The following is a 116,768-nucleotide window of genomic DNA, read 5'->3' as shown; positions in this document are numbered from 1 at the left end:
TATATACATACATACATACACACACATACACATTTGCAAACATTTCTAAACCTGTTATTACTTTGTCATTATGGGGCATTGTGTGTAGATTGATGAGGGGAAAAAACAATTTAATCAATTTTAGAATAAGGCTATAACGTAACAAAATGTGGAAAAAGTCAAGGGGTCTGAATACTTTCCGAATGCACTGTATAGGCTACCAATATTCCATATAACTCCTTGAATTCGTTATTGAGTGTATCTCCCTTGTATTTTTGATTATGTGGAGTAGCCCACAAATGCCCCTAGAAGCCCTCACAATTTCCCATGACAGGTAGGCAGGCCTATTCTATTCAACTCTAATAAAGTGAGTGAATAGGGAACATACAGTATTTCAACGCCCTTTGTGGCATTTCACCGAATGGATTTTTAGATGAAATGTCATTATGTACAATTCTAACAATGTGCCATGGTTCTTTGTTATGTGGATACGTTCTAATTTTTATTGAAGGCAATACCTTAGAGCTTGGATACGGTTTGATATGACCTATTGAATGGACATGGTCATTGCTTGTATACCACATCCATTCATCTCATGTCCCACCTTCATTTACATTTCTATTATGCCCTCTGCTGACAATTTGAAGGTATAGCAATTAACAAAAATGGTTTGGATACAACTGCAATTCATCCATCCCAGATGATCCAGCCCAATAAAGCCTGGTTATAAAATGTTTAAATAATGAGTTTAACAATACAATTAGGAGTTGAAGATTAATTCCTTTTCCCCAAGAAAGGAATATTGTGATTTGAGTGTGAACGAAAGACTGACTGCTACATCAACTACTAGACAAAACAGACCTGAAAACCACCAAAAAGACAACAAAAAAAAAGAAACATGACAAACTGCAAACTTCTTTTCTAAATATTTTTTATTTCCATGTTACTAGCTATTTAAAAATAAAAAATAAAATACTGGGAAGGAAACCTTGGCAACGGCAACCTCGTTGACACACGGTGGACGGGTAAACAACGTGGATGCCGGTCACAACTTAACCCCACTGGCCGAGCCTCCAATCAGGCTACATTGTTATAAACACAAGGCTGGGATAGGGGCCTTTGGCCCATCTGGGAACCCTGCTCCCCATCCCAGTCTCAAGGCCTTTGGCCCATCTGGGAACCCTGCTCCCCATCCCAGTCTCAAACATGGCAAGATATCTTTAAGTTCATTTTTTCCAAAAGTGAATACAAAGCATCCCATACAGAACTGAGATCGATCTCATTGCACACGGTTCAGTGGCACGCCATATGATATTGGCCAACGTAGTTAATTAATTTGTTTTTTCTTGTTCGAACATGGGAGGAATGCATTGAGTCGGGCGGAAGAGCAGATTTCACCTGCCAAAGTGTGGCAATGGTCGGTAGACAATAGGAGTGGGAGATGGAGAATGTAAGAAAAGAGCTGGATTTCAATGTGGTCCCATCGTGGAAGAGGTACTGTATTGTAGAATCAAAGACCATGAGGGACAAGGATGAAAGGGAAACAGCCCAGCCTCTACTCTAAAATAACACATGCTCTTTATCTTTAGTTTGCCAGACTTCAAACTATACACAAAAAAACAGAGCAAATTTAGTTCAGGTGTGACCATGCACCAAGAGCTTATGGGAAAAGTGGACAGTAATGTCTGATTGCAAAAAAGGAAAGCATTTCATAAAAACTGTTCAAGCTACTAGAACCAAATGGGTGTTAACTTGTATTTTCTATGAAAGGACAATTTGGGGGAGGTATTTCAAGTCTATTTTATGTCAGATTAATAATGTTAACACAATTTGAGTGTTTCCCCGTTGATGGAAAACAGCCATTTCAATAACCTACTGGGTGCATGTTTGTAAGATTGTGAGAGTTCCCATTCATCCCATTCACACGCATCACTATTGGCATCCTTTCAGTCAGCTGTTAAAAAAATAACCATACGCTTTCAAGAAAGCTATTAAAATTAGTGTTCTTGTTAAAACAGTATTTCAATATTAGAAAAGGTCCTTTATCTCTTACCATACATTTCTACTCTTGAAACTTACAAAAAATGAATAGAAAATAAATCAACCAATGAAAAGGTAGAAATCAAGTGACTTTTCTCTGTGAAATGGAAGTGAGGAGCAGGCTTGATGGCAGGAGGAGAGAAGAAACAGAAGGAAAGGTAAGAGGTCAAGAAGAAGAGTGTGGGTGGGGAATGGTGGCAAATTGACATTACTTTTATGTTAGATTATCTTAAAAAATGAGCTGGATATTTCCATCTCGGTTGGGACCCCCTTTTGTCCTGTTCAAAATGTTGGACACCTCTGATGGAGGTGGGGGGACGCTGGCCTTGGTCTGATGTTGAAGGGAGGGGAAGAGAAAATAACAAACCAAACTTCCTTTTCCATTGTGACCTTCCCGCAACCAATTCCTCCTCCCACACCCCCCTATCTGGACTGAACCTCCGGCTCAAGATGATAAAGTGGAGTCTTTCTGTGTTTGCTGTGCTTGTGGCCGCTGCACCGACTTCTGGCTCTCCACGTCTCTAAAATGTTTCTCCACCTGCAGGGGACAAGATGGGACAAGTAACATTTTATCCTCAATCAACTTTCTGGTAGTGGCATTCCTGTATTCTCTTCAATGGTGAATGAAGGGTGGGAGTTGTGGTGGTGGGAAGGCATACTCACTATTTTGCGTACGTGACTTAAAGCGCTACCCTCTTTGCCTTTGCAGTTCTCCACCTGGTAAGGTGGGGCGATGACCACGTCATCCATCACCATGATGTTCTTCTCCTGCCATTTGCAGTCTTTGATGCTACAGAGAGATTGAGAATGTTTTGAAAAAAAGCACACTGTAGCCGCCTTTGGTCACGGTACTGAGGGTAAAGGTTTCAGGGCACACATTTAGACAGATGCCTCCATGCAGCAGATGGTGCATATCGAACAGCAACAACGCTGAAGAAAATATTCAAACAAATTAAACATAATAACATTACAGAATTAACAGCTTACATTAGAAATTGGTCAATCAGTGTTGGTACTGTAAGACTTACGATCATAGGTCACGCACTGTAGTCTAGGCCAAATCAGGGATCAACACTACAATCGCATTACAACCAAGAGTTATAATGGAATGCATACTATTTGATTGGGTTTAAAACAAAACATTACTGAATCAAAGACTGGCGTTCAAACTGGTCAATTAATCAGTGAAAGCAACTTCAACAAGACTATTTAAATGCATTGGGTAGCTCATTTTCTTTAAAACAGCCTTTCCTGGCCGTTGGGGACCGTCATAGCAAGTAAATAACTGATGTTTCTATAGTTGGATGCAGCAGAGCCCCAGTATTAGAGACGATACTCACGTTTTATGTATAGTCTGGAATAGCTGTTGGCCCTCCACAGAGACTCCAGCACTAATTGCATATGCTTGGGATAACTTGTCTTCCTTTTCCGACCGTGCTCTGTTGGCAAGCTGCAGGCGTGTTGGAAAAGGAGAACCAATACATTAGAGCTGTTTACAATAGCCAACATTCTCAATTGAAAACCCCAAATGCCCTTGGAAGTTAAAGTATGTAAAAAGAATAGTTGTATTTGGCATTGAAAGGAACTTTAAGGAATTTCCACCCATTAGCAATACAAAATAAATATTAGAAACCGCTCACTGATCATTTTAGTTAAATGTGGAAAAGGTGGGTTTTGTTTGATGCCGACCAAAGTTTAATGATATGGTGATGGAACTTTTCAGGATTTTTTGAGCAAGACAATGGCCATTAATTCTTTAAATATGCAAACAATCCATTCAGGTTAAACATACGGTTCCAATCAACATGTGAAAGCACACAAAATTATACAACTCATTTACTTTCTTTGTGTTGGGACAGGGATTCCCAATTCCAGTCCTGAAAACCAATCGGGTGTGCAGGTTTTTGTTCCAGCCCAGCATTACCACACCGGATTCAACAAGGATAATAAGCTTGCCTAATGATGGTCTTTAGTCTGACTCAACCACAATTAGCTGAATCAAGTGAGTTAGTGCAGGAGTTATTGATAAAGCTAATGACAAAATGACCAGATATCCAATGATTCTTCACTACTTGGTATGAGAAGGAGATGTGTCAAGGAGGGTGTGAGGAGTGGTGATTGGCTGGTCTTACCTTGCTGACATTCAGAGATGCTAGTGGAGGAGGAGTTTCAGTGCGGTCATTAATGATGTCCACCTCAGACACGTAGGCTAGGTTAATCAGAACCATATCACTGACGTTTGCCTTTCCACTGGAGGGGGCGCATTCTGAAAGGGCAGTGGGTCAAGGCAAATAGGCTGTACTACACATCCAGAATGGAGGTCAAATTAGCAGCTGTTAGCATTAGACTGTAAATATACATGCAGGACTTGAATGTGAGGGAGAGACAATGGATCAGCTGGAATCATAATTCTATCACATCTTCCACAAACATTAGGCTATGCCAAACCTGAGGTAAATCACCAACATTTTTATGTTATTGAACTAGTCACAATAGTGTAATTTAGTCGCTCAGTCAGTAGTGAACCACTGACCAAATAGGCCTAATAAGTGAGCATATCTTATGCTAATCTAGTAGAACACAAAATCAAAGCACAGCACCAGTCCAACTTCAAGTGCTGGAGATCCCCTGATGGAACAACTTCCTCTTTCCCCCGCTCTATTCTGCCATTAAGTTCAACAGCAGTCTAACAGCCTCCTCACAACAGAACATCATGGGATCATGCTTCCCTGTAACCTAGGAAACAGGTCCAGGGTTCACCATGGCAGTCCAGGAACAGCCTCTTGCCCAAGAAACAATGCAGACGGTTACATCCCAGAACAGAAGTCCTAAACATAGACTAAGCTAAGGACTTACCAGTCAAACAACAAACCACCAGCAACTAAACAAAATGAATAGCCCACTCAGAACTTCTCAAAGGGGATGTTAAGAAGTAAGCATTTCACGGTTAGTCTACACCTGTTGTTTACGAAGCATGTGACAAATACAATATTTGAATTGAAGATGCCATGAGGTGTATGCATTCCACCAGCAGATCCCCTTTCAACTCTGCTAACAAAGAGTCCAATGCATCGTTTGTAAGAGAGGGGGCTGGGTACGAACGAGCCACAATTCATCATGTGGATATCAGAAATACTGTGGAGGGAAAGAGGGCAAAATAGCCTACTAGGCAGAAAACAAAAAAATTGGCATACTAAGCACAACTGCCAAGAGTAGCCTTCACGAACACCCAACTGTGTTAAAGAAAGCTCAAATGATATTATCTAGTAGCAGCCTGCTCACTGCCCTTGAGACACGGTTTATAGTCTGGTGACAGACAAACAAAATTCATAGACTCAGTCTGACCTCACGCATCAACCGAAGGCAGCACAGAACTTGCCCTTCAACTGATTTTCAGAAAAGACCCTCAAACCTGAGCTAAGCTAATTATTTTCCTAATAAAAACAGGTTGGATGAGTAAAAGGCCTGTGTCTTTACTATGTTCAGACAAGTTTTCCTATTACAAGGCAGACAGAGGTAAAGTGCTCAGAGCTGAACTCATTCAGGTTTACAATCCTTCATTTTATGGCTGCTGCACTTCCTCCATAACTGTAATAGAGGGCTGTGGATTTCCTGTCTGATATCTTGCCCTTTCAGTGACTCCTCACCAGCCTCACAAGGGAAACAACGTAACATGCCATGAGGGTATGACAGACTGGATCTAGAAGCTTTATTTACCCCCTGCACTATACTATGTTATCGTGTCACCCTGAAAACATGTCGCACTGTGTGCTTCCATAAGCAAACTACCTCAAGTGAATAGGCCTACATGATACACATCATGAAGAGTGACTTGTCCCTTGTGACCTGGGCCCAAGCATTGGGGAAATACCCTCTATGTATCTCACTACAACATCCACAAAAAAAGTAGACTAGATTTAACAACCGTAACATTGTAAATCTGTTCTTCAAAAGAAAAACGTGGCCTACTCTTCAACTACATTGATAAGATGCCTCTAAATTCACAAGATCAAATGAGCAAAGTCAGAATTCTGAGGCAGTACTACCTTCCAGCCAGGTAATAGAGACCTGTTTGACATCCACGGGGCGTGATGGTATGGAATGCACACTGTTGAAATCCACAATGCTGTTGCAGTGTGATAACAGCTGACTGACAGACACAAATGTCACATTCCTTCCCCTGGCCGTGGCTGCAGTAGTTCCACTATCACAGGGTGGTCTGACTCTGGGCCTTTCAGTCCTATACCAGGCAGAGGTGGAAGATTGACCCGCACAACCAGGCAAACAACAAAATTCTTAGTCCTCTGCAATGCATGTCTGTGGGAGCAAATAGTCCAAATCAAATGGCTTCCTCAGAGTTCTGCAGCATATAAAATCTTGCACTTTTCATGACTGCCTATTTTTCTGAGCGGTGCCCTGTGCAGGCCTGGAAGGCAATTTATCTGGCCTAAAAATAATAATATGCCATTTAGCAGACGCTTTTATCCAAAGCGACTTACAGTCATGCGTGCATACGTTTTAGTGTATGGGTGGTCCCGGGGATCGAACACACTACCCTGGCGTTACAAGCGCCGTGCTCTACCAGCTGAGCTACAGAGGACCACAAGTTAGTGTGCAAGAGGTGTGTATAATACCTCATCTTCACCCAACCTAGATTGTATATGGTCTTATTGCCTTCTCCAAATGTTGTCTGCAAGGAATCCACCAGGCTTTCTCCCATCGACATCCCTCATGTAATGAAATCCAAGTCCGCACATTCACATAACAGATTTCACAGTAACTAGCTAACGTTAGCCATCTTCCAATAAAGCTACAGCTAAGAACTTGCATATAGCTAACGTTGTCTTTCTCAAGTCAGCTACAAAACACTTGACAGGGGTCAAAGTAGCTAGGTAGGCAGTTACTAGCTCACTACTAGCTAACGTTAGCTTGATTAGCTAGTTAGCGTGCTAAATTACCCAAGAACTTGACAGGCACACCTTTCTAAACTGTCACCGGTGAATCATGGCGTGTCAGTTTCGACAACGTGAGCTAACTTGGGGTGGGTAGCTAGCTACATCACTCCATGGCTAGCCATCAATAATGTTCTTTAAATAACCATTGTTTTAGAGCATCAGACAATTCTAAGCCTGGTCTGCTAGTTAGCTCTTTCTAGCTACATGCTAACTGTTACTAAGAATGTGTCAGGCATAACGCCCCTTGGAGCTGCCAGATAGTGATCCATACAAGGACTGACAGTTTGTGCTAACGCTGACCACAATAGCTTGTGTTAGCAAGTTAGCTAGCATCATGGCACAATACCATGCCAATTTCGATAGCTAGCTAGCTAGCTGGCTAACAACAAACATTAACTCAAGATCATGCCGATTCTAAACTTACCATACCTGTCTTGAAATAGAAAGTAGTAACAAGGTTTAAAGTAACTGAACAGTATTTAAACCGTGTGGTTAGCTACGTTTTGATCAAGAGTAAGCAAATAATCTAGTTAGCTAGTCTCCTGACTACGCTTGCGCGGATCTCAATTTGGCAAGAGCGACCAGTTACCCCCAGGCCCCTTGCAGCCTTGAAGACCACCGATTCAGTGACAACAGAAAATGGTAAAAAGGATACTCAAAGTCAACATCTTGGACTGATAGTCAAAGGCAACGACCTCTCCCTGCAATTGCTGCCCCAAGCAGGTGAGGCAGGAGACATGGCTCCCGACACTGAAATACTCCCCCGGTCCAGGAGCCGCCATCTTCTCCGCCAGGAAACCGGAGCGCCAGATTTACGTAAATATACGCCGTGGCGTCACTGACTTTCGATAGGAAATGTTGATGGGCATGTCATGGACTGATCACACTTCCCTGGGCGGTCCGATTCTCCACCTCATGACTGATTGATAGAGTTCAACCGATCCGGACCTGTATTGTCCTAATCTTTTTTTTTATCCAGTTCTACAATTTTCCCCCTATCCCTAATACATTTAACTTCATTAGAAGTCCTTCTCGCCACAATAATCCATAAGCGTTTTCCATGTCAAAGAGGGAAATGTCCGACTTGCTAACTGGTTGAATGCGGCACATGTATAACTACAACCAGTTAGCAAGTCCGACATTTCCGAGTTCGGACTAGGACATGAACGCTGCAATAGTACTTTTCAAGATGTTGCAATATTGGTGAGTAGGCCTATGCAAAAACATTTAGTTCATTCACTCACACTGTTTGGAGACTTAAAATTGGATGGTTGATTTGACTATACTAATAAACATCCCTCATCACTAGTAAAACATCCATGCAGTTGGCATTTAACATTCATCTTATTTTTCCCACATAGTTCACTTAAGCAATAAGACGGAGGAGGTGTGGTATATTGGCAATATACCACGGCTAAGGGCTGTTCTTATGCGCAACGCAGAATGCCTGGACACAGCCCTTAGCCGTGGTATATTGGTCATATATCACAAACCCCCGAGGAGCCTTATTGCTATTATAAACTGGTCACCAACGTAATTAGAGCAGTAAAACTAAATATTTTGTCATACCCGTGCTATACGTCAGCCAATCAGAATTCCGGCCTCAAACCACCCAGTTTATAAACCATAACAATGTATGTGTGGAGTGGACAGTCCTAAAGATATGCTTTTGACTTGCTTGTTACAAGCTAGAAGCCTCATTTCATGATGCCAGTATAGAAATAATCTGACTGGTCTGATTCTGACCAGGGCCCGATTACTGACCGGGCACGTGCCCTGGGGACCCCCCTGGAGGTCAGGGCCCCTCCATATAGCATATGAACATGTCATAAGCCATGGCAAAATGTGTAGAATTGCAGGAAATTCATTTTAAAACTGCAACCAGAGAAAAATAAAATAATACTTTAAAATCAACACTCAACCACTTTACTATTCAAAGCCATGTCTGTTATCCCACAACCAACACTGTAAAATATGAAATATTTTTACTCCTCTTTGTATTGGAGCAGTGAATCGCTTTATTGAGTTTCAGACAATTAAAACAGGCCCACTTTTTTAAAAAAAGAAAAAAAAGAAAAAAAAAGATACTCAAATAGGATGTCACAACATTACAATGAGTAATAAAAAAGGGCTTTTTTTTAAATTTACACAAAACCTGAAATAAAACAGTAATCAGACTCAACATTCCCTTTAAGATCCTTGCTAACCCACAAGGTGGCGCTGTGCACAATGCAACTCATGAAAAAAAGGGATAATTCAAAGGGACAGCGATTTTCATCAATAATTGTCACAGTAATAGATTGCTAAAATAGCGTGTATTGCACATGTGTACACATATATGCACTTATACACGTGAGTAGCAATTAGTATAAACACATTTGTATTGTCGCAACAGGAAAGCATTTGAAAGAACACATGAAATTAAGGAATGTGCTTTGATAAATTCAAAACGTCTGCATTAGTTATGACCAGAATATATTTAAAATATAAGGTAAAAGACGGTCACATATTCAAACATCCAACCACAGAAAGTGGAGATTGAAACACCAGCGCAGTGGAAGGACACAATGTAAGAGACACACTCCTCTTTCCAAAGTCAAAAAATATACAATTACTCGTTGAACCTTGACGATCATAGGTCACTACATATACACAACGTATGAAATATCAATAAATATACATTATTTACTGAATAGCAAAATAGTGTGGCAGCAACAATAAAGCTATCTTCAATTGTGGATAAGTCGATATCATTTACACAGACTTGGAGGTCTTCCAGTATCTGTTTCGAAAGAAAAATAAAAGACTGAACATATTTGCATGGTTGCCACTAGTAGTAGTTGTTTTGTCTAACGCAACACACAAAAACATTCCTCTATTCTGAGTAGCCTCTCTCTTGATTTGAGTTTTGTTTTTTTGCTGCCCCTCCAACATACCCACAGGAAAAAATCCCTGACCTCCAAAACACACATCAGATCAATAAAAGAAATAGGGTAATTCTTTCATATTCCATCTCACCCACGGGACAGCCCAATAACCGTTATATATGCCATACAAGGTGGAGCTATGCACAAAATCTCAATGGTCAGTGATCTACATCAAAACATTACAAAACAAGGTCACAGTAGTCCCATGTACTGCAAGCACCCCCCCTCCCCACACACACACCATAGCCACATGTAAAGGAAGTAGGAACCTCTGTGTATATTACATATGTGAGTAGAGTGGCATCCACCAACAGTTTTGCAAGTGAAGAGTGTCTCAATTCCTACCCCGGTGACATGATTGTGACAACAACGTGATTAGAGTTCTGTCAAATGGCAAATGCCTGTTTTTTTGTGTGACATCAGGTCACATGTGCTCCGCCTGGGAAGTAGTACCACTGGAAACCAACACAGAAAAAGCAAACCATGGTTGGTACGACAACGAGAGCTATAAGGGGACTGTATGAAGTTAAAGGGGTAGTTCACTCACAATTCAAAGTTTCAGAAATTTTCAGACCTTGAAGGTGCTCTAATGTCAACATGATTCCAAGTCCCAAACCATTGGTTAAGTAGATCCAGCTATACCGTGCATTCAGAAAGTATTCAGACACCTTCACTTTTTCCACATTTTGTTACGTTACAGCCTTATTCTGAAATTGAATAAATTGTTTTTTCCGTCATCAATCTACAACAATACCACATAATGACAAATAAAAACAGTTTTGTTTTTTACATTTTGTCAAATTATAAAAAATAAAAAACGTAAACATTTACACAAGTATTCAGAACCTTTACGCAGTACTTTATTGAAGCACATTTGGCAGCAATTACAGCCTCAAGTCTTCTTGGGTATGACGCTACAAGCTTGGCACACCTGTATTTGGGGAGTTTCTCCCATTCTTCTCCGCAGATCCTCTCAAGCGCTGTCAGGTTGAATGGGGAGTGTCGCTGCGCAGCTATTTTCAGGTCTCTCCAGAGATGTTCGATTGGGTTCGAGTCCGAGCTCTGGCTAGGCCACTCAAGGACATTCGGAGACTTGTCCCAAAGCCACTCCTGCGTTGTCTTGGCTGTGTGCTTCGGGTCGTTGTCCTGTTAGAAGGTGAACCCCAGTCTGAGGTCCTGAGCGCTCTGGAGCAGGTTTTCATCAAGGATCTCTCTGTACTTTGCTCTGTTCATCTTTCCCTCGATCCTGACAGTCCCGGCCGCTGAAAAACATCCCCATAGCATGATGCTGCCACCACCATGCTTCACCGTAGGGATGGTGCCAGGTTTCCTCCAGATGTGACGCTTGGCATTCAGGCCAAAGAGTTCAATCTTGGTTTCATCAGACCAGAGAATCTTGTTTCTCATGGTCTGATAGTGCTTTAGGTGCCTTTTGGCAAATTCCAAGTGGTATGTCATGTGCCTTTTACTGAGGAGTGGCTTCTGTATGACCACTCTACCATAAAGGCCTGATTGGTGGAGTGCTGCAGAGATGGTTGTCCTTCTGGAAGTTTATCCCATCTCCACAGAGGAACTCTGGAGCTCTGTCAGAGTGACCATTGGATTTTTGGTCACCTCCATGACCAAGGCCCTTGTCCCCCGATTGCTCAGTTTGGCTGGGGGGCCAGCTCTAGGAAGAGTCTTGGTGGTTCCAAACATATTCCATTTAAGAATGATGGAGGCCACTGTGTTCTTGGGGACCTTCAATGCTGCAGACATTTTTTGGTACCCTTCCCCAGATCTGTGCCTCGACACAATCCTGTCTCGGAGCTCTACGGACAATTCCTTCGACCTCATGGCTTGGTTTTTGCTCTGACATGCACTGTCAACTGTGGGACCTTATATAGACAGGTGTGTGCCTTTCCAAATAATGTCCAATCAATTGAATTTACCACAGGTGGACTCCAAGTTGCAGAAACATCAAAGATTATCAATAGAAACAGGACGCACCCAAGCTCGATTTCTAGTCTCATAGCAGGGTCTGAATACTTATGTAAATAAGGTATGTTTTTATTTAAAATATTTGCAAAAATTTATAAAAAACTGTTTTCGCTTTGTCATTATGGGGTATTGTGTGTAGATTGATGAGGGAAAAAAAGAATTTCATCCATTTTAGAATAAGGCTGTAACGTAACAAAATGTGGAAAAAGTGAAGGGGTCTGAATACTTTCCGAATGCACTGTATGCTTGAATCCCAAATAAATGGGAAAGATTGGCACTGTCTAAAATTGTGAAATCAGACTGTGTCCATCTTTCCCATTAATTTGGGATTGGAGCATAAAACTTGATCTACTTGAGATGGACATGGAGTCTTATCGACTTCAAATGACGGGGCTGAAAACCTCTAATAAAAACTTTAATTTTGGATTGAACTAGGCTAGCCCTTTGTGTTTCATATGAAGAAGGGTAACTAGTGAGGGAGTTAGGCGTTGACACCCCTTTAGCGTTCATGAAAACATCATCACTGTATAGTTATTACAGTATGTAGATAAGTACAATATACAGTTGTGTGACAAAGGGCCAAAAGTGCCATACGATGGTGAGTGGACAGATCCAGAATTAAAGATATGATTAGAGGGAAGAACTCTATAGAAATAACCTATTCCTTAATGATTGTTTTTGACCTTAATAAAGAAGACAAATGAGATGCAGAAGACTTGGTCAGTGTTATGGTGCATTGCTTGAAATAAAACAAAATGATCAATGTAGGACAAGCACTCTGCACCACACATTCTCTTCTGAGTGTATGCTGGTTAAAGAGATTCTCCGGTACTTCTGTATACTTTTTCGCCAGTAGTTCTGAAAGTAGTGCTCACGAGGCAAAAGTGGCCCCCGAAAATTGTGTATTACTGCAGATATGTGCACCACGTCATTGATCTCTCTCTTTCTCTGCTGTAGGTGCATCATGTGCATCTTGCTAGCTGTGACTCATATGGCGAGGGGCAGAAGCCCATTGGTTGAACTCAAATTGCTAGGGGGCTGGCCCAGGTGGGGGAAAATGTAGGGAAAATGGCGCAGCACAGCATCCAGAAAAACAGTTGCTTTTAAACTAGGGATTTCGTAGCTAATTTAGGTAAGACAGTAAATTCTGCTCATAGATTATGCATGTATGAACTACACATTGACACATCCAGCCCAAAGCGGGAGGTTTAAAAAATACTTAGTAGTCGCCAAAAGTTCCGGAGTATGTCTTTAAGGAAGGTGTCAGTTTCCATACTGTAGTAGATATAGGCTACATGATTTGTATGAATTCCTTAAGCATGATTATAATAGCTTGTGCTAATTCCCACTGAAAAATATATTTTTTCCAAAGACCTCTTAGTATTTAATTTGTTTTATCATATATGCATCAAGTGCAAACACTTTTCATTGATTGAGAAATATAAATATTGATGGCAGCAACGGAGGCCAGATAAAACAGCACCTGGACACTAAGTCAAATAAAGGGTTTATGACAGCTGACAAGTGGGCAACAGTTTCGAGGGATCGGGGTATTGCAGTGTAAACATCTAAAGTGGTGCTTGCTCATCATTATTTGCCAAATGAGATCCACCCCCACATCACAAAATCACCATTTCTGTTTTGTCTCTTTTTTTGTGTGTGGAAAAAACAAATGGCACTTAGAAAAAACAACAAAACATTGATTGGAAAACAGAAACACAATGTGCTTAGGTGGCTTTAACATCAAGTCTTTTTTTTACTCTTCTCAAATATAATATTCATATCCAATTTGATTGGATTAACACTTATTATCATTATTCGTATATATCTTATTTTTTACAAAATAAAACGTTTGTTTAAAAAAGTGACCAAGTTCAGTCCTTCCTCTCTAAACAAATGGAAAAACAAAGAGTTTGTGATTGAACCGTCTCAGGTTGAGGGGTTAGCCAGAACAGAACAGGATACAGTATTTACAAGTGACATAGCAAAAAAAAGTTGGTCGCTGTAGCGTTCAAATTTCCTCACAATCATACCGTCAGCCGTGTATGTACGGCCCGGGATTGATAAAGGACGCAAAAAAACTCAGTCATTAAGGCCACACTGACCTTTGACCTAGAGTATTACACAAACCCAGAAAGAAAGAGGAAAAAAGAGAGAGGACATAGGAGTAGAATCCTATCTCTGTGGAGATGGCTAAAATGGTGCATTCTCTGGAGGAAATTAAGGCATTTTGAAAGAAAGAAACAAGCAAACAAATATACAAACAAAACAGACATGAGAGTAACAAGAGTCTTTCTGTCCTGTGTTCCGCTAAGTGGTGGTGTAGTTGGTGTTATCAGGGATATTTTATATAAAAGGCACCAAGTTCTTCTTCTAAAAACGTCTTTCTCCAGTCTCATGACCACCACAAGTCTCCCAGTCCCAGCAGCAAGCGTGAGACAAAAAATGTATAATCCAAGCATCATTCCACAGAATCCTTCCTCGTTCAATCCGTTCATTGCACCAGGCGGTAAGTTTGAGTGTGGGTGTGTATTTGTTTTTTGATAGTCCAAACAAAGTAGAAGGGTAAAAACCACCTCAAAATGCATTATGTTCCATACAAAGTGGAGGGAGCTGAGGCTTCCTGAAGGAAAAAAAGTAAGGGCTGAATTGGAGCGATATGTTGTCTCCTTCAGCCAGTAAGTCCCCCTTGGCAGGCTCCACAGCTCGACCTCCACTCCACAACCACAGCTGATATCGGATACAGTGAAAGGAATATACAGTATTTATATATATGCAAATATACATATCATATATGTTTGTGTGCTTCTTTGAACAGATTATTGAACAGACGCATGAGAATACCAAATGACAGACACGAAATAGGAACAGAGGTACGCATGCTCTGAAAGGAAGAGCATTATTCATTGATACAACCCCATTGTTGTTCCTCTGTTGGGAACTTAGTGTGTATAGTATAATGCGGGTGTGTTTGAGTGTATTTGTGGCTGTTGAAATATTTTTGCTGCTTGTTGGCTTTTTCAGTTCTAATGTTCCTGAAAAGTATAAAGTATGACAAGAAATGTACAAAGCTTCTCGGGCCCCATAGCCGAGGCACCCTCCTGGATCCACTGCCTTTAGCTTTCTCCACGAATACAAAAAAGATTGAAAGAAAAAAGCAAAAGACACAGGCTCCTCAAAAGGTCCAGCCTCTTCCTGCTTCTCCACCAATCACGAATATCCGCCGCTGCCCCCTTTAGGTCAGTGTTTGTGTTCTGCCTCCCCTCTCCCACACACACACACACACACACACACACACACATTAACACACTCACCTCAGAGAGGTGGAAAGGGAGGCAAGCACAAGTCCATCAATCCTCAGAAAATGGACGGAAGGAGGTGAGGCGAGGGAGAGGGCTGGAAAGTGGAGAGGAGGGGGTGACAGGAGAAGGCTAGTGCCGAAGGACGTGGAGACAAAGGTGTTGCGCTGTCGTGACAACTCTCTGTTTCCTCCTACAAGACAGGCTCCTCTTCCATTGGCTCTTCTGTAGACCTGCAGGTACACCAAACAGGAAACAGCAAGACATAGACATTAGCCTCTTAGTCATGCCAAAATAAAAGCCCCTACCAACGAAGGTAGGGCAAAACTTATATGATAAGTGTACACTTTAACAAGCCTCAGTGGAACTTCAGGCCCACAGCCTTGTGAATGAATCTGATGTCTTAAAACAGCCATTCCAAAACCACATAAAATCCTCAAGAGTGAATGGTGCAGGTGTTTACCTGCTAGTCTCCGTGGAGACGGTGGAAGCGGCAGCCTGCTCAGTATCCACGGTGAGCGATGCCATGGCGGTGACCGTGTCGGCCTCGTCCTTCTCTCTCCGCTGGGCATCCATTAAGGACTGGCCCACCGTGGGAGCCAACCTTTGGAGAGAGCTCCAGTGTTTACCTGCAGGAAGAGAAAGATATGGGAGGGAGAGAGAGAGTCGTGTCACTTTTAAGGGTGACGTGATACACATGACGCAAACACAACTAAGTGCATATGTGCAGGTAAAACACAATGATCATTTTGATTTTAGCGAGCTAACTCACTCTGTATCTCGATGACCCTCTCCAGAGAGGCAGCAGCTTTTGGACAGGGCTTCTGTTGCAGGACAGCCTGGGGCAGGGGGTCCAACTGACAGAGAGAGAGTGTAGAGGGAGGGAGAGATAAACAGAGAGAGAGTGTACAGTGCCTTGCAAAAGTATTCATCCCCCTCTGCGTTTTTCCTATTTTGTTGCATTACAACCTGTAATTTAAATAGATTTTTATTTGGATTTCATGTAAAGGACATACACAAAATAGTCCAAATAACCTTTGCTATGAAGCCCCTATATAAGATCTGGTGCAACCAATTACCTTCAGAAGTCAAATAATTAGTTAGATTGCACACAGGTGGACTTTATTTAAGTGTCACATGATCTCAGCATATATACACCTGTTCTGAAAGGCCCCAGAGTCTGCAACACCACTAAGCAAGGGGCACCACCAAGCAAGTGGCACCATGAAGACCAAGGAGCTCTCCAAACAGGTCAGGGACAAAGTTGTGGAGAAGTACAGATCAGGGTTGGGTTATAAAAAAATATCAGAAACTTTGAACATCCCACGGAGCACCATTAAATCCATTATTAAAAAATGGAAAGAATACGGCATGACAACAAACCTGCCAAGAGAGGGCCGCCCACCAAAACTCACAGACCAGGCAAGGAGGGCATTAATCAGAGAGGCAACAAAGAGACCAAAGATAACCCTGAAGGAGCTGCAAAGCTCCACAGCGGAGATTGGAGTATCTGTTCATAGGACCACTTTAAGCCGTACATGCCACAGAGCTGGGCTTTACGGAAGAGTGGCCAGAAAAAAGCCATTGCTTATAGAAAAAAATAAGCAAACACGTTTGGTGTTCGCCAAAAGGCACGTGTGAGACTCCCCAAAAATTTGGAAGAAGGTACTCTGGTCAGACGAGAATAAAATTGAGCTTTTTGGCCATCAAGGAAAACGCTATGTCTGGCGCAAACCCAACACCTCTCATCACCCCGAGAACACCATCCCCACAGTGAAGCATGGTGGTGGCAGCATCATGTTGTGGGGATGTTTTTCCATCGGCAGGGACTGGGAAACTGGTGGGAATTGAAGGAATGATGGATGGCGCTAAATACAGGGAAATTCTTGAGGGAAACCTGTTTCAGTCTTCCAGAGATTTGAGACTGGAACGGAGGTTCACCTTCGAGCAGGACAATGACCCTAAGCATACTGCTAAAGCAACACTCGAGTGGTTTAAGGGGAAACATTTAAATGTCTTGGAATGGCCTAGTCAAAGCCCAGACCTCAATCCAATTGAGAATCTGTGGGATGACTTAAAGATTGCTGTACACCAGCGGAACCCATCCAACTTGAAGGAGCTGGAGCAGTTTTGCCTTGAAGAACGGGCAAAAATCCCAGTGGCTATATGTGGCAAGCTTATAGAGACATACCCCAAGAGACTTGCAGCTGTAATTGCTGCAAAAGGTGGCTCTACAAAGTATTGACTTTGGGGGGGGTGAATAGTTATGCACGCTCAAGTTTTCTGTTTTTTTGTCTTATTTCTTTTTTCTTTCACTATAAAAAATATTTTGCATCTTCAAAGTGGTAGGCATGTTGTGTAAATCAAATGGTACAAACCCCCCCAACATCTATTTTAATTCCAGGTTGTAAGGCAACAAAATAAGAAAAATGCCAAGGGGGGGTGAATACTTTCGCACGCCACTGTAGAGGGAGGGAGAGATAGACAGAGATTATTTTTTCTCTGAACAATTACATCCATCTCTACCAAATGACATGTAGTGTATGTGACATCACGCCACTCTCCCCTCCTCCTATAGCGGATGATGTCATACCTCGTCGCCGAGCAGGGCCGCCACGCAGGACTCGGAAGCGTCACAGATGGCCGTGAGGTCGTGACCTCCTTCCAGCGCCAGGACCACACGTCCCCCCGCCAGCTTCATCAGCTGCTTGGTGAGGTGGCCGAAACCTGAGAAGGGTTCAACACTCTACTGACCCTGTACTGAGTATAATCTTCTGAGTAAATCATGCATTGATGTAAATAGGAGAGGTTTGCGTGGGAATTCTAGTTTTGTGCAGGTTTATGACAGGAAATAATTGAGGTACTTCAATGTTCCTATGGAGTGTCTGGCTTTTCTTCTAGTGGTTTAGTACTATTCTTCCAGCAGGGGGTAGTAGTGTTAAGCATATACAGTTAGCTGGAGGACCCTCCTATAAAAGCACACTCTATGGAAAAGGCTTGGCAGAAAAACTGACAGACAAGTAAAGACAGAGTAATGTTCAACTTACATTTAGCAGTGACGTTGTATCCTCCCAGAGGGGACTGATGGCCCTCCACGGCATCAAACCCAGCCGACACTAGGACCACATCAGGGGAGAACTCGTTGGCTATGGGCATCACCACCGTCCTGTATAGCAGACAAGATGGAGAACGTCATTGTAATGTCTTACGTTTCCAGACCATCTGCAAGAACTAAGCAGTGTGCAAATTGCTAAATAAGCAGAGCCTGTTCATATGAATGAAAGATCAGTGCCAATGTTGCTGCTCGTTCAGCTAATGACCAACAACAGTCTCTTCACCTGAAGGCAGTCAGGTACTCCACGTCACCCATGGGCGGTTCTACGCCCCCTGTCCACGCGATGTTTGTGTTGAATCCAACACCAGGTCCAACCCCCACCTCTTCAGGAGCCCCACTGCCGGGGAAGAAGTTTCCATCGTCGTAGCGATGCATGGAAATGTAAAGCACGTTGGGGTCATTGTAAAAGGCCTGCTGTGTCCCGTTACCATGGTGAATATCCTGGAGAGAGAGAATGGATATGTGAATAATAATACATGACTAGCATTGATCACATAACGTATGGTATATGTTTTGGTATCATGGCAACACTAGCACATACAGGGCCTCACTAGCACACAGGGCCTCACTAACAACATACGACCCACTCACCCAGTCCACGATGAGGATCTTGCCCACTCCTAGTTTCTGTTTTAGCAGCTTGGCTGTGATGGCCACTGAGTTGAAGAAGCAGAAGCCCCTGCAGACAAAGACAGACACAAAATATGTCCGTTTTCTTTTATCAACACAAACAGGGAGATTGTTTAAGGGCCCTACCCAGTAGCTACTCAAAATGGACGCTTTTATCAACCATCGCACACGTCATGTCTCTATGAAACTTCAACCAACTCCCCTGATGCCCCCTAGCCACTCCCCTGCCCCTACCGATGATTCCCTGGGTGTACTCACATGGCAGTGGATTCCTCAGCGTGATGGCCTGGTGGACGCACCACGGCAAAACCATTCTGAAATGGAGAGGCGAGAGAGAGAGAGAAACCGTTCATGAGAAAATGTTGAGTAGGCCTATCCATCGACAAAACAAGTGCTTATTGATTAGGCTACTACCGTGTCCACCCATGAACAAACCCACAGTGTATATTACATGATTATTACATATTGTTCATTTCATAAGGTTAAAGGTTGCCCCTGACAACTTTCAATCAAACTGAAGTGGAATGGAGAGAGGCTGGTAATATAACTCTACACTCTGTTACCTTAAGTTCCCCGGCGGCCACTTTGAAAGCCAGCTCGATGACGCAGCCAACAGCCATTCGGACAGCGCCCGAGGAGTGCATCTCGTTCCACACAGTGTCACTGTCCACCTGCAGAGGGCAATAGAGTATACACTCATCACCACCCTGCTACTGTTCTTTTAACACTGATAACATAATGATGACACTGCTGTAGGTGATGTAATGCTCAGCTTTGTGCCGCTTATGTTTATTGAATATCCTACAATTAAACTGCATGATACTTTCTGATACTGTATTATTATCCAATCTCTACCTAAAATGTAAATGTACCTCCATTATAAATGCATTTGATAGCGATTAATCAAATGGACTGGACTAAAGGATACATGAGATGGATGGACTGGTGTATTTAAAGGGTTGGTAGATGGATGGATGGATGGATGGATAGATGGGTGAATGGACGGACGACTCACCCCAATGCCTCCACAGGGCAACACAGCGTACATCTTCTGACTGATTGGACCTTAAGGAGCCAATGGGGACAGGGAGCAAAGGTTAGGTTGTAGTTTAAACAAGTTAAACACTATTTAGCCACATTTCAAAATGTTATCTCACACACACTTTTGTGATCCAACTTAAGCCTTCCTAGCAGGGAGAGTTTTTTTCCAAGATGCTCGGCATAAAGTATTCAGACCCCTTCCCCTTTTCCACATTTTGTTACGTTACAGCCTTATTCTAAAATTGATGAAATTGTTTTTTTCTTCATCAATCTACACACAATACCCCATAACGACAAAGCAAAAGCAGCATTTTTAATCACATTTTTGTTGTTGTAAAAAAACCCTCTAGGAAGTGTCTTGGTGGTTCCAAACGTCTTCCATTTAAGAATGATGGAGGCCACTGTGTTCTTGGGGACCTTCAATGCTGCAGAAATGTTTTGGTACCCTTCCCCAGATTTGTGCTCTGACACAATCCTGTCTCGGAGTTCTACGGACAATTCCTTCGACCTCATGGCTTGGTTTTTGCTCTGATATGCACTGTCAACTGTGGGACCTTATATAGACAGGTGTGTGCCTTTCCAAATCATGTCCAATCAATTGAATTTACCACAGGTGGACTCCAATCAAGTTGTAGAAACATCAATGATGATCAATGGAGACATGATGCACCTGAGCTCAATTTCGAGTCTCATAGCAAAGGGTCTGAATACTTATGTAAATAAGGTATGTTTTTTATTTTTAATAGATTTGCAAAAATGTCTAAAAGCCTGTTTTCGCTTTGTCATTATGGGGAATTGTGTGTAGATTGATGAGGAAAAACATTTATTTAATCAATTTTAGAATAAGGCTGTAGCGTAACAAAATGTGGAAAAAGTCAAGGGGTCTGAATACTTTCCAAATGTATAGCACTGTATAGTTGTTTTTTACCATTGATGTCTGCAATTTGCCCTGAGTCCTGTTCTGCTCAGCACCGCACATAGAGTGAACTCACTTTGAAGTGTGTGTGTATGTATGTGTGTGTGCGTGTGTGTGTAGTCGACGGCTCAGTCGCTGCAGTGCTGTGTTGCAGCTGATCCAGTCATCCCCCCCCCCCCTCCTCGATGAGGCCCAGCCTAGCTATGAGTCACCCAGACGGGGGTGGACGGGCGTCTGGGGCCCTTTCCCCTCAACCAGCATGCCTAAAAATACCCCCCTGCGCCTGTCAGGGGAGCTAAGCCTTCAAACAATCCACCTGACTGCGTGTGAGTGTGTGTGTGTGTGGGTGGATGGAAAGGAGAGGGGCAGTCACTACTTTCAAGGATGCTTGGGGCAAATCTTGTTTCCACCATTCGAGCAAAATGGCCAGGGAAACACACAAATGCATGTGCGCACACCACACAATCACATCAATATATCTGAGGAGTAAAGATATGAAGAGATGAGGTTAGACACCTAAGAGCTTCTTGCTGTCTAGTTTCTGTCTGTTGAGGGGACTGGTGCCGTACAGCAGGGTGTGGTATTCTGAATGCACCGTCTGGATCTCATCCAACGTGGCCTTCCTCCCCCGAATCCTCTGTACACGGTAAAGGAAAACACACGTAGCACACAATACATCAATTTCATTCAGGGTTATGTTGTATTGCTAATTGGCAAGTGATTTTTTAAATGAACTAGAACTAATTATGGATATATCTCATTCTCATCTCCACATATATATTCCACCCTCTTGTTTCGGTCCAGATAAGTTACTGAGAAGAAATTCTCTTTGGAAATATGGAACGGAGCTGGTCACTATTCTAGCTGTAGTGTGCAGGGTGCTCTCACCTCAGAGCGGCCCAGCAGCCCTGTCTCCTGCAGCCGGGACCACACACTCTGGATGCGGCCGGCGTGCTCCGGGTGGATGTGGGTGTTCCCACACATACACTGGTGCTTCAGCATAAAGGTGTCGTACACCAACCCTGAGAAGGAGGAGATGATAGGAGAAGGAGAGAGGGAGGGAGTAAGAGAAAGATGGAGAGAAAGGGACGGCATGAGTGAGATGGAGAGAGAGAAAGATAAGGGAAAGAAAAAGAGAGAAAGATGGAAAGAAGAGGAGAAAATGTAACTTTTCAAGGCAGGGTAGGAACGAGACCAACCACAGTGCAACCTCTCTGCAACTTCTCTCTCAGAACAAATGGTAACCACACCATTCATAACCCCATTACCCAGCAGGTCAGAGCATAGTAAGACCATAATCATCTCTAATGGCTTTTTTCATGTTCAATATCGTCCTGCCATCATGGTTTCATCAGATCCAACCCTGCAGGCTCTCGCTATTATTATTTTCTCTGCTGAAATAATGACACCCAGGATGCTTGCCTCTGCCCTTATTGGACTCATCATAGTCCAGAGGTTCCCAAACCTTTTCACTAGGGGCCCAGCATTGGGGAACATCCCGCACAGCACGCACCACGTCTATTTCTATGGGCACTAGCACTGTTCCTGACACAAACTGTTCATACCCCTCTTGTTGGTGGAGAGAACTTTGCAGGTTTAAAGCTTATTTCCTGCAATTCTACACATTTTGTCATGTCTAATGTTTATTCATGTGATATTTGAATGACAAAAAAATTACAACAATATGTATGGGCTAAAAAAAACTAAATAAAAAAACGTTAGCTGACATGGGTTAGTTGATCTGGACATTTCTGACAAGTTATAAATAGCTCTCTAAAGTATGTAATAACTAACATGACAAGAGGATCTGATGATGCAATTCCCAATTTTGAAATTGCACCTTGTGCATTCTACTATTACAACTTTTAAGAGTACGTTTAAAGCCGGACTGAGTTCCTGCCGACCCCTCGCCACGCCCCACTGTTTGGGAACATTTACATTTACGTCATTTAGCAGACGCTCTTATCCAGAGCGACTTACAGTTAGTGCATACATTATTTTTTTATTTTTCATACTGGCCCCCCGTGGGAATCGAACCCACAACCCTGGCGTTGCAAACGCCATGCTCTACCAACTGAGCTACATCCCTGCCGGCCATTCCCTCCCCTACCCTGGACAACGCTGGGCCAATTGTGCGCCGCCCCATGAACCATTGACTTAGTCAACACGTCCTGTTCTGCAGGGCCATTTGACCATGGACTGGCTAGGAAAGCATTTGTTTTCTGAAAGTGTCTTTTCTCTAAAGCCAATTGCTTTCATTAGTGTTTGTAACTAATGGGGATCCATTGTTAAAGCTCTAATATCTACCACTATGACAAAAAAAATACAGAGATTCAGATAGATAACTAAGTTGAGGCAGTTTATCTTTCATATTGTTCAATGGGTCCTGATCATCTAACTTTGTGTGTCATCTGTTCCAAAAACCAAAGAAGCGTACCTGTAGTGAAGAGGTGCTTGATGGGGACCTCACCCATATGCGCCCCCTTGAGGCTGGCAGTGGCAGGGGAGGACTGGGCCCTTCCCAGAGGTCTGTGGGGCATGCCCGAGATGGACAGGGATGCCTGGAAAACATTGAGCTGCTGCAGGTGATGCTGGTCGGAAAATTGGGGAAGAAAGAACAAATAGAGGGATTTTGAATACCAGCTAACACTTTGAATACTGTCTTTCATCATGAGACACTGACTGGACTTCAGTGTGAGGGAATGGGCTTAGTACCTCACATTGAACATACATAGCTAAATAAAAATCAGACATTGGTCGTCAATTACAGCTCTGTGGCTTTCATTGTTTACATCGGATAGAAATACTGCAACCTTGAGAGAGGTGACATTTCACAATAGCTGTAAACTGAAGCTGCCACTTCAGGCCAATGGAACGAGGGGAAAATGGGAGGGAGGTGGAGCTAAATTAAGCCTGTATAGACTAAACATGGGCCCTGGGTAGAAACCCAAAGGCAAACACGTATCCACGTACGAGCCTCAAAAGGCAGGGCAGGACAAGGACCAAGCCTTCCCAACAGCCAAAAGACTACTCTGACCATTCCCCAGCTGTAAACACAGTGGCTGAGCTAACAGGGCTCTGCTTTCTGTCAATGGGAGAAGCACTACACATTCAGACAGGAGCTCAAGAACTTGAGATGGGAGCAGAGTTTACGCAGGCCCACACCTTGCTAACCCCTTTTTTTTTCTCTCTCACTCTCACTCTCACACACACACACACACACACACACACACACACACACACACACACACACACACACACACACACACACACACACACACACACACACACACACACACACACACACACACACACACACACACACACACACACGGCGGCTCAGATCAATTTGTATTCAAGGCACCACAGCAGACAAGTAGAGCAGAGTCAGAGGGAAAAAAAAAAGTTCAGCGTGTGTGTGCAGGGAGGGGGGGCCCTTCTGTGTCGCTGACTAGAATGCCAAAATATGTTTTTCAGGATTTCTCTACAGAATGACTGCATACACCCCTGCTCCCTCCCTCCCTCCCCCCATACCCTAAAAACCCCTATCCCTCTAGCCCGTCACAACAGAAATAGTACTGCAGCAGCCTAGCTCCCTGGTGAGCGGTGAATTGGTGTAAAGTGCAGGGGAGAAAGGGGGAGAATGGGGGAGAGAAGGGCAGGCATGGTGAAGAAAGAAGGGGGAGAGAGAGGCGGGGGTGGGAGGGAGAGAGGGGAATGATTCACCAAGGAGAGATGAGTCACAGATGAGTCCATTCACTGAAATGAGAAAAAGCAGCAAGGGCAGGGGAGGGTGGGTGTGCACGCGTTGAGTGGGAGAAGAAAACGCAGACTGAATTCTGATGCTTTTCTCTCTTCTGATATTTTTTCTCAATGGTGTGTGGGAGTAGGATATTATTTTTTTTATTTTTTTATATAATCTCCCTCGCTGCATTGGTTCTTCCCCCCTCCAACGCACAAACAGCAAACATACACACTGGAATATGATTTATTCTCGAGAAACGTGACCACATAACATGTCCATTCTTTCCCCCTCTTTTTAATGTTACGTAGTAATTGCTGTCAATGACCATAATTTAGAGCCAAATATGATAACAAACAGCACATAGCCAAATGTGGCCGTGTACTGTATTATATTGTAATGTTTAGGTCTTCATAAAAGAGTATGCGGCACTGATGAGGATCCAAATATATGTAATCAACAACTGAGTAGAGTTTCTGTCTGGGCTAATGCCAGCTAAACCCAAATTCAATCCATCTTGATTACCTGTAGTAATGAATTTGATTCGGATATAAAAAAAATAGGCCACTTGCCCTTTCGCAACTTTTGTTTAACAACTTTTAACTGGAGCTGCTTATCCTCTTGGTAATTTGTGAAAGAACTGCAGGCGATTCATTCTCGAGAGAGCTTGTTCCTTTATTTCCTGCTAAGTGCGATGGATGACTCATGGGTGGGTGAGAATTAAGGCTCTCTCTCTTCTGTAGGGAGCTATGATGATGATGCCTCGCACAGCGCAGCCACTCTGCCCTCCGAGAGGGGATACCCTTTTCTAAATCACCAGGCCCCCGCAAAACTGAACCCACCACTCAAACTGGGTGTGAACGCCAATCTACGTAGCCAAATCGCTAATGACGTTCCTTCCTTTTTTTGCACCACTGCAAAAAATCTAAATTTATCAAACATTGTGTTAGAAGTTTATCCTACTGAGAACTATGCAACATAACTATTTGAAATAGGTGTGAGTGCTGGGTGTTATTTTTATGAATTATTTTATATACTGTGAAATCTGCTGGACATTGCTATGTAACTGCATAGCCTTTGCTACTGATCTTTTGGTAGGTCACTTCTGCAATCTACCCCCCTCTCTGGAGTGATTGCTCATTCTAGACAGTTTCATGCATTAAGTCATGAATGGCCCATTATAAGAGGTAAAATGACGAATCAAGTCACTAGATTTAGTCATCACAGACAGACGTCACCGGAACAGATTTGGGAAATTCAACAACGAATGGGGTCTGAATATTTTTACTGCACTGTTAGGAGCTAGTGAAACAAGTATTTTGCTGCACCTGCTATAACACCAATAAACTTTGATTTGATTTTATCAAAATGAATCATAGTACAGGGAATGACAATGAAACTCATGGTTTATAAATAAACTATTTGCACCTCTTATTGGCTCTCTGATTTTCTTACAGAAAGTAATCTTAGTTAGTGTTAAACTTGCAAGGCAATACATTTAGTTTTTCTCTACCAAAGTAAGATTCAATGCTAAATGTCTTTAAAAAATTTAGTATTTACCTGGCCGAAAGGTACGCCTTCCTCGTCACACTCCCTCAGCTCGATGGCCTCATCTTCATCATCCTCTTCCTCCAGGTCGCTCTCTGTGCTCTCGCCCTTCAGGGGGGTCAGCAGGCGTTCCGAGGGGGGCGACGTCTCCCCCGACCCTTCCTTCTGGAGCCTCTGCTCCTGAAGACGCCCCTCCCCCAGACGCTCAGACCCCGCCCCTGACCCCTCCTCCTGCATCTCCTGCGTCTCTGTGAGCTCCTCCTCAGTCTCTTCGGGGTGGGTGGGTGGCTGGCGAGGAAGCTCCACCCCTTTTGACAGAATCTGGTGTGGTTGACAGATAGGGAGAGTTAGGCACTGCTGCCACAGAGGCATGTACAGTATACTACACCCCCCAGTCCAAGCAAATGGCATATAATACTTTTTTACCCGCAAACACAAATAACCATAACCACTAATACTGTAGTAATGTTTCTTGTGGCGCCCCCTACCTTGTTGAGCTGGTACTGCTTCTGCTTCTCCAGGAAGTGCTGGTGCTGCTGCTGCATGACGAGCTGCTGCAGGGCCTGGGGGCTCTGGGGGAGGGGTGCAGACTGGGTACGGCTCAGGGGCCGGTGGCGTGGCAGCTTGTTCACCGTGCGCATACTGTTGGACACCCACTCCCCCGTCACCAACGGCGACTGACCGTACATAGGGACTGGAGGGAGGAGGAGTCAGAGAGAGACGTGTTTCAGAAGAGGCAGTATGTATTTGCATCTATATTTACCTGCAAGTAGGACACTCTCCTGGCAGGGATATAAGAGTATAAATATATGTTGGTAGATGTACCTGAGAGGAGGGCACTCTGCTGGCGGGCCTGCTCCAGCAGGAGGACGTGCTGCAGTAGGGAGGAGTGACTGCTGTGGCTGTTGGGGGCCTGGGGGGATTCTAAGTCGTGTTGCATCCCAGGTGGCAGGCATGATGCCGGCAGGGACGAGGTGCTGACAAACTTGCCAGTCAGAGCCCCACCCTGCCGCATGGTCTGGATGGCCTGCCTCTCCGCCTCCTGCAACAGCTTCTGATTGGCCTGAGGATGGAAAGGGAGGGGGGTTAACTAAGTCAGAATGTCTACATCAGAGGAAAACTCTGGTTCAGGGGCCGGAGTGTGTGCTGGTTTCTATTTGTATTTTACCTCAACTCAGTGGGATGGAGCAGATTCAGGCAGTTAAAATGTCTCTATACGTACATGGAGATTATCTGGGTTAGTGACTGTTTTTAGTATGCATGCACTATACAGTGGAGTCATTAAAACAGAACATTTTTTGTAGACCTCCACAAGTCTGGTTCATCCTTGGGAGCAATTTCCAAATGCCTGAAGGTACCACGTTCATCTGTACAAACAATAGTACGCAAGTATAAACACCATGGGACCACGCAGCCGTCATACCGCTCTGGAAGGAGACTCGTTCTGTCTCCTAGAGATCAACGTACTTTGGTGCAAAAAGTGCAAATCAATCCCAGAACAACAGCAAAGGAACTTGTGAAGATGCTGGAGGAAACAGGTACAAAAGTATCTATATCCACAGTAAAACAAGTCCTATAGCGACATAACCTGAAAGGCCGATCAGCAAGGAAGAAACCACTCCTCCAAAACAGCCATAAAAAAGCCAGACTACGGTTTGAAACTGCACATGGGGACAAAGTTCGTACTTTTTGGAGAAATGTCCTCTGGTCTGATGAAACAAAAATAGAACTGTTTGGGAAAATGTGTGGGCAGAACTGAAAAAGCGTGTGCGAGCAAGGAGGCCTACAAACCTGACTCAGTTACACCAGCTCTGTCAGGAGGAATGGGCCAAAATTCATCCAACTTATTGTGGGAAGCTTGTGGAAGGCTACCTGAAACGTTTGGCCAAGTTAAACAATTTAAAGGCAATGCTACCAAATACTAATTGAGTGTATGTAAACTTCTGACCCACTGGGAATGTGATGAAAGAAATAAAAGCTCAAATAAATCACTGTACTATTATTCTGACATTTCACATTCTTAAAATAAAGTGGTGATCCTAACTGACCTAAAACAGGGATTTTTTACTAGGATTAAATGTCAGGAATTGTGAAAAACTGAGTTTAAATGTATTTGGCTAAGGTGTATGTAAACTTCCGACTTCAACTGTATATATATATATACATACATACACACATATAAACACACACACACACACACACACACACACACACACACACACACACACTACCGTTCAAAATAAATAAAATATATTTTTTTGTCCATTAAAATAACATCAAATTGATCAGAAATACAGTGTAGACATTGTTAATGTTGTAAATGGCTATTGTAGCTGGAAACGGCTGATATTTAATGGAATATCTACATAGGCGTACAGAGGCCCATTATCAGCAACCATCAGTCCTGTGTTCCAATGGCACGTTGGGTTTGCTAATCCAAGTTTATCATTTTAAAAGGCTAATTGATCATTAGAAAACCCTTTTGCAATTATGTTACCACAGCTGAAAACGGTTGTGCTGATTAAAGAAGCAATAAAACTGGCCTTCTTGAGACTAGTTGAGTATCTGGAACATCAGCAATTGTGGGTTCGATTACAGGCTCAAAATGGCCAGAAACAAATCACTTTCTTCTGAAACTCGTCAGTCTATTCTTGTTCTGAGAAATGAAGGCTATTCCATGCGAGAAATTGCCAAGAAACTGAAGATCTTGTACAACGCTGTGTACTACTCCCTTCACAGAACAGCGCAAACTGGCTCTAACCAGAATAGAAAGAGGAGTGAGAGGCCCTGGTGCACAACTGAGTAAGAGGACAAACACATTAGAGTGTCTAGTTTAAGAAACAGACGCCTCACAGGTCCTCAACTGGCAGCTTCATTAAATAGTACCCGCAAAACACCAGTCTCAACGTCAACAGTGAAGAGGCGACTCCGGGATGCTGACCTTCTAGGCAGAGTTGCAAAGAAAAAGCCATATCTCAGACTGCCCATCTTAATATTTTCTTTTTATTGGCCAGTCTGAGAAATGGCTTTTTCTTTGCAACTCTCCCTAGAAGGTCAGCATCCCGGAGTCTCCTCTTCACTGTTGACATTGAGACTGGTGTTTTGCGGGTACTATTTAATGAAGCTGCCAGTTGAGGACCTGTGAGGCGTCTGTAGTGCACATGCAAGAGCTGGTTTCTTGGGCCTGCAGTGCATACAGTATGGGGGACTCTGTTGGGTTGCTATGTTGGGAACATTTTCTAGTAGGGATGGGCATTTGACTTGAGTAAAAAAATTTTTTTTTAAAAGAAGCTATTTTTAGAACACAAGGCCCGCACTGGAAAAAAATATGTGCACATTTATCTATATGCTAACAATGAGAAGCAATGCCTAATTTATCATAACCATTACAGATAACAAATCCTAATTGCTAAATTGCCCCATATATATTCAGACAATAAAAAAAAACAAGTGCTATTTAAGCTTAATTTATTGAAACCGTAATATCGACTGGTTATATTATATCGTGGAACACAATCTTCAAAAAAGGCAGCAACCTCAGCAGTGGCACTTGCTTGTAGAAGCCTATGACTGTGCAATGGCATAGCTTTGTTTTGTTAATTTTGCAGACAAAATGCTCTTATTTCCCGAGCCCTTATCACAATCCTGAGACACCTATTGTATTGTAAAAAAAACAAAAAAAACATGATGTAATATAACAGAATAATACATAACAGAATATTTTTCCAAAAGAAAGTACAAAGTGATGCGCATCTCACGTCTGTAACAGTTATTCTCACAGAGTGATCATTTGAAACGGGGCTCAATTTGGCAAGTTGAAATATTTTTTTCAGGTTTACAAACCAAAATCTGTCTTCTTTTCGATATACCGACGTTCGATTTAGTTTATTCTGCCTGTTCTTTGGAATTTTCCAAATGGATTAACAATTCCACATGGAACACTACATGGGGATGAATTACGACCACGACATCTGTTTGGTGAGATGGCCTAGGCTTAATGATTCTGATGAAAATGTTTTTTCATACATCACTGTTTAGGGGGGCTATAGCCTAGGCTAACCAATTCTAAATGGCACTAGCATTTCACAAAGTTCCTAAGTGGAAAATAGACGGGACACAATCTTTCCAAAACTGCAGCGCTAGTTGTTGGAACATATTTCCCTACTTCAATCAAGCAGTCCATTTTGAATTTGAAGTTGTCATTTGGCAAGGAATGTAGCTTGTGTATCCCATCAGTTAGATACGTTTTTATAGGCATTTATTTCTGTAGGTAAACCGGGAGCTTGCGTGCGCACTCAACACGTGTGTGTAGAGGGAGCGGTCGGAACACAATTGAGTGAGTGAGACACGGAGGGGAAAGAGAATTTAGGGAGAAGAACTGTGTGATGCTTGGCTTGGTTTTCTTTTTGTTGTGCCCCGCAAATGCACATGTACAAATGAAACACGAGTCAAAGCAAATTAAGGTTGTCTTCAAGACAACATTTCGTTCTCTGGTTAAAGATGGAGTTTTGACGTCCGTTCGAGTACTCCATTACTCATGCCCATCCTTATTTTATAGTATTCAGAATTTCAGTCTAGTACTCACGGTGAGGTGCGAGTTGGCTGGCAGACCCAGGGAGATGTTGGGCAGTGAGGGGGACGTGTAGAGGCTCAGTGGACTGACTGTCCCATCGGCGTTAAGGGTCTGGTGGAGGGACCGCAACTGCTGCACAGAAAAGAGGGAGGAAAAAGTGAGTGAGAGAGAGAGAGAATGGAAGAGAGATATAGGGGTAAAGAAAGAGTATGCAAGAACATCTGAGAGTTAAAAAAGGGCGAGATTGAGAGGATGGGTGTGATATAGGGAATTAAAAGGTTCAAGAAAGTGAGAAAAAGATGGAGAATAGTAGACAGAGAGAGAGAGAGAGAGAGAGAGAGAGAGAGAGAGAGAGAGAGAGAGAGAGAGAGAGAGAGAGAGAGAGAGAGAGAGAGAGAGAGAGAGAGAGAGAGAGAGAGAGAGAGAGAGAGAGAGAGAGAGAGAGAGAGAGAGAGAGAGAGAGAGAGAGAGAGAGAGCGAGAGAGAGAGAGAGAGAGCGAGCGAGGAGCGAGGGAGACAACAAGCGGGGGTGTTTTCCAGAGAGGGAGAGAGACAGAGTGAAGTCTTCCAACTCACTAAAACATCCCATCAGGTCATGTATATTTAATCTACCCTAGCAACAACTACATAGAGAGGAAGAAAGGAATCCATCTTGTGTTCTATCTGACCCTCTGCAGTATAAACAGATATGACAGCAGCTCTAACCATTTAGTGTGACTCATTCTTTCACCTCGCACAACATATTTCTCTCCAGAGGCTGCCGAGGCTTCCAGTTCCCTTTGAACAAACGGCTGTTATTTAATGTTTGTGCAGGTGTGCTAGCTAGTGCCATTTCAGGAGCTTTTGTAAAACTTGCCATTTAGCGTTCACCTGGCTAACACTGTACAGAAACCCATTCAGAAGGGCATTCTCATCTTCTTTGACATCATAGGCCGTGTCCGAAATCTGTCTTGCCTACTACTTACTAAAACTACATACTGTGTACTAATAGTACTAACTACTATTTAGAACGTACTGTTTAGTAAAAACGTATCCAGTAAACAACAAATATCAACATACTAATCATCTATGATGAGAAGGCATCATCTAATGCGCAATTGTGCTTGTTCCCCACCAGTCGTTCATTTTAGTAGAGCACGTCCCCTATTCTGATTATCAGCTGTTGTCAAACACACGTGAGTGTGAAAATACTATTCTCTTCCTCAATAGTGTGCAGCGAATTCTACTTGATGAAAAGCCAAAATTAGTATTATATCCTAGAATATAAAGCATAATCATTTTTTTAAATTTCACAATTTTCACATACCCAAAAAGCATACTATTTAGAACGCAATATGGGTATTCGGACACGGCCATATTTCTCCCTGCCTGACCATTCTCTTTTTCAGCTCCCCCCGGCGAGGGTCAGCCTTTTTCACAGGCTCTCACTGATAATGATGTTATCGGGGAAGACTGACACAACATAATCACGATTTGAAACAGGGAAAATAAGGAAAAATGAAAAAAGTCACCATGCGTCCCAAACAAGGTGTCGGTCCATGGCAAACTGCCCTATTTGTTGTTAAAACAATGTCACGCTCTCCTTTTTGTGTGCGTCTGACCATTTATCAGCCCGGATCTGCTGCTGCGGCAATGACGCAATAACGATCTTGGGGGGAGCAGGCTAACAAGGCACATGTTATGTCATCAGCGGTCGACTGTTTCTCTGCTTCAAGGGAATGGCAGCAATCAAGTATTTTCAGGGAGGGAGGGAAAATAAATGGTCTCGGAGATCGACTAATGCTTTTTATTTGTGTTGCCCTACTTCTGGAAAGAAGAGAGAGGAAGTATTTTTGGTTGTTATAAAATGGCAGGGGGGAGATGGCTGTAAATTGAGTGTTGAGAGAGCTGTCTGAATGAGAGGACAAAATGCTCATTTGAATTCAAATCATCACATCTGTGTGTGTGTGTGTGTGTGTGTATATACACACAAGTCAATGGTTTGGTCTACCAAATACAAAACACATTTATCCATTAAAACACAGGTCTTCTAAAACAGATACAGTAAGACAGAGTGCCTGAGGGCTATTGTGTTCCAGCTACAGCTATTCTGTAAGTAGCCTGACTACCAAGGTACATTCAAGTCCCAGGGCCAAGAACTGGTAGTTCTGATCAGTGAACTTACAGTATGTTCTGTAATGAAATAGCTAAGGCAACTAGGCCTATATTTATCATCTTACAAAACGAACAATGGATCAGGTTTTATTATCAAAATGGAGGACAGCAGTCATTCAGAACGCCATGGCTATCCAGGCTCTCACTCTCTCTCTCTCTCCCTCCTACATCCCCTCCTCCTCGCTCTCTCTCAAGGTTAAGATGTTCCTGGGGCCACTTGATGCTCAGTGTGCATCAGACCAACCTTCCGCCCCCCTAGTCTACTCAAGCTTATTTTCAGGCTGTATTCACTGCAGTTAACCGCTATACTCTCGCCCTAGTTCACTATTCAGCTAAGCACAATGACCATACAAGCATAAAGAATAAGTCTACCTGGTCATGGAATACTCATCATAAGTCCCCATTGCATTCGATCTATAACAAACAGCAGGGTTGATCAAAATCACACCAACTAAACAAGTCACAACTCAGAATGGGTCCATTTGCATCTCTCTGACTTTCAACACTTTTTATACTAATGCTTCTAATGTGATGAGACATTTTATAAAGCATGCACTCTGTTGGTGCCTGCAACCGCAACCTTTTGTCCAAGCAGTAGAGAATCTATAGCCTTAGCTTTTTTTCAACGGAGAGGCTGCATTTTGCATTCTTATGGATGTTGCATGGTGTGTTATAAAAATGCATCAACACAGACCAACAGCAACACACATTTCAGGGGTTATATTTTTTTGTGCAGAGGGGAGGCCCCCCTTGACCCCCTAGCATCCCCCCACACCCCTCCCCTCTCTTACCTCTGCGTGGATGTTAGGGACAGAGCCGCTGGAGCCGTTCTCTGCGATGGCGCTGTTGGAGCTGTTGGGCGAGCTGGGCCCGGAGCCAGGGGCACTGCTGCACATGGAGGACACTGCAATGACAATGGAACAGGCCACTCAGAGTCAGAACCAACCCAGCATCCCAGGCAGGCAGACACCACCGCCAAAACCCCTATGTGGTACGGCCAGGCCTTTCTCCAAGCTTGCATCAAACTGTACTGTACAAATGTGTGAAGAGAAATGTTTAGGTTTTATCAGGCTGTTTTCTATGAGTATACAGAAAGGTAGAAACAGAATAGACTATCATTGGTGACATATACATGGAATCAGAGAACTTGGAAAAAAGACTCTTTCAAGAGGCCAACATTCCAAGTCCCAATTCGAATGTTCCCAAAAACCCTGTTCTCCTTTTCCCTGCTCCACTGCCAGCTAACCCCCCAAACCCCACCCCATACCCTTTTGTCCTATTCAAGCTTTACGGATGAATCCGTGTCCTACACTTTAGTCCCTGCTATTTTTGTTTGCCTCCAATAAGTCCCTATATTTAGTCCCAAAAAAGCTTCTGCTTTCATTAGCAGATAAAATGGGTGAGTCGAATCAAAAGCCTCTATAAGCATAGCTTCTGTTATTGTGGTCTCGAGAACAACCAGCATTTATACGATCCCGATGTTTACGTACTATCTGCACATGACATGGAAACGGGCTAAAAGGGCTAACCCTTAACCCTAGCATATGGTAGCTAGCTCCAGTTCTAGGTCTGAAAAGGCATTGTGTGGCATGTGTACATAGCCAACCTGGCTAAGTGGGTTATGTAACTAGGTCCTTCTGGGAAATTAGCTTGAGGTGTAGAGTGCCGCAGCCCCTCCGGATGTCTACTTTTACCATCAGGCCAACAGAGCTGAAATGACTGTTTTATGTTAAGTTGGGTGTGATTTTAGATGGGTTATGGTTCACCCAACTGGATGCTTCTCACTGGGGTTGGTTTACAACTATGAAATGGCACGGGGTGTGGAATTCCAGCTGAAGAGTGTACAATGTATTTGTATGCATTTGTGCGCGAGCTCTCACCAGAGATCTCGATGGCTCTCTTTTTGAAGGTGCTTATCACTGTCCCATCCTTCCTCCTCAGCAGAGGACTGCTCCGCCTCTCAGCCACCTTCTGTTTTAACCGCGAACGCACCTTCAGATTGGGCTCCGAGGCTGTCGGAGAGAGAGAGAGTGAGAGGAGAGAGAGAGTGAGAGGAGAGAGAGGAGAGAGAGAGAAAGAGATAGGAGAGAGTGAGAGCAAAAGAGAGGGGAGTTTAAATTAAAAAGATATACAACAGAAACCATAAACGAGCAACAGCTCATGCAGAGTCTATCCAAAAGTACTGTGGACAGCTCCAAATGGGGCTATTTATATCTTATTGACTGGGGACACTAACACTGAAATAAATGTCCATTTGCAACTAACCCCTCCTTCACACAACTGCTTTTTCAGTCCATTGTTGATGCAATGAACGACAGACCAAATTAGACTAATGGAAGTAAATAAAACAGGGGGATTGGACCCCAGGAAGAATACCTGCTGCTTTGGCAAAGGCTAATGGGGATCCGAATAAACCAATAAGGAGGGAGGGGCAAAAATAGGAATTGGGGCAATTAATCAAAAGCCCCGGGTTTAATTTAATTAGCCTCCAATAGAGCTGCTTTCCACTGGACGCCTTGACGTCACACACACACACACACTCACCCCACCTATGTAGAGCAAACAGGACTTTCAGCCCTTATAGCATCATTGGCTTTAGTATGGCTTTCATTTGATTAGAAATCAAAGTGTTTGGGGTGAGGAAGATCAGAGAGACATGAGGTGAAGTAAGGAGCATACGTACGCGCACACACACACACAAACACACACACACACACACACACACAGCAGGCTCTTGCCACAGAGTTATACCTTTCAGTCATAATGCCCAGTAAGCACAAGCTAACAAGTCTATGGAAACAATACCAAACAACACGCAATACAATTACAGCTAGATCCATGGGGATCCTTAAGAATATATATACAGCAAGCATATATTTAAGCATAGGTGTCATGGGTCAGCTTCTCAGACCCAGATTAAGCTTACTACTGGACTAAAACACATGTTCATTGGAAAGTCTCCGATCTCCATTTAGTGTACCACCCCACTCCATCGGCTTGTCTGTGGGTGGGCCTAATTATCTACGTGAGTGTGTATGTAGCTCTTGCCCACCAGTCTTCACCAACACTGCTGCTGTGATGACTCATTCTGACTCATACCAGAAAAGGAGAAACACTAAATGTACAGACATACAGTTAAAGTCGGAAGTTTACATACACCTTAGCCAAATACATTTCAACTCAGTTTTTCACAATTCCTGACATTTAAACCTTGTAAAAATTCCCTGTCTTAGCTCAGTTAGGATCACCGCTTTATTTTAAGAACGTAAAATGTCAGAATAATAGTAGCTTTTATTTCTTTCATCACATTCCCAGTGGGTCAGAAGTTTACATACACTCAATTAGTATTTGGTAGCATTGCCTTTAAATTGTTTAACTTGGGTCAAACATTTTGGGTAGCCTTCCACAAGCTTCTCACAATAAGTTGGGTGAATTTTGGCCCATTCCTCCTGACAGAGCTGGTGTAACTGAGTCAGGTTTGTAGGCCTCCTTGCTCGCACATGCTTTTTCAGTTCTGCCCACACATTTTCTATAGGATTGAGGTCAGGGCTTTATATACCTTGACTTTGTTGTCCTTAAGCCATTTTGCCACAACTTTGGAAGTATGCTTGGAGTCATTGTCCATTTGGAAGGCCTATTTTCGACCAAGCTTTAACTTCCTGACTGATGTCTTGAGATGTTGCTTCAACATATCCACATAATTTTCCTTCCTCATCATGCCATCTATTTTGTGAAGTGCACCAGTCCCTCCTGCAGCAAAGCACCCCCACAGCATGATGCTGCCACCCCTGCTTCACGGTTGGGATGGTGTTCTTCGGCTTGCAAGCAACCCCCTTTTTTCCTCCAAACATAACGATGGTCATTATGGCCAAACAGTTCTATTTTTGTTTCATCAGACCAGAGGATATTTCTCCAAAAAGTACGATCTTTGTCCCCATGTGCAGTTGCAAACCGTACTCTGGCTTTTTTATGGCGGTTTTGGAGAAGTGGCTTCTTCCTTGCTGAGCGGCCTTTCAGGTTATGTCGATATAGAACTCGTTTTACTGTGGATATAGATACTTTTGTACCTGTTTCCTCCAGCACCTTCACAAGGTCATTTGCTGTTGTTCTGGGATTGATTTGCACTTTTCGCGCCAAAGTACGTTAATCTCTAGGAGACAGAACGCATCTCCTTCCTGAGCGGTATGACGGCTGCGTGGTCCCATGGTGTTTATACTTGCGTACTATTGTTTGTACAGATGAACGTGGTACCTTCAGTCATTTGGAAACTGCTCCCAAGGATGAACCAGACTAGTGGAGGTCTACACATTTTTTTCTGAGGTCTTGGCTGATTTATTTTCATTTTCCCATGATGTCAAGCAAAGAGGCACTGAGTTTGAAGGTAGGCCTTGAAATACATCCACAGGTACACCTCCAATTGACTCAAATGATGTCAATTAGCCTATCAGAAGCTTCTAAAGCCATGACATAATTTCCTGGAATTTTCCAAGCTGTTTAAAGGCACAGTCAACTTAGTGTATGTAAACTTCTGACCCACTGGAATTGTGATAGAGTGAATTATAAGTGAAATAATCTGTCTGTAAACAATTGTTGGAAAAATTACTTGTGTCATGCACAAAGTAGATGTCCTAACCGACTTGCCAAAACTATAGTTTGTTAACAAGAGATTTGTGGAGTGGTTGAAAAACGAGTTTTAATGATTCCAACCTAAGTGTATGTAAACCTCCGACTTCAACTGTACCTACACACACCTACTGTCAGACATACATGGGTAGTGTGACGTCACGAGAGGCTACACAGCTTTCAGCGGGATTGCTCAAGTAGTGCAAGGAGACAAGGTTCAAACAAAACAAGGATTTTATTATAGGTCTTGGGAAATTAACGGAAATATAACAAAATTCTGTTCTCTTGTGGCTCTTTAAGGGTTAACCGTTCAGGGATGTCTCTTCCACATCCAGAATCATAATTCTCACTCGCTCAGATAACTTTTCCCCAGCCTTACTGTAGTCCACGTTGCAGCTAGTGGCCAACCCAGCAAAAAGTCCTTCCAAATGTCTCTCACGTATTTCCACAGGTGCATATATCCAAAGGTGAGTATTTCCCAAAGGTAAGTATCTCCAAATCCTTATATTCCTCATGGAAGTGGACGTGCAGCACTCTTGTCCTCCAGAGAGCCCAGGTTGGAGACTGTGTCTCTTCACCCCCCCCACACTCCCCTCAGTGTGTCTCTTCCCTTCCCAAACCTTCAGCTCATCAGCTCCTCATTTGTTTCAGCTGCGTGGGAAGATTGGCCATAGAGGGGTGGAGTTCCCGACCATACCAGCAGATGGAGCCATAGCTGTCTGGGTTTGCAGCCACCTCAGGGGGATGTAACGTCCCTCCAGGACACAGCCTCTCGTGACATCACACATCCCCCTCCTCGGGACCGACGTCCTCGTCGGGGTAAAGGCAGCGAAGAAGGCATCACGCCGGGAGAGGGCGTCCGCATTGCCGTGGTGCTTGCCAGACTGCTCTCTCTTCAACTCCTCCAACTCTAGGACCAGGGACTCAGCCTCCTGTTGTCTCTCCTTGAGTTTCTTACTGAACGCATCAGCCTTGGTTTTAGCAGAGTTTAGCTTCTGTTGAGCAGCTTTCAGTTCCTTCTCTCTCTCTGCCTCCGCATTCTTCATCTTGTTCTCCAACACCTTGTACTTCTCCTCTGCCTTCTTCTGGACCTCCTTACTACTGCGCAGGGTCTCCTCACACTCCTCGATGGTCCTGCGCAGCCTCTCCAGCTCCTCCTGTTGCTTAGGGAAGGAGCTCTGTTGGAGTTTAGCCTGGAGGATATCTAACTCTTCTGTCTTCATGTCTAACTGTTGCTTTAACAAACGATACCTCTCAGCGGTCCCCTTCAGACCAGACAGTTCTTTGTCCAGATTCTGTAGCTCCGTCTCTGTGTCGGTCTGGGCACCTGCCATCCCTATCAGAGCCCGGGCGGGAGTGAGTAATTCGGAGGATTGCACCGGAGCCTTCCCAGGATGAGTCTTGCCTCTCCGTTTCCGAGGTACTCGGGTTATCCTCTCCTGAGACTCTCTCCAGAGTGGGTAAAAGGCTGGGCAGTCTCGTCCCAATTAGGACAGGGACGGGGAGGGAATCAACCACCCCCGCCGTCGTGTGTATGGTTCCCTGTGTGCTGGTCATTGTAAGTTCAGTAATGGGGTATTCTCTGGTGTCCCCATGGACACAGGAAACTGGGAGGACTTTCCCCGGGGTCAGACACGTTGGGCCCACCAAATCCTTACGCACCAGGGTGGCCCGGCTACCAGAATCCAGTAAGGCCTCCACATCATGGTGATTCACAGTTACCGGGCAGGTGGGGGGGTCGATCTGGGCCGCCATCTACGACTCCCAAGAGCGAGGCAAAACGGTGTGTGGGTGCTGAGCTGGAGGACTCCGCAGTGGGCATAGGTTCATCGGCTGGTTTCCCACACTGCCAGGAGATATGTCCCATCTCCCCACACCGGTAACACTGTCGAGTTTCCCCCTCCTGGTGTACTCTTCTTGGACCCGCCTGGTTTCTGGCTCCCCCTGGAGCCGGGATAAGTCCTGACGTGGCTGGGTTCGAGACCTTGGGGTCCTTTTGGACGGGTTCTTCCCATTTGTGGTGGGGCCGCACTCCTGGGGTCTTTTCGGGAAGCATTCAGCATCTCCGCTGTGGCCTGGTACTTTTCCACAGCTTCCACGGTCAGATCAGCCGTGGTCAAGGCCTGTTGACTGATGAACCGTTTTGCCTCATAAGGCAGGGCGCGTGAGGTAACGATCCACCACAACGGCCTCCACCACCGCCGCTGCTGTATTCCTCTGCGGATCCAGCCATTTCCTTGCGATTCGGACAAGTTCATGCATCTGCGCCCGAGGAGGTTGGTCTGGTTGGAAGGTCCAGCTGTGAAAGCGCTGGGCCATACCAAACTTTGTGAGTCCATATCTGCTGAGGATTTCCGACTTCAGGGCATCATAGTCAGTAACCTGGTCAGGGCCCAGGTCCCGGACAGCATTCAGCGATTCCCCGGTTAGAAAGGGGGCTAACAGACCAACCCACTGTTGCTTGGGCCAGGCTTCCCTAGTGGCCGTGGCCTCAAATGCATGCAGGTATGCCTCAATGTCATCGGTAGCTCCCATCTTAGATATAAAGTCACTTGCCTTTATTGGGCGGGTATTTTGGACAACCCTCTGTCTCTGCAACTGCAATTCCTCTGCCTTCAGAAGGTTGGCTTTCTTTTGCTCCTCCAAGAGAGCCACGTTTGCTTGCATCTGGGCTTGCTGGCCAGCAACAAGGGCTTTCAATATGTCCTCCATTTCAGTCGGGCGGGGAGCCTACGGCCAACTTGGAAAACTGGGTGATCAAACCTTCGGTATCCTCCTCTGACATGCACTATTAACGCTTGAGCGTGCCCGTATTCTCCACCATCTGTGACGTCACGAGAGGCTACACAGCTTTCAGCGGGATTGCTCAAGTAGTGCAAGGAGACAAGGTTCAAACAAAACAAGGATTTTATTATAGGTCTTGGGAAATTAACGGAAATATAACAAAATTCTGTTCTCTTGTGGCTCTTTAAGGGTTAACCGTTCAGGGATGTCTCTTCCACATCCAGAATCATAATTCTCACTCGCTCAGATAACTTTTCCCCAGCCTTACTGTAGTCCACGTTGCAGCTAGTGGCCAACCCAGCAAAAAGTCCTTCCAAATGTCTCTCACGTATTTCCACAGGTGCATATATCCAAAGGTGAGTATTTCCCAAAGGTAAGTATCTCCAAATCCTTATATTCCTCATGGAAGTGGACGTGCAGCACTCTTGTCCTCCAGAGAGCCCAGGTTGGAGACTGTGTCTCTTCACCCCCCACACACTCCCTCAGTGTGTCTCTTCCCTTCCCAAACCTTCAGCTCCTCATTTGTTTCAGCTGCGTGGGAAGATTGGCCATAGAGGGGTGGAGTTCCCGACCATACCAGCAGATGGAGCCATAGCTGTCTGGGTTTGCAGCCACCTCAGGGGGATGTAACGTCCCTCCAGGACACAGCCTCTCGTGACATCACAGTAGGTACCTCAAAGTAATGCATACATGCAAACACACACACACACACACACACACACACACACACACACACACACACACACACACACACACACACACACACACTGCATCCACTCACCAGTCTTGCGGAGAGGGAAATCGTCCCTGCCCTCGTAGGTCCCCAGTAGCGGGGGCAGTTTGTAGGAGGGCGGCGTTCCCGGAGTGTTACTCTGAGGGGGGGAGCTCTGGTCCAGAGAGGTGTGGTGGGCGCCCCTGATGAAGCCATAACAACAGTTAAGATACCAGAATTAGTTGATACTACTTGTGATGTATACAATACATTCTCTGACTATATTAAAACCTCTTTATCCGTTTGGCATGACACCCCCTGAGGAAGGTAAACAAGTCATACCACTCTGGATTTCCAAGTATTTTTAACAGTTCGCTCCGGGTCAATGGATCAGTTTAGGAGCTCTAAGAATCCTAGCTAAGGTATAGCCCTTCCTCCAGATTCATTAACCATTAACATCCATGGCTCTTGGCCAGTCTGCTAGTGTCAGCAGCTAACGTTAGCCAGCCTCATAGAACTAAAATTAGATGTTGATGGTTAGGCTCACCAGCATTTCTGGGGGAAGGAATGGTTCAGTCCGCCAGGTGTGCCAGGCTCTTTTTTGCTCAGGAGGAACTCCTGGAGCTTCAGCTTCACCTCCGTACTGGCAATGGCACCTTCCGGAACAAACCATCATAACACAAAGTTATTATACCTCTAACAAAGACCAACAGATATGGAATACCAGGATCTAAACTGTATCACTCTATTGAGTAAAAGTGTCTGATAGGACATAGCTACCGTATATTTCAGTGTTTACTTGCTGAAAGCTTCTCTTCATACATACACCAGATATATACTGCTCAGTGTGTGAGTGTGTCCTCTATGTGTACTACTCACTCTCTTTGCCCTTCTCCTTATTGCGTAGCATGAGGAGCTGCTGCTCCAGCCTCTGTTTCTCCAGCTCCTCATGCCTCTGTTGCTCCAGCTTCCTCTTCTGCTCCAGCTCCTGCTGCCGCTTGGCCGCCAGGATCTCCTGCTGCTGCTGCAGGGACGCCAGGGGGAACGAAAGCCAGAGAGAGGGGAAGTCAAATGAAGCTCAAACTGACTTCCTGAAACTAACTGATAGGTCCAGTAGCCAGTGTGGCTAAAGCCATTTCTAACCCCACCTCTTGCCCCCCCACCTTCCTAAAAATTATCCTGTTACCTTCAGGTGCTCCTGCAGCTGAACCTCATGCTGGCGTGTCAGCACCTCATGCTGCTTCTGGAACTCAGCGAAGAGAAGCTGTTTCTGAAGCTCCTGCTGCTGCTTGAGGAGAAGCAGTTCATGCTGCAGTTGCTGCTCCCTCATGCCTGGGTCCACCCCTCCGCCCAGGGGTCCCAGCCTGGGATCCGTCCTCAGGTCCACGGGACCGCCGCCACCTCCACCTCCAACACCCTGCTCACTGCCGCCCACTGGGCTCTGCATCCCCGAGGGGAGAGTTGTCTTCACCTCCACAGCTAGATGGAGGAAAGGGTGGGGAGCGGAGAGAGGGGGAAGGAGACAGATAGATGGAAATGAAGACAGAGTAAAGGAGGGCAAAAAGAGAGAGAAAAAGTGAGGGAGACAGAAGGGAAAGGAGTGGAGCAGACAAAGAGAACAAGAAAATAGTTTGTTAAATGGTGACCAAATAAAGACGAAGTACAACGGTTTAATACAGGCGTTTTTTCAATAAGAAACAAAACAAAAAATCTTGATCAAATACTGCGGAAATGGTGAGGTTAAAGTTCAAGGGCTGAGAAGTAATTCCCTTTGATAGAAATGACAATTAGCTTACAGTTTGACTAACATAATACATATGTCTTTTGGCCATGAGGCTTGGCACAGATCTACTGTATCTCATTGAGTGTAGTCAACAAGCGCACACCGAGTAGGTTATAGAGACATTCATCGCATTGACAAATAATATGTCCCATCTAATAGAGTGACCCTGGCAACCGACCCGGTCCATCTTTCAGTGTATTACAGCTTTCAGAAATCAGACCAGGAGTTCAATCATGTTTGGCATGCTAGCTCTCTCTGGGGACGTTGCATAACTGCACCATGATGACAGAGTTCAGTGGAGTTGGACACACTACAGCTGTACAGTCCACACATAAGGAGGAATAAAGTTTGGGTCCTGATCTTCTCTCTGCTGGCAGGAAGGGTGCATGTTGTATTTAGAACACTTGGGAGAGTGTTTCAGTGTACTATTTTAAAAGTATGATTCCACAGAAGTGTGTGAGTGCTTATGTGTTTACTGAATAATTAATCACAGTATGTATGTTTATACAGTACATGCTTCAATGATTGAAGGAGCGTCTTGGAGTGTTTCCGTGCGACTGTTAAAGTGTTAAACTGATGAAGAGTAACACCATTCATGGTTTACTAGTTATTCATTTTGTATGGCACATGTTATCGCCATGGATTACAAGGCATCCATCCGTCTGTATCACGGTAGGTCACTCTATGCTAGCGTGTCAGTGTATGCATTTTGCTCAATAGGAGACAGTATTGAACGGTAGGAATGGGAGCGGACCTTGGTAAAAATAGCCAGGGCGACTATCGATACAAAGAGGGCAGACCATTACATAACCTGGGAGGACCACAGTAGGCAGGGCCGGGACGTGGGCATAACCAGGGCCGGGATGAGGGCAGAGCCAGGGCACTCTAAGACACTCCGGGAGCTTTGTCTCTGATACAATAAGCACAGAGCTGGCAATGACACACAGCATCCCAAAGCCACTGGCAAGCACTGCTGCCAAACAGACAAGCAAGCACAGCCACCTGGCAAGGGCCACGCTACTGTTTTCGACCTTTCCTTAAGTCGGCAGGGAAATCAAGGATTGGAAGGGGGCTATTGGGCTATTGTGTGGAAAACTGTTCAGTGCTGCCCCAAGTTGGTTTCCAATGCACCTGACAGTTGTTTCCATCATCTATTTGTTTCACCTTTCATTAACCCTCGTTTCAAATGGTCACAAGGCTTGACATTGGTGCGGGGTCAGAACTGAGTAGGACAAGACGCTGTAAGGTTTAAAATCTCAAACAAATGCAGAAAAAAACAATGGAAGAGATTAGTGGGCAGGCAGCAACAATGGTCAAGGGTAAAGAGGTTGACTGCTGCCTTGCATTGGTGGATGTAGAGTATTTGATCCCAGCTGCAGGCTAGGACCTAATGAGAAGGCACCGATTCCGTGTCACAGATGGTTAAGTCACTCAGTGACCAGATAATGAGAGAGAAGAGATAGGCTAACTCCTGTGGAAAAATAATGGGAGACTGAGGGAGCAGCTAGCACTAGCTGAAAAGCACAAGCACTGCTTTGTGAGTTTGATTCTGAATGCAATGGTATCTATGAGTGGACCTCTAAACCTGGAGAACTATACCAGTTGTTTTTCATCAATGTTGCATGTCGTTAAAGATATGTAAAAAACATTTTTTTTAATAATAATAATCTACGGTCAGATAAGGCTGGGAATTGCCAGAGACCTCACGATACGATATTATCACGACACTTACGTGCCGATATGTATTGTGATTATCACGATTCTATATATATATATTGCGATTCGATACTGTGATTTTATTGCGATTTGATGTTCCAAACATATCGCTCACTCATGGTTTAAACGAATCTTAGATTAGACCTAATCTAGAGTTTGTAAATCTAGGTTTATAATTAAATCAGAGATGTTTTGCACCACTTAATTTTAAAGACAGGATTAATAAATCACTAAACTAAGGGTGTGTTCGTAAATTCAATCTGGAGTGCCAGAGTGCGTTCGTAAATTCAGAGCGTTGTCAGATTGTCCGTTTGTAAATTCAGAGCGTTTCACTCTCGGAGCATTCAGAGCGCACACTGGACGCTCTGGCCGAGGAGTAGGGTTGATCCGAGCGTTGTGACCACAACGGCAGTCAAGCACCCAAGCTAACTGGCTAACGTTGGCTAGCTTGCTAGCTACTTCCAGACACAAATGAGAGAACACCTCACTCTGACCATTTTACTCGCGCTAGCAGAGCTGTTTAGGCTGTTTTCATGTTATCCAGAGCGTTGGTGACTGTAACTGTGCTGCTGGCAACAATTTAATAACGCTTTTTTGCCGACATTTACTGACACTGGCCATATTCAACGGGTGTTGAGAGTTCGAAAATTAAAATCAGTTATTCTGCGCTCTGGCACACTCAGACGAGAGTGCTCTGAAATCAGAGTAGATAGCCAGAGTGAATTTACGAAGGCACCCTATGACTAGTGACACGTGCCATAATGGATTTACCATAGCAATATGTTCAAATTCTATTTCTACGGAAACAAACCAGCACTGGTCATTGCTAGTTTGTTAGCTAGCTAGCAAAGTGAATTTTCACTTCGGGCTAATGAAGAAAAACATTTTTTACATTTACATTTAGTCATTTAGCTGATGCTCTTATCCAGAGCGACTTACAGGAGCAATTTGGGTTAAGTGCCTTGCTCAAGGGCACATCGACAGATTTTTAATCTAGTCGGCTCTGGTTACTTGCCCAACGCTCATAACCGCTAAGCTACCTGCCACCGTCCAAAAGTTAGCTGGCTAGTTGAGTTATACAAACATGATAAAAAAATTTATCACACTGAAAATAAAGCACATTCACTGACATTTGATTAACTTAAACCTCCTCCAGTGGTAGTTTCGATTAAATCCCTAAACAAAGTTTAACATTTATTTTAAAACAATGGTGCAACAATATTACAGTCCAAATTAAACTTAGTTTAGAAGAAGGATTAAATGTAACTATGATTAGTTAAAAAACTTGGTGCAACAAGATTAAATGATAAACCTTGATTTAACCCAGTTTAAGAGTTAATCCATGTTGGTGCAGCCCACCCTATACATCTGCTGCAGAGAGAAGGGATGAGAAAATGAGTTTTGATCAGTCAGTGCTGAAAAGATGTTGGATCACTATTTAAAAAGATGGAAAACAAGCTATAGAATGAAAAATACCTGAGTTTTGGCGCAGGTACAAATATCTATATAATATATTGTAAAAAAAACAATATTGCGATATGTAACTATCGATTCCCCCTCCCCCCATCACTAGGGTCAGAATCTGTTTACAACATCATCTCAGGTGAATATGTTTTTTGGCCTTTGCCGAGGGCAGCTGCAACAGCATGCTTTGAAACTCAGCTAAATTCAGCCAATTTGTCTGTGTCAATGTAAGTAAGCCTGTCGTGGAACTGAACCTTCCCCATTGTCCTTCATTTCTCCTCTTCTCCCTTTCTTCCTCTCCATCACCACCTCATCCCCCATTCCTCTCTCTCTCCGCCTGTACCCCCCTCTCAGGTGAGTGCTGAGTAGGGTACCTATGCCAGACTGGATGATAAATGAGTAGGTATAACTGTGCTTTTGAGGGAAGCCTTTGTCAAAATGCAAAAACGAATGGTTTCGGGTACAAAACAAAAACTTAAATCTGTGTTTTTTTTGTTCTGCAAGCAATTAAGTTCAGAGTCCTTAGTCAGCAACTACCCATAAATATTGTAAAAATGCTTTTGCAGGGAAAATAAAATGGATATCGATAACGGTAAAGTGGAGTAACAGTTGTAAATGACAATAGTTGCTTGCCTGTAGTACTTTAGGCCACATACAGCCTTAGGGTTTGGAGGACTTTGGGATTAGGCATCCTTTGAGGTAGACCAGAGAATAGCATACTTGTAAGTACATTACATACACTGAGTGTACAAAACATTAAGGACACCTGCTCTTTCCATGACATAGACTGACCAGGTGAATCTAGTTGAAAGCTATGATCCCTTAATGATGGCACCTGTTAAATCCACTTCAAAATCAGTGTAGATGAAGGGGAGGAGACAGGTTAAAGAAGGATTTTTAACCCTCGAGACAATTGAGACATGGATTGTGTATGTGTGCCATTCAGAGGGTGAATGGGCAAGACATAAAATGTAAGTACCTTTGAACAAGGTATGGTTGTAGGTGCCAGGCGCACCAGTTTGTGTCAAGAACTGCAATGCTGCTGGGTTTTTCACACTCAACAGTTTCCTGTGTGTATCAACAATGGTCCACCATCCAAAGAACATCCAGCCAACTTGACTGTGGGAAGCATTGAAGTCAACATCGGCCAGCATCCCTGTGGAACGCTTTCGACATCTTGTAAAGTCGGGGTGATGCAACTCAATATTAGGAAGGTGTTCCTAATGTTTGGCATACTCAGTGTACATTCACATTGTATGTCACAACATTAGGTAGGATTGCACCTTTGAACTTGCTGATTGGCGCGTGCAGAGTTAACCAACAGGGTAATGATCCAATAGCTCTGTTGGGAGGTCTGGCGGAAGCTTTCGGCTTAGTCCAAATAAGATTACTATCCTTTATCAGTTGGCTTCTAAATTTAACCTTCCAGCCAATTATGTGTGTCTGCCATTTGACGTCATTGCGTCCCTATCTTAGGTCGCCAGGAAAACTCTGGTTGTTGGGTGCCAGCCAACCAAATGAGCTTAACATAGATCACCCAAGACACCTCAGTCAGAGAGAATATGGGGGAGGAGGCATTGAATGAATGAGCCAAAGGGAGATTGCCTATTGAGATGTACCAGGTATTCCAAATGATCAATAGTCATGAGGCCTTCCATTCGAGAAACAATTTACAAATCTGAAATCTGTATGTCAATAATGACTTGTAAAAGCCATCAATGGTGCTCAATTACACCAACATTGATGTGACATGATTGGTTGTTGTCAGAGTGGTGCAATGTGCACAGAGGTCTAGGGCTCCTTTGCAGTATTCAAATCCTCATAATGAATTTGGAGGCACACAAAATACTTTAATGACACTGTCTGGCTGTGCAGTGTGTATTCAAAGGAATAATTTGGTGTTGCCTGCTCCACTCTGTTACGAGACAGTGAGTAGAGGGAGTCTGAGGAAAAATAATTTGGGCCGATCATCAAAAAGTATCAAACGGGGGAACAGCCGCCAGGAGAACTCACAGGGGAGTTGCATCTGAGGCGGAAGGAACTACCATCAGTCCCATAGCAAATCAGCTATGTGCCAAAACAGATGTGTTTTTAATGCTGCAGCAGGAAAATACAACAACACTTTCGAAAAGGCGCTGCATGGTTAATTATAAATGAATAATACATTTATTCCTAGCCCAATTGATTATCGAGGTGATAACATGCTTGAGGCGTTAATTTCTCATCCAAGAACTCCACCACCTTGTCCTAGACAGACGGTTGCTAAACTTCTGGGTTCAACTTTGGTTCAGAACAAATCAGACAAAACTAAAAAGCAAAAATGCGAGGGCAGTAAAATATAAGAGGATCCATCAGATGTTTGGTCAGAAATGGGACCTTAAAAATGTCAACACAGTCAAACATGGCCTTTCTTTCTAAATGAGGCAAAAAGTTGCTTGTAAAGTCCTTGGCCCTGTTTTTGTGTTGACAGGAAAAGATAGAGTGGGAGGGAGGAGGGGAGGGCAGAGAGGAGAGGAGAAAAAGCCCAGTCATCTGGGTGAAGCTGTTTGTGGCCCTGTGATTAGTGAGGACTTGGGCCAGCCAGGAGGTGGCTGAGAGGCTGAGTGACATGGAGACAAGGCCAAAGGTATTTCCAGGTCCCCAAGGACTATATTTGTGGCCATATCCAATTAAACCACAGTGACAATACACACTGAAATGGATGCAATTTTACTGTGTCTGCAGACATCATCACCACTTTAAGGACATGATCTGTGATTAAGCAATCCATCTATAAATAATCCAACAAAAACACAGCTAGGGGCAACTAATTGCCTTCGAATATCCTCTTATCCTGCAACAGTATCCACCAGGAATTGTTTAAGTTCTGCTTGTGCTCATCTTATTCTAAATTAAACATCACAATTTTCCTCTAAGAATTCTATGATATAACCAGAGACGTGTTGTAATTTCTAATTTAGTTACAACAAAGCTCTATACAACAAAGCTCTATCCTATGCCATACGATGAGAGTCCTTAAACAATATTGAAAGAAAGCAAGGAGGATGCTCTTGGAGGAGAAACAGCTACCTCCGAATTTAAAGTGTACAAAAAAACATATTACAGTGTTCACAACCTGACAAGATGAAAATAGAGGTGAGGGGTGGGGGGGTACCTCCTCGTTAAAAATAAACGAAGGTATTGCATAACACTTGTGTGGGGTTTCTAGCCAGAAACAGAGGAAGGGGTGGGAGGGAGGGAGGGGATTTCTGGATAAGGAAGCCAACTAGGCCTAATCAATGAAAGGGTAGATACCGTGAGGGAGGGCCAGGAAACAGAGCACTCAAATTTACCCAGCAGATTATATTTTACTCCATGGATTACTGTAATTACCTGGAAAAGAGAGTCTAAAAATATCCCTCCCCCCTGCCACTCTCGCCCCATGATGATGGCTGTTTGCATAAAGGGTGTGTGTGTGTGTGTGTGTGTGTGTGAACATGTCAGAGGGAGATGGAGAAAGAGTGTATGAAGGATTTAGGGCTAGCTCAACAATGTGTTAAACTGGGCTACAGCCCTGAATCTAGTCTGTGATAAAATCAAAACATACTGTATTCACTCAGTGTCCCTGACTTTGCCAACACGAGTAGGCCTGATATTGAAACCATGCTCACCACTCTTACGACTGATGAGAGGCCGTACAGTGCAGTGCAATTGACTGAATTAAAGGGTCTATTTAAATTCTGTATTTTGTGTGAGAGGAAAACCAGTAGATGGCTGTGCTGGTTTGCCACAGCCTTTATGTATGACAAACAAAGTTTTCCCAATTAAGACAGAAAGATCCATTTCCCAAGGGAGTCTTCTGGCTTACGCACTCCATCGCAAGCTTTGTGTCGCCTAATTATGCCAACCACTCCCTCTCTCTTCCAGAGCTAGGCGTAATTTTAAACCTCCACTCAAAGCTGTTAGTTATACGAGACGCTGTCAAACAAAGGCATGGATTGTGCCTCCTCAGACCCTTTTTCCCTCCATTAACATGGAGGATGTGAGTCTTCTGGAGAGAGTGCCAGAGGAAATCTTTCTTTCTAATCAAATGATCACACTAATTAGGCCTTAGCCAGACAAGGATGGAGGAGAGGAGAGCTACAAGCCAGGAGGGCATAGCAGGAGTACAATAAGGGTGGAACGAGTTTGACATCCAGGGTGCCCCCGTCCCCTGTTCAGTTTGGCAGACTGGCCGTTGATTGGATGGATCATGAAACCCTAGCATACTACACTAAAGAGACGGGCGAAAGACGAAAGCGTCAACGAGATAATAATTTTGTTGCAGTCATGAATTATGCAAGCCATTAAATTCAGCCAATAATTGTCAAGCATGCTGCTGCACCAGTGGGGACCCCTGCTGTGTTTGACATTGGCAATAAACATGTCAGTAAGTAAGAAGTGTCTTTTGGTCTTCTTGTAAAAGGCTTCAAACTAGTTTCAAGTTGCGGCTTGTCATGCAATAAGTATGTAAATTGTCATTGATACTGTACATTTTCCTTCTCTGAGGAACCCCTTTGTTTTTCAGTCATCCATCAAAATGGCTGCACCATAGTATAGCCTACATCTGCCTCTGGGCTTCTCTCTATAGCTAGAGCCAATGGCACTTTCCCTACACCTGCAATCCGCTCCTTCTCCTCGCCCCCGACCCTCATCTCTCTCTCTTCCCTTTCTCTCTCTCTCTCTCGCTCCCAGCAGAGATTAGACACAAGCAGCGACAGAACACAAAGTCTGCCTGCGAAAAATGTAGGTTATAAATAACCCCGGATTAATAATGCACTGGGGGGGGGGTGAGAAGGGGGAGGGAGGGGATAGCGCACTGTGCTTTTAAAAGCGCACGCTTCTATTTTTGGTTTTTCCACATTTTCGGTTGCTGCTCGCTCTGTAGCTTCCAGCTCATCCCTGCTATCTTCGTCTTGGTTGCGGATGCTGCAGAGGCAGCTACAAAGGGAATATGGTGTTCCCTTGCAGAATACAGGCTTTGATCTAGCTATATCTGTATACAGTGGGGAGAACAAGTATTTGATACACTGCCGATTTTGCAGGTTTTCCTACTTACAAAGCATGTAGAGGTCTGTAATTTATATCATAGGTACACTTCAACTGTGAGAGACGGAATTTAAAACAAAAATCCAGAAAATCACATTGTATGATTTTTAAGTAATTAATTTGCATTTTATTGCATGACATAAGTATTTGATACATCAGAAAAGCAGAACTTAATATTTGGTACAGAAACCTTTGTTTGCAATTACAGAGATCATATGTTTCCTGTAGGTCTTGACCAGGTTTGCACACACTGCAGCAGGGATTTTGGCCCACTCCTCCATACAGACCTTCTCCAGATCCTTCAGGTTTCGGGGCTGTCGCTGGGCAATATGGACTTTCAGCTCCCTCCAAAGATGTTCTATTGGGTTCAGGTCTGGAGACTGGCTAGGCCACTCCAGGACCTTGAGATGCTTCTTACGGAGCCACTCCTTAGTTGCCCTGGCTGTGTGTTTCGGGTCGTTGTCATGCTGGAAGACCCAGCCACGAGCCACTCTTCAATGCTCTTACTGAGGGAAGGAGGTTGTTGGCCAAGATCTCACGATACATGGCCCCATCCATCCTCCCCTCAATAAGGTGCAGTCGTCCTGTCCCCTTTGCAGAAAAGCATCCCCAAAGAATGATGTTTCCACCTCCCTGCTTCACGGTTGGGATGGTGTTCTTGGGGTTGTACTCATCCTTCTTCTTCCTCCAAACACGGCGAGTGGAGTTTAGACCAAAAAGCTCTATTTTTGTCTCATCAGACCACATGACCTTCTCCCATTCCTCCTCTGGATCATCCAGATGGTCATTGGCAAACTTCAGACGGGCCTGGACATGCGCTGGCTTGAGCAGGGGGACCTTGCGTGCGCTGCAGGATTTTAATCCATGACGGCGTAGTGTGTTACTAATGGTTTTCTTTGAGACTGTGGTCCTAGCTCTCTTCAGGTCATTGGCCAGGTCCTGCCGTGTAGTTTTGGGCTGATCCCTCACCTTCCTCATGATCATTGATGCCCCACGAGGTGAGATCTTGTATGGAGCCCCAGACCGAGGGTGATTGACCGTCATCTTGAACTTCTTTCATTTTCTAATAATTGCGCCAACAGTTGTTGCCTTCTCACCAAGCTGCTTGCCTATTGTCCTGTAGCCCATCCCAGCCTTGTGCAGGTCTACAATTGTATCCCTGATGTCCTTACACAGCTCTCTGGTCTTGGTCATTGTGGAGAGGTTGGAGTCTGTTTGATTGAGTGTGTGGACAGGTGTCTTTTATACAGGTAACGAGTTCAAACAGGTGCAGTTAATACAGGTAATGAGTGGAGAACAGGAGGGCTTCTTAAAGAAAAACTAACAGGTCTGTGAGAGCCGGAATTCTTACTGGTTGGTAGGTGATAAAATACTTATGTCATGCAATAAAATGCAAATTAATTACTTAAAAATCATACAATGTGATTTTCTGGATTTTTGTTTTAGATTCTGTCTCTCACAGTTGAAGTGTACCTATGATAAAAATTACAGACCTCTACATGCGTTATAAGTAGGAAAACCTGCAAAATCAGCAGTGTATCAAATACTTGTTCTCCCCACTGTATATTTTTTACCCATCTACCAATAAGTGTCCTTCCTTGCGAGGCATTGGAAAACCTCCCTGGTTTTGCGGTTTAATCTGTGTTTGAAATTCACTGCTCGACTGAGGGACCTTACAGACAATTGCATGTGTGGGGTTCATAGATGAGTTAGTCATTCAAAAATCATGTTAAACACTATTATTGCACACAGATTGAGTGAATCCATGCAACTTGTTATGCAACTTGTTTTTTGCTTCTGAACTTATTTAGGCTTGCCATAACAAAGGGGTTGAATACATATTGACTCAAGACATTTCAGCTTTTCATTTAATTAATTTGTAAAAAGTTTCAAAAAACATAATGCCATGCTGAAGGCACTGTATGCAGGCACCTGATCTGAGCCATTAGGGAGACTAGGCATCTATCACCATCAGATTGGGGGGGGGGGCAATGTAGCATGTTTTTTGTCCCCCCACTTTGGTTACGAAATCACCATCACCCACTAATTAACTTGTCATTTTTGCAGATTAAGTGTTTGAGCTAGTAATGTATCAATATTTAAATTTACAATTGAGCTATGACATACCCAATGAATATATAGCACAACTTTGGATTTCACCCCCCATCTCAAAATCTCAAAATCTTTCCGCCTCCTGCTTTGGCCACGCAGTGCGCCTCGCAAGTGATTCCTCGTTATGAAATTATCAACTTTACCCTGTATATCTAAAAATGACCATATACAGTGATTGGGCACGACAAAGCCTATTCCCCCTCAGGAGACTAAAAAGATTTGGCATGGGTCCTCAGATCCTCAAAAAATTCTACAGCTGCACCATCGAGAGCATCCTGACTGGTTGCATCACCGCCTGGTATGGCAACTGCTTGGCCTCTGACCGCAAGGCACTACAGAGGGTAGTGCGTACGGCCCAGTACATCACTGGGGCAAAGCTCCCTGCCATCCAGGACCTCTATACCAGGCGGTGTCAGAGGAAGGCCCTCAAAATTGTCAAAGACTCCAGTCACCCTAGTCATAGACTGTTCTCTCTGCTACCGCACGGCAAGCGGTACCGGAGTGCCAAGTCTAGGTCCAAAAGACTTCTCAACAGCTTCTACCCCCAAGCCATAAGACTCCTGAACAGCTAATCATGGCTACCCGGACTATTTGCACTGCCCCCCCACCCCATCCTTTTACGCTGCTGCTACTCTGTTAAGTATTTATGCATAGTCACTTTAACTCTACCCACATGTACATATTACCTCAACTACCTCAACTAGCCGGTGCCCCCGCACATTGACTATGCAACGGTACCCCCCTGTATATATAGCCTCCCCTACTGTCACTTTATTTTATTGTATATATAGCCTCCCTACTGTCACTTTATTTTACTTCTGCTCTTTTTTTCTCAACACTTTTTTGTTGTTGTTTTATTCTTACTTTTTTGTTTAAAATAAATGCACTGTTGGTTAAGGGCTGTAAGTAAGCATTTCACTGTAATGTCTGCACCTGTTGTATTCGGCGCATGTGACCAATAAAATTTGATTTGATTTGATTTGATTTGTTAAAAGCAAACTACCAAAACTATTGCTGATGGTGAACCTGAACAATCTAAATTAAATCTATTGTAAACCCCGTTCAGCAGGTATAGCGAGATGAGTTGTTTCTCCGGTAGCTTACTTTTATTTCCAGTAAAACACAATTTTGAATAGCGCATAGACAACAATAACCTAGCAAATTACATAGGTTGTCACTCAACTAATAAATCCTTATATTGCGCAAGCCATTTTAGAATATGAATGCTGAAGGTGCTGCGCAAGATCTGGAACAGGACGCCTACCTCGAGTTGGTCAGCGTGCGAAGCTGGGCACAGTGCACAGTTTGACTAGGCTACTGATATTCCCTAGAATTGTTCAGCATGCAAAATGACTTGTAGAGCAATGACTGTCAACACAGTTACATGCTTAGTTCGACACTGAAGGAGAGGACGCATTAGTTGTCACAAAATATGAGGTATTTTTGGAAGGTAGAAAAAGTAATATGAGCAAAACAAACTTGTGAATCAGTGATTCTTAATGTTGGAATACATTTTCTGACCGATGCATGCTACATTTGGATTGATTTGGAGTCCGCAAACCGATGCAGTCGTATCTTAAAACATTTGAATTGGGACCGATCCTTACATCCCTACAGATATTAGAACAGTTTGTTGGTTTCCAAGGTGTGTGGATTGGGGATTTTATGGTGATTAAACATGAGCATCAGAAACTTTTAGTTCACTGTCTAATCACATAATGGATTTAACAGGCCAGCCAAGAGCAGAGCAATACGCTTGTGGGGGATCTTGCCTTTGTGGTCTCGTTAAGCTAGTGCTGCAATGACCAGCTGCCCAAAATACTAAACCTCGCCCCTTCAGCTATGATTAGCCCCATCTCCCGATGCTTCCAAGGTAAAAGAGCTCCAGATGGTCCGACTGAAGGTACGATACATTGAGGGAGAATCAGGGGTGAACGGAGAGCATGTCGGGGAGGGGGGACTGAGGAATTCTCTCCTTGGTCGCCCTCATTCTAGTCTGTGGCTGTCTCAAGATACTCACTCTTTAATCCAGAAACTGAGGTGCAGAACCATCACCACCAATGTCACCGAATATAGAGCTCAGTGTATGCCCGTACCGGTACACCAGTTTTTATTCTATCAGACAGGACTCAAGGTGGCCAGCGGAGTGGCACTAGCGAGGTGGGAGGCCCTGGGAGGGACAAAGGAGGGACCTGAAAGACACCCATTAATAAATCAGACCACGCTCGATCTGCAGACTGCAAACTGTGCATTCATTAGGCTCTCAGACAGCACTGAAATATGGGCGAAGCTTATCGCAGCATAAAAACAAAACAGGGAGTGACAATGGCTAGGTCCACAGTGTGCTGGAATAAAGTACAATCTGCTTGTTTGACAAGATGGTCAACCTTTGCACACACCCCAAAATTCTGCAAAAAGTACAGGTCTTGTTAAGAGTTTTATTGGGATAGGTATAGCTAAGCACGATATTTATCACTGTTGTGTCCTTTCTGTCTATGAGTCAAACGCATGGCTGTGTCAATAGTCAAACGTATGTGCCACCTCCTCATGACGACTGATCAATCATTCCACTGAGCTAAGGATGCACAGTCTGAAGTGCAGCCATTTATTATTCGAGTTGTTACAGGCTTTCTTTCCCTTCTCTTTTTTTAAAGTCTGTTTTGCAGAGGGCGCAGCTTACGTCATGGTTATTTTCTTTAGCAACACTACACCAACTACGCTTTGGAAAGACAAGAGAGAGAGAAAAAGAAAGAGGGAGTAAGTGAGAGGCAGGAAGAAAAAAGCATGAATATTGCTTTCCAGAAATAGCACATAGCAACATGCCGTAGGCTGCCCTGTCAAATCTGCGCTGCGTCCTCTCCTTGTTAGCAGCACACCGACGAAGAGAGAGAGGGGTGAGAAAGAGAAGGAGGCTCGAAACAGAAGCTGGTCTGATCTGTTAGCCTATATTTACATCATCTGGAACAGTCTTATGGCGGTCGGAGCCTCATCCTGATGCTAATAGGAGAGAGGTTGTAAATAGCCTGTGTGATTTATGTGCCTCAGGAACCCCCAAAGCCTTGGCAGGCCTCCTGGAGGGGTAGCTCCTTGCTCTGGGAAAACAAGAAACTAGTAGTTTCTTCTGAGGAAGCCCAGAAAAGACACTTGGGAGGGGAGACAGTCTATAACTTATTGCTATGGCTTGCATGTCAGCTAACATTTGCCCAGTAGCTTGCCTGTTCCTTTGCTTCTCCCTTTTGTATGCAACTGTTGATAGCCATGTAGTAATGCATGGATGTTTAGAACATAATGGGACTCGAGTAGATTACAGATTGCTGCTGCCTGGATAGAGTCATGCGATGGTGACATGGCTAGCTGAAATTCAGGCCTTGAAAGGAAAATTCTGTGAGCATTCTGAGAGTTTTCCTACAGCAAACAGCTCCCCTGTTGTCTCTGTTTTACCTGAACCTTAAAGAATGTTGATCCCTGGACCAAAGGTACCCTACTCCAGCACACTCCTAACACTGTCCCATTCAAATGAAGCACTCTACACAAACACACTGTGGTGCACATGGTGGTGGATACAATCCCTGAAGGGTTGATTTCTGTTACTCACATGGGATAGCCTTCCTTTTGAAAAGAGGAAAATAATTAATGTAAAGCATAAACATTGAGACGATGAAATGTCATCGCTAAGCACTGACCTGAGAGCCTGCCACTGTTTACATGTTCTATAAATGTTCCGGCATTGACGTCAAACGCTTGCATGAGAGGAATGTTGTTTTCTGAAAAAACTTCTATGTGTGGTGCGGAATTCATTTCATACCGCTTTTTAGCGGTAGGGGAAGGTTTGGCTCGGTTTGAATATATCCCAGTTGAAATAGAGCTCCTCATACCCAAATTAACAACAAAAAAACAGACCAGCATTTTATAGTGACGCAGGTGATTATTTAGTAATAATATGAGCCCTCTCTGAGAAGCTGCAGCTGGGTATTAGCAGTGGCACATTTTAAAAAGAAAATCCCTGAAACATAAAAGTGAGTGTTTTGAAGCTCTTCTTTTTCTTTCAAAATCTAGTGTGTCACACTCTCTTAAGGGAGCCCTGGAAGCTTCCAAGGAAAACATTTGTATAGAAACATTATTATATTCATAAATCATAGACCTCAACTTTAGAAATAAATTATCTTGGGCATAGACAAGATAGCCAGTAAAGGCCTCTTGATATTTATGTGTATATATTGTGGCCTGACCCAGAGAAGGGCAGCTGAAGGACTATCTGCTCAAAAGGCCCAAAGCAGTGATCATGAGCCCCTTCAGGATTCACACAACTTTATTTGTCAGCGATATAAATAGCGGCAGCCTTTAATGAAGTCTGACTTTCTCTCTGAGCTAAAATAGAACCCCTGTGGCCTCTCTGCTTCTCAGCCACAACAGTGGAGTCTGCCGCAGGATCAAGTTACATGTTCACACACAGAAACACGTGATACCAGTGTACTGGAGACAAGAACCAAGAGAGGTTGAAGTGTGTGCCACCTCCCGTTGGATTCAGCAGAAAAGCCAAGTGTCCTTCAGGGGTAAGACGCTATGCATTCTGGGGCGCCCATGGAACGTACCGATACAATGTCATACCATTTGGGTTTGAATAGTCACCACAGTGATTTGTAATGTAGTCAATTGCTAGGAAGCTCTAACCTCAGATGCCCAAGATCATTTGTCCAACATCACAATAACACTTTCACATGCTGACATCAACACACCCTAACATTCTCTCTTAACAGTTGCCCTTCAAACAGATATCAAAAGACCGTCCTTGGGATCACATGCAGGAGGCAAAACGCGCTGAGAGGACCCTGGTCCCTCCCAGAGGGGGCTGTGCTCAGTGACAGTTTCAGCACAAACGCATGAATCAATATTTGGAGAGCAGATAGAGTGCCAACTGGAGTTCCCTGGCCCGCTGCGGAGGACTCTGTGTGGGTAACGAGAGTTTGGGGACGGTGGGTCCGCCTGGGCGTCTCTGGTGTCAGCCAGGGTGAACGCATCAGAGCACCCCCCACCCACAGCCCCTCCACGCTACCCATGGGACACTTCCTATTGGGGTAGTCATGCATCCCCGTCTCGTCCCGGGCATGTCGGGCAAAACTGCACATCATTGTATCCGGCCTGTCTAGGGCTTTTGAATGCTAGGAGGGGAGAATCAATAGTTGTATCCAGGTTTGGTCTTGGGGTGCACAAAGAAACAAACATTCATAGGGAAAAATATTTTAGGTACACACAACTCTGGTCTATACAATATCACCTGACCTCTCACTCATATATATATATATATATATATACAGTGGGGAAAAAAAGTATTTAGTCAGCCACCAATTGTGCAAGTTCTCCCACTTAAAAAGATGAGAGAGGCCTGTAATTTTCATCATAGGTACACGTCAACTATGACAGACAAATTGAGAAAAAAAAATCCAGAAAATCACATTGTAGGATTTTTAATGAATTTATTTGCAAATTATGGTGGAAAATAAGTATTTGGTCACATACAAACAAGCAAGATTTCTGGCTCTCACAGACCTGTAACTTCTTCTTTAAGAGGCTCCTCTGTCCTCCACTCGTTACCTGTATTAATGGCACCTGTTTGAACTTGTTATCAGTATAAAAGACACCTGTCCACAACCTCAAACAGTCACACTCCAAACTCCACTATGGCCAAGACCAAAGAGCTGTCAAAGGACACCAGAAACAAAATTGTAGACCTGCACCAGGCTGGGAAGACTGAATCTGCAATAGGTAAGCAGCTTGGTTTGAAGAAATCAACTGTGGGAGCAATTATTAGGAAATGGAAGACATACAAGACCACTGATAATCTCCCTCGATCTGGGGCTCCACGCAAGATCTCACCCCGTGGGGTCAAAATGATCACAAGAACGGTGAGCAAAAATCCCAGAACCACACGGGGGGACCTAGTGAATGACCTGCAGAGAGCTGGGAACAAAGTAACAAAGCCTACCATCAGTAACACACTACGCCGCCAGGGACTCAAATCCTGCATTGCCAGACGTGTCCCCCTGCTTAAGCCAGTACATGTCTAGGCCCGTCTGAAGTTTGCTAGAGTGCATTTGGATGATCCAGAAGAGGATTGGGAGAATGTCATATGGTCAGATGACACCAAAATATAACTTTTTGGTATAAACTCATCTCGTCATGTTTGGAGGACAAAGAATGCTGAGTTGCATCCAAAGAACACCATACCTACTGTGAAGCATGGGGGTGGAAACATCATGCTTTGGGGCTGTTTTTCTGCAAAGGGACCAGGACGACTGATCCGTGTAAAGGAAAGAATGAATGGGGCCATGTATCATGAGATTTTGAGTGAAAACCTCCTTCCATCAGCAAGGGCATTGAAGATGAAACGTGGCTGGGTCTTTCAGCATGACAATGATCCCAAACACACCGCCCGGGCAACGAAGGAGTGGCTTCGTAAGAAGCATTTCAAGGTCCTGGAGTGGCCTAGCCAGTCTCCAGATCTCAACCCCATAGAAAATCTTTGGAGGGAGTTGAAAGTCTGTGTTGCCCAGCGACAGCCCCAAAACATCACTGCTCTAGAGGAGATCTGCATGGAGGAATGGGCCAAAATACCAGCAACAGTGTGTGAAAACCTTGTGAAGACTTACAGAAAACGTTTGACCTGTGTCATTGCCAACAAAGGGTATATAATAAAGTATTGAGAAACTTTTGTTATTGACCAAATACTTATTTTCTACCATAATTTGCAAATAAATTCATAAAAAATCCTACAATGTGATTTTCTGGATTTTTTTCCCTCATTTTGTCTGTCATAGTTGACGTGTACCTATGATGAAAATTACAGGCCTCTCGCATCTTTTTAAGTTGGAGAACTTGCACAATTGGTGGCTGACTAAATACTTTTTTTCCCCACTGTATATACACACACACACACAAACACACACGTCACTCATTTATATACACACACACACACACTCACACTCACATGACTGCTTTTCTGCAATAATATCCTGTCTCTAAATATACCCCTGCCTGCCATAATAGGACTATACTCTAATAACTACAACTAATAATATCAGGTAAGACGAGTCGACTCCCATTGCGATATTTTTAGCATTAGTATGGGATAAAACGTATGTGCATTCCTATTCTCAATGTATAAGGATTTCTGATCGCCTATGGGCCTATCACAATCTGAAAATCTGAAATTATTTTAGATAGAGTTGATTAAGAGAGAGGATTCAGCAGATATGACTTCTATTTGACCAAGACAGGTGGAGTAAGTTACACAATTAGCCATATTTAAAAATTATTACGTTATGTACAATTATAATCTAGTCAGCTCAACAACATGGCATATTTAGAGCGAAAGTTATGTAAGAGACTGTCGGTCTGTAGGTAATGCTTCACGACAGCCAGCTGGGGTAAAGACAGTTCCAGGACAGTGCCTGTGACACATCCCAGTGGGGTGCAGAGCAGGTAGCAATGTAGGTAAGAGATGATTGTCTGGGAACACACCATGCACACGCGTACAAACCCACACACGCACCCCCAACCCCACACTCCCAGACATGGGTGGGAGCACAGCACGGGGCTGGTAAACAGGCGTGACATGCCTGGGTGCTCATTATAGCACTGGAACATAAGAGGGGGGAGAGTGCTACGGGCTGACAGGCCCTGGTGGTGATGGGGGGGCAATGCTATATTTAAATCAGTCTTAATTTAGCAACCTCTAGGAAGAAAACAAACGTATTACTCAAATAATACTGTGAATGTTCCCCCACTCACCTCCACACATCACTGTTGGTGGGTAGCAAAGGTCCTCTACTTGTGGGGAGTAGGCTTTAACAGACTCCTGTACAGGACAGCTAGAACACAGCAGGCCTGCTCTGCAGTCAGTCCCTCTATACATCCCTCTATGCAGAACTCTTGAAACTGAAAATGTACACAGAACATTCAGAATTCATAAAACTGTTACTCAAGGCACCATATGATTCATAATGTGGTTTGAATGGACTAAATAAGCCATTTTGCATCCGTCAGAACAAGGACCATGACTTGTTGATCAAGCAGAGTATGGCTAGACAACAAGAGGCTTTTTAAGACAACTCCTTCTTAAGACAACCCCTTAATTAGGCCTATCACAAGGCACACCTAATTTGGGCATGGCAAATTGAAACTAAATCAAGGTTTCTAAAAAGATTAGGCCTACTAAATTAGCTCCTATTCAAACTACCAACCATCATATCCAAGGAACTAGCCAAGCCTAGTACCCTGCCTGCATAGTGTGGAAGAATGAGGGCTAATGGTGGTATCATGGGTTGTTTCAGAAAGGGGTTGTCGGTGTAAACAGGGGACTATCAGACAGTCCAACTCAATAAGGATCTGGACCACATGAAAGGCCAGGGTGATTCCTGGTTGGATCACAGTTCCGACGCATACGTCTGCACTTGACTGCTCAGATAATTACAGGTCCCTGCTGCAGTGAGGGTTGTGGGCAGCTCCCAGCCTAACGCTAGCCTATACCCTGCTCTAAGAAAAGATCTGCAAACTCCAAAACCGTTTGGACATAGTATTCGGCCCAGAGTCTCAGAACATGCAGGGCTTTAAAGGGCTCCATCTGCATAGCCGGCCTGCAACAGTCATGACACAGTTGGCAATACCTGAACTCAAGTTTCAATACTAGCCTATTGCCTTCTCAGCCTGATTAATTGACAATCTTTTTTAGAAGAATGTTTTACAACTGTGTACAATTTGCATCATGTGATTACTGTGATCACTTCGTGAAGACCAAGGCAGTGAACAATTACAAGGTAGTGACTAGTGACTGAGGCATAACTGTGACAAAGCACCTTGTGCCACTAAACCAATTGGTTAAAGGGCATGACTGTGAAAGTGTTGTGTCCTAGCGACCTTGTTCTAGGCCCCATATAAGCCCCATCAATCAATTGTTGACGTCACCGCAGCATCATTAGAAGAAACTGGAACAAATCAATGTTCTACCTCATCCAGTGAGCATAGACATCTGACCACTGTACAGATGTACGAGGCAAAGTGGAGGGTGGTGACAGCCAGCTGCAGGAAGAGGGAGATATCATCATGAAGTCACAAGCTGATCACTGAATGTCATCATGTTCAAGTGAAATGACCAGGAGGGAGAAACAGATTCATGTTTGCATGCCAGTGATTTCACATGGTGTGTTACAACGATATAGCTAATGATGATATCGGCCTAATGATATATCAGACCTCCAAGCCAATATCAACTATATCAGACCTCCAAGCCAATATCAGCTATATCAGACCTCCAAGCCAATATCAGCTATATCAGACCTCCAAGCCAATATCAGCTATATCAGACCTACATTTACATTTAAGTTTACGTCATTTAGCAGACGCTCTTATCCAGAGCGACTTACAGTTAGTGCATACATTATTCTTTTTTATTTTCATACTGGCCCCCCGTGGGAATCGAACCCACAACCCTGGCGTTGCAAACGCCATGCTCTACCAACTGAGCTACCTCCCTGCCGGCCATTCCCTCCCCTACCCTGGACGACGCTGGGCCAATTGTGCACCGCCCCATTGGCCAGACCTCCAAGCCAATATCAGCTATATCAGACCTCCAAGCCAATATCAGCTATATCAGATCTTCAAGTGTATGCTGCTCCCAAGTCTAGCCACTAAGAGTGTTATTGTGGTGCTGAAGAATGTACTGTTTACTGTTAAAATCACTTGAATCTGCTTGAAATACAGTAAACATTGAATAAGTCTGAACATCTCTTTTAAATGTACTTCTAACACGCAATGAAGATCCTTAAAATACAGGACCTATAGCCTAGTTTGTGTGTATAGACGTGTCGACAACTCTGCAAGTAATATAATTACAGGAGGATTTTCAGGAGACCAAGCCAGTCACAAATCTATTTAGTTTATTTAGCTCACCTATCACATAGCTGGAATTGCCACCCTACTAAGGAGTTTACTCATCATTGATTTTTCCTTTGAAGAATGTCAGTGTGCTGCTTTTCCATTAAATAATCAAGGTTTGATTCATAAAAAAATGTGCCATATGCATCAAGAGTCTACTGCACTGGTTTTGTGTTAGTCGCACTGTGCACACGCACAAAATGCCTTTCCCTGTAAACTATAACGCCCGCTTGATCAGACAGAGCCATCTGTTGTACACAGTGATGGTCAAACCAACACACACACACACACACACACACCACCTGATGAGCCACTTTTTTCTCCAGTCACAAAACAGCTTACTGCATGCTGCCTACACACGCAAACAAATACACCAGGCACAGAAACAAAAGCAGATGTCAGCACAGCTGTAATGGCAAACTGTTAAAAGGTATAGAGTAGACAGTCATACACCTGCTACTTATATAACCACAGTTCACATCATACAGTAAATGGCAGATTAGTCTCAATACATCAGGGCATTTGGAAGGAGCAAGGGCATAGATTTGCCTCTAGCTGATTAGAACGGTCAGGACCAGTTATGAATCCCAATAGCCTTAAAGTCACTGATATGAAGTTGGATCATCATATGTCTGGAGAAATAGTAACAGTTATGAAGCCCATATTAGGCTATCAGAAGTATCATATGAGGAAACCACTGTGATATCATGTGAGGTTGGATCACCATAAAACCTATATGTATATGCTATGGTAAAATTTCTAAAACAGGTGCAGCCAGGAAGCTTCCGGTGGAGGGTAACCATTGTTACCGTAAGTCAGGTCCCCATCACTTTCTGATCCTGGTTGAGCCCATCAAGGGACCTGGCATTCCTTCCGTTTCCTGTGGTCTTGGTCGTGGAGCTTTTTATAAACGTGTTACATTTTCCTGTTACGTGTTAAGGCCTTGTCTACTGTGTCACAGTGGGCAACAAAGGCCTCCATTCACAGGGTCCAGCTTTTGTAACAGGTTAGTGTTTACAAACCTGAGCACAAAGACCCTCAATAGCACATCATACTTTATCAAGGGATATTCTACAAAAGTTATTACAACTTTTCACAGGATTAAAGTACAAGGCGTCAAGACAGTCTCTGAGAGCAGACAAACCTTGATTGGTGCATGTCTGGTAAAAAAGTCATTTTGTGAACTAACACTCACACTTTCCTTTTTTCCCCCTTACTAGCGCCAACTATTGAGGAAAAATGCACTATCACTGTGATATGTGGTTGTCCAACCTAGCTATCTTAAGATGAATGCACCAACTGTGAGTCGCTCTGGATAAGAGCGTCTGCTAAATGACTAAACTGTAAATGTATTCCCCCAAAAGGCTGACCCACTAAATGTCAAATCCTGAAATCCTTTGTTGCTGTGAAGTGGGGAGAACATCTGGATGCGTAGTTTATCTTGAGCAGTCCTTGAAATGATAGAAAATGTATGCTCATTGATGCAATAGGAAACACTTTATTTAAAGAAACAGCCTTTACCTAGCCAATTATCTACCGATCCATCTATGACCTATTTTATATTAAAACAAAAACCAGGTAAAGTCCCCAAAAAGGTCCTAGATTCTAATAGCGCTTTAAAACATGATTAAATCACCATAACCAAATCAAAATGTCAGCACTATCCGGTCATGTTTTTCCCAAATTAACCATACCGAGGTCCCACTGGCACTCTGACAATTCATGAAGGTTAGAAAACCAAAGGAAATGCGCACATCCACTTATTTGAACAGGTGTCAGGTAAACAAGGGGAGCATATGCAGAACCACCCACATACTGCTCTACAGCCGTTCCGCTCTGTTGATTTAAGAACGGGTGAGCAGTAAATCCAACCCCCGTCCTCTCAACGCACACTATGACGTGGAAGCTGTAGAAGGCTAACTCCAAAACTTGAGTGGCCGTAGTCGGTTTCTATGTTTTGCTATTCTATGCATTCCCGTTAAAAGTCCTTCTCTCAAAAGCAGCTTCAACAATAACATGGAGTGACAGACAGAACACACTACACCTCTAGTCACAACAGTCCTACAAAAATAGGCCTATAGGTCTGAAAATTACATCCTCTTAGGTGCTCAGACAGGCACCCACCCTTCCCCTGCTCTCGACCCCCTGTATGACTCACCAGCAATGGGCATGGCAGACACTTGGGACTGGGGCAGCAGCTCCAGAGGTTGCTCCCTGCTGGACATGGCGTCTGAGGAGAAGCAGGATTCTGTCTCATAGATCGTCTGCAACATTGCGCACAGCCCCGGCACAGTGGGCCTTAAAAGCATGCCAGTGCAAGGGTGTCCTTCCAATACATATGGGGAAACAAAGAAAACTATCCAGTCAATGAGAAAACCTTGGACTAGATGAAAAGGTGAACAACACAGCAAAGTCCCTCTTAGATCTTTAAAGAAAACTCCAGAACTCCTCTTCTAGAGATGAAACAACTGATGAAGGAGAGAGATCCTTGAAGTTCCATGGCCCAAACAAAACTGCAGTGTCTCCAGGCGAACAGGGAGAGTAGTTCCCAGCACAGGCTACAGAAGAAACAAAACATGTAGTGTGGCCAGAAGCGAGTAGACAGCACTGAACCCCTCAGAGAGGAGTTAAGTTAAAATACACACCGCCCTCTTGGAGTTACGTAGCCTTCTCAAAACACCACGCGTGAAAAACTGTCAAGCTGGGTAAAATAAATAGCAGGCAACACAAAAAAAACAGTCCAAAATCTCGTCCAAAAAGCACCAGTCGTCTGTGTCTGTGTCACAAGCAGAGTAGACGTGGACACAGACAGCTCAAGAGTCTGGCTGTCACTGCGTCGGCGAGGAGCTGAGAGCGCCACGGGAGAGATCAGCGAATGGCGAGAGGAGAGTGAGGAGGAGGAGCGAGAGAGAGCGATAGAAAAGAGGGGAGAGAGAGAGATAGAGAAGAGGGAGGAGAGAGAGAGAGAGAGAGAGAGAGAGAGAGAGAGAGAGAGAGAAGAGGGAGGAGAGAGAGAGAGAAGAGGGAGGAGAGAGAGAGAGAGAAGAGAGAGAGAGAGAGAAGAGGGAGGAGAGAGAGAGAGAGAAGAGGGAGGAGAGAGAGAGAGAGAAGAGGGAGGAGAGAGAGAGATAGAGAAGCTGAAAATAAATCACTAGGAGGTTGTGTAGACGGTGCTCGGGAGGTAGACTGTTGTTGACGGCACTGAATGTTAGCCTCCTAGTCTCTCCTCTCTCCTCCTCCTGCCTCGTTCTCTTCACAAAGGCAGCGCTGCTGCACTCTGCATCTGCCACATTAGAGAGGAGAAAGCAGTCAGAACGTGCCAGAACTACCCATCACCTCAACCAGAGAAGGACGAATTAAAACCTGCAGTGCCTTTCCAAAAGGAGTTGTCCCCTAGCCTAAATCTCCTTTTGTTTTTTTCCTGTTTGTTTTTCCGGTAACTCCCCACCACCCCCGCTGTGTTGCGGAGCGCAGAGGTAGAAGAGGAGCGCCACTGAGTTTACAAACAGACTGGGCTGCTAAGGGCGGCTGGAAATAGCTGCCGAGTGGCAGGGGAGGGGCGGGGCTAGGGCTATAAATAGAGACGAGAGCTGAGAGTGTGTGAGAAGGCAGGGAGGGAGGAGGGAGAGAGAGGAGGGGAGGGGAGGGGAGGGAGAGGAGGAGGGGAGGGGGCCTTGTTCATGCAAATAGCACTGAGCCAATCGAGTGCTGTTCCCAGTGCCGAGGGGGGTGGGGGATGGAGCAGCAGGGGGAGTAGCTGATGGAAAGGGGGGTACAGTGCCACCATTGGAACCTTGAAGTGCTTGAGGACAGACAAGCAAATGGCTAATGCAGGCAGACACACACACACACACACACAGCCCCAGTACACACAAATATATACTGACACACACACACACTCAAGACATCTATGTACGTAAATACAAAGTCAGTTAAACACTCACATCACGCAAATGATCTGAAAAGCTCTGCTAGCACTAAATGCTTCTGCACATTAGGGGTAAATCTAAGTATTCATTATCGAGGCTAACTGCGTTAGCAGCTCGCTCATTGACACAATGAATGCTCGGGTCACCATTCCATCAACACGTGGGTCAGACTCTGAAGCAATCTGTCCACAGATGTCAGGTGTAGCACAATTTGGTTAAAAGTTATTTCATGAATTAGCTGCTTTTGGATCAGTAGCCATTTGGCTTAAATTTACAGGCTAGGCTGAGTACTAACCAGGAGGACAAAATGTGCATGAAAATAAAGTTGCAGCTTCAGCAATTTAACATTTTCAAATCGTACCATCAATGTGTAGAATCAATGCAAACATTGTAACCTACATGTACACAATACTGCCTCATGATTCTAAATAAATGCCCGCAACTGATAACACACACTTCTTACATAATATTGTCTGTGACTCCACCAAGGGCATCAGCTGGGCTAATAAACAACTGTTGATGGCCTGCTGTGTTCAGATTGTTTCACTCTCCAATGGATGACACCGCACCAGGAATCCCAAGTGTGACATTCCTGGGCTCAGGCAGCGGCTATGTTAGCCACTTTATTCTCAGATGGCCCGGTCACCATGGTCACAGTGCCATTTTAAACTCAATGGTTATGAGGGACTTGGCCGGGGTCCCATCAAAGATCAAAGAGGAGGCTTTCTCCAGTCCCCATTGGACTACAGGATATATGATAGAACCTGCCATCCCTGCCAACTAAAATACTCCCAAATAACATGTGTAGCCAAACTGTGTGCATGTTAAATCTCCTTCACTATAGTGAGGTCTGCATATTAAGAAGCATCCTCCTTCTCCTTAACCAGTAGCTCCGACCACAAGCCTCGTTGAAATGCATCGCAAACACAGATTCAAAATGAAAGTCAGTCTTAATTAGAAATTAAGAGAGAGTTAAAGACAGAGAATCCATGGTCCAATTTAAAGACAGTCGCTGCTTGGCATATTGACAAAAGCTAAGTGCTTTTTTGATCTTCTGCCACTGGGCTGCCCCATTGGGCAACCAGCTCGGACCAGCTCCGACCAACTGTGGCTCTCTACACTGTGAATAGACTGGATGAATCACCTGTGCCACTCCAAACGACCATGACTACAATTGGCTACAAGGCAGTTTCTGTGAGAATTCTAAGCCCACCTTCTGACAAAAGGAGAGTGGGGTCCAGCTAGGTATCTCAGCATTGGAGAAAATAGTAGAGCAGCAGTCGGTGCCTTGCCAAAACTCTCATCTAACCCCTTCTCCTGTCTCTTGGCATTACTCTCCACTCCCCCCCGTTATTTATAGGTGGATGTCTCTTTCTGGCTTTCTGACGTACGTTGGGCTTATATTTAGCTTGAGGCAAGTGGGGGAGGGGTGAGGCCCTAACTTTGTTTTTTCTGTCAATTTTTTTGGCATGGGATGAACTTGCGCAGTTAATGTCAAGGACTTTGGCAGCTAACTTTGTTTGACAGAGGCCCTCTGTCTTTGGCGTAAGCTGGGCTTGACCCAATTAAGAGCCAACCAATCCAAATAGACAACGCTCACCTGCAAGAAACCTGGAGGGAGGCAAAACACACTGAACAAACTGAGGTTTTGTAAATCTTGGGCTGTGGATCAAGCTGGGCTCAAACTGTGAGGATATTCATCTCAAGACTGCATTCCTCTGCAGTCTTCGTCTTAAAAGGCCAGTTTCTAGCGTCTGTGAGGCATTTTGATTACTTCTTGTTCATATGAATTTGGCACTAGCATTTAAACTACAAAATATTATGACTCCATTCCTGAAAGCTACGACTCTCAAGAACAACATAAGTGCCTTCTGTTTCCCTCTCTGAGACTCAAAAGTACTTGTTAGTTGGGAGTGTGATTTTTTTTTTTTTATTAATTCAAAGCATACTTCCTTCAGACTGGAATATGGCTTTACCGGATTTGACATACAGTTAAAGTCGGAAGATTACATACACTTAGGGTGGAGTCATTAAAACTCGTTTTTCAAACACTCCACACATTTCTTGTCAACAAACTATAGTTTTGGCAAGTCGGTTAGGACATCTACTTTGTGCATGACACAAGTCATTTTTCCAACAATTGTTTACAGACAGATGATTTCACTTATAATTCACTGTATCACAATTCCAATGGGTCAGAAGTTTACATACACTAAGTTGACGGTGCCTTTAAACAGCTTGGAAAATTCCAGAAAATGATGTCATGGCTTTAGAAGCTTCTGATAGGCTAATTGACATCATTTGAGTCAATTGGAGGTGTACCTGTGGATGTATTTCAAGGCCTACCTTCAAACTAAGTGCCTCTTTGATTGACATCATGGGAAAATCAAAAGAAATCAGCCAAGACCTCAGAAAAAAATGTGTAGACCTCCACAAGTCTGGTTCATCCTTGGGAGCAATTTCCAAATGCCTGAAGGTACCACGTTCATCTGTACAAACAATAGTACGCAAGTATAAACACCATGGGACCACGCAGCCGTCATACCGCTCAGGAAGGAGATGCATTCTGTCTCCTAGAGATGAACGTGCTTTGGTGCGAAAAGTGCAAATCAATCCCAGAACAACAGCAAAGGACCTTGTGAAGATGCTGGAGGAAACAGGTACAAAAGTATATATAGCCACAGTAAAACGAGTCCTATATCGACATAACCTGAAAGGCCGCTCAGCAAGGAAGAAGCCACTGCTCCAAAACCACCATAAAAAAGCCAGACTACGGTATGCAACTGCACATGGGGACAAAGATCGTACTTTTTGGAGAAATATCCTCTGGTCTGATGAAACAAAAATAGAACTGTTTGGCCATAATGACCATCGTTATGTTTGGAGGAAAAAGGGGGTCGCTTGCAAGCCGAAGAACACCATCCCAACCGTGAAGCACGTGGGTGGCAGCATCATGCTGTGGGGGTGCTTTGCTGCAGGAGGGACTGGTGCACTTCACAACATAGATGGCATCATGAGGAAGGAAAATTATGTGGATATATTGAAGCAACATCTCAAGACATCAGTCAGGAAGTTAAAGCTTGGTCGCAAATGGGTCTTCCAAATGGACAATGACCCCAAGCATACTTCCAAGTTGTGGCAAAATGGCTTAAGGACAACAAAGTCAAGGTTTTGGAGTGGCCATCACAAAGCCCTGACCTCAATACTATAGAAAATGTGTGGGCAGAACTGAAAAAGCGTGTGCGAGCAAGGAGGCCTACAAACCTGACTCAGTTACACCAGCTCTAGGAATGGGCCAAAATTCACCCAACTTATTGTGGGAAGCTTGTGGAAGGCTACCCGAAACATTTGACCCAAGTTAAACAATTTAAAGGCAATGCTACCAAATACCAATTGAGTGTATGTAAACTTCTGACCCACTGGGAATGTGATGAAATAAATAAAAACGGAAATAAATCATTCTCTCTACTATTATTCTGACATTTCACATTCTTAAAATAAAGCGGTGATCCTAACTGACCTAAGACAGGGAATTTTTATTAGGAATTAATGTCAGGAATTGTGAAAAACAGTATGTTTGTCTTATTTATTGAGATGCTTTAGTTTTCAGATGATTTTAAAATGACCAAATCACTTTTAAGAAGCTTTTTATAGTTAAAATAGTGAGCAAGTGTTGCGCCTTTTCCTTTTAAATGATGAGAAAATGTTTTGGTTCACCTCGACTTACGTTGGTTAAGCGCCCTCCATTTCTTTCCTAATTACTTTTTGCAACATATACAGTGCATTCGGAAGGTATTCAGACCCCTTCACTTTTTCCACATTTTCTTTACGTTACAGCCTTATTCTAAAATGGATTAAATAGTTTTTTCTCATCAAATCTACACACAGTACCCCATAACGACAAAGCAAAAACAGGTTTTTAGAAATGTTTGCAATATTATTATTGTAATCACATTTACATAGGTATTCAGACCCTTTACCCACTACTTTGTTGAAGCACCTTTGTCAGCGATTACAGCCTCGAGTCTTCTTGGGTATGACACTACAAGCTTGGCACACCTGTATTTGTGGAGTTTCTCCCATTCTTCTCTGCAGATCCTCTTAAGCTCTGTCAGGTTGGATGGGGAGCGTAGCTGCACAGCTATTTTCAGGTCTCTCCAGAGATGTTCGATCGGGTTCAAGTCCAGGCTCTGGCTAGGCCCCTCAAGGACATTCAGAGACTTGTCCCAAAGCAACACCTGCGTTGTCTTGGCTATGTGCTTAAGGTCGTTGTACTGTTGGAAGGTGAACCTACACCCCAGTCTGAGGTCCTGAGTACTCTGGAGCAAGTTTTCATCAAGGATCTCTCTGTACTTTGTTCCGTTCATCTTTCCCTCGATCCTGACTAGTCTCCCAGTCCCTGCCACTGAAAAACATCCCCACAGCATGATGCTGCCACCACCATGCTTCACCGTAGGGATGGTGCCAGGTTTCCTCCAGACGTGACGCTTGGTGCCAGGCGGCCAGCTCTAGGAAGAGTCCTGGTGGTTCCAAACTTCTTCCATTTAAAAATGATGGCCACTGTTCTTGGCGACCTTCAATGCTGCAGAAATGTTTTGGTACCCTTTCCAAGATCTGTGCCTCAACAAAATCCTGTCTCTGAGCTCTACGGACAATTCCTTCAACCTTATGGCTTGGTTTTTGCTCTGACATGCACTGTCAACTGTGGGCCCTTTTATAGACAGTTGTGTGCCTTTCCAAATCATGTCCAATCAATTGAATTTACCACAGGTGGACTCCAATCAAGTTGTAGAAACATCTCAAGGATGATCAATGGAAACAGGATGCACCTGAGCTCCTTTTCGAGTCTCATAACAAAGGGTCTGAATACTTATGTAAATAAGGGTTTTCATTTGTAATACATTTGCAAAAATGTATAAACCTGTTTAAGGTTAAGGTATTAAGGTATTTCTAAAAACCTGTTTTCGCTTTGTCATTATGGGGTAATGTATGTAGATTAATGAGGGAAAAAATCTGTTTAATCCATTTTAGAATAAGGCTGTAACGTAACAACATATGGAAAAAGGGAAGGGGTAAAGGACAACTCCTGGTCTTGAGTTTACAGTTGAGATACTGTATATACACTAACTGTTGAGGAAGGAATCCTATAGCTAAAGACCAGTAGAAACCTCCTGCATGTCAACACCAAAAATAAAGCGAAGTAGCAGAGATAAAGTCATACACTGACATTTAGTCATGCAAGCCATAACAGGAAAAACATCAAAAAGAGGAAAAGCTAAAAAAGAAAAAAAGAGAAACCACCCGAGAGGACAGACTGCGATTGCAATTGCAGGAAAGGCCTCCAGTGAGTCAGTTCCATGAAAATACTTTATGAGACTGAGACTTTCCCATTCACACTTCCTCAGTGTAGAGGCGCGTCGTAACTGCCCCACTGAGGACCGGGCCCTGACCCAACACAAACGTCAGGGCACGCAACAGCAGGACTGACACCGAGCACTAAGGTTAACGTCAAATGTGCTCTATATGACTGAGTGGAACTCCCCTATAAATATAATGGTAATTAGGAAACTAACGGTTAAAGAGATTATATTTGGCTAAAAGATAATTGCAAGAAACAGAGATGCTGAATTTGTCAGCTCCCAATTTAGTCTAAATGCTTTGCCCACATAACCAATAGGGCTGGGAATAGCCAGGGACCATTCGATACAATATTTAGATGCAGATACGATATGTATTGCGATTCTCATTATTCTATATGTATTGCGATTGGATACTGCGATTCTTTTGCGATTTGGTGTTCCAAACATATTGCTCACTATATGTCTGCTGCAGAGAGACAAGAGAGAGAATGAGAAAATGAGTTTAGATCAGTGAGGGAAATAAAAGTGCTGAAAACATGTTGGTTCACTATTTAAAAATAAGATGGAGAACAAGCTATAGGATGAAAATACAGGAGTTTTGGCGCAGGTACAGCTGACTAGCGCTAGCTAACTCTACCTACAGTAGCAAAAAATAAATAAACGATACTTGAGTCAAATATCAATACAAAGTCGTCCAAAAATAATATTGTTATATGTAACTATAGATTTTTTCCCCCATTACTAATACTTTACACATCACACACGCTTGCGGCTAGTCACTTGACCCCTACCTATATGTACAGTACATAGCTACCTCACTTACCTCGTACCCCTGCACATCAACTCGGTACTGGTACTCCCTGTATATAGCCATGTTATTTTCTACTCCCTATATATAGCCATGTTATTTGTACTTGTTATTTTTATTCGTTATTCACCGTCACTATTTCCATTTTATTGAATTCTTTCTTTAACTCTGCATTGTTGGAAAAGGGCCCGTAAGTAAGCAGTTCACTGTTAGTCTACACCGGTTGTCTACGAAGCATGTGACCAATTAAATTGTATTTTATAACCAACTAATAAAACAAACGTATCAATGTAATGGCTTTGTTATAATTAGTAAATGGGAATAGGAGGGAACTTTCAATTATAACTTTTAGGGTTTTTAGGCATGTTATCATGAATTGGAATATGCAGCGTTTTCAAGTGATGCACCCGCACACATGGGCACACGAGCACACATACAGTGTCCACTTTGTCCACATTGTTACGTTACACCCTTATTTTAAAATTGATTAAATAAATAAAAATTCTTCATCAATCTACACACAATACCCCAAAATGACGAGCGAAAACAGGTTTATACATTTTTGCAAATGTATTACAAATGAAAACCCTTATTTACGTAAGTATTCAGACCTTTTGCTATGAGACTCGAAATTGAGCTCAGGCGCATCTTATTTCCATTGATCATGCTTAAGATGTTTCTACAACTTCGAGTCCACCTGTGGCAAATTCAATTGATTGGACATGATTTGGAAAGGCACACACCTGTCTATATAAAAGGTCCCACAGTTGACAGTGCATGTCAGAGCAAAAACCAAGCCAAGAGGTCGAAGGAATTGTCTGCAGAGCTCCGAGACAGGATTGTGTCGAGGCACATATCTGGGGAAGGGTACCAAAAGAATCTGCAGCATTGAAGGTCCCCAAGAACACAGTGGCCTCCATCATTCTTAAATGGAACAAGTTTGGAACCACCAAGACACTTCCTAGATCTCGCCGCCCGGCCAAACTGAGCAACCGGGGGAGAAGGGCCTTTGTCAGGGAGGTGACCAAGAACCCGATGGTCACTGACAGAGCTCCAGAGTTCCTCTGTGGAGATGGGAGAACCTTCCAGAAGGACAACTATCTCTGCAGCACTCCACCCATCTGGCCTTTATGGTAGAGTGGCCAGACGGAACCACTCCTCAGTAAAAAGGCACATGACAGCCTGCTTGGAGTTTGCCAAAAGGCACCTAAAGGACTCTCAGACCATGAGAAACCAGATTCTCTTGTCTGATGAAACCAAGATTGAACTCTTTGGCCTGAATGCCAAGCTTCACGTCTGGAGGAAACCTGGCACCATCCCTACGGTGAAGCACGGTGGTGGCAGCATCATGCTGTGGGGGATGTTTTTCAGCGGCAGGGACTGGGAGACTAGTCAGGATCGAGGGAAAGATTAACGGAGCAAAGTACAGAGAGATCCTTGATGAAAACCTGCTCCAGAGCACTCAGGACCTCAGACTGGGGTGAAGGTTCACCTTCCAACAGGACAATGACCCTAAGCACACAGCCAAGACAACGAAGAAGTCGTCCATGGCCCATGGGGAAGACCCATGGGGCGGCACACAATTGGCCCAGCGTCGTCCAGGGTAGGGGAGGGAATGGCCGGCAGGGATGTAGCTCAGTTGGTAGAGCATGGAGTTTGCAAAGCCAGGGTTGTGGGTTCGTTTCCCACGGGGGGCCAGTATAAAAAATGATGTATGCACTCATTAACTGTAAGTCGCTCTGGATAAGAGAGTCTGCTAAATGACTAAAATTTAAATGTCCAGGTCCTGAGGCAGCAAAGCATCCCCAAACCATCACCACCATGATTGACCTTTGGTATGATGTTCTTACTGTGGAATGCAGAGTTTGGTTTTCGCCAGGCATTACTGGAACCATGTCGTCCAAAATGTTATACTTTTGAATCATCTGTCCATAGAACGTTATTCCAAGAGTCTTGATGATCATCCAGTTGGTTTTTGGCAAACCTGAGTCAACTTTTTGGACGAGATGGGTCCCATTATGACTGGCGAAAACCAAACACTGCATTCCACAGTAAGAACATCATACCAAAGGTCAAGCATGGTGGTGGTGGTGTGATGGTTTGGGGATGTTTTGCTGCCTCAGGACCTGGACGACTTGCCTTAATAGAAGGAACCATGAATTCTGCTCTGTATCAGAGAATTCTACAGGAGAATGTCAGACCATCCGTCTGTGAGCTGAAGCTGAAGCGCAGCTGGGTCATGCAGCAAGACAATTATCCAAAACACACAATCAAGTCTACATGAAAATTGCTAAAAAGCAACAAATTGGAAGTTTTGGAATGGCCTAGTCAAAGTCCAGACCTAATCCCAATTGAGATGTTGTGGCAGGACTTGAAACGAGCAGTTCATGCTTGAAAACCCACGTCACTGAGTTAAAGCAGTTCTGCATGGAAGAGTGGGCCAAAATTCCTCCACAGCGACGTGAGAGACAGATCAACAACTACAGGAAGCATTTGGTTGGAGTCATTGCAGCTAAAGGTGGCACAACCAGTTATTGAGTGTAAGGGGGCAATTACTTTTTCACACAGGGGAATTGGGTGTTGCATAACTTTGTTTATGAAATAAATATGTAATTGTTATGTTATTTGTTCACTTATGTTCCCTTTATCTAATATTAGGTTTTGGTTGAAGATCTGATAACATTCAGTATCACAAATATGCAAAAAGTTAAGAAAATTAGAAAGGGGGCAAATACTTTTTCATAGCACTGTATTTTTAGATCTATAATTTAATGACTCACATCATAACAGCAGAAAGAGGTTCACGTTTACCACAATTGTGCAAAAATACATTGATGTGAGTGCTCACACACAGAATCTACAGACACACACAGCAGTGAGGATTCACAGAGATTCAATTTCCTCAAATAGAACGCAGTGATGACTCATTCACTGCTCAGCCCCAACTGCAATGTTCTGCTGTGGCAGATAACACACTCCTTTATTTATTTATTAACTTAATTCAAAAATAAATGTTCAGGTAATAATAGCTGTATCCTGAAAACATAAAAAAAAGGTTTTATTTACCACAGTTGGAGTTCTAAGAGGCTAAACAATCAACGGTCAATATTTCACATTTGCATTATTGACATTTACATTTTTTACATTCCTATTTACTTCCTTGAATAAGATTCCAATTAAATATCTGAGTCATGTTGTAAACATTGTACGCTAAATATAGCCATATACATTTGGAGGAGTTCCAATTAAGAATATAGTGATGATGTGGAATATTAATTGATGCAGAAAACAAGTAATTTAGAAAATCAGGTCATTGAAAAATAAAACATTATGTTATTTTAGGCCTGGTCAAGTCCACAATTCATTTAGGGAATATGCAACGTTTAACCCCTTAAACTTGTGGAAATTGGCCAATATGGATAGGGACAAATAGAAAATATTCTAACAAAAGAAATATAAAAAGTATATGCATGACCATGGTAGAAAATGTAAAGAGAACACTTAGGAAATTATGGGAAATTATCAGACTAAAGGTGAGGACACAACAGTTCACCTGACAAAAGACTGAATCCAAACATTACACTGTTGATTTCATGTACATTTTACATTTACTGTATTTCTACAGCATTTGTCAATAACAAAATCTGAAAATACTCTGGATACATATTAAGAATATTAATTGGAGTAGGTGCAAGAAGGGTTTGAGTGAGAGGTCTAACTAGTGTCCACACACCTCTCCAAATGGACTTTACGACTCAAGGAAAGCACCTTCAACTATAAAAGGTGATTTTTTGAGCTCTCCTGGCTTTGCCATTGAGGACTGAGGCAAGCACACTTGTAGTTTTTTGTTTGGAACACAGCCCTGCGTCCCCACCTTCACACAATTACGGTTGTTTTTTACGCAATCCTAACACTTTCCAATATAAATCCCAATATGGGTCAGGAGGGCATCATTTGAAAGGTTATTCTATTGCCAACATGCCTATCGAAGTTACAAAATACGATCTTACAGTGTTAGGCTTTCAAAAGGCACTTCAGACAAACAGATTGCAATTTTGGTGCGCATAGAATGGTCTTATGAGTGCATTCAAGTGCGTGTTCCGCAGCAAATTTTCCTCACAATACGACAAACATAAGCTCATTCTGTTCAGGTCAACCCAGGGTATAACACCTTGACCAAACCGGCTCCACGCGTACGTCCGCATGTTGATTTTGTCTATCCCCATCAGACACGTTCATAACACGCAGGTTAAAATACCAAAACCAACTGTGAACCAACTATATTAATTTCGGGACAGATAAAAACACACATGAAACATTCATGGACATTTAGTTTGCTGTTACTAGCTAACGTGTCCTGGGAGATAAACATTGGGTTGTTATTTTACCTGAAATGCATATGGTCCTTTTCTTTTGCTGGATATTTGTATAATTTTGACCCATTTGGAAATCATACAAAATCATGTGTTCTCTACTCCGACAAGTTATTCTGCTCGCAACACGGCCGGTTTAGTCAGCATGTAACGCATAACATCCTTTTAACTTTGGATCAAACATAGCGATCATAAACGTTAATACCGTAAATGACAAATATGGAAATGTGAAGTGCACATTTGGACTCACAGGTGTGTGGTTTGCTTGTATGACATCAAAGCAGTATTATTATAATCCTCAATGTCTCATCTTTCAGAACACATCGACTCCTCTCGATTTACAGCATTTCCCTCACCCAGACAACAACAAATGTGCAAAATTAGCGGGTGGGATGAGGGAAACTTCTTGTCACGCGCGGTGCTCAAGTTTATAATAGCTGTCAGTCAAAACCGATTCAGCGCTGTGAAGCGTAGAATCTGAGTTCTGACGTCATGTATAGCATGTTACTCTACAACCACTGCGTTCCAATCAGCTTATCAATGACAAAGACTGCCATTTTCAACCCGTATACAGGATGACAGGGGCTGTGAGTGGAAAGGGCTACTGATCATAACAACATAACAAATGGTAATGTAAGAATGCCTTGATAGGCTAGCCTATAAAAATAGGGAAAAAGAGAACGTGAGAAAGAAGGACAACGAATGAAAGAAAATAGAGAATGAATGTCTGTAAGCGGCTGGTTTAGCTTGTGTGTTGATGCAAATCAATATGTTTATGCAGTCAAGATAGGAACTTGCCACTCATATTGGAACAGAGTCAAAACCTTTCTGGAAACAAGCACGTTCAAAGGAATATAAAGAGGCCCTTAGTTTAAACTGACAGATTGTCAATATGGTTGTGATTGTGTCTTTGCCCAGCGATGGAGGGGCAGTGACAAACGGTCAATGATGAGGACTCATCTATTGGAGATAGAAGGTTGGTCATATAATACGTACAAACCACTAGAGCTGGACTATATGGAAAACAATCCATATTGCGATAAATTGCCTGAATAATGATAAATAGAATGATACGTTTATAACATTAGCTGATGTCTACCAGTTCTTTTTGTATTATCCTTTAAACTACTACTACTTGTTTGATGGTTGTAGCCATCAATTGTCCCATTAACAATCACACATACAGTGCCTTCAGAAAGTATTAACATCCCTTGACTTTTTCCACATTGTTGTTTTACAGCCTCAATTTAAAATTGATTAAATTAGAGTTCCCAGTTGTCTTGAACGCACTGAAGTCGTAGCAGAGGGAGGGAACGAGGAGCAGAGGGTCCGCCTCTCGTGGTCCCTGCTCTCTCCTTCCTTTCCTCCAGTGAGACTGACCAGAGAGAGGGGACACAGTCTTCCATCTGATGGTGAAACTCGAGTCGCACTGCATCTGCCTCAAGCACAAATTCATGTTGTTCCTATGACCAGAGAAAGTGAAATATTCCTCAATATTAAAATAAACACGACAAGCTGCTAATAATAATAAAAACGCAGGGCTATCGATACACTTGGCTACTCATTCATTGCAGCTGCAGCGTGAGTGGGGAGAAGGAGTTTTATGTTTTGTAATAGTGTTGAATAAAAACAATATGGCAGTGCTGAATAAAAAAATTCTACATAAACTCACTCATAAAAACAGCAGCTCTTTGCTGTATTATATGACAGTCTCTCTCTGGTCATGGTTTTAAAAGTTATGAAATCTCACATAGGCTAGTATCAAACTTGTAGGCACGGTGATTTGAGCTATCAGATTGGCCAGCGCAGTAGGCGCACTCGATTTAGCAACAGATCTCCAGGTCCGCCGGGTAGACAGAGTTTGTCTCTTCAGACAAATTAAATGGTTCAAAATGCGAATACTTTGCCTACCCGGTGCTCAGGGCTTCTGAATCAAGTGCACCTACTGCCAACAGTGCAACACCAATCATTTTTAAAAAAGGAGGAGTGCAAGCCTTTATCATTGGTATTTTTACAGAAATGTTTGGTGATCAACTAGGAATCGCGATCGGTTGGTGACCACTTTTATGGGGTATTGTGTGTAGATGGGTGACCATTAAAAAAAATATTTAATCAATTTTGAATTCAGGCTGTAACAACAAAATGTGGAATAAGTCAAGGGGTATGAATACTTTCTGAAGGCACTGTATTAGAAAACGTATTTAATTTCAAACTTTCTCTAGTATAGGCTACTTATCGTAATTAACGGTGGGTAATGCAACACAGAGAACAGAGTAAATTCCCTGCAGTGCTCCTCGTCTGAAGTAGCCTAATTGCCTGTGCAGGGCCAGTCACACAAAAGGAAAAGTTACTGTCCTGACCATAAGGCCCTTTTCATTGGGTGTTCTGGCTTATTTGGGTATCGTTTTTCATGTGGTGGTGTATAAAATAGAACATCACAGTTTGACACCTGTTCAGTTTGGAGTTAATGGCCACTTTGAAAAAGTGTTTTGAATGTCAATGCACTACTATCTGCAGATAAAATTAGTCCAGTCATTGTACTGTATGTTCAACTCTCATAAAAGGCTGACACTGAGGATGGTTAGATTTTCTGCAAACAGTCTACAATGTGTCTGCATTGTTGTTGCTGTGGTCACAGTCTAAGACCGGTCTAAGCTTATCTTCATGACCAGCTAGCTTTGCAGTATTGCTGCACCTCCCGATCGGAAGACTTTCCTGCACTACTGCCTCAAATGCTATTAAAAGACAAAAGACACACAACAACACGCACACTATACATCTACTTACACGACTCATACTCATTGTACAAATAAATAAAAACAGCAGTCATGTTCGCTCTAGAGTACAGTCCAATGAGCAGACAACCCTCCAGGCCCTTCACAGAGCAGTCAGGGTTGCCACAGCACCCAGTGACATTCAAAGACGTCATTAGGGGGATGGGAGGTTAATAAAGGTCTGGTCGGTCGTCACCGGTTCTAAATATAGACAGAAAGAGATTGGAGAAGAGAGCAGCCAGTAAGAGAATCCACAGGTTGTTGTTGGGATTCATTCTGATATAAGATAGCCCATGTGTAGAGGAACTTAAACCAACTCGAATCATGAGATGTCTCAAACAAATAAAACAATAATTTTTTTTTAAAAGAGAGAACCATATACACATCCTACTACTGGAGATAATTCAGAATTATCACTCCAGTTTGACGACTTCTTTAAGATAAAAGTAATAATGTGTGAACAACTTCAATGGTGAACCATATGGCCACAATAAAGCACCAGACTTTAAGATGCTGGCTTCCTGTCATCAAACATACTTGTAAATTACTCAAGGAAATCACAACACATGAGTCATCCCTGAGGGAAGTTCATGGACAGGATCATAGGGGTAAGAGGTCACTGGGGGGTCTTTAAACAAGTGGTCTCGTAAAGCTCTTTCCAAGAAGGTTTTGATGGAGCACACCCTGCAAACATTTGGCCAGGCTACCTCATAAAAGAATATTGCCTACAAAATGGGTTGCTTTGGTATTTAATGAAAAAAAAGCTTGAGTAAAGTGTTATTTTTCAAACACTTCTGGAGCAAAGAAAACCAGACTTACCTGGGGTGTTGGCAGAAATTATGAACAGAGAAGCCAGAGATGATTGTGTTATAGTTGTCTTTGTTGTTCCAAAACTCAGTCAGGTCGAAGAAGGTCATAAGAAGTGGGATGATAAAGCTTAAGGTGAGTGTGTATTTGCTTGTGTTTGGGTGTATTTGGGAACAGACTGAAGGTTCTAAAGTGGGTCTTCGGCGTCGGCCATGACTTTGGTCCACAGAGGTATGGTGGATCAGTAGGGTCCTCCCCTTCTTCGAATCAATCCCACTGCAACAGTCACAAATGAACAGGAGTTAGCCAGCTGCAGATCAAGGATCCTGGTATCCATAACGCCTCACACTCCTGGCCACTGCAGATAGCATGGCCGGCATTCATTCAGTCATAAGTCATTCAGTTTGTTTTTCGACTCCAATTTTGCTTAGTCAGGCAATGACAGAGTAGGTGATCTGCCAGTCAAGATTAGTCGTTACGCACAGCCCAAATAAGCAGTTGGGCTACACTACTAGTCAAAAGTTTGGACACAACTACTCATTCAAGGGTTTTTCTTTATTTTTACTCTTTTACTTGTAGAATAATAGTGAAGACATCAAAACTATGAAATAACACATATGGAATCATGTATTAATTAAAGTGTTAAACAAATCAAAATATATTTTATATGTGAGATTCTTCAAATAGCCACCCTTTGCCTTGATGACAGCTTTGCACACTTGGCATTCTCTAAACCAGCTTCATGAGATAGTCACCTGGAATACATTTCAATTAACAGGTGTGTCTTCTTCTGCGTCGGACCGCAGAGTGAAGGAAAAGCAGCCAACAAGTGCTCAGCATGTGGGAACTCCTTCAAGACTGTTGGAAAAGCATTCCAGGTGAAGCTGGTTGAGAGAATGCCAAGAGTGTGCAAAGCTGTCATCAAGGCAAAGGGTGGCTATTTGAAGAATCTCAAATATAAAATATATTTTGATTTGTTTAAAAAAAACAAATGGTTACTACATGATTCCATATGTGTTATTTCATAGTTTATGTCTTCACTATTATTCTACAATGTAGAAAATACAAAAAATAAAGGTAAAACCCTGGAATGAGTAGGTGTGTCCAAACTTTTGACTGGTACTGTAACTCCATTCGCAACTCCCTCTCTCCCTCCCTGACTACCACCATGATATCAACAGGTGCAGTATGTGAGAAAAAAAAATCTGAAATCTGAGATATGACCAAAGATTTCACATTCTTCTGCTCCAGACTACCATTAAAATATTTTTTTTGTGCTGCTAAAGACAGTGTCTGAAATGTGGAAAATTGTTTTGCTTTGAGGAGGGAGGGGTGTTAGTCAGTTTGCCTCCACCGAGAAGCACTCGCAGAGCTGTTAATGGGATGAGTCATGCAGCCTGGGATCTGCAGAGATGAGAGACAAAGCAACACTACGATACCCACACTCCCCCTGGGATGGAGGAAGAGAGGCAGAGCGCTGCAATACCCATACTGGCCCCTAGTCTCACATTGGGTCATTGAGAAGCATGGTGGGTGGGCAAATCTACACTGTCAATATGAGCAGTCTTTCTAAACTGGGCCTCTGTTCTAAATCAATAGGCTACTTACAGTATTTTCATCACCGTGTGAATGTGTAAACACACATTCTAAATTGTCTATTTCTTTCTCCCTGCTCTGTAATGTTTCACTTTTTAACGTATGATGGTCTTTTTCTTAAGTGAAAAATAAATAAAACTAAAAACTAAAATTAAACTTAGTTGTTGCTTCCTAGATCTGTACCTTCTTGTATAGCTATTCTAGCCATGTCATACATTTTTACAAGGGGATTTCCCTATGGGAGGTCCATATTTTGATTCCATCCATCAAGGGTTCTGCCCAACATAAATATGAAAATCCATATTCTCTTTATTCCAATTAGCCTTTAAAGCTGGAATCCGTACTTGGTGAATCTGCCACGTCTGTTTGCGATATTACAAACAGAAGTTACTTCAAACAACTAACACTGTTTTTTTCCCCCTCAGACATCATTGCACATCATTGCATGCATGATAGAACAGCAGAGTAGGTACTGCATATTTTTTTGTCATGATGCTACATGCTCCTCTCCTCAGTTTCATCAACAAATCAAAAACAATAAATGCGCTGGGGCGAGCAGTGGCGCTGTTTCACCTTTAACACAAAGCAAGCAAAAATTCTAAATAATTTCAATAAACTCATGTCAAGGTAGCCTAATCACAAGCAATAAAATGGGCTCAAATTGCGATATACATTATGTTAAAGTTCTTTTTAGAAAGAGGTTATTCACGCACTTTGCAGACCTTATCCGGAGCAAATTACATCATACAAATTTACATATTTTGTATTCACACAGCTGGATGAACACTGGCGCAGTGCCAATTATGTCTTTCTCATTAATAGACAGCAATTACCTTTTTGAGGATTTGAACATGTAACCTCCTGGTTGACTCCTAAACGTGCGGTGTTGGCTCCATTACACCACACAGTTAGGGTCTAACAAAGTGCCTGCTTTATGCTTAATCCGCATTCATCTCGGTTTGCTCTGCAGCTGCTGTTGGGTCTACATCCTACAGGAGTCCTGGCAGTTCCACAGCCCCTGAGCAGACAGCCCACTGTGGCACCCTGCGTTTTGGACAGGGTCCCTCCCTGGACCTGTGGCCTCACCTACTGGGCAGAGGGAGCAACTGCAGGGGCAGGACGTGGCCAGATAGGGCCTCCATCATGGCTCAACACAAGTCTGGGTAGGTACTAGGTAGGCATTATCAACCCCATCAACTAGATTTCATCACCAGCGTTCTCATTTCAGCAAAGCACTGGATAGTCTTTGTGCATAATCCAACCATAGGGCTGCACTGCAGTTAGTTATATATTCTACACAGAAACCTCTAACCAAAGTGGCACTGAGGCTCAGAATGTGGCATATTACACACTAGTAAGGCTTGGGTGACTGTGTGATGACGTAAAGATTTTGCATTTCTGCTAATATTTGGGAGTCTATATAAGAATGTGCCTTTAAATGATAATTCCATACTGAAACTGTACATCTGTTTACTGTTTTTTAATCCACACAGATGGCAAACAGTAACCTAAACAGACAAACAAAAAGAAAGGGTGGTGAGTGTAGGGTGCTATGCGACAGCACGTGAGCCTGTGTGTTTCCAAAGGTGCACATGTTGGTGCATTACTATTATTTTGATTAATTTTAATGTATGTTTTAGCGCTATATTCAAAATGCCTGCATCGCAATAATCAATTTTTTTTGTTTTTATGAGAATTTATGTCCGCTTGTTCTCATGTTGTCTTTTTGGTCTCGTCTCCTTCTGCTGTGACTGTGCACCTTCCCATTCACACATACCGAACCCCTCCCCCTGCCACTCACAACAACAAAGATGAGAGATCACTTCTTCCTCTCTGTGACAAGCGGTTTTAACTCGGTTTGCATTTAAGGTTTGGTCCAAAAGAATAGGTCACATTCAAAAAAGGCAAAAAATAAATAAATAAAATAAAAAGCCGATAGTGGCTTGCGAAAGTATTCACCCCCCTTGACATTTTTCCTATTTTGTTGCCTTACAACCTGGAATTAAAATTGATTTTTTGGGGATTTGTATCATTTGATTTACACAACATGCTTACCACTTTGAAGATGCAAAATATTTTATATTGTGAAACAAACAAGAAATAAGACAAAAAAACAGAAAAAAACAGTGTGCATAACTATTCACCCCCCCCCCCCAAAGTCAATACTTTGTAGAGCCACCTTTTGCAGCAATTACATCTAGCCACTGGGATTTTTGCCCATTCTTCAAGGCAAAACTGCTCCAGCTCCTTCAAGTTGGATGGGTTCCGCTGGTGTACAGCAATCTTTAAGTCATACCACAGATTTTCAATTGGATTGAGGTCTGGGCTTTGACTAGGCCATTCCAAGACATTTAAATGGTTCCCCTTAAACCACTCAAGTGTTGCTTTAGCAGTATGCTTAGTGTCATTGTCCTGCTGGAAGATCAACCTCCGTCCCAGTCTCAAATCTCTGGAAGAGTGAAACAGGTTTCCCTCAAGAATTTCCCTGTATTTAGCGCCATCCATAATTCCTTAAATTCTGACCATTTTTCCAGTCCCTGCCGATGAAAAACATCCCCACAACATGATGCTGCCACCACCATGGTTCACTGTGGGGATGGTGTTCTCGGGGTGATGAGAGGTGTTGGGTTTGCGTCAGACATAGCGTTTTCCTTGATGGCCAAAAAGCTCAATTGTAGTCTCATCTGACCAGAGTACTTTCTTCCATATGTTTGGGGAGTCTCCCACATGGCTTTTGGCGAACACCAAACGTGTTTGCTTATTTTTTTCTTTAAGCAATGGCTTTTTCTGGCCACTATTCCATAAAGCCCAGCTCTGTGGAGTGTACGGCTTAAAGTGGTCATATGGACAGATACTCCAATCTCCACTGTGGAGCTTTGCAGCTCCTTCAGGGTTATCTTTGGTCTCTTTGTTGCCTCTCTGATAAATGCCCTCCTTGCCTGGTCCGTGAGTTTTGGTGGGCAGCCCTCTCTTGGCAGGTTTGTTGTGGTGCCATATTCTTTCAATTTTTTTAAATAATGGATTTAATGGTGCTCCGTGGGATGTTCAAAGTTTCTGATATTTTCTTATAACCCAACCCTGATCTGTACTTCTCCAAAACTTTGTCCCTGACCTGTTTGGAGAGCTCCTTGGTCTTCATGGTGTCGCTTGCTTGGTGGTGCCCCTTGCTTATTGGTGTTGCAGACTCTGGGGCCTTTCAGAACAGGTGCATATATACACTGAGATCATGTGACACTTAAATAAAGTCCACCTGTGTGCAATCTAACTAATTATGTGAATTCTGAAGGTAATTGGTTGCACCAGATCTTACTTAGGGGCTTCATAGCAAAAGGGGGTGAATACATATGCACGCACCACTTTTCCGTTATTTATTTTTTCGAATTTTTTTTAACAAGTTATTTCTTTCATTTCACTTCACCAATTTGGACTATTTTCTGTATGTTCATTACATGAAATCCAAATAAATATCCATTTAAATTACAGGTTGTAATGTAACAAAATAGGAAAAACGCCAAGGGGGATGAATACTTTTGCAAGGCACTGTAGTTACATATCGGGATATTATTTTTGCAGATATATCGTATCGTTTTGACAATATTGCAATATTATTGTTGTGCTAGCTGGCTGTACCAAAACTCCAGTAATTTTCATTCATAGCTTGTTCTCCATCTACTTTTTAAATAGGGAGACTATTTGTTTTCAGCACTTATTTCCATGACTGATCAAAACTTGTTTTCTCATGGCTCACTCCTGTCCCTCTACAGCAGGGGTATGGTGACTGGTGAGTAATATGTTTGGAACAATGAATCGCAATAAAATCACAGAACCGAATCGCAATACATATAGAATCGTGAGAATTGCAATACATTTCGTATCGGCACCAAGGTATCGTGATAATATTGTATCGTGAGGTCCCTGGCAATTCCCAGCCCTAATGGACACTGAAAGACATATGTAATAGAGGAGAAGTTAACCTTTCTAATGATATCCTTTTTATGTATCAACTCCTCAAATTGCGCACAGAGCAGACACTAATAAAACAGGAGTATAAATGAACATTGATTCTGGAAAATGTATGCTCAGTTTGTTGCGCGCGGCATTGCAGTACCACATACCGCTAGCAGCATTTTAGCTAAAGACTGTTATACTAGATGTCTAGTCTGTGTTTTATAACTGTGGAATAAGCAGAAAACACAATAATAAGGAATTGGCAACTCGTTCTCATTTCGGATAAATAAGGCAGGCAACTTGATTTCAAACAGTTGGAGAGAAACAGAATGGTGTGTTCATAACAATTCAATTGTTCTAGCTAGCTAGTTAGTTAGCAAATAGATCCTAGTTGGCTATACTTGAAATGATTAGCTGGCTACTCACTAGCACATGGGCTTATGCTTGACAGATTGTTTATGAGAGCTGTGTTCATTTTCTATAATGGCTGCTACAAGAAGTTAGTCATTATTAGTGAATGTGCATTATACATGGTTCTGGTTAAATTTGTGACTAAAACTGAATTTTCTTAGACAGACTTGAAAGCCAGATCAGTGATTATTTCAAAAAAGTAGGTTAAACTATTTTAATAAAATAAGGCTTATATTTAGTCTAGGTATAATTTCACAAGCCCTGAACTCATTAGATTATTGCTGACTGTTTGAAATACTGTGTATTTGACCTTTAAAATTGCACAACAAAGCTTATTTAGAGAGAATCTAAAATAAATGTATATATACTACGTGTCAAAAGATTGGACACCTTCTCATTCAAGGGTTTTACTTAATTTTTTACATTGTAGAATAATAGTGAAGACATCCAAACTACGAAATAACACATACGGAATCTTGTAGTAACCAAATAAAGTGTTAAATATATATTTTTATTTGAGATTCTTCAAATAGCCACCCTTTGCCTTGATGACAGCTTTGCACACTCTTGGCATTCTCTCAACCAGCGTCATGAGGTAGTCACCTGGAATGCATTTCAATTAACAGCTGTGCCTTCTTAATGCATTTGAGCAAATCAGTTGTGTTGTGACAAGGTAGGGGGGTATACAGAAGATAGCCCTATTTGGTAAATGATCAAGTCCAAATTATGGCAAGAACAGCTCAAATAAGCAAAACAACAGTCCATCATTACTTTAAGAAATGAAGGTCAGTCAATACGGAACATTTCAAGAACTTTGAACGTTTCTTCAAGTGCAGTCGCAAAAAACATCAAGCGCTATGATGAAACTGGCTCTCATGAGGACCACCACAGGAATGGAAGACCCAGAGTTACCTCTGCTGCGGAGGATAAGTTCATTAGAGTTACCAGCCCAAATAAATGCTTCACAGAGTTCAAGTAACAGACATCTCAACATCAACTGTTCAGCGGGGACTGTGTGAATCAGGCCTTCATGGTAGAATTGCTGCAAAGAAACCACTACTAAAGGACACCAATAAGAAGAAGAGACTCGCTTGGGCCAAGAAACACGAGCAATGGACATTAGACTGGTGGAAATTTGTCCTTTGGTCTGGAGTCCAAATTTGAGATTTTTGGTTCCAACAGCCATGGCTTTGTGAGACGCAGTGCGGGTGAACGGATGATCTCATCTCCGTATTTCCCACCGTAAAGCATGGAGGAGGAGGTGTGATGGTGTGGGGGTGCTTTGCTGGTGACACTGTCTGTGATTTACTTAGAATTCAAGGCACACTTGACCAGCATGGCTACCACAGCGATACGCCATCCCATCTGGTATGGGCTTAGTGGGACTATCATTTGTTTTTCCAACAGGACAATGACCCAACACACCTCCAGGCTGTGTAAGGGCTATTTGACCAAAAAGGAGAGTGATGGAGTGCTGCATCAGATGACCTGGCCTCTACAATCCCCCCGACCTCAACCCAATTGAGATGGTTTGGGATGAGTTGGACCGCAGAGTGAAGGAAAAGCAGCCAACAAGTGCTCAGCATATGTGGGAACTCCTTCAAGACTGTTGGAAAAGCATTCCAGGTGAAGCTGGTTGAGAGAATGCCAAGAGTGTGCAAAGCTGTCATCAAGGCAAAGGGTGGCTACTTTTTTGGTTACTACATGATTGCATACGTGTTATTTCATAGTTTTGATCTCTTCACTATTATTCTACAATGTAGAAAATAGTAAAAATAAACAAAAACCCTTGAATGAGTAGGTGTGTCCAAACTTTTGACTGGTACTATATATACAGTGGGGAGAACAAGTATTTGATACATTGCCGATTTTGCAGGTTTTCCTACTTACAAAGCATGTAGAGGTCTGTCCTTTTTATCATAGGTACACTTCAACTGTGAGAGACGGAATCCAAAAATCCAGAAAATCACATTGTATGAATTTTAAGTAATTAATTTGCATTTTATTGCATGACATAAGTATTTCATACATCAGAAAAGCAGAACTTAATATTTGGTACAGAAACCTTTGTTTGCAATTACAGAGATCATACGTTTCCTGTAGGTCTTGACCAGGTTTGCATACACTGCAGCAGGGATTTTGGCCCACTCCTCCATACAGACCTTCTCCAGATCCTTCAGGTTTCGGGGCTGTCGCTGGGCAATACGGACTTTCAGCTCCCTCCAAATATGTTCCATTGGGTTCAGGTCTGGATACTGGCTAGGCCAATCCAGAACCTTGAGATGCTTCTTACGGAGCCACTCCTTAGTTGCCCTGGCTGTGTGTTTCGGGTCGTTGTCATGCTGGAAGACCCAGCCACGACCCATCTTCAATGCTCTTACTGAGGGATACCTGGCCCCATCCATCCTCCCCTCAATACGGTGCAGTCGTCCTATCCACTTTGCAGAAAAGCAACCCCAAAGAATGATGTTTCCACCTCCATGCTTCACGGTTGGGATGGTGTTCTTGGGGTTGTACTCATCCTTCTTCTTCCTCCAAACACGGCGAGTGGAGTTTAGACCAAAAAGCTTTATTTTTGTCTCATCAGACCACATGACCTTCTCCCATTCCTCCTCTGGATCATCCAGATGGTCATTGGCAAACTTCAGACGGGCCTGGACATGCGCTGGCTTGAGCAGGGGGACCTTGCGTGCGCTGCAGGATTTTAATCCATGACGGCGTAGTGTGTTAGTAATGGTTTTCTTTGAAACTGTGGTCCCAGCTCTCTTCAGGTCATTGACCAGGTCCTGCCGTGTAGTTCTGGGCTGATCCCTCACCTTCCTCTGATCATTGATGCCCCACGAGGTGAGATCTTGCATAGAGCCCCAGACCGATGGTGATTGACCGTCATCTTGAACTTCTTCCATTTTCTAATAATTGCGCCAACAGTTGTTGCCTTCTCACCAAGATGCTTGCCTATTGTCCTGTAGCCCATCCCAGCCTTGTGCAGGTCTACAATTCTATCCCTGATGTCCTTACACAGCTCTCTGGTCTTGGCCATTGTGGAGAGGTTGGAGTCTGTTTGATTGAGTGTGTGGACAGGTGTCTTTTATACAGGTAACGAGTTCAAACAGGTGCAGTTAATGAGTGGAGAACAGGAGGGCTTCTTAAAGAAAAACTAACAGGTCTGTGAGAGCCGGAATTCTTACTGGTTGGTAGGTGATCAAATACTTATGTCATGCAGTAAAATGCAAATTAATTACTTAAAAATCATACAATGTGAATTTCTGGATTTTTGTTTTAGATTCCGTCTCTCACAGTTGAAGTGTACCTATGATAAAAAGGACAGACCTCTACATGCTTTGTAAGTAGGAAAACCTGCAAAATCGGCAATGTATCAAATACTTGTTCTCCCCACTGTATATAGACACACACACACACACACACACACACACAGTTGAAGTCGGAAGTTTACATACACCTTAGCCAAATACATTTAAACTCAGATTTTCACAATTCCTGACATTTAATCCTAGTAAAAATTCCCTGTTTTTAGGTCAGTTAGGATCACCACTTTATTTTAAGAATGTGAAATGTCAGAATAATAGTAGAGATAATTATTTCCTTCAGCTTTTATTTCTTTCAACACATTCCCAGTGGATCAGAAGTTTACATACACTCAATAAGTATTTGGTAGCATTGCCTTTAAATTGTTTAACTTGGGTGAAATGTTTTGGGTAGCCTTCCACAAGCTTCCCACAATACGTTGGGTGAATTTTGGCCCATTCCTCCTGACAGAGCAGGTGTAACTGAGTCAGGTTTGTAGGCCTCCTTGCTCGCACACGCTTTTTCAGTTCTGCCCACACATTTTCTATAGGATTGAGGTCAGGGCTTTGTGATGGCCACTCCAATACCTTGACTTTGTTGTCCTTAAGCCATTTTGCCACAACTTGGAAGTATGCTTGGGGTCATTGTCCATTTGGAAGACCCATTTGCGACCAAGCTTTAACTTCCTGACTGATGTCTTGAGATGTTGCTTCAATATATCCACATAATTTTCCTTCCTCATGATGCCATCTATTTTGTGAAGTGCACCAGTTCCTCCTGCAGCAAAGCACCCCCACAGCATGATGCTGCCACCCCTGTGCTTCACGGTTGGGATGGTATTCTTCGGCTTACAAGCGTTCCCCTTTTTCCTCCAAACATAACGATAGTCATTTTGGCCAAACAGTTTTACTGTGGCTATACATACTTTTGTACCTGTTTCCTCCAGCATCTTCACAAGGTCCTTTGCTGTTGTTCTGGGATTGATTTGCACTTTTCGCACCAAAGCACGTTCATCTCTAGGAGACCGAACGCGTCTACTTCCTGAGCGGTATGACGGCTGCGTGGTCCCATGGTGTTTATACAGTGAGGGAAAAAAGTATTTGATCCCCTGCTGATTTTGTACGTTTGCCCACTGACAAAGACATGATCAGTATATAATTTTAATGGTAGGTTTATTTGAACAGTGAGAGACAGAATAACAACAACAAAAATCCAGAAAAACGCATGTCAAAAATATTATAAATTGATTTGCATTTTAATAAGTATTTGACCCCTCTGCAAAACATGACTTAGTACTTGGTGGCAAAACCCTTGTTGGCAATCACAGAGGTCAGACGTTTCTTGTAGTTGGCCACCAGGTTTGCACACATCTCAGGAGGGATTTTGTTCCACTCCTCTTTGCAGATCTTCTCCAAGTCATTAAGGTTTTGAGCCTGACGTTTGGCAACTCGAACCTTCAGCTCCCTCCACAGATGTTCTATGGGATTAAGGTCTGAAGACTGGCTAGGCCACTCCACGACCTTAATGTGCTTATTCTTGAGCCACTCCTTTGTTGCCTTGGCCATGTGTTTTGGGTCATTGTCATGCTGGAATACCCATCCAAGACCCATTTTCAATGCCCTGGCTGAGGGAAGGAGGTTCTCACCCAAGATTTGACGGTACATGGCCCCGTCCATCGTCCCTTTGATGCGGTGAAGTTGTCCTGTCCCCTTAGCAGAAAAACACCCCCAAAGCATAATGTTTCCACCTCCATGTTTGACGGTGGGGATGGTGTTCTTGGAGTCATAGGTAGCATTCCTCCTCCTCCAAACACGGCGAGTTGAGTTGATGCCAAAGAGCTCGATTTTGGTCTCATCTGACCACAACACTTTCACCCAGTTCTCCTCTGAATCATTCAGATGTTCATTGGCAAACTTCAGACAGCCCTGTATATGTGCTTTCTTGAGCAGGGGGACCTTGCAGGCGCTGCAGGATTTCAGTCCTTCACGGCGTAGTGTGTTACCAATTGTTTTCTTGGTGACTATGGTCCCAGCTGCCTTGAGATCATTGACAAGATCCTCCTGTGTAGTTCTGGGCTGATTCCTCACCGTTCTCATGATCATTGCAACTTCACGAGGTGAGATCTTGCATGGAGCCCCAGGCCGAGGGAGATTGACAGTTATTTTGTGTTTCTTCCATTTGCGAATAATCGCACCAACTGTTGTCACCTTCTCACCAAGCTGCTTGGCGATGGTCTTGTAGCCCATTCCAGCCTTGTGTAGGTCTACAATCTTGTCCCTGACATCCTTGGAAAGCTCTTTGGTCTTAGCCATGGTGGAGAGTTTGGAATCTGATTGATTGATTGCTTCTGTGGACAGGTGTCTTTTATACAGGTAACAAGCTGAGATTAGGAGCACTCCTTTTAAGAGTGTGCTCCTAATCTCAGCTCGTTACCTGTATAAAAAGACACCTGGGAGCCAGAAATCTTTCTGATTGAGAGGGGGTCAAATACTTATTTCCCTCATTAAAATGCAAATCAATTTATAACATTTTTGACATGCGTTTTTCTGGATTTTTTTGTTGTTATTCTGTCTCTCACTGTTCAAATAAACCTACCATTAAAATTATAGACTGATCATTTCAGTGGGCAAACATACAAAATCAGCAGGGGATTAAATACTTTTTTCCCTCACTGTATATCAAGTTTGAAGAAAATCTAGGTGATTTGTAGGCCATATCGCCCAGCCCTAATTAGTCCTGCAGTGCATTTCCTGGAAAGTGGATCTAAATCCCACTCATCGGTCGCGGAAGTCTCGCCTCAAAGTAGTATGATTTAATGGAGTGGAGTTAGAGCTGAAAGCCAATGCAGTACCGCCGTCCCTGTTACTGTGCCCTCCATACTGAAGCAAGGCTCTCAGGCGTCGTGCCCAAACGCATCGCTGATCGTTTACTACTCTCCTCAGATATCCCCTCTGGTTTAACACTGGCCTCTTGTCAGCACATTGGCTAAATATACTCATCTTTCTCTAGGGTTTTGGGGTTTGTTTGGTTTTGCAAGGTTATCTGGGAACATTCATGAGGATTAGAGTAGCGACAGGAACAGGAGCATGTAGTTTAGTCAGTCAGTCACTAACACGTTTAGATACCAATCACCAAGGCCAATTTGAGGAAGGAAGGCATCATTGCACCAAATTGCAAGAAACAGCTCAATTAAACCTTTTTAAATTGTTCATTTTGTTCAGCATTTCCAAAGTCTGAGTCTAAGTGTACACCTACGGAGGATGACATTTCCTCTAATTGCCTTCCACTAATATGTCAGCTAAATCTGAAAACCTGTCCAGAGTGTGGTCTGGGGCTAAGCAAATGGCTCTCTCTGTGTGATATTCCAGATGTTTGTTCTGATGTTTGTCTGCAAGCCACTCTCTCCCTGCAGGGTCCCAAGGCACTCGTCAGGTGACAGGCTCCGCCAAGGGCCCAGCTTCATCACAGCCTACACAGGAAGCTTGGTTATAGAAACCGTGTCACAGGGATAATGGGCTGTCTTGTCGCAGGGTATTTAGAGCCTTTAACCACCTCTGACTGCTGGCCTGGCCACTTTCACTGGCTGCATTATCCTAATGACGTGCGAATGCGGATTAAAATAGCAGCCCATCTTTTTTTGACCATCTGCAGTCCGACTGCGTGATGGTGCAAGGAGACTCATCTGTTCCAGCGAGTAGCCTAAGTGGGGGCCTCCGCCTCATCACTGAAAATACCTGTCCCTGCGAGAGGCAGGAAGTGCTGCTAAGCGACATGGGACGTGCTCTGTCCTCAGACCTTGGCATCAGCCTTTACTTGAAGCCATGACTTAAATGGTTCAACAGATGAAGCACATAAATTGTACACCAACAAATTCTTAGAATTGCAGGGGGACCTTTCAGCAGGAGCAAATCAATTTGCTACAATCAATGTGCTTTATGTTTAAATTGGCTGCTCTCAACTTTATTTCATAGCATTTATGAATACAATGGTCTTGTGTCAATGCAACAGAAAGGCCTGTGGCAGTGAGTCTGAGGTCTGGTCCAAAAGCAGAACCACATAAGGAGGATCCTTTGTGCTCTTATAAACAGAACCAAAGATGGGGACTGTGACACTCACTAGCCTGCTAAAAATGTGTGCTACTGCTGCACATCCCCCTCAGCCAGCCCTCAAAGTCAAGGTGTGCTACTGCTGCACATCCCCCTCAGCCAGCCCTCAAAGTCAAGGTGTGCTACTGCTGCACATCCCCCTCAGCCAGCCCTCAAAGTCAAGGTGTGCTACTGCTGCACATCCCCCTCAGCCAGCCCTCAAAGTCAAGGTGTGCTACTGCTGCACATCCCCCTCAGCCAGCCCTCAAAGTCAAGGCGAGAGGGCGAGTTAGAGACCAGCAGATTCTCAAGGAGAAAGAGGGACACCGCACTCAGCAGAGCCTTTCCCACCGCACTCAGCAGAGCCTTTCCCACCGCACTCAGCAGAGCCTTTCCCACCGCACTCAGCAGAGCCTTTCCCACCGCACTCAGCAGAGCCTTTCCCACCGCACTCAGCAGAGCCTTTCCCACCGCACTCAGCAGAGCCTTTCCCACCGCACTCAGCAGAGCCTTTCCCACCGCACTCAGCAGAGCCTTTCCCACCGCACTCAGCAGAGCCTTTCCCACCGCACTCAGCAGAGCCTTTCCCACCGCACTCAGCAGAGCCTTTCCCACCGGCAGGGACGAAATGGCCCCCACCTCCCCTTGACACCACACCTTGCATACAAAACAGAGAACATGCAAGCTCTCAATGGCAGTGCGATGCCTTTAACTTACCTTGAAGTGAAATTGTTAACTTAAATAGCAGAGAGATAGGCCTAGTTAGTTGAGTTTATAAAAAAATTGAGTCAAATGAAGCACGTCTAGGCAATGGCCTTATAACCGGTCCCAGGATGTTTAATTAGGATCCAGACACCAAATGACTCACTTTCGTCAAAACAAAACAATTACGGGTCAGCACATTGATCAAGGGTAGGAGGCAGGCAACTGTTCCTCCTGGAATTTAAACCAGCAACACTTAGGCCTAAGTCACATGCCCATTTCTCCAAGAATTAATAGGCTTTTCTGGGGGCTAGGATTGTAAACGTGCACGGAATGTTGGGGTGGAGGAGGTCAACTGTGGGATTTATCCGATCAACACTGGTAACCAGGTTATCAGGATATACAAATAAAAAACAACAGTCTTTAAGCACAGCAAGCATGTTTCAATCATTACTGAGGTTTGCTTCACACTGTAGCCTAAATATTGTTTTCTACAGTGTATGAATCCAAGTTTCCATGCATTTTTGCAGTGCAAACAGAATAGGCTAACGTCAAGGCCCTGTATCTTCAGGGCGTGCATGGGCAGGGCTGTTCAATAGCCCTTTCAACACCTTGTGTGGTTCATCAGGACAAGTGACTCTGCTTCACATTGTTGATGAACTTAAAAAACAGTTGCAATCTTACAATCTATGTGCTGAACCTATTTCGTGAAGGAGTAGACCTAATCTCTCGTGGACAGATGCACGTAACATAAATGGTAGTAGCATCTGTCGACGGCCTGTGGGATGGCACATAGACTAGCCTGAAACTGGCTGAGAGTTTCCGTTTAGTGGGATGAAGACTTCGCTAGTCTCGTTAGTACATTTATACAACATTTTAATTCTGGGTGTCCGAGATCAGAGAAGCAAAGTTCGACCAATCAAGTTTAATTCAGGCAATCAATATAAAAGATACAACATTAGACATTAGTGAACCACATACAGAAAGCACATTTAATTTGATAAAAAGTTATGTTGCCTATACTGTTCATCAGTGGCCATGGTCTGAGGCAAATGTTATTTATATCCTCCCTCATAAGGAAGAGATAAGTCAACTATGGAATATGGGATCTCAACGTGTGACCCTTAAGTCTTGACATCTGTCACCATGTAATTCAAGAACTGGGCACATGCAGATATTTTCCGAAAAGTATCCAGATGTTTGCAGATAAGATCAGGTTTGGGTTATCTGATAGCCAAAATGGCAGAAATCAGGAGTGTGTGACAAGACAACCCTTGTGCAAAAAAGCTGATGATGCTAGAGGTGGTTTAGCCAGTGGTTCTTCATTTATTTGGAGTGACTGATAAAGGAGGGCAATTCCACGGTAACAGTGATGCTGAGATTTTTCACTTTAAAATGTATGCCAAACAAAATCCAATGGTTACAAAGTTAAACAAACAATACAACTCCATGCACAAGGACTTAACAATTTCCAATGAAAAGGCCACTTGCAAGGCCACTCAAGGACTGTGAGTGGCATCCACATCCACACACACGCGTGAGAAGCAGCATTTCTGTCAATCAACTGATCTCTAAATTATCTGTCTGGCACTTAATCAAAGACAAGCGTTTGTCATTAATTTAATTTAGGAGGAAATCCTTCTCCATGACCTCTCTCTGGCTCATCAAACTTCTGCGCAATGGAGCTGTGCAAGACCGCCAACTGACTTGCGAGCCAAAACCACAAGCCACATCTTTTCATAGGGTTTAGTGTCGTCTGCAGGTAAAATGTTAGCGTGTACATGCACAGAACAAGCCACAAATCAGAACCTGTAGGATATACACTGAGTGTACAAAACATTTGGAACACCTGCTCTTTCCATTACATAGACTGACCAGGTGAATCCAGGTGAAAGTTATGATCCATTATTGATGACACCAATCAGTGTAGATGAAGGGGAGGAGACAGGTTCAAGAAGGATTTTTAAGCCTCGAGACATGGATTATGCATGTGTGCCATTCAGAGGGTGAATGGGCAAGATAACAGATTTAAGTGCCTTTGAACGGGGTATGGTAGTAGGTGCCAGGCGCACCGGTTTGAGTGTGTCAACTGCAAGGCTGCTGGGTTTTTCACACTCAACAGTTTCCTGTTTGTATCGAGAATGGTCCACCACCCAAAGGACATCCAGCCAACTTCACACAACGGTGGGAAGCATTGGAGTCAACATTGGCCAGCATCCCTTTGGAACACTTTTGACACCTTGTAGGCCATGCCCCGACAAATTGAGGCTGTTCTTAGAGAAAAAGGGGATGCAACACAATATTAGGGAGGTGTTGTAATGTTTTGTACACTCAGTGTATCTAGGCCTACCTTTGATAAATGCAATGTTTGTTTCATAACAACAGTTAGGCCCATCATGAAAGTAACTGCAAAAACACAACTTTGCCTTTACTAGCAGGCAATCCATTGTGATAACCGACAATTTCTATACATAGTCCTACAGTCTGTGTGAGATTTAACATTTTGGGGGGAAATAGGCTACTGGTAAGGCGACAGACTTATTGGCCAATTTTAGAGAAACTACTCAGATGTCTCTACATCAACAGCAAACCTACCGGTCTGTGGTTCACCACTACCTAGGCACAAAAGGTGCTTCCAGTAATTCAAATTAGCATTTTGGGGGGAAAGGAAGGCACTGTTATTGAGTTAATTGGCCTAAGCTATTATCTTTTTCACTTCCATCCACATTTTTATTTACACTGTAAAATAGTGGCTTAAATGTAATCATGATAATTAGCATATATATTGAATATGCAAAAATACAGGGTACTGACTGTGGGATCGTCTCTCTCACACACATGTACGTACACGTTTGGCATATTAACTGTATACACCAGGGTTCTTCAATTCCGGTCCTGGAGGGCCGAAACACCTCTGTTTTTCATCCTCTCCTTCTAATCAGGGGCTAATTCAGACCTGGGACACCAGGTGAGTGCAATTAACTACCAGATAGAAATAAAAAACAGAAGTGTTTCGGCCCTCCAGGACCGGAATTGAAGAACCCTGGTATACACCAATAGAACCAACTAGCACGGAGTGGGACCCCAACTCAAGTGGCACCATCACCTTAAAAAATGCGGCGTCGCAAACTTGCTGACTACTGCCATGGCCCATGGCATGGGGGTTACCAGAAGAAGAAGTGGCAAACTAACTTGTCATTTAAACTCAGTCAAAACACAATTTGCTTAACATGGAGGACACAAATTGCCATGGAGAAGGCACTGACGGCGGCGGTACTGCTTTTAACACCCACCCTAAAAAAAACACTTTTTCAAATGTGATAGCTAAGTTAGCCTGCGTTAGTTAGCTAACGTTAGCTATCGCGAAGTAGGCTGCTGATAAGCTAACGTTAGCTAGCAAGCTAACTAGACGTCTGCTAACTGACGCTTTAATCAGATGCCAATACTATGTGTCAGTTTGCTTACTTGACATTTTCCACATCAGAACAATCCATTCATGCACATTTACGTTAGTTAAAGCAACTTCGCTTGCTAGCTAACGTTAACTAGCTATCAAAACTTCATCGCGTTCTGTCAGTTATCTAGCTTGTTAGCTAGCCAGGAGCAACCAAACGCATCAGATGAAAATATCGCGGAATAAAAACCGCTCTTACCAGTAGACGTAAGATACATTATCTCCCAGCAAACATAACGTACCTGATTGTCGTTCTCCTTTTCGCTGATCGGAGATTGCCTCTTTGACCGTTACACTTCTACTTGATCGTTTTAATATTTTTTTGTGAAATGTCAAATTTCCCCTATCACAACTCTCTTTCCTCCATATTTTCAGCTCCTCCACCAACAACATTAATGACGTTTGTCCCCTGTCACGTGACCCCATCTGTTGGTGCTAAAAATAGATTATACACCCAATGAGTAACTCAGTACAACAGGACAGATACCCAACACAGTCGCAATGGCAGTGGTAGACACTACTACCACGGTCGGAGTAGGAAAGGACTGCACATTTTCCTTCATGCCTTAATGTCACTAAAATCTTGGTTGCGCACAATGTGCAGTGCATCTTTTTGGGAAGACTATCAATGTGAATCTTGGGCGCCCCTATTAGATATACAGGAACAAGTTACAGTGTATGCTAGACTAGAGCATGGGAAACATGTTTACATTGCCAAAGCAAGTGGAATAGATCATAAACAAAAGTGAAATAAACAGAAATGAACAGTAAAAGTTTCAAAAGAATAGAGCCATTTCAAATGTTATTACTGGCTATGTACAGTGTTGTAACAATGTGCAAATAGTTGTAGTACGAAAGGGAAAATAAATAGACAGATAAACTATATAGATTCTATTGGGGGGATGTAGGTAGCACACGTGAGGAAATGTTTCTGCTCCTGTTTTGATTAATTAATTTAATAAAGTGGGTTAGGTCTGCTCCATACCAAATGAACATACCCCTTGAGTCTCTTCCCTTTTTCACACCTGGTAGTTTGGTGGACAACCAGCTCTCTAACTGTCTCTCTCTCTCTGTCTCCCTGTCTCTCTGTCTCGCTCTCTCTCACACACACACTTAATCTCACTCGTCCAAGTGTGGTAGACCTTGCATTTGCACAGAGACGTCCCCTTATACAGTACCAGTCAAAGGTTTGGACACACCTACTCATTCCAAGGTTTTTCTTTATTTTTACTATTTTCTACATTGTAGAATAATAGTGAAAACATCAAAACTATGAAATAACACATATGGAATCATGTAGTAACCAACGAAAAGTGTTAAACAAATCAAAATATATTTTAGATTTTAGATTCTTCAAAGGAGCCACCCTTTGCCTTGATGACAGCTTTGAACACTCTTGGCCTTCTCTCAACCAGCTTCATGAGGTAGTCACCTGGAATGCATTTCAATTAACAGGTGTGCCTTCTTAAAAGTTAATTTGTGGAATATCTTTCCTTCTTAATGCGTTTGAGCCAATTAGTTGTGTTGTGACAAGGTAGGGGGGTATACAGAAGATAGCCGTATTTGGTAAAAGACCAAGTCCATATTATGGCAAGAACAGCTCAAATAAGCAAAGAGAAATGACAGTCCATCATTACTTTAAGACATGAAGGTCAGTCATTACTGAACATTATAAATAAATAAATAAATAAATAATGTATGCACTCACTAACTGTAAGTCACTCTGGATAAGAGCGTCTGCTAAATGACTGTAAATGTAAAAAAAATGATGAAACTGACTCTCATGAGGACCGCCACAGGAATGGAAGACCCAGAGTTACCTCTGCTGCAGAGGATAAGTTCATTAGAGTAAATGCTTCAGAGTTCAAGTAACAGACACATCTCAACATCAACTGTTCAGAGGAGTGTGTGAATCAGGCCTTCATGGTCGAATTGCTGCAAAGAAACCACTACTAAAGGACACCAATAAGAAGAAGAGACTCGCTTGGGCCAAGAAACACAAGCAATGGACATTAGACCGGTGGAAATCTGGTCTGATGAGTCCAAATTCGAGATTTTTGGTTCCAACCGCCGTGTCCTTGTGAGACGTAGAGTAGGTGAACGGATGATCTCCGCATGTGTGGTTCCCACCGTGAAGCATTGAGGAGGTGGTATGATGGTGTGGGGGTGCTTTGCTGGTGACACTGTCAGTGATTTATTTAGAATTCAAGGCACACTTAACCAGCATGGCTACCACAGCATTCTGCAGCGATATGCCATCCCATCTGGTTTGCGCTTAGTGGGACTATCATTTGTTTTTCAACAGGACAATGAACCAACACACCTCCAGGCTGTGTAAGGGCTATTTGACCAAGAAGGAGAGTGATGGAGTGCTGCATCAGATGACCTGGCCTCCACAATCCCCCGACCTCAACCCAATTGAGATGGTTTGGGATGAGTTGGACTACAGAGTGAAGGAAAAGCAGCCAACAAGTGCTCAGCATATGTGGAAACTCCTTCAAGACTGTTGGAAAAGCATTCCAGGTGAAGCTGGTTGAGAGATTGCCAAGACTGTAAAGTTGTCATCAACCTTCCCGTTCTCTCATGTCACCCCGCTCCTCCGCACACTCCACTGGCTTCCAGTTGAGGCTCGCATCTACTACAAGACCATGGTGCTTGCCTACGGAGCTTTGAGGGGAACTGCACCTCCTTACCTTCAGGCTCTGATCAGACCCTACACCCAAAACGAGGGCACTACGTTCATCCACCACTGGCCTGCAAGCCCCCCTACCTCTACGGAAGCACAGTTCCCGCTCAGCCCTGTCAAAGCTATTCGCTGCTCTGGCACCCCAATGGTGGAACAAGCTCCCCCAAGACGCCAGGACAGCGGAGTCACTGACCATCTTCCGGAGACACTTGAAACCCTACCTCTTTAAGGAATACCTGGAATAGTATAAAAGTAATCCTTCTACCCACCCCCCTCCCCCACAAAAAAAAGTGGTTGTCCCACTGGCTATCATAAGTTGAATGCACTAATTTGTAAGTCGCTCTGGATAAGAGCATCTGCTAAATGGCGTAAATGTAAATGTAGGGCAAAGGGTGCCTACTTTGAAGAATCTAAAATATATTTTGTTGAACACTTTTTTGGTTACTACATGATTCCATATGTGTTATTTCATAGTTTTGATGTCTTCACTATTATTATACAAGTTAGAAAATAGTAAAAATAAAGAAAAACCCTTGAATGAGTAGGTGTGTCCAAACTTTTGACTGGTACTGTACATGCAAACTCTTGTTCTCACACTCTCTATTCTGGCCACATGGTGCACTGTCTTACTGCACAAGGAGAGAGATTGCCCTACACGCTCACTGTTACTGTTTGCTTTCCTGTGTGCTCATCTGTAGTTGGTTGCCATGGATGCACCTGACTGCAACGCTCCACACGTTACCCCAACCCCACCAGCTCACCAGACACCCTCTCTCTTTCCCTCCTCCTTCTCATCCTACTCTCTCCCTTGCTTCTTTCATTTTAAGAGGGGTCTCGTCAGTCTGTCACTAACCACTATTGACAGTACTGTGAATTCTCCTGCAGAGGTGGGAAAGGACGTCATGCCTCCCAGGGAGCCAGCAATTGCTGCCTCTCTTACATCAGAAAAGGCCATTCATGTGAACATGGTGAGGTGGGATTGATGGATTCACGTTGAAAGATAAGACAGCAGCTAAAAATAACACAGGCAGTGCTGCAAAACAGGTTAAAAGCAAACAAAAGCAAACCTGTTTGTTCCACTGGTCTGACAGCAAAAGAGAGCGAAGGGAGTGGAGGAGAGAAGAAAGTTGAAAATAGAGGAAATAGGTATATTCTGACAGGAATCTTTACTCATATTGGCCTGACCCACAGGTGTCTTGGATTTTATGGTGTATTTGTCTGCTTTTGATTTGTCAGGTCACACAAAGTAGTTGGAAAGATCAGAGGCTGCATTTTCAGTGGAAAATAGCCAACTCATTCTACCTATGAAGGACAATAAGGATGAGATTGACGTGCTTTGAGAGAGAAAGAGAGAGAGAGAGAGAGAGAGATGAAGTCACAGCAGCAATGACTCATCATTACCTCATTATGATTGCACAGAGAGAGAGATATGGTTAGATGCATTGTCTTACATCAGATAGCGTGCCAATTCCGTAGGACTCAGGGGGGTACAATGGGGTAGGGATATGATGACAGAGGTTCTACACCATTATGATATACAGATGATGCCCTATATATCAACATTATAATCAATGTCAATCAAATGGGTTATAAATATGCTACAAATGTTGATCATTCTAAATCTAAACATGAACTTTAGTTATCTTACATTTCGTCATTACAAGCATAGAACCTACAGAGATCCCCTACAGTCAGGTTATCATCCCAATCTACAGCAGGTGCCTTACCAGAAGTAAAGATAAGGGAACCTGGAATCGAAACTCCATGTCATGCAGAAGGAGTCATGCACAGTGTGTACTCTGATTGCCTAAAGAATGAAGAGAATGAGACAATGCTAAAGCATAGCAATATATGCCTTAAAGTCATTTGCATTTCTAAGAACAACAGCTGCAAGGAAATGGTTAGATGGATGTTGTGATTGTTTGTACAAGCTTCAGTCAAGATTCAGGCCTTCATGACTAGGGTTAAGCGACTCTTGATATGAAAAGTTTATTTCCAAAATGCTATATATCAATTTTCTGAAATGTTGGTAAATTAACTTTTGTTGTTTAAAAAATGTATGAAAAAGATTGGTGTGTTTTTTCACTATCTAATCATGGCCTATAGTGATTTGATAGATAGGACGTTTATTTAAATCTAGGTTTCTCTGGAGACATAATAACAAGTTATCCATACCACCAGAGAGTGGGGGGGGACCTGTATCAGTGATTTTGACCAGATAGACAGATCATTTGGAGAGATATAGCTCCCCATGTACTCGCCTAAGATTATTATTTTCTATACCACGTATCATATGACCGTGTACAAAATCAAAAAGACTTTATAAAACTGCAATATAGAACTCCGATATGCTCTGAATCTACACAGAGAGCTGTATTGGCAAATCTAAAAAAGTATTTATTTGAATTCAGGTTTCTCTGGGGACATACTATTAAGTTTTACATATCCTCAGAGGGTGGAGGGGGACCTGTTGGAGTGATCTTGACCTGATAGACAGATCACCTGCAGAGATGGAGCACCTTATGCACTCGCCTATGGTTACAACTGGTTATAACTAGGTATGACGATGTACAAAATCAAATTACCTTAGATATATTCTTAGTTGCAGTCAAAGTCTGTCAGTGGTATGAAAAATTGGTAGAACTGTAAAACAGAAAACAGATACCCTCTGAATGTACACATAGTGCAGTATTGGTGTGTATTCTCCAAATAAATAATTATTCCATGTAAAATGTTATAAAAATACCAGAATTCCTATAATACCCTTTAATATTCTATTTATGCAACTTTAAATGGTATTTGTGTTCCTATAACATTTGGTTTGAAGTGAGTTTGAGGATTTGGGCATGCTTTTCACAAGCAGCGATGCTAATGCTGGCTGCGGGGTAAGTAAATAAAGAAAACTAAGCCATATTTTTGGTCATTGTCTCTCAGGATCAATGGATGAAGATTTTTTTATTAATAAAATTAAGTATATTTAAAATGTTGGTGTACTGCCCCTTTAAATGGTAGTAGTTTTTTACCACATACAGTGCCTTCAGACAATATTCATACCCCTTGACTTATTCCACATTTTGTTGTGTTACAGCCTGAATTAAAAATTGATTAAATTGATTTTACAGAAATATGACATTTACATAAGTATTCACACCCCTTTTCTATGACACTCCAAATTGAGCTCAGGTGCATTCCATTTCCTTTGATCATCCTTGAGATGTCGCTACAACTTGATTGGAGTCCACCTGTTGCCAATTCAATTGTTTGGACATGATTTAGAAAGAAACACACCTGTCTATATAAGGTCCCACAGTTGACAGTGCATGTCAGAGCAGAAACTATACCATGAAGTCCAAGGAACTGTCCGTAGATCTCAGAGACAGGATTGTGATTGAGGCATATGTCTGGGGAAGGGTATAAAACCATTTCTAGAGTGTTGAAAGTTTTCAAGAGCACAGCAGTCTCCATCATTGGGAAACATTGTCGAGGGATGTAGGGGTGCTGAGCCCTGATAAATCACATTTATTAATATTTATTTAAATATATATATATAATACCAGTCAAAAGTTTGGACACACCTACTCATTCAAGGGTTTTTCTTTATTTTTACATTGTAGAATAATAGTGAAGACATCAAGACTATGAAATAACACAAATGGAATCATGTAGTAACAAATCAAAAAATATGTTATATTTGAGATTCTTCAAATAGCCACCCTTTGCCTTGATGACAGCTTTGCACACTCTTGGCATTCTCTCAACCAGCTTCACCTGGAATGCTTTTCCAACAGTCGTGAAGGAGTTCCCACATATGCTTAGCACTTGATGGCTGCTTTTCCTTCACTCTGCGGTCCAACTCATCCCAAACCATCTCAGTTGGGTTGAGGTCGGGGGATTGTAAAGGCCAGGTCATCTGATGCAGCACTCCATCACTCTCCTTCTTGGTAAAATAGCCCTTACACAGCCTGGAGGTGTGTTGGGTCATTGTTCTGTTGAAAAACAAATGATAGTCCCACTAAGTAAATACATTACAGACAGTGTCACCAGCAAAGCACCCCCACACCATAACACCTCCTCCTCCATGCTTTACGGTGGGAAATACACATGTGGAGATCATCCGTTCACCCACACCGCGTCTCACAAAGACACGGCGGTTGGAACCAAAAATCTCAAATTTGGACTCCAGACCAAAGGACACATTTCCACCGGTCTAACGTCCATTGCTCGTGTTTCTTGGCCCAAGCAGGTCTCTTCTTCTTATTGGTGTCCTTTAGTAGTGGTTTCTTTGCAGCAATTTGACTATGAAGGCCTGATTCACACAGTCACCTCTGAACAGTTGATGTTGAGATGTGTCTGTGACTTGAACTCTGTGAAGCATTTATTTGGGCTGCAATTTCTGAGGCTGGTAACTCTAATGAACTTATCCTCTGCAGCAAAGGTAACTCTGGGTCTTCCATTCCTGTGGTGGTCCTCATGAGAGCCAGTTTCATCATAACGCTTGATGGTTTTTGTGACTGCACTTGAAGAAACTTTAAAAGTTCTTGAAAAGTTCCGTATTGACTGACCTTCATGTCTTAAAGTAATAATGGACTGTTGTTTTGTTTATTTGAGCTGTTCTTGACATAATATGGACTTGGTAATTTAAAAAAAATAGGGCTATCTTCTGTATACCCCACTACCTTGTCACAACACAACTGATTTGCTCAAATGCATTAAGAAGGAAAGAAATTCCACAAATTAACTTTTAAGAAGGCACACCTGTTAATAGAAATGCATTCCAGGTGACTACCTCATGAAGCTGGTTGAGAGAATGCCAAGAGTGTGCAAAGCTGTCATCAAGGCAAAGGGTGGCTATTTGAAGAATCTCAAATATAAAATATATTTTGATTTGTTTAACACTTTTTTTGGTTACTACAAGATTCCATATGTGTTATTTCGTAGTTTTGATGTCTTCACTATTATTATACAATGTAAAAAATAGTAAAAATCAAGAAAAACCCTTGAATGAGTAGTTGTGTCCAAACTTTTGACTGGTAGTGTATATATTTAAATATAAATGAAAATTGTTTTCCCCCAACAAATTAGTGCATGAGGCCTTAATTATTCCTGTATGACCAGAGAAAAATACTTGTTGACAATCAGCTTTTCAATGGCAGGGACTGGGAGACAAAATACAGGCAAATCCTTGATGAGAACCTGCTTCAGAGTGCAAACGAACTTAGACTGGGGAGAAGATTTACGTTCCAACAGGACAATGACCCAAGCATACAGCCAAAGCAATGCTGGAATGGCTTCATAACAAGAATGTAAAAGTAATTGAGTCAAAAGCCCAGACTTGAATCCCATTGAAAATCTGTGGAAAGACCATCTATCTTAACAGAGCTTGAGAAAATCTGAAAGGAAGAATGGGAGAAAACCCCGAAATCCAGATGTGCAAAGCTGATACAGACATACCCAAGATGAGTCAAAGCTGTAATTGCCGCCAAAGGTGCTTCTACAAAGTATTGACTCAAGGGTGTGAATACTTATGTAAATTATATATTTCTGTATTTTATTTTTAATACATTTGGTGAATATATCGTTTTGGAAATAAACTCTTCTATATTGAAATATTTTCTTAATTTAGAAATCTAAAGTGGGTTCTGTAATAACTTTTATGCATTGATTATAACTATTTCTAAGATTTGCCCGTCGCAGACTCTTTAACCCTTGACTGGGTATGTTTATGATATCTTGTCTGTGGTTCCAATCAACACTGTCTCTGGTGATCATTCTCCCCAAGCTCTAGCCAGTCACCACTTACCCCAGTCCTTCACAGCGATGAAGAGCCTGTTACCATGGTGATACCGCACTTGCTATGCCACGGGTTAGCGTCGGCGTGCACTGTAAACAGATAGAGTTGTCACGTCACCCGCAAATGCCGAGTAGGTTTACTCATAGGCAGCATTCACTGCAGACTTTTTGTTTTCATTAACATATTCATATACTTTCCAGGGGAATTTTGGTAACCGTGGCACAACTTTCACCAATGAGAAGGGCTTCTTGCCTTGACCAAAAATGTATATCAACCACCATTGTCTTTTTCTTGCTCTCTAACATATACACACACACAATGTATTGAGCTTGCAAGGCTCATTCTTAGTGTAGATGTCATTCTCTGCAATAAGAGACACATGGTAGGGTCCCCAGGGTGTGCATGCAGGTTTGCTGCATCCCTCTCTGCCCTGCCTTTGGCCTCAGGGTCAGAGCAGCTGATATAGGAGAGGTTTGGTTTATTCCCTGTGTGTGAAACTGTGAATGGACCATGGGCTGCTAAATTTGTAAATGAAGCAACGAGCGGTGAGTCATAAATTAGTCATGCCGTTACCGAGTCATACTCAAATGTCATCTTCCGTTACTCTCCTACCCTCCCACCCCCGGTTGTGAGACAGGAAATGAAAAGGAAAAACAGAAAGTGTGAGAACACATATATTACTTTCACTGACATGAATATTCAAGTGTATTAATGAGTCTTTTGGGGTTGTTTTTATGGGACTTCTTTTCTTTGCCTGAGAAGAAGTGGAAGAAAGTGTCACAATTCATACAACATGTGGAGTGTGAGTACATAGCACTGAGATCCATCTTCACTATGCTGTCTAACTGAAAAATCTGATTCCAACTGATTCCCCCTGGGCACATATTTCTCCTGGAATACTCATTGATAGGGAGGGGATCCACGGTCATTATGTCCACCTCTGGTTGGTCAGAAAGGGCTAAGCTCACTTTAGACTGTGAAAATAATACAAAAAAACACATTAAATTAAACTTGCCTTGAAATTATCTTCATTAAAATATACTGTATATAAAAGTCTGATTGAATTGTAAAAGGAGTTGAATATTAAATTGTGTACTTGTCTTTCCTTTGCACGGAGCAACTCATGTGGTTTTCCCTGCTACAGTTCGTTGATGATCATGGATTCATACATTAACTCAAGTCCTGAGGCCTTGCTATCATTTGAGACATCTTCTGAGGGTGCAAGGACAGCTAGCACCTCAGTGTTGTCCATGGCAGTGTACTCTGGTACACAGATAAATCATGACTTTGGACTTATTTTATCAACACCTCATTGATGGCCTCAAACAGCCAGTCTTCTCTCTGCTAGTGCTTGTTGGATAGCCTCCTAAGAACCTGCCCTCTTGAGCAAAGTGCTTTGGATATTGCAAGCCATTTTGTCAAGGGAGGATTCCAGGATAATGTCATCATTTTCCACCATGACAACATCGGGATCTCTGGTGAGCAGGTCGTTTAGTCTTATCAATCACATCCAGAGTGATGAGGTTGAGCTCTTGTGGGCAACCTCAGTTCTTTCACATGTGTGTCAGGATTACAATCACCTGGATGGATCTTTTTGAGGAGGATGGGTAAAAGTTAATCCAATAGACCAATGTCAAAGCCAGTCCTGGTGGTACAGTGCAAGTCGACATTGGACACCTGTCCCTCTGGTTTTTTGAGAGACTGTGTGGGTGCTGACTCAATTACGCCTTTTGCAATGTAGCAGACAACATCCTTGCACAGCTTTGGAGCCCTGAGTGACATCATCTCCTTTATATTATCCTCTGTTCCAGCTTTCCTGGTTCAGGAGTGGACTTCCTCTGGTTATGTGGCTCTTGTTTGGACTCCAGCACACACAATACAGACTTTGAGAGTGGATCTTGGAACTCCTGGAGAACCACATCAAGCTCAACCTCACATGGGCTGAGGCAGTGGCTGATTTTGTGACACAGCTCAGGATAGATGACGCCCACAATAGAGACAATAAGCTGGTCATTGGTGTCATCAGGGAGACCCCTATCATGGCCTTTAAGAGCAGAATCCTCCTTTGTCTTTTTCAGGATCGCTCTCAAGGCTTGCCTCAGGTCTGGAACTGAAGTGGCAACATGTCCAGTGGATGGTGTCCCGGGAAACAGAAATAGCTTCCTGACTCAATAAACGTTTTAGTTGACTAACTACAGCTGTAGCCACCTCCTTTTTGACATTCAGCACAAGTGGTGTCAATGCTGTTGCCTCACAGGTTGACAGTGTCAGAGCCTTGGCCAATGATAAGCTGCGTCTTAACTGGTTATCCAGTCCTTTTACCTCACCAGTGCAGGATATCTCAGCAAGTTTCAGGTAAACAGAACTGATTATGTTCTGAGCCGCAGCAGATGAGTTCACTATTAATTATTATCTCTGAATGGGCTAGTCAATTGAGGAGCTCAGGCATTTAGAGGTAAGGCATTCATAGACTCTTGCTCTAACTTCAGGTCCTTCTGACTGACCTCTATACATGACTAGACTGTACAGATGGCAGCTGGTAGACGTGATTCCTGAGATTATGTTATGTTAATAGTGGGCTCTGATGCAGTGTCCTTAAGGCGCCTCTGCATCTTCTTCACCACCTCCAGGACACTGGTGTTGTCCTGCTGGGATACTATTATCTCACCTGAGAGGATATCCTCACTGCTGAGCCTAGTTTGGATCATCTGCAGTGTTGCACTTAGGACTCTCCTGTCCTGGGCAGACACTCTGCTGAGAGCAGAAGAGGGACGGCTGTCGGGTGTTTTTGGGTCAGGGGAGGACATGTGTGGTGATGCAGCATTAGATGAGTTACTGGCACTGTCATTGTCATTTCAAATGACTATGTTTACCATGACCATATCAAGTATTTAATCAGAGTAGCTTCCCAAAGCCTGTTGTGGTAAACAGAGGTTGACCTCCAAGGAGTTTTCAGAGAGTTTCAGAGTTGCTGCCAACCGGCCCAACTGACACACAGCATGGTGGGGTCTGACTGAAAGAGGTGGACTCATTAGACGAATGGTCATCCTGTTCCTCAACCAACAGGGTTGAGGATAAAATCCCCTGAAATCTCAACAAAGAGATGACAATTTCAAATGTTGAATCCACCGTATCTTCTCCAAGAGGGCTGCTCCTGGAGTGGCTGGCAAAATGATTGGTGGAAGATGAGTCTTTAGAGGGAGTAGGGGAGCCTCAACACTCTCAATGATCGAAGGGGGAGATCCATCCAGTGATTCTGCTTGACTGAAGCACAATGACGCCATCTCCACAGCTGTCTGAAGCTCCTGCACAGGGCTGCTATGCTTTGAACATGCAGCTGCAATGGAGCCACCAATACGGGAACCAGGAATTTTAGTCTGAAAGTTTGCCAGAGACCAGGGAGTTTTCTGCTGGAAATCAGGGAGGCTCTGCTGCTTAAGCCCTGGTGGGAGACAAGAGCTGTTCGGCTGTTTGAATGGCTGGAGTTCTGTTTAAGGGAGACCAGAGAGGTTCTGCTGGTAGAGCCATGTCTGGAAGGCTATTTTACAGAGACCATGAAGGTTCTGCTGGTTGAACCATGGCTGGAGGGCTGGGAAAATGTAATATCAGTCTCATTCCTGATGTCTGAAAGCTTGCCGGAGTGCAGGGAGATGTGACTAGAGCCCTTACTGAGAGGGATGGCCGTGGCTAGTTCCTCGTTAGAATTACTGTCAGGGTTCTTGAGCGAAGGAAGAGTTACAGTGCCTTGCAAAAGTATTCATCCCCCTTGGCGTTTTTCCTATTTTGTTGCATTACAACCTGTAATTTAAATTGATTTTTATTTGGATTTCATGTAATGGACATACAGAAAATAGTTCAAATTGGTGAAGTGAAATGAAAAAAATAAATTTTTTCAAAGAATTCTAAAAAATAAATAACGGAAAAGTGGTGTGTGCATATGTATTCACCCCCTTTGCTATGAAGCCCCTAAATAAGATCTGGTGCAACCAATTACCTTCGAAAGTCACATAATTAGTTAAATAAAGTCCACCTGTGTGCAATCTAAGTGTCACATGATCTGTCACATGATCTCAGTATATATACACCTGTTCTGAAAGGCCCAGAATCTGCAACACCACTAAGCAACAGGCACCACCAAGCAAGCGGCACCATGAAGACCAAGGAGCTCTCCAAACAGGTCAGGGACAAAGTTGTGGAGAAGTACAGATCAGGGTTGGGTTATAAATAACATATCTGAAACTTTGAACATCCCACGGAGCACCATTAAATCCATTATTAAAAAATGGAAAGAATATGGCACCACAACAAACCTACCAAGACAGGGCCGCCCACCAAAACTCACAGACCAGGCAAGGAGGACATTAATCAGAGGCAACAAAGAGACCAAAGATAACCCTGAAGGAGCTGCAAAGCTCAACAGAGGAGATTGGAGTATCTGTCCATAGGACCACTTTAAGACGTACACTCCACAGAGCTGGGCTTTATGGAAGAGTGGCCAGAAAAAAAGCCATTGCTTATAGAAAAAAATAAACAAACACGTTTGGTGTTCGCCAAAATGCATGTGGGAGTCTCCTCAAACATATGGAAGAAGGTACTCTGGTCAGATGAGACTAAAATTGAGCTTTTTAATAACAACAAGATAACTAATAATGTAAGCTTACTGTGTCCATAATAAGTATATAGGTTATAGGTTGAGAGCTTTTGTGAAAGAGCACAGTTAGAATGATATGGCATATAGAAGCAAACCGGATGGACATCATGAAAATGATAGGAGAGGTTGAGGGTAGAGGAAGTTCAGGAGTAAAAACAAACAAAATATAATTATTGTCAAATTGACTGTGTCCATAAAATGTATATAGTATGTATAAGATGGAAGTAGAGGCCTAAGCGTTGTTGTTCACTAGTTTACTCCAATTAGGGAAGGGGTGGTGGGGTTGGAAAGTAATAAAGGGAAATATATTTTAAAGAAGGATATGTATATGTGTATGTGTAAATACAGTGGGGAGAACAAGTATTTGATACACTGCCGATTTTGCAGGTTTTCCTACTTACAAAGCATGTAGAGGTCTGTAATTTGTTATCATAGGTACACTTCAACTGTGAGAGACGGAATCTAAAACAAAAATCCAGAAAATCACATTGTATGATTTTTAAGTAATTAATTAGCATTTTATTGCATGACATAAGTATTTGATACATCAGAAAAGCAGAACTTAATATTTGGTACAGAAACCTTTGTTTGCAATTACAGAGATCATACGTTTCCTGTAGGTCTTGACCAGGTTTGCACACACTGCAGCAGGGATTTTGGCCCACTCCTCCATACAGACCTTCTCCAGATCCTTCAGGTTTCGGGGCTGTCGCTGGGCAATACGGACTTTCAGCTCCCTCCAAAGATGTTCTATTGGGTTCAGGTCTGGAGACTGGCTAGGCCACTCCAGGACCTTGAGATGCTTCTTACGGAGCCACTCCTTAGTTGCCCTGGCTGTGTGTTTCGGGTCGTTGTCATGCTGGAAGACCCAGCCACGAGCCACTCTTCAATGCTCTTACTGAGGGAAGGAGGTTGTTGGCCAAGATCTCGCGATACATGGCCCCTTCCATCCTCCCCTCAATACGGTGCAGTCGTCCTGTCCCCTTTGCAGAAAAGCATCCCCAAATAATAATTTTTCCACCTCCATGCTTCACGGTTGGGATGGTGTTCTTGGGGTTGTACTCATCCTTCTTCTCCCTCCAAACACGGCGAGTGGAGTTTAGACCAAAAAGCTCTATTTTTGTCTCATCAGACCACATGACCTTCTCCCATTCCTCCTCTGGATCATCCAGATGGTCATTGGCAAACTTCAGACGGGCCTGGACATGCGCTGGCTTGAGCAGGGGGGACCTTGCGTGCGCTGCAGGATTTTAATCCATGACGGCGTAGTGTGTTACTAATGGTTTTCTTTGAGACTGTGGTCCCAGTTCTCTTCAGGTCATTGACCAGGTCCTGCCGTGTAGTTCTGGGCTGATCCCTCACCTTCCTCATGATCATTGATGCCCCACGAGGTGAGATCTTGCATGGAGCCCCAGACTGAGGGTGATTGACCGTCATCTTGAACTTCTTCAATTTTCTACATATACATATAATAATAATATGCCATTTAGCAGACGCTTTTATCCAAAGCGACTTACAGTCACGCGTGCATACATTTGGTCTGTGAGAGCCGGAATTCTTACTGGTTGGTAGGTGATCAAATACTTATGTCATGCAATAAAATGCAAATTAATTACTTAAAAATCACACAATGTGATTTTCTGGAGTTTTGTTTTTGATTCCGTCTCTCACAGTTGAAGGTTACCTATGATAAAAATTACAGACCTCTACATGCTTTGTAAGTAGGAAAACCTGCAAAATCGGCAGTGTATCAAATACTTCTTCTCCCCACTGTATATACAGTGGGGAAAAAAAGTATTTAGTCAGCCACCAATTGTGCAAGTTCTCCCACTTAAAAAGATGAGAGAGGCCTGTAATTTTCATCATAGGTACATGTCAACTATGACAGACAAATTGAGAAAAAAAAATCCAGAAAATCACATTGTAGGATTTTTAATGAATTTATTTGCAAATTATGGTGGAAAATAAGTATTTGGTCACCTACAAACAAGCAAGATTTCTGGCTCTCACAGACCTGTAACTTCTTCTTTAAGAGGCTCCTCTGTCCTCCACTCGTTACCTGTATTAATGGCACCTGTTTGAACTTGTTATCAGTATAAAAGACACCTGTCCACAACCTCAAACAGTCACACTCCAAACTCCACTATGGCCAAGACCAAAGAGCTGTCAAAGGACACCAGAAACAAAATTGTAGACCTGCACCAGGCTGGGAAGACTGAATCTGCAATAGGTAAGCAGCTTGGTTTGAAGAAATCAACTGTGGGAGCAATTATTAGGAAATGGAAGACCTACAAGACCACTGATAATCTCCCTCGATCTGGGGCTCCACGCAAGATCTCACCCCGTGGGGTCAAAATGATTACAAGAACGGTGAGCAAAATCCCAGAACCACACGGGGGGACCTAGTGAATGACCTGCAGAGAGCTGGGACCAAAGTAACAAAGCCTACCATCAGTAACACACTACGCCGCCAGGGACTCAATCCTGCAGTGCCAGACGTGTCCCCCTGCTTAAGCCAGTACATGTCCAGGCCCGTCTGAAGTTTGCTAGAATGCATTTGGATGATCCAGAAGAGGATTGGGAGAATGTCATATGTCATATGGTCAGATGAAACCAAAATAGAACTTGTCGTGTTTGGAGGACAAAGAATGCTGAGTTGCATCCAAAGAACACCATACCTACTGTGAAGAATGGGGGTGGAAACATAATGCTTTGGGGCTGTTTTTCTGCAAAGGGACCAGGACGACTGATCCGTGTTAAGGAAAGAATGAATGGGGCCATGTATCATGTGATTTTGAGTGAAAACCTCCTTCCATCAGCAAGGGCATTGAAGATGAAACGTGGCTGGGTCTTTCAGCATGACAATGATCCCAAACACACCGCCCGGGCAACGAAGGAATGGCTTCGTAAGAAGCATTTCAAGGTCTGGAGTGGCCTAGCCAGTCTCCAGATCTCAACCCCATAGAAAATCTTTGGAGGGAGTTGAAAGTCCGTGTTGCCCAGCAACAGCCCCAAAACATCACTGCTCTAGAGGAGATCTGCATGGAGGAATTGGCCAAAATACCAGCAACAGTGTGTGAAAACCTTGTGAAGACTTACAGAAAACGTTTGACCTGTGTCATTGCCAACAAAAGGTATATAACAAAGTATTGAGAAACTTTTGTTATTGACCAAATACTTATTTTCCACCATAATTTGCAAATAAATTCATAAAAAAATCCTACAATGTGATTTTCTGGATTTTTTTCTAATTTTGTCTGTCATAGTTGACGTGTACCTATGATGAAAATTACAGGCCTCTCTCATCTTTTTAAGTGGGAGAACTTGCACAATTGGTGGCTGACTAAATACTTTTTTTCCCCACTGTATATGCGAGAGAGAAAAAAACATATGGGGGATTGGAAGTGATGCAGACAATTACATTGATGGAAGTTACAATCTATCTGCAATATTAAAGCTGATCTACCCCACCACATTTTTTTAAAAAATAGAGCGTTTTGGCAGGAAAACGCTATGTCTGGCGCATACCCAACACCTCTCATTACACCGAGAACACCATCCCCACAGTGAAGCATGGTGGTGGCAGCATCATGCTGTGGGGATGTTTTTCATCGGCAGGGACTGGGAAACTGGTCAGAATTGAAGGAACGATGGATGGCGCTAAATACAGGGAAATTATTGAGGGAAACCTGTTTCAGTCTTCCAGAGATTTGAGACTGGGACGGAGGTTCACCATCCAGCAGGACAATGACCCTAAGCATACTACTAAAGCAACACTTGAGTGGTTTAAGGGGAAACATTTAAATGTCTTGGAATGGCCTAGTCAAAGCCCAGACCTCAATCCAATTGAAAATCTGTGGTATGACTTAAAGATTGCTGTACACAAGCGGAACCCATCCAACTTGAAGGAGCTGGAGCAGTTTTGCCTTGAAGAATGGCCAAAAATCCCAGTGGCTAGATGTACCAAGCTTATAGAGACATACCCCAATAGACTTGCAGCTGTAATTGCTGCAAAAGGTGGCTCTACAAAGTATTGACTTTGGGGGGGTGAATAGTTACGTGTAACTGGTGTGAAATGGCTAGCTAGTTAGCGATGCGCACTAGTAGCATTTCAATCGGTGACATCACTCGCTCTGAGACCTTGAAGTAGTTGTTTCCCTTGCTCTGCAAGGGCCGTGGCTTTTGTGGAGCGACGGGTAACGATGCTTCGAGGGTGACTGTTGTCGAGGCGTGCAGAGGGTCCCTGGTTCACGCCCAGGTAGGGGCGAGGAGAGGGACGGAAGCAAAACTGTTACATAGACACACTCAAGTTTTTTTTTTTTTCTTATTTCTTGTTTGTTTCACAATAAAAAATATTTTCCATCTTCAAAGTGTTAGGCATGTTGTGTAAATCAAATGATACAAACCCCCCAAAAATCCATTTAAATTCCAGGTTGTAAGGCAACAAAATAGGAAAAATGGGGTGAATACTTTCGCAAGCCACTGTATGGGGACAGCCGAAGAACCCTTTTGGAACCTTTTTTTTTAAAGGGTTCTAAGATATGGGAATCAGGAAGGCTCCTGACATTGTCATGATGTTGGCATGTACTTAAAATATATGGTTTAAGAATAAAGAATAACCTCAGATTATTTGGGAGAACAAATAATAGAATTTACCTTCTCCCCCAATTTCCTCGGTAGAATGACATTGCCGCAGGCTTTTTTGTATGTTTATGGTCATGTGACCTCTACAAAGACGAGAGAGAATGATAAGGCACAGTGGTCACAGCCTTTTTTAGGGGAGTAACCATAGCCTACTCTATCTATAGCTAGGTTGATGCATTTCTTACAGCATGCTATACGTGTGTTCATTCTACACCTTTCTCTCATTTCCATTCAATTACAAGTTAAAAATTCAAACAGGAACCAAATGGCTATTAGTTAACCTACTCATGTTTGTCTCTTTATCAGCTGTTTTCGGCATCATGGTGGTAGTTCCTTCATCCACACACCTAATA

The 116,768-nt window shown here is 43.2% G+C and overlaps 2 protein-coding genes across 5 annotated transcripts; both read right to left on the bottom strand.

The window, feature by feature from the left end:
• Positions 1-893: 893 nt before the first annotated feature.
• On the bottom strand, positions 894-7,788 carry LOC121550891 (protein LSM12 homolog A). Its single transcript, XM_041863302.2, has 5 exons — positions 7,630-7,788; positions 4,152-4,285; positions 3,360-3,469; positions 2,683-2,809; positions 894-2,557 (listed from the first exon to the last, which is right to left on the bottom strand). Exons 1-5 carry the CDS (start codon positions 7,754-7,756, stop codon positions 2,465-2,467), a joined length of 591 nt encoding a protein of 196 aa, XP_041719236.1. The 5' UTR covers positions 7,757-7,788; the 3' UTR covers positions 894-2,464.
• Positions 7,789-12,056: 4,268 nt separating this feature from the next.
• Positions 12,057-99,019, bottom strand: LOC121550889 (histone deacetylase 5-like). Of its 4 annotated transcripts, XM_041863299.2 has the most exons (25): positions 98,886-99,019; positions 81,154-81,417; positions 42,205-42,497; positions 41,898-42,054; positions 41,566-41,674; positions 41,088-41,221; positions 34,780-34,911; positions 33,691-33,803; positions 30,758-30,877; positions 26,998-27,235; positions 26,661-26,866; positions 26,185-26,493; positions 23,320-23,473; positions 21,771-21,904; positions 21,399-21,519; positions 19,941-19,990; positions 19,489-19,596; positions 19,184-19,239; positions 18,887-18,974; positions 18,519-18,736; positions 18,228-18,346; positions 17,774-17,907; positions 15,953-16,037; positions 15,644-15,809; positions 12,057-15,413 (listed from the first exon to the last, which is right to left on the bottom strand). In XM_041863299.2, exons 3-25 carry the CDS (start codon positions 42,463-42,465, stop codon positions 15,374-15,376), a joined length of 3,252 nt encoding a protein of 1,083 aa, XP_041719233.2. In that variant the 5' UTR covers positions 42,466-42,497; positions 81,154-81,417; positions 98,886-99,019; the 3' UTR covers positions 12,057-15,373. The 4 variants fall into 4 exon arrangements, with proteins under 4 accessions (XP_041719233.2, XP_041719234.2, XP_041719231.2 ...); XM_041863300.2 differs by lacking the exon at positions 81,154-81,417; XM_041863297.2 differs by lacking the exons at positions 81,154-81,417; positions 98,886-99,019 and adding an exon at positions 65,249-65,969.
• Positions 99,020-116,768: the final 17,749 nt, after the last annotated feature.

Source organism: Coregonus clupeaformis, chromosome 35 (genome assembly GCF_020615455.1).
Source record: "Coregonus clupeaformis isolate EN_2021a chromosome 35, ASM2061545v1, whole genome shotgun sequence".
NCBI classification, from domain to species: Eukaryota; Metazoa; Chordata; class Actinopteri; order Salmoniformes; family Salmonidae; genus Coregonus; species Coregonus clupeaformis.
This window is presented reverse-complemented; position numbering and strand designations above follow the sequence as displayed.

Coding starts and splice junctions, on each gene's coding strand:
- LOC121550891 (XM_041863302.2), bottom strand. CDS start 7,756: ATGGCGGCTCCTGGACCGGGGGAGTATTTCAGTGTCGGGAGCCATGTC. Junction 2,810..3,359: donor TTCCAGACTATACATAAAAC/GTGAGTATCGTC, acceptor ATCTCTCTGTAG/CATCAAAGACTGCAAATGGC. Junction 2,558..2,682: donor TAAGTCACGTACGCAAAATA/GTGAGTATGCCT, acceptor TGTCCCCTGCAG/GTGGAGAAACATTTTAGAGA.
- LOC121550889 (XM_041863297.2), bottom strand. CDS start 65,399: ATGCTTTTAAGGCCCACTGTGCCGGGGCTGTGCGCAATGTTGCAGACG. Junction 41,222..41,565: donor TCCTTCCCCCAGAAATGCTG/GTGAGCCTAACC, acceptor TGGCTTCATCAG/GGGCGCCCACCACACCTCTC. Junction 34,912..41,087: donor TTTCCCTCTCCGCAAGACTG/GTGAGTGGATGC, acceptor TCTCTCCGACAG/CCTCGGAGCCCAATCTGAAG.